The 126,113-nt window shown below is 40.3% G+C and overlaps 6 protein-coding genes across 11 annotated transcripts; 3 read left to right on the forward strand and 3 right to left on the reverse strand.

Annotated features, from left to right (window-relative positions):
- Positions 1-289: 289 nt before the first annotated feature.
- Positions 290-2,148, reverse strand: si:dkeyp-59c12.1. The gene is made up of 4 exons (XM_011476137.4): positions 1,968-2,148; positions 1,835-1,888; positions 1,680-1,756; positions 290-1,464 (listed from the first exon to the last, which is right to left on the reverse strand). The coding sequence occupies exons 1-4, from the start codon at positions 2,047-2,049 to the stop codon at positions 1,039-1,041; spliced, it is 639 nt and encodes a 212-aa protein (XP_011474439.1). The 5' UTR covers positions 2,050-2,148; the 3' UTR covers positions 290-1,038.
- A 19,686-nt stretch (positions 2,149-21,834) lies between these two features.
- slco3a1a (solute carrier organic anion transporter family member 3A1a) lies at positions 21,835-47,326 on the forward strand. The gene is made up of 10 exons (XM_004069658.5): positions 21,835-22,509; positions 26,723-27,179; positions 42,308-42,406; positions 42,484-42,756; positions 42,861-43,025; positions 43,108-43,306; positions 45,020-45,188; positions 45,447-45,619; positions 45,703-45,767; positions 45,933-47,326. The coding sequence occupies exons 1-10, from the start codon at positions 22,351-22,353 to the stop codon at positions 46,283-46,285; spliced, it is 2,112 nt and encodes a 703-aa protein (XP_004069706.1). The 5' UTR covers positions 21,835-22,350; the 3' UTR covers positions 46,286-47,326.
- A 3,125-nt stretch (positions 47,327-50,451) lies between these two features.
- On the forward strand, positions 50,452-63,351 carry st8sia2 (ST8 alpha-N-acetyl-neuraminide alpha-2,8-sialyltransferase 2). Of its 2 annotated transcripts, XM_023955832.2 has the most exons (6): positions 50,452-50,829; positions 51,974-52,027; positions 53,364-53,489; positions 53,572-53,829; positions 58,534-58,827; positions 60,710-63,351. In XM_023955832.2, the coding sequence occupies exons 1-6, from the start codon at positions 50,732-50,734 to the stop codon at positions 61,008-61,010; spliced, it is 1,131 nt and encodes a 376-aa protein (XP_023811600.1). In that variant the 5' UTR covers positions 50,452-50,731; the 3' UTR covers positions 61,011-63,351. The 2 variants fall into 2 exon arrangements, with proteins under 2 accessions (XP_023811600.1, XP_023811601.1); XM_023955833.2 differs by lacking the exon at positions 51,974-52,027 and having other exon boundaries at positions 50,613-50,829.
- fam174b (family with sequence similarity 174 member B) lies at positions 63,093-66,324 on the reverse strand. The gene is made up of 3 exons (XM_020704072.2): positions 65,721-66,324; positions 65,250-65,381; positions 63,093-64,599 (listed from the first exon to the last, which is right to left on the reverse strand). Exons 1-3 carry the CDS (start codon positions 66,005-66,007, stop codon positions 64,596-64,598), a joined length of 423 nt encoding a protein of 140 aa, XP_020559731.1. The 5' UTR covers positions 66,008-66,324; the 3' UTR covers positions 63,093-64,595.
- A 3,119-nt stretch (positions 66,325-69,443) lies between these two features.
- chd2 (chromodomain helicase DNA binding protein 2) lies at positions 69,444-95,819 on the forward strand. Of its 5 annotated transcripts, none has more exons than XM_011476140.4 (42): positions 69,444-69,606; positions 70,988-71,046; positions 71,188-71,248; positions 74,040-74,097; positions 78,320-80,170; positions 83,347-83,575; positions 84,051-84,137; positions 84,262-84,323; positions 84,712-84,834; positions 85,060-85,245; positions 85,871-86,010; positions 86,113-86,338; positions 86,416-86,516; positions 86,594-86,635; positions 86,731-86,906; positions 86,986-87,110; positions 87,185-87,401; positions 87,480-87,569; positions 87,648-87,838; positions 87,921-88,109; positions 88,191-88,353; positions 88,471-88,623; positions 89,039-89,110; positions 89,265-89,414; positions 89,510-89,658; positions 89,747-89,843; positions 89,920-90,012; positions 90,100-90,273; positions 90,395-90,564; positions 90,643-90,684; positions 90,776-90,915; positions 91,001-91,139; positions 91,211-91,361; positions 91,460-91,582; positions 91,657-91,779; positions 91,874-92,014; positions 92,089-92,205; positions 92,300-92,478; positions 92,555-92,654; positions 92,733-92,925; positions 93,009-93,255; positions 93,507-95,819. In XM_011476140.4, the coding sequence occupies exons 5-42, from the start codon at positions 80,109-80,111 to the stop codon at positions 93,790-93,792; spliced, it is 5,448 nt and encodes a 1,815-aa protein (XP_011474442.1). In that variant the 5' UTR covers positions 69,444-69,606; positions 70,988-71,046; positions 71,188-71,248; positions 74,040-74,097; positions 78,320-80,108; the 3' UTR covers positions 93,793-95,819. The 5 variants fall into 5 exon arrangements, with proteins under 5 accessions (XP_011474442.1, XP_078804882.1, XP_011474443.1 ...); XM_078948756.1 differs by having other exon boundaries at positions 80,055-80,170; XM_011476141.4 differs by lacking the exon at positions 84,712-84,834.
- Positions 95,820-96,129: 310 nt separating this feature from the next.
- rgma (repulsive guidance molecule BMP co-receptor a) lies at positions 96,130-108,017 on the reverse strand. The gene is made up of 4 exons (XM_011476143.4): positions 107,126-108,017; positions 103,816-103,931; positions 101,425-101,942; positions 96,130-98,838 (listed from the first exon to the last, which is right to left on the reverse strand). The coding sequence occupies exons 1-4, from the start codon at positions 107,137-107,139 to the stop codon at positions 98,152-98,154; spliced, it is 1,335 nt and encodes a 444-aa protein (XP_011474445.1). The 5' UTR covers positions 107,140-108,017; the 3' UTR covers positions 96,130-98,151.
- Between the last annotated feature and the right edge of the window lie 18,096 nt (positions 108,018-126,113).

Consider the following 126,113-nt stretch of genomic DNA (forward strand, 5'->3'; position numbering starts at 1 on the left):
TGTTCCCCATCTGGGCTCTCAAGGCATTTCCTATTGAACTTACAGTAACTAACATGACCTGCTCCACGGGTCAAACATGTCAGAGCAAAAGAAAATTATTCTAAAAAATAAAGAAAAACTTGAATTTCTGGACGTCCAAAACTAAAATGTAAAATCGATCAAATCAGCCTGTTACACATGAACTGATTGAAGCAACCCAGCACAGTTGATGCTGCTTTTTTCTGTCCTGCAAAAAGAAAACCACTTCCAAACAAAAACCATATACTTGACAGCTCAGTTCAAGGCAACGTGGGTTTGAATTTTCTTTATTTTAAAAAAAGATCATAAAAACCGAAGTCAACAAAAGATATTGAAGAATAACAATAAAATGTATATATAGTTTTGCTTTCATTGATACAGCAAACATAGATGCTTCATTCTTAAGGACGCTCAATATATTTTGGTTTCTAATCTTTTGTCACCCCAGCTGCCTGACGTTATCATAAATGAGACTCTCTTTATAAAAATAATCACATTTACAGAATTCACTTTTATTTGTTTGGGAACTACAACAAAGTTTTGATCTGAGTATAAAAAATGAAATATTTTTGAACCCAAAGGTCCTTCCAACATCTTATCAATTATCTTAAGGTGTTTTATTTGCTTTTCTTGATTAAATTATTGTATGGCATTCAATATATGGCAGCGATGAAACGCAATATTATAGCATTGAAAATTTGAGCCTATCTGAACTTATGAAGCAGATATCAGGTGTGTGATGCATCCTTTGACTTTGTTGCTTTTGAACTACGAAAAAGTCTTTTTTCCGACATTAGAAAACATCCCTTGCGTTTTTCAGCACAGTGTAAAATAGTGCACATCTGGAAATACTGCTTTTCTTTGTAAAGACTGAAACATCTGCAGCCTCTGAAAGCTTATTTTAGGTTCAGGATTTTGGTGCTTCATGGCTTATTTCTTCTTCTCACAGTTTATCCGACATGAAGTCCATCTCAAAAGTCTCATGTGACTGTTTTTTTTTCTCCTCCGTCATGCTCCGCCTCAGAGTGAGTCAGTGCGTCTCCTGGCAAATACCGCAGACATACTTTTCACTATGCCCTTGAACCTCAGAGGCCTCTTGGAGGTCAGCTTTGTGTCCTTGATCCTGTCCATCAGGCCGTGAAACGCTGAGAGCACGCCGTGGTAGTTCTCTGCTGCTGACACCTCGTAGAAAAGGCAGTCTGTGCTGAGAGCCAGCAGTTGGCCCTCCTCGGCCAGCACTGTCCGTCTGTGGTGCAGGTCCCTTTTGTTGCCTACGATCACTACGGGGGGCTTCTCTGCACCGTGGTGGTGTTTGGTGGACCTGATGTTCTGGATGAGCCGGCTGGCGGTGTTGAAGCTGGCCCTGTCGCAGATGCTGTAGACCAGAACGAAGCCGTCCGCCCACTGGACCTTCTTATGGAAGAGGGATGTTTCTCTGGACAAATCCTGTCAAATTGTGCAACAACACAAAAAAAACATTATTTTAATGTTTTCATGTATTTTAAGCCAGAAAATTTAAAAAACATAAAAATTTCTGGCTTATGTTTCTCCCACATGCCCTCCCTACAATTAAACTTTAGTGGAAACTATTATAGTTTATTAAAAATATACTAATAATTCAGCAAAATGTAGGTGGGACAGATTTAATAGAGTCTTTATACCTCAGAAAATGGTGAATCCCAAATATTTAGAGTGATTTCCTTCCCTTCTGACATAAAACTGTGGCTGTAGATCGACTCTGGAAAAAAGGAAAAAAGATTTGTTTAATACAAGTTTTACATGGTAAAGAAAAGGAACAAATAGAAGAATGTCTTACCTATGTCTCCATATTCTCCTATGAATCTACGGGTTAAGAGGCGCACTGTGAGTGCTGGAAAAAAAACATCTTTATGTTTCTAATCTAAAATAAAACATAAACTTGACATTTTTAAAACAATAAAAGTCCTCACCTGATTTTCCGACGCTCTCTGTGCCCAAAACAACAACGTTGGCTTCCATTTTTGGGTTGGAGGCTTCTGTAGCTCCTGTCATCTCTGTGAGGAAGAGGAGGCTGCTGCTGTGTGTCTGCTGCTGCTGCTGCTGAAGGCAGCCCTTAAAGACTGAAGGGGGCGGGGCCAACAAATGATCACATTTTAATCAGGTCTACTTCACAAATGTTGCTGCTGCAGCAAACGATGAAAGTCCAACTCCTCTTTTTTAACCATGTTCTTGTTTTTCTTACAGGAAGTGCTGCCACCTACAGCTAATCGGCTTCCTCTGCAGTTCTTCAGCTCTAAAAATAAATTCAGAGCTTTATGACTGCTTTGAAAAACATTAGTATTTTTGCTTTTAAATAAGAATACTATTTTTTAAAAAACATTACATCACGTCACCTACAAAGAACTATCATAACATCAATAAATTCACAACATTTGAGGAAAATTTTAAAAATGTGTTCATTAACATTTTTAAAGAGAAAAAAATCAACGATGACAAACAAGTAAACTCAGCAATTCTTTAAGGATAAAAAATAACAAAATGGTAAATCTAACAGTCTTCATCTCATTTAACCCATTACATTTTAGATAGGAATATATTTACATCATTGTTTTTATGCACCCTCAATTTTTTTTTCTTTGTTAAAGATACACAACACTTTAGTCTCTACTCTTTTAGAGGAAATGATGAATTGTTATAAATGTTTTATAACTGCTGAGTTACAAACAAACTGCAACGTTTGTGTCTGCCTCTAAGATTTTGACACAAAAAAAATCGACATACCTGAATCGTTCCATCTGCATTGATTCATTCTTTGGGGTCATACATTTTAGCAGAGATATTACGGTGATTTACACAAAGATATATTTGTGTGCAATGAAAATGTGACCATGATATTATGTATCCTTAAATGGCACAAATGTTACAAACAAAATAAAACTAATAATTATACTAATTCGTCCTGTTGCAGCTGCCTAAAAGTGCTTGATTTTCATCATAAACCTGTTAAAGTAAAAGTATAACATGTAGTGATGCAAAACTACTCCTAGTACAGATTTTAAAGAAGTGTACTTTGTTTTATTTGAGTAATAATTGGTTATTTAGTATTTCATCCAGATTAGATCGTTTTTTTATTGCTATCACGTTAAAGGGTAATATTGATTTAACCTACAATAAATACATAAATAAATAATAGTTTAAATTACATGAAAGTAGATACATTTTTAAGTTTCTCTTCTCTGATTTATTTGTTAATTATAGCGGTAAACTAATTGTATTACTCACAGTTACACACTTAGTTACAACTAACAGAAAAGAAAGAAAAATAAACACTATATTCACTAACAGAACAAAAGGGATACTTGAGTATTATTGAGACAAGAGCCTTCATTAGGTAGGTGAAATCTCTGTATTCATTAGACTTGGAAAAAACGTGAAACACAGTGACATTTGTTGCACTTTTTGCTGTTTTCTGGCCCTCTCCTCTCACTCAAACACCGAATCTACAGTAAACAGCCCTTCAAAGGCTGTTTTTACTGCCTCCGTAAAACCTGACACTATTTTGAGGTGTTTTTCTCAACGTTCTTGTCTAAATTTTTCTATATTTCATGGGCGCAAAAGCATCTTTTCGTAGTGTTTCGAAGTTCAAGTTCATTTGGGTTCAAACATGTTGAACCCAAATTAACCACAAGGGGGCAGTAGTGTGGAGCAGAAATCATCCACAGCAGACTTACTTGGTCTGCTTCCTGTCGTCAGAAAAGGCGCGGAGATGATTTAATCTGATTGGTTGACAGAATAGAAAGGTTGCTTGTAATTGGTGGTTTATTTAACACCCACCCAGATGGAGGTTCGGGTTGTATTTCTTTCTCATTTTGATATTAGAGTTTTAAACAGGATTTTAGATGATCCTCAAACGTATTTTACAGCTTTAAATTTTAGTTTACAGTTTAAATCTAGTTTACATGATGGTGTGGTGAAAGCCTTGTTTATTGCTAAAAATGTGTTGCTACAAAGTGGATCATAGAAATTATATTTTTATAGACCCAAGTGGGCTTAAATAGGTTCAGTATTTTATTTACACCTGTCTAAAGGTATATTATCCTGGTTTCTAATCATATTTCACCTCTGGAAAAAAATTTATGCAATGAAGCAAACTTCTTCATTATGGAGCCAAAATGAAGAAGCTTCCTTATCTCCAATTAATCACCATGAGAGGTGTGAGTACATGGACATGCCTTATCATGAATAATAACCCTCACCAAATGCTCTAAATGATGATCTAAGACAACATGTTTGGACCTCACAAACCTCAGAATATGAATCACACTTATTCATTTGGGCAAAACTAACCCCAAATGAATGTCTATTATCAAGTCCCACTTTATTTATCTCGAAGCAATAACTAGATCATGCATGTTCCTGCTTGCAGTATCAATGACCCCTATCATCACAACATGTCTGTCCATGGAAAGCTGAAGAGATATCAAAGCACAAACTGTTTTAAATAGTCATTAAAATGATGCAGACCTACTAATCTGTTTATATCTAAAAAAGAAAATTAAAGAAACTTTTCCAAAAAAAATCTGTGGCATTATGAGTAAATTAATTATTTACATAAATGAAATAAAGATTGCAGCTCCACCAAGTTGATGTGATTCATAAAGAGTAGTGAGCATTCAGATTGTTCTTCTCTTTGAAATTGAATAAAAAAATCAGGAAAACTTGATTGAGTTAAAGCTTATTAACCTCTTTGGATGTGTGACATTCGCTGTCAAAGATCATGTGTCAGATCATGTGTTATGTTTGACAAGAAAACAAAAATATACTTTGAAAATGATTGTGGATCTGAAAATCTAGCATTTAAGCATTATTTGTCTCCCAAATAGCCAAGCCACATAAGAAAATACAATATCAAGCTATAAAATGAACTATATTTTTTTAGGTTCTCTGAATAATTTCTTTGCTCCACTGTTACAATACATTTCCTTCAAAAAGGTCCTTCATCAAAGACTTTTTCACAGGAGAAAGCATTCCCTGAACGTGCTTATGCTAATAAATCCTCCTACCGACTTAACTTAGACTTGCATAATGCCTCTGATATTTCTTCATTTCCATGTTCCAGGGAAATAAGAAGTTTCCTTCTTTCTGTCAGCGTCGAGAGGGATTACTGATTCCTTGACACTGAGCTTCCCATTCAGACACAGACTTCCCATTATTTTACCCACGACGATGAAGATGGCTCTTTTAAATGTCAGATCACTTTTAAATAAGTCTTTCATCATTAATGATCTGATTTTAGACCATGATTTAACCTGTTAGTTTTTAATTTTTTGAAGAATTTTCTGAATTTTTATCATCTCTTCATATTAGGTACAATAGGATTTTAATAGCTGGTGATTTTAATTTACATGTTGACAAAAATGATGAAATCTGTGAGTTTTTAAATCTTCTAAACAACGTGGATTTTCAGCAGCATGTCACACAGCCAACTCACAACAGAGGACACACCCTGGACCTTGTCATTACCGGGTTTATCCACTGGGGTGTCCTCTGTTGTTGACTTGGCCATATCAGATCATTATTGTGTGTTTTTTAAGTTACCAGTGAAATCCAGCAGGACGCCCCATTGAGAACTGTGAGGAAGCGGTATTTAACTCCTGAAGTGGCTGCAAGTTTCATTGATATTTTTAAGCAAACTCCTGCTCAGATCTATCCTGCACCCTGTGATTTTATTGTTGATCATTTTAATAACAGACTTCAGTCTTCCATAGATGCAGTGGCTCCATTCAAGACAAAAACATTAAGAACCACTCCTAAAATCCCATGGAAGACTGATTTCATTAAGGGTCTGAAGCAGAACTGCAGGAGGGCAGAGAGGAGACACAGGAAGACGAAATTAATAATTCATAAAGACATTTGAAAGAACAACTCAAAATCTACAATAACTCAATTAAATGAGCCAGAACCTCCTATTTTTCAAAAATAATTTCGGGGAAAAAAACAACCCGAACTTTCTTATTAAAACAATTTTAATAAACAAAGACTTTAACAAGTCCTCCATGCCATCATCTAATATGCATGTGAGGACTTCACAGACACTTCATGGGTAAAATCAATGCTGTAAGATCAAACATTTCATCTATGCAATACACTGGTCTTAACAGATCACCAGCTTTGTTTTTGCCAGAAGACAGACTGGGGAGTTTTGTCCTGGTTGATGCAGAGATGCCTGGTCGAGTTGTATCCCAAGTAAACACTATAACCTGCCTTTTAGATCCCATTCCCACTTCACTTTTTAAAACATTTTATGGATTCTTTGAGTCAGAGCTTTTAAATATAGTAAATTGCTCTCTTCAGACGGGGGTCTTCCCCTCTGCCTGTAAGACGGCGGTGATGAGGCCCCTTCTGAAGAAGAGTCATTTAGACCCGACAACTCTGGATAACTACAGACCCGTATACAGCTTACCATTTTAAAGTAAAATTATAGAAAAAAGTGTCGCTACTCAACTGCATGAGTTTTTAAACACCCAAACATTTTTAGAGAAATATCAATCTGGTTTTAGGGCAAACCCTAGTACAGAGATGGCTCTTTTAAAGATCGTTAATTATCTTAGAATAAACTACAACTCACAGAAACTTTCTGTTCTGTTGCTATTGGATCTTAGTGCCGCTTTTAATACAGTAGATCAGCAGATTCTATTAGACAGACTTAGGAGTCTAGTGGGCCTCTCTGGAAATGTTCTTAAGTGGTTTTACTCTTACCTTCAGATCAACACTTTTATGTAAGTATAGATACGTGCTCTTCAAGAATCCATTAAATAAGTTGTGGGGTTCCCCAGGGGTCGATTTTAGGTTCAATACTTTTTAATTTATATATGTTGCCTCTTGGGGAGGTCATCAGGAGACACGGCGTTGACTTTCACAGCAATGCTGATGATACACAGCTTTACATCGCCGTGTCTCCTGATGACCTTGAACCTGTTGACACTCTTTTAAACTGTATTTTAGTTATAAAGTCATGGATGGCAGAAAACTTCCTACAGCTTAACCAGGACAAAACTGAAGTTTTAAACATCATCGGTTCTGAAGACAAGAGAGAGGATTTTACCACATCTTCATAATTTTAAACCTTCTCAATGTGTGAGAAACCTGGGCGCACTTTTTGACTCTGAGCTAAATTTTATCCCACACATTAAAAATTTCGTTAAGACAAGATTTTATCCTCTTAAAAACATTGCCAGAGTCCGCCCGTTCCTCTCTCTTGCCAGCACAGAGGTGGTGATGCATGCTTTTATTTTTAGTCGTTTAGATTATTGTAATGCCCTGCTCTCTGGTTTACCCGAAAAGTCTATTTCAAATCTACAACTATTGCAGAACTCAGCAGCACGAGTTCTGACGAGGACCAGAGGACGGGAACACATTGCACCGGTTTTAAAGTCACTGCATTGGCTCCCTGTGCGTTTCAGGATTGATTATTTAAATGGTTTATAAATGTTTTTATGGTCTTGGGCCTTCTTATTTAAGTGATATTATTTTAAAGTATGAGACCCTGAGGTCCTCCGGTGCTGGCCTCTTAGTTGTTCCTAAGGAAAGAACCAAAACTAACGGTGAGGCTTCGTTCTGCCATTATGGTCCTCATCTGTGGAACAGCCTGCTAGAGAGCCTCAGGGCCGCAGAGACCCACTTTTTTAATTTCGCTTTTAGTTGATTTTAACTGCTAATTTATTCTATTAGTTTTAGTATAGGCTATTTTATGTATTTAATTTCATGTTATGCATCTATTCTCAATTTTATTTTTTTATATACATCTTATGTCTTTAATTTTAGTATCTTATCATGATTTTAGCCCCAGTGTTTCTTGTGGGGTTCTTTTCTTCCAGGGCTTTCCGGCTTGGTCGGTGGTTGTTGCCGCGGTTGTCGCCCTTGCTGGGGCGGCTGGAGTCTAACTTTGCAGATTCACGGCTGTGAAGTGGACCCCGGTGCTGTCCCAGTCTGGGTGGGCACTGTGGTGATGCTCCCATGGCCAAGCAGGCTCCTGGTATGAAGAGATTCCCAAATGCTGTTTCCTCACAGCAGAGCTAAGCCTTACTTGTTTATTTATGTATGTATTCATTTATTTATTTTACAGTTACATAGTCATTATTCATTGTACGTGGGGGTCATGGGTCATATGTTTTAACGGAGGGGAGTGGGAAGGGTGAAGGGTGGGTTGGGTTTTTACTGTAATATTGTGTGTTTTCTGTTTTAATGTTACAGCGCTATTTTATAAATAAAGTTTGATTGATTGATTCAACACATGACCATCTCTCCTTTTATGAGCACCCTTCCTTTGAGCCATGATGTGTGAAGAATGTGACCAAAAGTTGAGAACGTTTTATTGTCCATTAAGTGCAAATAAGAAAAACACACTTGGGCTACGTTTACACCGTCATTAGCAACGCAGGTTATAGTGACTATTTTCGATGAAAATGAGCGTGTAAATGCATGTACATCTTTTGAGCTTCCACATTCAAAACTTTTATGTTAACGCGTCATTACGCAAGTTTCTAAAACTGTTTTTGGGACAAAACTAGTATCAAAACAAATCACAGGTCACAAAATAACCAATCTTTGATGACCTTGTCATACAGAGGAGTTGTGTAGTCAGATAGACGTGGAAATAAATGCTGCTGTTGCTGAAGAAACATCTCAAGCTACGTTCACATCGCCCTCGTCATCGCGCGTTCAAGTGGCTACTTCGAATGAGAAGTCAAGGTAAACGTGTGAAAATGTACATTTCAAGCTGCGACGTTCAAAACTCACACATTAACGCGTAGCTGGGCACACTTTTAAGACCATTTTTGGGCTCTACGTTCGAAGTGTATGGCCATTGAATGCATGTTGATAGTTGAATTAGATGGAACTTTGACCAATTTAGTCATGATTTTTGGGTGACATCCTCTTTAATTCATGTAAGTGCCAACAGTTTAGAGAGTCATCACAGGGAAATGAATAATTATAGTTTGCGCCCAGCTGAAATTATATGACACCAAGCCTTTTAGATATTGGAAAAGAGCTGTGAAAGTCTTGAGCGCAATGCACACAAATGGCAGCACTTTGCCATTTCCCACTCAGTGTCTTCCAACTGTAGGTGGCAGACATGAGTTCGTAAGCAGGAGGGAAAGAAGAAGCCCCTCCCTGCTTGCCTAATGTGAACACCTTGGACTAAAAGCGAGTTCCTGAATGCCTAGTGTGAACGAAGCATCAGACAATAATTTTTGTACAACATTAAGAGACATTAGGAGTATTATCTTCTGGTCAAAGAATTTATAGGTGTCAGGAATCTTTTTTTTTGTTTTATAAACACAAAACTCTTAACTTGTTGTTCCTTTAACGCTTGTCAAGTTAAATTTGGTTTTGCCTCAAATGCAAATCATGTATTTAAGGATTGGTAGGAGATGCGTCTTGACCAAAACCACTCAAAAGCATTTTGTACCGTCCTTTCCAAACCTAAATTTACCTCATAATTCTATATATAAATTCATTTCTTTCATTTTTTTCCATCAAGCCTCAATGAATCAAAGTTATGTTTTGCAGAAAAGGAGAATCAGAATGTAATGGACTGTTGTAAAAATAAAGCCCTTCTTAAAACGATTGCCATGACTACAGTGCTGCTAAAAAAGAAGGTGTGCTTTGTTCTTTTCTTTTTTGTTGTCATTTCAAATCGAGTTAGTCTGGCTCTCTGGTGGGGAGTACATTAAACAACATTCCTGTACTTGTCACATACTTGCATCTCTGGCACGATAAGCTCTCTTTTTGAAGTGTATCAGTATTCAATTACCCCTCTAGATGTCCAGACAAGGATAGATGTCTGGATCAAGTAATCTAAAATACCAAATACCCTTCAGTATCTTAATCCACTCCGGTGTTTATCACTCTCCCATTGCAGTTTTGAGATAAATCCCCCCTTGACTATTTGGTAAATTCACACAAACACAGGAAAGGTTTAATGAGAGAAACTCTGTTCTAGCTTTCGTAGCTCGACTGAGTAATGGCTGTTTTCCATTGCAGTTGTGAGTCGCTTCCACATAGGTCACCACAGCCCACTCAAAACTGCTGCTATATCCTTTTAACGCAAACCAGTTTCCCAAAGACCATTTGTGTCATCACGAAATGCACTATAACTTGTGCATGGAGTCTGAGGACAAAGAAAGACATATGAGGGCAGATCTAGCATGTCTAGTTGCTTGCGCATTGTGAAACTAAAAGGATCTGTCATTAGCACCCACTTCTACACTTATGCTGTCATTAGACAGCTGCAGAGCAGAATTGGAAAAGAGGGGTGTGGAGGCTTTTAGTGTGTCAATTCACAGACAGGAAGGAAGAGCTTTCCTCTCACACATTTGGAATTACTGGAAGAGGGTAAAAAGATCACAACAAGCCTTTTCAGCAAAGACTCAACTCATTTTCTGTCTTTGTAAAAAGACAATGAAGGAGCTTCTGTAAACAAGCATCCTCTTTCAACGCACTCAACTGATCAGGCTTGAATCCAAAAAAATCAAATAGACTAACAACACATTTTCCCCAAGACATTTACACATTTATCAGTGAACAGCTTTGAGTGAAAATATGTTTTTCAGGGCGTCTCACTGTGCCTGGATTTGTTAAATAACCATATGTTCTGGTCTTATGGATTTGGTGCCAAAATCCACTTTGCTGGGAAATTGCTAACTGAACATTTTATGGTGCAAATACTGTAAGTGGTTTGTGAAGGCCTCTCAAAAGTTAAATGATGCAGACTTCAAGCTGTTTGATGTAAATCCAAACCAGAGTATTATATACTGGCAGCTACCGGAAAGCTAAATCTATGAGCAAAATAAAAAAATAAAAAACGTAATTCATTCATTCATTTTCTTAGGACTTCTAAGCTGTCTAATGCACAGAAGGGGTATGACATATGTTTCAACTTCATAAAAACGGATAATCCTGTCCAAATTTCCTGAATGCATACATACTTAATTTATGTTTTTTTTAAGGGACTCTATAGGTTTAAAGCATCTCTGGTTATCACTTTGCATGCTTCATGATAGCTCTGAGAGTGAGTGCAGATCTATTAATGTTGCTCTTTATTTCACAAAAATGTATGTACACTTACAACTGAGCCATTGATGCATCTTGTGAGTTTAATGACTAAGAGTGTTTCTCCAAAGAAGGAAAGAATAAATGCTGTTTCATCTATTCATATGTGAGTCATGGGTATTATGGTCTTTAGAAATTCAGAACATCTTGTTTAACAGCTATCAAGTTTATCAGATTTGCTTTATTTGCTTTTTTTCATGGGGTGAGACCTAGATTAAGTGCTATCTGGCTTCAAACGTCTTTTTTTTTTAATCACTGTCTTCCAGAACAAACCTTCCGTTTTTCATCACATGGAATTCCCAGACAGTTACTCACCAAACCAGGATCAAGTACCACACGTTTTTAACCCTTGTGCTATCTTAGATGACCCACCCTTACATTGACGTGTTATTCCTACCATGACAAAGGGGGGATAGAGGTGGAAAGATTTCATGTAATCCATGGACACCAGTGAAGATCACAAATCATTGAAGAAAAAAGGTTCAGAACACTGTCTAGTGCAGGGTTGTCAAACTAATTTCCACCGAGGGCCACATCAGTATAGCAGCTGTCCTCAAAGGGCCGGATATAACTTATACATGTAACTAAATGTAATGAAACATACATGTAACTACTCCTTAATGTTAAACAACTAATTTATTTATTTATTATAACTTTTGAAAGTGAAAATTACAGTTGCATAGAAAACATATGTTTGCTTGTTACTCTATCATAAATCCTTTTAAATTTGATTCTGTCAGGTTAGATTATATGGACAGTGTTTAAGTCCTAATGTTTAGTTGCCCAATCTGATATTTCAAGGCATATTCCCCCTATATATATATATATAAATACACACTAATTTTTATTTCTATTTTAAGAAATCAAAAACTTTTATGCTCTCGGGGGCCACATAAAATGACATGGAGGGCCACATTTGGCCCCCGGGCCTTGAGTTTGACATATGTGGTCTAGTGGGTCTAGATGACCCAACTCCCAAAATTAAAGTGCCTAGGATACCACAAGGGTTAATCAAACTGTGTTTATGATAAGAACTTTAACATTTAAAGATTTCAGAGATCCATTTATTAAAAATGCAAGAAAAAGGCTTCACTTCACAGCTACTGCTGACATCAAATTTCAAAACAAAACAAAAAAAAGTGAGAAAAGAGAGAAATACCAGGAACAAATACTGTTGGACTAACAAAATTTTACATGCCTTTTTGGAGCTGGGCGCAGCAATTTAACAAGTTAATAATCTATTTATTTAATAAAATACTCTTAACTCAGAGCATCCTCCAGAATCTTTTGGATACAGCGCCCAATTAGTCAGCTTTTTAGTGTGAATTATCAGCTTCCCACATGCCAAGTGCTGACAAAATGTCAGCAACTGAAATATATCCTTTGAACAATGAAATCGCTTCAGCAGAGAGATGAAGCCTATACCAAACAAATTTTCTGTTCAATGGATGCTATTTTATGCCACTTTCAAAGCCAGTACTGTACTGTGCTGCATGGCTCCTGTTTCTTATAAGTCATTTTTGATTTCCCTTTGGGAATTAATACAGTCTTTTAGAACTAAAAAAAGAACAAAACTTCACTGAGGATTATTTCACTCATTTATGTGATGTTAGTTTGGTAGCTTTTCAGCACTGCTATCACATCTTACTGTAACAAAGAAGTGTAAGGTGTTGCTAATCATTTTTTAGTATGCGTTTTAAAATTCTCATGATACATCACGCCAAAATCTAATAATTCAAAGCAGTAAGAAGCAGCATTCAAACTGCCCTAAGCAATGCGCGTTCATTGAAAAGTCACTTCCAATAAAAAGTCTATGTAAACGCGCGTTATGGGCTTCCGCGCTCAAAACTAGTGTTCAAACTCGCGGTCACATGTAGCTATGCAAGTTTTCCTGTCCGTTTTTGGGCTCTACGTACAAAACGCGCGGCCGTTGAACGCGCGTTGCAAGTTAAACCAGTTGAACTTTGACCAATCAAGATCTTCAAGACATTGTCCACTGTCATCTCTAAAGTAACTCACATGCTCAAAAAGTGTGAGCACCCCTGCCCTAACTGCTTCAAGACAACTGGACGGTTTTGTTTCTGGAACTGCCCGGGCCACATTGCACTTTTCTTAAAAACACCTCTAAGCTGTCTCCATGGAGGCATCCAGAAGAACCAGGTGCTGCATAACTCTTTACACTCCACCACTCCCGTCACCTCAGACGTCCACTGCTGAGGACCAGAGCTGGGAGTCCAGTTTTACTGTCCCCTTTGAAGATAAAAGGCACCTTTAATGTTGAATATTTTAAAAGATGCTTATTTTATCTTTTTAAATTTCAAAATGTGGGCTAAAATTGTTGATATTGTAGCCCAGGGGTCTACAACCTTCAACACTTAAAGAGCCATTTGGGGTGATTTCTCACTGACAACTCAATAGGAGACACCCTTTTTCCTTCAGGAACATAAGAAAGATATGTCAATACTACTTTTATGATAAATATAAATGAACAAAGGTTTATGGGCAGAAAAATATGAAAGCATAAAGAGAAAATAGCCTTTTTTTAAATATGAAGTAGTAGTTGACAGGTTCCTATGACTTTCTTTCAAAATAAAAGACACCCAGTGTCAAATACGATTATCTCAATATAGCAAATGCAGTAGTAATGTCATGGTTTTAAAAGAACATACACAATTTATTTAACCATCTGTGGTGCCTCTCAGCCAGAAATTTGTAAATCTAAGTTGCCAAAATTAAATCAGAGCTAATTAAGTGACCCTCAAAGTAATTTTCAAACCATAAGGTGCCCTTAAAATCCTTGAAAAAAATAGAAAATCTGCCTTATAATCTGGTGCTGGAGGGGTAAAAGAGCCACATGTAACTTTGGAGCTGCAGGTTAAAAGTTAATGGCTTTATACAAGTAGGACAATATGAACAATCTACATGTAAAAACGCCAAAATTGAGATAAATATGTGAAGCTGAAAGGAATCATAACTAGAAAATTGTTATCCTACACTGTCATTTCCTTCCATGCATCAAGTAGGCGGACATTTTTCTGCAGGTTCTCTCTAACAGTTTTATTTGGTCATTAAGAATGCATTTGTTTATTTCTGTTGCACGTCACTGCAAACAGAAAAAAGTCCCACTCAGAAGGTCAAACTTCAAACAATGAGTCAAAGAAGTGCAGTTGATTCAGATGATGCTCGCTGGTCACACAACTGCAACTGGGACTGCTTCTGTCTGCCAGAGAGTTATGGTAACTGACACTGATAGTCATGTTAAAGGAAAAAGGAAGAAAAAAAACTGACTGAATTTTGTCAAAAATCTCCTCTTTGCTGTTAATTTAATATATTAAAGTTTGGTTAACCCTGCCAGTAACCCAACTTGTTTTATCTCTGCCACCAAACTAGATTGTCCAGTTTTTGCAGCCTATGCACTTTTTTTGTTTTTGTTTATTTGTTCATGAATTCATTCCTGTCACAAAATGGCGAGCCTTTTGAATCCTCTCAGACAGATGTTAAAGTACTTTTTAAATAGCAACATAGCACCTTTTTTTTCTAATACATTTCCCACATCACATGTTCCTGTATAAAAAGAGCTTGGAGTCAAGCGGAGAGCTGGCCATGAAGCCTGAAGATATACACGCTGGCTTTATTTATCTTTAACGAAAACTACCCTGCTTCAAACGTGTCACGTTTGAAACTCTCTACCCAGTGAAGCAGATAAAATTACTCTATTTTAAAAACCAGATGCTGGCCCTTCCATTCATACTGCTTTAAAAATAGAGAGCAGTGCAGCAGCATGAAATGGTTCAAAAATCTAGAACAGGCTGCAGCACTCTATATTTAGAAGCACCACAATCACATGAAGAGACTTGTGACATTTTCTGAAATCCCAACTGACACCTCGCATTGTATAGGTGCCCCAAAAGTCTTTACTGACTTTTAGGAAGGAAATTGGATCATCTGTTTACTTCACAGTAAAATTTACTAAAGCAAAATATTGATAAGTAAACCTCCGCAGTGTCTCTCTCGCTCTCATTGTTTGTTGTTGTAAGAAACTCCAGAGGCAATTATGGGTCGGAATTTGACTCCAAATGAACCAAACTAACAAAAGTTGCGATTGTCTTTACTAGTTTTATAGGATCTTTAAAGTAATTCTTGCTCTACAAACAGGCTTGCTTTGCAGAAACATTCAACGGTTTCCCAATAAAGTCTGACGCTGCATGAAGTGTGAGACATTTTGGACTAAAACTGTTTCTCAGGGACAGTCAATTCTAAGGGCTGCAGACAGCAGTCCTTCTGTTGGTGAAATTCCATTTCCAGCTCAGTTCTGCTGATTGGCTGGTTTATGCAGTGCCTGAAGCTACTCTGGCAGATCATGTGTCTGCAAAAGACAGGTTTGGGTCCACACTTTAGAAGCATGCAGTTACCTGCTGAACAGGCAATGCTGTGGTCAAATTTTGTAAGAAGAGAAAAATGTATATTTAAAGGAACTTATACCTTTTCTGCATAAAACAAAAGAAAACAGCCCTCTTACAGTTACACTAACAGTACAAGGTTTCCAAAAATAACCCAGATTTTATAATGATCTGAAAAAAGGAGAGGTGCACAAATTTTGCCAGAGATTTATGTAAACAAGGGCTGCACGGTGGTTCAGTGGTTCAGTGGTTAGTGTACTTGCCTCACAGTGAGAAGGCCCTGGTTTGAATCCTGACTGGGATCTTTCTTTGTCTGTTTGCATGTTCTCCCATTGCATGTGTAGTCTTTCTCCAGGCGGTCTGGCTTCCTCCCATAGTGCAAAAACATGCTTTTCAGGCTTATTGGTGATTCTGTAAAGTCGGTGTTTGTGTTAGTATGTGACCCTGCAACACAGGTGACCCGTTCAGGGTATTCCCTTCCTAAGCCCAACACTAGCTGAGTTTGCTTTGGCATCCCTGTCACGCCAACAGGGATTCAGCGGGTTCTGAAGATGGATGGAAGATTGTGTAAACAAACTTAGCACAAAAATATGAAAAAGCACATACTTAGCTGTGCTACTCAGCCCACAAATTCATTTGTTTTACCATTTAAAAGTTAAAAAACAAACTACATAAACACACCCATAACTTGTTTTTATGCTTTGATTATGATAGAGGTGAGTTGTTTTCTAATATTTGTTGGAATCCTTCTGCTAAAGTCAATCCCTGTACAACCCAACAAGCTGGTCAAAAACCAAAACCAAAGTAGCTGTTTTCCTCAAACACTAGATTCCATTCCATTCAATTCAATTTTATTTATATAACCCAATATTACAACAATAGTTGTCTCAATGAGCTTCATACCGGTCATTTTGTAAGAACATGAATTCATAATGAGCATGAAGTCATAAAATTCAATAGGTAATTGCTAAATTGAACTAAACAGACTACGCTAAACTGAGCATCACTGCCCTTAGACCCTCCTTCTCCTTGAATTGAATTGAATTGAATTGAATTGAATTGAATTGAATTGAATTGAATTGAATTGAATTAAATTGAATTGGTGGTCCGTGTGTCATTTGGGGCCTGCTCACAGCGACACAAGTCGGGTCTTGTCTGAGTGCATCTCACACCAAAGTACACATCTTATGGAAGCATTGATTGTTCAGGCGTTGTCTCTGGACATTCATCATTGGCCTGTCTTGCAGGAGTGTGTCATGGCAGCAGCCCCTGGACTCAAAAACTAGATAGTGGTGTTGTAAGCATAACTCATGACAGATCGCTCAGCCAGTAAAAAAAACAAATGCCTCCCCCTACTGTTTTGGAGTACCTGCTGTTCGTGCCTCAGCACTGACAATAAAGAGAGAGAAGAGCCAGGGACACCAAGAAGTCAAGCTGCTGTGGTACTGTTTGCATGACCGAATTATTGAGCTATGAGTAGACTCTGAGTACCGTTGGAGAGTGTCAGAGCAGGTGGCTCCTGCTCTTCATTAGCAATATGGTAACAATTACTGCATACAAACTCATGAGCACACTTTTAGCTTCTGCTATCATACAAACAAGACTTGTATGCTGACACTTGAGGCATGCCTTCCATTTAAAATACAAGCTACACGTAGGAGAACAGAAGCTCTCACATGTTCCATGGAGCACAGCGCTATAAATCACTATTTGGTAGTGCAGAACTTGTCACCAGCATCATTAGATTCTTAGTCCAAATATAGTATTGATGAAGATTCTCATTCATCCAGATGATGTTGCCTTAGACTCTAATACTTAGAGTTTAGTCATCAGACTTGTTACGCTGCTTGGAAGAGAAAGGAAACGTTGAATACCCACAAAAGTCCGAATCCTTATAACATTCTGTTCTTGTCTGTGAAAAGATTTTTAAGTGACAAGAAAAGTTTAGTAACCTCTGAACATGATAAGATTTGCTGGAGAACAACATCATCCAGGTCATAGTGGGGGCACTGGTGGGTATAAGCAGACCACATGGGCAGGACTCACCACCCGAATGATAAGTGTGTCGCAAAAGGGAGGTCTATCGTCTACTCTGAACAACTGCTTCATCGGACAGAAAAAGAGAGGCTATGAGTCATACACAAACATCAAATGAGTCATGTTGATCAGAGTCTGTAGTGGCACCCAGTTCATAACTTTGTATGCAGCTTTCTAATCCAAAAACTTAAAATAACATTTGAAGAAACATCTTTTTTCAGAAACAGTTTCTCAAACAAAGGGAAGTTTTTTTTTAAACAATGTGTTTCTTTGAAAGCCATTGTACAGTATTCAAGTAGTGCCAACATTCTACAAGAATTTGAACAGGAACCACAACAGTACAGTATTGTTTATAGTCCCCTAGACTTCTGCTGATTTCCCTGTCTTCCAGTAAATGATTTTGGCTTCAGTTCCACTATCCACCCTTTCCCAAATCCTATAAATAGCAGCTGTTTAAGGAGGCGCAACAATACAGTACAGGCTTCACTATGAAACATTCTTGGCAGGCGGCCACGGTCTCCTCCCTGTACCTGACTTCTGTCAGTGCACGTTCCCCTGGATGCAAACACACTCACAAATGAGCAAAAGGCAGAAACCTGTTTTTTTAAGTGGAGACGATGATGCTATTCATATAAAATACAATATTGCAAACTTTGGCAGTTACTGTGTGATATTTGCAATTTAAACTCTGACACAGTGATTTCTTACTCAGACTTCTGTATCCCCTTTTCTGAGAAACCCCTTTTTTTATTTAAATAAATAAATTGTGCAGATCTTTTTTCATGATGGAAGACACATATAAAAGAATTTGAGATTAAAACTGTATTTCTTTATTAAAATCATGATTACCAAGAACAGATAAATACTCGCTCTTTGAAAAAGCTCTAAGTTGTGAAGGAGCAACTGACGTGGGTGGGCGAAAGTCTTCCTTCTCTACTCTGTTCTGATGCATCCACTTGCAGACAAATAGATCCATGTATGTTATAATTTTCCTCTTCCAATCTGGCATTTGGCTCAAAACTATCCACCGTTAAAGCTCCATTGCTGCTTGTGCTCTTTGTATCCCTGCTAATGTTTGCTAAGGGTTGCGAGGAGCTGTAAACTAACGAGAGAGAGTATAAACAAAGGGACGATGGAATATCACCGGAGAGTTGCTTCCGTACCATCGGTCCTTCCCACAACTCAGATGTGAATTTTTGATGAACTCTTGCTGTGCTGCAGATAATACGTCTTCAAAAAGACAACACAGGTTTTTTTAATTGGCAAAAAAACAGCATAGTCATGATTGAAAGACCACTGGGGACGCTTTTACAATAGATCAAATAAAGTTGGAGTGAGACTTTAACTAAAAATCCATGTTTGCTAACAGCTAACATATATGGAGTAAAGGAAGGTTATGTTAAGATTTACAAACATTAGCAATATAGCTCTTATATTGCTCTTTTATTCTTGCAGTTGTCTGGTTTCATTAATTTTCTTGCTTGTCATAATGGAAATTAAAGTACAACTTAAGGTGAGTAATCCATTTAATAGTCATGGACAAGTAATTTTTGCAAAACAGTCACCAATCGGTCATGAATCAGAGGCTTTAAAGGTGAAGGTAAATGAAGCATATCCGTAATTAGAAGCCTAAAAGTCACATAGCAGGAGGCCACCAAGATATTATTACAGACAGAACACTGTTTTCTGTCACGGCGATTAAATTCACAATATAAAAATGACCTAAAAGTTGAAAGGACTGGTCATTTATTTAGTTTCATAATAGGCTTAGGTTGCTGGTTCAAAACTTTTTCTGGCACCTAGTATGAAAAAGATACAGGTGGCTGCTGCAGATGTGTGTCAGGGTTTCCCCCACATCTGCCCCAGAAACTATTAGGTTTGCATTTCTCACGCTGTTCAGTCAAGCATTTAACATTTACTTGTCTTGCGTTTTTACATGAGTACTCCGGAGGAAGCAAACACTTCCTCACACTTTGTTACACTTAGTCAAAGGCTGTCTGTCTATCTGACAGAAAAAATATTTTGCCAAAACTAAAATAAAAGAAGACTTATAAAAGAGAATAATGATGATTTGGGGTATAAATTCTTTACAACACTTACTTAATATTTGTTTACAGTTTTCCCAGCCCTTACTCCCATAATTATCATATTTTGCGGTTGTATGACATTATAGCCACTGTATTACTTCATCCCAAACATGCTGACACCATAATCCAATAATAGGTGTTGGAAAAATGTTTTGCAAATGTGTAACTAATGTCATGTTTCTAGCATAGTACACCTAAATACAGTATGTTGACTTTTTAAAAAGGTTTTTGTCAAACGGAAACATGGGTTAATTCAAATTATTTTAATGCTTGTGTAAGCAATAAGTACTTTAACATTACTCCTGAATCATTTTTTAAACTTAAATTCCCTCCTAAGAAAATGTAGAGCCTAATTTTACACAATAATAAATAAAAAAACCTGGTTACCATTACTGTTTCAAACTCACCAAACTTTTTAAGGAATGTGATAAATTTGTCTTTGCAAGTTTAAACGGGGTCAGATTTTTCTCTCTTTCAAATCCAGTCTTCAAAAATATGTGAAACTTGGCTGTTATTAAAAAAAAAAAACGAAATCGATATAGGACATTCAATGGTCAAGGACAAAAGTAAGAGGAACAAGTCAGAGAGAACACCAAAAAGCTGTTCTATTGGTTTGCTTTCCATGTCAGTTAACTTAGAGAAACAACTGATTCCACTAAATATCATCCAGTCCACACAGACATCATCTTGACCACAGTGGCCATAAGACAGCTGGTCATATACTGGAGCTGACAGAGCTCTGGGAGGAGTAGATGGAAGGGGCTCAAGAGAGGAAGAGGGAAGAAGTACCAGCAGTGTCTGTGACCATTGGAAGAAGGCAAATATGCCTACCAAACCAAGGAAGACCTAGGATACACTGAGATGCTTACTGAATAAAATCTATTGGTAACTTTGTGAAGGCAGCAGAGAAATAATCCACTTGAATCAGGTTGAAGAGAGGAAAGCAATGGTAAAATAGAATGCCACTTGATCTCAGGCTGGGGTTTGATCAGCCTCAATCAGTTTGTCTTAGGGAAGGTACATTAGCACATAAAAAAATACTACAGATGTTCCAAAGTGCTGCCAAATAAAACAAAGATACGAAAAGGGAGATGATGAAAGAGCAGTATGAGAAAAACGACCGTAAAGGAACATCAAGACCATTGACTGTATAAGAGAACTCGACTGAGCGAGTGTGACATCACCCATAGAAAATGCCTTACTTCCAGATCTAACCAAATGGCGCCAATTCAGTCCCCTTTTTTTTTCCTTTTTTTTTTTTTTTGCAATAAGGAGACTGTCATGTTGGCGCCAGACAACCTCAGTAAGCAGTGATTGGTCAGTCGGTCTGAGACATTGTTTTTATGGCAACCATTTGCCCCATTCAGGAGCAAGCTTGTTGGAAATCCCCACCTGAAAGCAGGCTTATACCTTGAACAACTTGCACTACAGAAAAATTTAATGAAAAAGGATTAGCAAGAATATGTTCAAAAAGGTAGCAGAGCAAGAAGGGTTATTCTGACTGTTTATTTCTCAATATAAGTCTATAGGATTTTAGCTTCTTGGAGCCAGCAGGTACGGCCTATTTGGAACGTGGAGGGGGAGGGGTTACTCACCCTAGTTCTTACTTTAGTTTTTAAACTGTCAATGATCAAGAATGAAACAGGAACCATAATTTTAAAACTGAAACAAAAAGTGTTTATAAAAAGTCGTTTTTTCTTGATGTCACTGTGGACTTTTAAACATGGCAGTCAATGTAACTTTGCCACCTCTTGAGACCTACCTCTAGCGGTCATTTGAGGAACTGCAACAGTGAATACTTCCAAGTTGGTTTTTAATGCCGCAGATGTATATTGTGTGTGTGTGTGTGTGTGTGTGTGTGTGGAGGGGGGTTATCATGGCAGTACACCACTTGCTAATTTAACTAAATGAAAGAATCCAGATGTTTTTGGTCAATAACACATAACATATAAACAACTGTCTGGATTTATTTATTTATGCATTTCACTAGCACGCTTTTATGTATAGCCATACTTATTTACAAACGTATTAATATATTTTATTGTGTATACATTATTCACTGTAAAGCCAACTACTACATTTAAAAAGACATCTTCAACCTCAAAAAAAATTTGAGTTTTAGTTTGGTAATTAAATCTGGATTTCCTGTTTGTGTGAAGGTTAAAAAAAACAACCTTTTAACAGGCGTGAACCTGTCGTTGTTTGTGTTGTTGTTGTTGTTTAAGTGTTGCTGCTCACTGCTGTAGAGCCGTGCACGTGCTACAGAGGAGCGCGAGGAGGCGGGCGCACGGAAACACAGCAGCCGTTGTGCTTAAAGACCGTGACAGTCCGGCGCTGGGGGAGTTACAAGAAGGCACGGAGCGGGACCTCCGTCTGCTCGCAAGCCTTCCAGGACCCTCGCCGTTTGGAAAGCATGCGCTTCGACGTCCGTTCCCGCGGCAGTTGTGTTCGTGTGCCTTCGCCTGAGACCTTGTTCAGGGAGTTCGCGTGTTTCTCGCCGTCGACGACGGAGTGAAATGTGTAGCCGGAGACGAGCCGCCAATCCCCGCAGAGTTCGGATGTGCGTTCGGTAGCTTCCAGATGGTAGACAAGCCGTTGGTTGGTTGTGGAGAATTGGCGCCGAGGAGCACAGCGAATGTAAACCAGCACGCGCTCCCGCGACCACTCTCCCGTGCGTTTCGATTTCTCGCAGTGCTGTGGGGACAGAGGCGAGGATGCAGGTGAAGAAGCAGCGAGACTCCAGCCGGGGCGGCGGGGACATCCTGGAAGGAGAGAGCCCCACCAAAAACCCCTCATGTTTCTCAAATATCAAGATATTCTTGATTGCCGAATGCGCCCTCATGCTGGCCCAGGGCACTGTGGGAGCTTACCTGGTGAGTCCAAAACACGCACGCGGGGGGAGACGATGCTGCAGCATGATCACACTCAAATGCACTTCCTCTATCAAATACAGACGAATTCACAGCAAATTTAAGCCACAACAACAACAAAATAAACATTCATACTTGTAGTATTAAATAAATAACTCGGACTCTAATCCAACTTTATTCTTAGAATTCAAAGTTCAACCTCCAAAATCTGACTGTTTTCCAAGAACTCACTCTGTTGTTATTGAATTTTAATTCTCAAAACCCTTTGGGTAAAGTCAACATTTGTTGACACACTTTTTTATTTTGTTTCCCAGTAAATCCTCTTGCCTCAATGGCAATAATCTTCATGTTCTCAAAGTGATCTCGATGTCCTTTAAGGTCAACAGTTAAATCTCATTTTTTCGTTCCTAAACTGTTGAGCTCTTTTCACTTTTTATGTATTTTTTTAAATTTTTTTAACCAAATCTAGAGGAAGTGATCCTGCGGGGAATGCCTACTCTGTAAGAGTGGCCCCTCAGCCCACTCACAATTAATAGACTATAGCCCAAAATGCTTCATCCATATATGGAGTGGAACATCTTATCTTTCCTCTAAGAGGACTGCTGAACATCCCACGGACGCAGACGATACTAGTCGCATTCATAAACTCATCTTTATTAGTTCAGATACAGGTCCAACGGCATGAGCCATTGGTTCGGACACCTGTTCAAACACTGAACAGGGCAATAGGGGAGATTTGCATTCATTATAATGTGGTAAATACACAGAGGGTTTGGGCATCATCTTGTTTGTTCAGCTTTTCCATGAAGCCTTCTCCACACAGACCGGACATGAGGGGTTTACCTGGATGAGAGTCTGCCCCGTAAACGGCAGCGGACCTTAACTGTGTTGTCTCTGATCGGACTGACTTTGAAATCTCTCGACTATCACAACACCTTCTGCTTTCGATGCTTGGCTGCCACAGAGCAGTGGAGCTCAGCAGAAGAAGGCAATCAAGTGATTTAAGACGAGAGCTAATCAGTGGATGTGCTGTCCGGTTTAGGACATTCAGATATTTAATCATCCTGCACAGGCTCACTTTAATGCAGACATGATAAACTGTCTTTCCAAGTGTTCTCCAACCACGATGCTGCGTACCTCTGCATCCTCAGCTGAATATTAGACTGTGTTACAGATTATCATCGAGTTAATAGTACTTGCCTAAAAAATACAAGCAATATTTGCCTTTCTGCACTACTAATTGTCTCCTTCACCCTAGCTAAAGTGTTGTATGTTTGATAAAACTGCCAGAAAAGGTATAAGCTGTGACTTCTAATGTGCTTTAAAAGCTTTCAAGTAAAGAGAGGTATAAAACATTGAAGAAACCAGACTGAAAGTAGGATTTTTCTTGGGTTTAGCATTTTTTGAAATGCTTTTAATGAGGAAGTGACATGGAAATGATTCATTCTTTCTTCTTTTTGTCTTAAAAGTTTTCCAAATTGTGATAAATATGACAATTATTTGCCACCAAGGCTTATTTGTAGCACTTACATGCACATTCTGTGTGGGACTTCCAAGCCAAATTTGATCCACGTGGCATTTTTTTCATACAAAGTGTTGCATCCAAGAGTGCTTCGAGATGAATCCCCCCAAGGAACCCAAAAGCAAGCCATGGCCCACACAGAAAGCTTAGCAAGATTTACGATTTATTATCTGAATGACTATTAGTTGTTGGTCATAGTTGCAACCGCTAACAACGCCTCAGTATGAGTCTACAGCCTCAGCTGTGCTGCTTCCGAACTGTTAATCCTTTCCTCCTCTGCAGGTTTGAAGTCAGCTTAAACTTTAACAACTTCAAAGTCCCTGAAAGGGTCATTTGTTTATTTCAGGTTAATGGAGACATGACTCAAACATGCTACCCTCTTTTTTTTTTTTTTTTGTTGACATTGATGTCATCCTCCTTTCTGAACAAAAGTGTAAACCATTGCTGATGAGGAGCCTGTATGAAGGTAGGAAATGGTCTAAAGAAAACTGTTGAATAGTCATTTTATTACTGCAGACTGAGTATGAGTATTTGCTGCTACAAATGGTTAGCCAACCTTTAGCCTACCTTTATTTATTTGCACAAAATTTGAATGATAATTATTCAAATAGCCCCAGCTTTTGCCTTGAAAAGGTGCTCAGCCACTGACAATAGCTCAATGTCGGCACCCTTTGTCTGTAGGGAATAGAATGAGCTACAGTGGATGGAAATACAGTGGCGTGAGAATACAGCCCTGTCGGTTTGTCCTGAAAAACGGCTCCGGAGACCGGGATTCCTCACGCTCACACATGACTCGCCTCTTTGTTTGGCGACAAGATGCCACGCAGCATAGCAAAGTTTGTCCCGTTGCCTTGCAACACATTAAACATTTCCACAGTCTTGAGTTGTAATCTGCGTAAAATGCAGCCCTGACCACAGACCAGCCTTGCATTCCTCCCACTGCAGCTCTTCTCATATCGTTTATGCCGCTCTGACTCCTCCTGGAAAACTCCCACTTAACGTTAAGATGGAAAAACCTTTTCGTGCAGACTTGGAGCACACTTTTATTTTCGGCAGCAGAAGCTGCACATTCTCTGAGTTCCACAGACAAATCACAGCGTTTGATTCGATTACCTAAAGGAAGGGAGGAGACACTGGCCTTTTCAATCACCAGCTGGGTGGAGACGAATACCTTAATATCTGGTTTGTCTGCATTCATGAGAAACTGCCACCAAAAGCTGGAAACATTCTGGCTCATTTCCAAAGTTTTGCTGCTCTGAAGTTTACTGAAGAATTCTGCTCCAAACAATCACCCCGCCTGCTTTTTCATCTGAAGTGTGGGAGTCAGTTCAGTTGAGCTTAAAGCGGCTGTGTGAATGATTCGCCGTCAGTTCTGTCTCCCAAATAAATTCCACTGAAAGTCAATTTTTGACAATATCAGAAAATCGACAGTTTGTTCTCAGAAAAAGCTGCTTTCTAAGTTCCATCTGTAATAACCCAGCTTAAATGACCCAACAATCTAAACAAAGTATCGTGTTTTCAGTGAATTCCAACTTCCAGCAACCCCTCCAACCAAAATGTCATTTCTGAGTTCAAATCAGTTCATCTGTTCTGAATTAAATGGGTTTACTTGAGAATTTAATAATTATCTGCTCCCACCAGAACAGTTGGATACATTTTTTTTAAGGGAAAAAAGCATGTTTGTTTTCAAGCTCCATCCAAACTTTTTCACTGAGGCGTGGGAAACTATGATGCCCTCTCAAGGTTAGATTGGGACAAATGTATAAATAGTGGTTTAGTTGTTTTTTTTTAATGTGAAACTGTGAGTCACATGGCTCAGAATCTCCAAGCAACTATGCAGTTGCTTCCTCTTACAACAAATTAATTCGTTTTTCATGAAGTCTTTGCTGTGGAGATCACTCTGGTGTCTGACTAGACCTCATAGGTTTGTAATGCTGAAGACATTTTGGCTCTGTCTCATGGAAACCAAAGATCTAAACAACCTCTCTGCTGTTTTCGCTACGGGTAATGGTTTCTGGTGGCTCTCAGCTCTAATGTGGTTTTGGGCTGGTGATGGAAGAAAAATCAAAAGGGCTGTTGTCAGGGAGGAACCTCCGTGTGGAACATCTGAGCAGCTCCTTATTCAGAAATTTTCAGAAGAAGGCTTGAAAGTGACATAGCTGAACATGAAAACACATATTTAACCAAACTCATTGACATGAAATACCTTTGTTAGGCCATAAAGTCCCACTCAGATAAAAAAAGTGTTTTTTACATGTTTATGTGGCATATTTCTGATGATGGAGGACTTATATTAAGAAGATTAAGATTAAAAGTGCATTTCTGAGTATTTCTTTATTCAAATTGTTGTGAGTCAGGAGCAGAGGGAAAGGCTGTTTGAAAATGTTTTTAATTGTGATGTTGCAAATACAATGGGCGGGGCCACAGGCTCTATTGAACTGCTAATAAGTAGTAGTTTTAATGAACTGCTGCTCTGCAGAAACTGTGTCCTAGAAACAACATATATTTTTGATTTTGGCTAAAAAAGGCATAATCATAGCTAAAACACTTTTTACAATAGATTTAAAGAATATCGGATTGGGTCTTTAAAGCACAAAAAATGTAAGATTCTGTGTATATTATTGCTCTTTGGTCGGATCATCCCATTTTTTTCCCCATGATCGCGTACTGACTACTTTGTCTTGTTGTTTCTAGGTGAGTGTGCTGACTACTCTGGAGCGGCGGTTCAACTTGCAAAGTGCTGATGTCGGCGTGATAGCCAGCAGCTTTGAAATAGGCAACCTGGCTCTGATCTTGTTCGTCAGCTACTTCGGGGCCAGGGCACATCGACCACGTCTGATTGGCTGTGGGGGCATCGTCATGGCCTTTGGCGCTTTTCTCTCCGCCTTGCCCGAGTTCCTGACTAATCAGTACGAAATAGTGGAAATTGGGAGGACTGATGTGGGTCGGGACATCTGCTCGAACAGCAGCGGCAGCTTGGAGGCACAGCAGGTGGACGTATTGTGCGCCAACAGGGCCAACACCAACATGATGTACCTGCTGTTGATCGGAGCTCAGGTGCTGCTAGGGATCGGAGCCACGCCGGTGCAGCCTCTGGGAGTTTCCTATATTGATGACCACGTCAAGAAGAAGGACTCCTCTCTTTATATAGGTAAGCTCAATTATTGGATGTTTCATCAACTACTCCAAGATGGAAGGCTTAAGAGGGGGGCTGCAGAAAACAGATGATTCTCACCCTGGATATTGCAAGTCAATGCCACATCACTGACCTCCTGAGGCAGCTGAAACTGCTCAAACATGAGTCTGTTTGCTCTTCAGCATCACTGTTTGCTCAGTTTGATTCAACATCACACGCTGCTGCCAGGACAGGCTTTTTGATAGAAGTGCTGGGTGAGCACATCTTGGAGCTTTAAAAACAAAAAAACAAAAACCAAGGAGGTCTAATGTATGTGCTGCTGATGTGGCTGTTGAAGACTCCATTTTAGGACTCAAACCCACAAACTCCTAACATCCTTTCAGGGAGTCTTTATTTACTGTAATGTTTATACTTTATTTGGTGTTTAGGATTTTTACTACCATCTTCTCTGATCCCATCCCTGCTCTATAAACCAGAGCCACAAGTTCTTAAAACATTATGTCTCCGTGTTTTGACTGCTGGTAATGTGTTAGTCTAGACTGTCACATCAGCCTTTGACGGAGTGGAGGAGATGTGTTTACAGAGGTGAGGAACAGAGATAGCCAGAGCAGGTCAGGCTTGAATGCTGTCTTCCTCTTCCAGCCTCGCTGCAGCTTGGTTGTTTGCTTGCCACGCACTTACAGAGGTGTACCAAAGGTGTGCTCTGTCCTTTTAGTAAAAACTCCAATTTCTCTGATTTTTCCACATCATTTATGCTGAGTGTTTCTGACAAATGACAACAGAAGCTTTGACCCATCCACGCTACGGTAGTAGGGCTTGTTTGCGCCTTCCGTTTGGGAAGTGGACCGTGCGTTCTACAAGTTTGGCAGGGGTAATTGGAGTGAGCTTTGGTTCTGTACTCCTCTGATAAGCTGCTGCTAGGAGAACTGGAGGAAAAACAAAGCGGGGAACAATGTGGTATTGAGACGTGCTCAGCTGATTGTCCTAATCCTTCTGCTGCAAGCATGTCATGTGCCCTCGCCTGCGTGAAAGGCACAGATTGTCTGCAATTCTCAGACATGTCCTTTTATACACTCTTGATGCATTTGAAATAATTTATAAATATCTGTTGCAGCACTTGAACAGATAGGTGCGTATTGAACTGCAAACCAGTCATTTTTATTACAGGTTTTGAATTGGATTTCTCTAGGAATCAGTCCCTATAATTTTATCAGCACCACCAGATAATAATCTTCATACAAAAAAGTTCCATAAGTTTATTTGTGCTTCCTAAGCCATCCATCCATCGTCCACCTCTGGGAACTTTCTTCAGCAGTGTGATGACCGCGTGGAACCACCGCCACCACGCCTGTAACAACAACATGGTGGTGTTGGTTCTGATAGAAAGCAAAGCAGAGAGGCCTGGGTATGGGCCATAATTACAGAATGAGACAGGAATGCCAACCAGCCAGCCATGAGGTGGGTCTGAGCGGGCCAGGATGCAGATGCATACCACACAGGCCTGTGAAAAACAACTCCTCCAGAGTCCCCGGCTGCCTGCTTTGACTGTGTATACTCTAGCAGACATGTTTCACTGCTGCTCTGATAAATGGAAACACACTCATTGGGTGAACTGTACCAGGTTGAGACATTTACAGTTTCATTGTTTTCGTGAGGGGGGGGGGGGGGATCAGTCTCTGTTGGGCCTGATCACTGAGCGAAGGAAATAAAAATGATTGGCTGGATTATATTAACAGGATCTCCATTCTGGCTACGTTATGACCTTTGACGATCCGCGGATAATTATGGCGTTTCCCACAGGAGCCCAGACTGCATAAATATACAAAGCAGGAAACGCATTCAAGAGTCGAGAGCTTATGTGTTTGTCATGAAGACCTCAGCCAGCTGTCTGCTTCCATTTTTTTTACAGTTTTAATCAGTCCAGGATTTTTTTTTTGGGTGTAATGTTTGTGTTTCTGTTTTTTGAAACCGACATTAACATGCAATTGCTTTAAAAATGTTAATGTAGCACACTCTAAACGATGAAATACACACAAATACACCAGCAGTCACAGAAAACAACTGTCACTCCAGTTTCTCCCAAGAGTTTTTCCACCATTAAGAACGAAATAAAGCAAAGAAAAAGTCAAACTATAGATTGTTTGTTTGTGTAAAATTGATTAATGCAGGACTCAAATGAATTGTTTCCCTTCTAACACGCACACACCTTTCACACCTTAGTGAAACCTTTAGTAAAGCCAACATTGGTTTAAATTGATCTTTTTTACATAGATTTTACAATGATTTCATTTGATTTGACGTATTTTATTATCTCTTAACCCAGCCTCTCTGTTTCTTATATATAAATTTACAATAGAGCTGCCCTGAAATGTTTTTTTTTTTTTAAATGCCTCCAACAAAAGCAATAAACAGAACCAGGGATGCATACAAAGATGGGTTTTCTCTCTTCTGATCCATACTAATGTCAAACGACAGCTGTAACTTCATTTGCCCTAAAACAGACCTTTCAAAAACATGCACTGCTCTGTTGGAGCATGTCAAAAAGAGCACAGGGACCACTTTTAGAGGAAGAAAGAGACACTGCAATTGATTTTGAAGTTAAACTTCAATTTTCATTTAAATTGTGCTCTGCAGTTCTGTTTTGTAGCTTGTAGCACATTATTATTTTTTTTTTTTCTTTGCTGAGAAAATACTTTAACCATTTGGGATTAACTGAACTTCTGGATTGCGTCCATTAAGGATTTCCCTGAAGTGCATCAGTTATCATCGTACTGTCTCATTTTTCTAATGTATTGCAAACAATGCATAGTCAGCAAAAGGGAACATTTTGTCAAAATTATCTTTGAAATTAGACTAAACTCCATGATTCATAACTATAAGTTCATTTCATAGCATGTGTGCAGTGCTTACGTCTCCATGAATGCCTTCTCTTTGAGTTTAGTTTTACCCACATTTGTTAAAGTCTACTCCAATCCTCTTTTGATCTATTGTAAAAGTGGTCTTTTAGGTAGAATTAGGCCGTTTTTAGCCAAAGTTGGAAAAAAAACCCAGTTGTTTTCATGTTCATAGTTTCTGCAGAGCTGCAGTAGTTTATTAGAAATTCACGTCTGAGTTGTTGGCGAGAGCACTGGCTCAGAGTAAGCCTGCACTCATTTCCCACCATCCCTTTGTTTACACGCTCTCCCACAAGCTTACAGCCACACACACACACACCTCTAACATTACCGGTGCAACAAAAATGGCAAGCAATATCAGAGGCATCCAGCCGTATTGAGTTTTGAGACAGATGTCAGAAATGCAGTTTGAATCTTAATTTTCTTTATATATTACCTCAATCTCAAGAAAAAAGCTACAAGAACATGCTAAAAACACACAAAAAACAATTTCCTTTGGAGTGGGTCTTTAATGTGTGTATAGGTAGTTTGTGTTCGTCGAAGTTGAAAACTCTACACAGATTTCTTTTCTTATTGTGTTCCCTTGGTTTTGCCTCCTTACCCATACCTCCATTCTTAATCAGCCCTCCTTGGTCAATGACTGCTTGGAAAACTGCTGCTGACCTCAATGACCTTGAATAGGATGAGGTGGACATAGTACATTGGTTAATGCTGTTTAGTTCACAGTTCTAGTCTCAGACAGCAGTTGGTGTCCAGCAGCTCTACAATATAATCTAATATGATAAACAGGAATGTCAGGTGTCTGATGATAGATTCATATTTGTTTAAATGATTTTATGGTAGGTGCTCTGTAATGGGAACATTTTTTTGGAAACGTATTAGCTACAGACAGGTATTTGTTTTTGTTAATTGTTTTATTCCTGCACGTTCAGTACTTCTTTAATTTTTTTTGCCGACTTTTTAGGACAAACTCTGCCTCAGGTCTGCTGTGAAAAGTAATTGAAGTAGATGCAGCGGGAAAAAGCTCAGAGGCTTCTTCCAGAGTCTTGTCAACATTCTTTAAGACAAAAAAAGGTGTTGGTGCTCCAAACACTTGCTGCAGCAGGGTGTTTATATAAGCTCCTTAAACTCAGACCCTGTTAATGTCATCTTGAAGGATTAGATTCTAAATGGGTTTTTCCGTTCTTCCACATAAGCTGTGTGCCCAGTTTTCCCTAGCAACGCCAGTTTGGTTAAAGTAAAAATGATAAATGACATGGCTGGCACTAAACATTCATCAAACATCAGCTGCTCCTCTGCACCACTGCAATAAACTCTGCAGGCTGCATATGGTTTTTATGACATTTTAAAAAAACCACGGAGTGGTGGTCTGCAGACTTGAGAGGCGCTTGCACGATAGCGGATGCAGCACTGGTTACTATCTCGGTTACCATCAGCCTGGTCCTATAGGACTCATAGGACAGTGAAAGGGGGATTATCTTGTATCCAACTGGGCAACAACATGCTGTCTAAGAGCTAATCAGTAATTATCCCAGAGCACTCTGTGTCACATCATGTTAAAGAGTCAAGAGAGGGAAATGGCCAAACTTGGTGCTGAGCAGCAGACAAAACCACACATTTCAGCCTTATCATTTGCTAAAAGGCAAGTCGTCATGATCGATATGCAGCTTCCCCAAATAAGAGGCCCCTTAAATTTAAGCAGGAGAGCTTTCTCAAAAGAGCCTAACCTCTTTCCTCTACTTTTCCCCCTCTTTTTTAGATAGATATTCATATTAAAGGTGCATTTCCCTCCCATGGGTTTTTGTCATGTCCTTTGTTTAGGTTTAGCTTGACAGATTGTGTCACAAAAAGCGGACTTTCTAAGTCTGTCTTAGTTACAGTGCTGCAACGGTTTTCTGTTCTGTTGTTTTGAAACACTTGAAGGGGCTTTCTACATTTATGTGACTTTAACAGAGCATGTCTTTTTTTTTTTAAGGGAAGGCAGAAAACGCAGAGCTTCACGTTAAGTTTGGCTGTTTAAAATATTCTGAATGTTATTTCTTATTACATAATTGAAACTTTTTTTTGGCTGCGGAATTCCTGCAAAGGAACAAGAGTCCCCTGTCGAAGCACTTCCTAGTATCCCTATTTAGAGACTCTAAGAAGACTTGTTACTCTAAACTTATGTTCAGTCTGTTTACCAAAACCATATAAGAAGTCCCTGAAGTGGTGTGGCGTTACTCATAGAAAAGACTTACTTCAGGCTCTAACAAAATAAAGTCAACATTTCTTGACAATATGAATGCTGTTGGAGCCCGATGTCAGAAAATAGTGATTGGTCCAAATCGGTCTGAGTCATCGTTTCTATGGCAACCACTCTTGCCAATCAGGAGTGAGCTTGTTTCGAAATTCCATACCCCTACCACCTGAAAGCGGGCTACACAAAATATGTCACCCAAACGTGTAACGTAAGATCACATACTTTACTGAGGCATTTGATTGGTCAATTCCTAATTGGAATAACTTTCAGTACGGAAAAAAAATATTGTAAAAAAAATAGATCGTCAAATACATGTTAAAAAGGCAGTAGAGCAAGAACGGTGATTCTGACAAATATAGCGACTCAATAGAAGTCTATGGGATTTTGGCTCCTTGGAGCCAGCGGGTACTTCCTGTTTTGAACATAAAGGGAGGAGGGGACACTTAATGTGGTTCTCATACAGAAAGTGGTTGTGACATACAGGCATCTGCCTAAGTCAATCGACACCGGCCTCTTATGCTCTGAGTGTCTTTGTTCTCAGCCCGGTTGGGTTTTGTAGGAACAGACCTAACTCTAACTCTAACTCTAACCAAGGGCTCTCTTGGAAGGCCCAACCTCAGACTAACTCCGGGGTGGGGCACTGGTGATGTCAGTCCTGGCGGACAGGGTTTTAAGGGGTGTTAGAACCATATCCAGTCTGGATCGTCACCTAGTTCCTGTCCTCCATGAGGGACCCTGCCAGAATCATTTGTCCCAGGCAGCATCACACAACAATAAGGTGGCAGTTTGGACCAAAGCATTGTTGAAGCTGGTTTTCTTGCCAAAAGATTAGTCACAACATTGGTGAAATAAGTATAAAATCTTCACCAAGGGATGTTCTTATGTAGGGCAGTTACAGTAGTGCAGTGAGTCAGCTGCTTGGTCGGATGATTCCAATAATTGTTGTGAAGAAGTTAGCACAAATGGCTCTTTGTTGTCAACTAATGATGAATGCAAGATGGTTTTTTTTTTGGTTTTTTTTATGGCCTGACAAGTCTTTGAACTCTCAGGTCGACCATAAGGTGGCTGAGAAAGTAACTAGGTCAGACCTCAGTGTGATATGATTCGTATTTGTCTGACACATGTGTGGCTCTCTAGCTCTGTCATCACAGCCTGTTAAGCTTCTGCTGTTGCCACGAGCACATTGACATCTGTAATAATAAGTGTGGCTCAATAGCCTGAAGCCGGTTCATTGTAACAAACTCCTAGCTGATCATTATTTTCTTTTTTTGTTCTAAAAAAAAACCTTTTCATGTTTAAGTGAATTTATGAACCATCTGCAAACCTTCCAGTGCTGCCTGGCTGTCTTCTTGAGGCAATCTGGGTCAGGCTCTGTCAGTCCTGATTAAAAAGGGGATTTTTTTTTATTTGTCATCCATCGAGGGAGGAGCATGTGCATAAGAGGTGGGAGGAAACATATCATAACTAAATAGCGCAAGCAAGCTGTTGCCACAGAAACAAACTGTTGTTAGGCTGTTCCTTCCTGTGGCATAACTGTCATGGATGCATCTGCTCTTCTGTCCACCCCCCCCCCCCCCCCCCCCCCGGCCACTCCCCCAATCTTTAAAGATATAGATACAGAGTTTAGAAATATTACAGTTTAAAAATAACACAAGTAGTGCTGCTCCAGAGTGTCTGTTCCTCTGAACTGCTCATTTGAAAAAGTGTGCGGCAAATCCCGACCTTGAACCGGGACTTAGGGAGAGCAGATTTAGACAGCACTATTTACAACAAATCCCAAGATTCATTGATTGAGTGGTGAGCAAGAGGTTGCTCTGTGGGGCCTGAGGCTTATTTAAGCTGATCCCCATATCAGTGATGGCAGAGTGTGGATGAGCGCAGGGACTAATTAAATAGATTTGGATCAATAGGTGGGGAATAAATGTGAAATAGCCAAGCCACCTTTGATAAAAGGCACAGTCTCTAAAGTAGGCCTGCACAATATATCACAATTTTATCGTTATCGCGACATCAAGCTGTGCAATATGCATATCGCAAAAGATGGCAAAAATTGCAATAAAAGGTTAGCTTAAATGTGCTAAAACAATCTCATGAAGTATTTAACAAATCAAATAAATCCTTTGATGCATTTGACCAATCAGATCGAACCCTTCACGTTGTTGACTAATCGGATGAAGCCCTTTTATGTTAGATGCTCACCTCTTATGTAGATGATGGTCATTTGGAGAACATTTGTTCATATACCGCAAGTTATATCGTCATCGCAATATTGATCACTAATATCGCATATCCCGATATCGTTAACTTCTACATCACAGAAAGCTTTTTTACACTGCATTTTTCCGTCTGCTCCCTATTCACAATATCTTGAACAAAGAAAGACTCGGAAATGCTATTTTAACTTCAGAAAAATGCCACATAAACATGTTAAAAACACAAAAAAAAAAAAAAAAAATCAGAGTGGGTCTTTAAAATGTTTGTACATCCTTAATAAAGTTCTCACTAAGTTGGATAAATTAGTGAGATTTACATAATTCGAACTTAGAAGTAAATGTTTAAATTTAAAAAGTACATTTATATTTTGTGTATAGAGCTTGATGTGTATTTTGATGTGTGGTTAAAAAGAAATTGGTTCAAAATGATGATGATGATGATAATCTGATTTAATTTGATTGCAGCCTCTGTTTTTATCCTTCCTCTTTCCGTATTCACTTTATCCGTCCTGAGCTAGTCTTTTAATCAGTGCCAGACATAATGCTGTGCAATTATTTGTCTAAAATGTTCCGGTTCTTTCCTTGTACTTGTAGAGAAGATGGAAAACAGGCCACTGGCATCCACATTCTGATAATTAGCCAAGACCACCTGCAGAAGGAGCCGTTAGCAGCCACTCTCAAACTGTTCCAAACCTCTCCTATGGCTCCTCGTCTTCAATGGGACAGCTGCAGCTCTTTAGCGGAAAGTGCCTCTGCACTTGTGTTTTGCCCCTCGCCTTTACCCTTTCCCAAACCCTGCCAAACACTGGTGGCTGTGTGCAGCTTTCCCTCAGCCTCAGCATCACAGGCTGGTTACAGACAGCGCTCTGTGCAGCCAGGCCCTGCTGCATGAACTCCCACACGCCGTTTTATCCGCCGTTGTCTCTGTCCTTTGTGTCTCTCGCGATCTGCCCTTCAAAGTTTGCTGTCTGGCCAAGACTCCCAGCATAACAGCAGCCCCTCGTTTGGAAACATGCCTGATATGTTTGTGTAATCTTCCAGAACGGAGCGACCGTCATTATTGTTACATCACTAGCAGAAGTTTGCCTTACAGTATCATTGTGGACGTCACCACCCATGCAGAGGGAAAAAGAGCTGGCAGAAGACGTGAAATGTAATCGGAAGCCATTACGATGACATGTACAGCTCGGTGTCTGCTAATCAGCAAAGATGCTTTCTGCATCCAGAGTGGATTCAAATCCAAGCCGTATGCAGTTCAGTCTGTGCCATCTTGTACTGGTTCCATTTAGGTTAATGAGAGCTCTTACTGCTTCTTCCTGGAAGACTTTAATGACATGAGGCTAATTGGACTCGGAGATTATGTAACTGCAGAACAGGTTAAAGCAGCCAAAAGTCACTGGCTGTTAAGGAAAGTGATTATAAGCGACTGTGTACATTTAATCTCCCAGAATTCTTCCGTTTGGATCATATCTCATGTAACGGAAAACCTTATTTTAAAGAAATTCTAAAAAAAAAAAGGCAGCCAAATAATGATGTAAAGATTTTACATCATCTAATGTTTTTCATCTGATTAAATAGAAGCTTTTAGTCCTTTTTTTTTTTGTCGCTATGGTTAATTTCACACCCATGACAGGTTTGATTCTTGTCACTTCCTGTGTAAAAATAACTGTTCAGTGTCATGGTGCGTGAGAAAACACTCAAGCTGGGCAGAACGTGGGCTGTTGAACCACACGGCAAATCTAAGAGATGGCCCTCTTTGTGGTTTGATAAGAATTCATTGGTGAACTTTTCTCCTCACGTTCCAAACACAAAGTTTATTTATTTAACCTTTATTTTAACAGGAAGTCCCTTGAGATAAAATCTGTTTTTCGAGACAGACCTGGCTAAGAGGCATTGACACCCACACCCACACCCACCCACACACACGCACACAAAAATAAACATAAAAACATGTAAAATTAAAAACAAGTACTGACTGGTTCCAAAAAGCCAAAATCCCACAGGCTTCTATTGATGTCATTAGAGTTGTCAGAATCAGCATTTCATCTTTACTACCTTTTTTTTCAACATGTTCTTGCTAATCCTTTTTTTATATGAAACCTTTTGCTGTAATGCAAGTTATTAAAGTAATAAACTGTCCAATCAGATGCTTTAATAAAAGTAAATGGTTGAAAAGGCATCTGAATTTCATTCAAAGGAAGTCATTTTCTGTGGGTGACGTCACACTCACTAGGGCCAGCCCTCATATGCAGTCAATGGGCTTGACCTTAAAAGGCATTTATCATTTAAAATGAAACCTCTTAATGCAGAAAAGCTCTCATGTTATAAGGATGCTCAGCATATCCAAAGTACAATATGGCAACTTATTTTTATGTAAGATTTTACGCAATGTGGAAATTTTAGATTGGGAATATTACTATGACTCTTTTCTTTTTTGTCCTATAGGTCACTTTTCTTAACCTCCCTGTTCTTCCTGCTCTACAGTTAATGTAGTTGCGTGTTTTTAGCCATAGCTTGGAGCAGATATCTACTGGACATGGAGGCCCTCGTTTTAACTCAAAATAGCCGGAATACACCTACAGTCTGTCTGTAGGAGGGCACTTTTTGTTGTTGTTCCTCTGACCCGTATTCAAAGTAACACAATGCTCTGATCTGTCGGACACTTGGCGTTAACACCCGTGATGCGTTTCACAATGAACCTCAGAAGATGATTGACCATGCAGGCTCATTTTAAACAGTCATCTCTTATCAGCTGTCTAGTAGACTCATACAGTCAGATAAAATAGGTAACAGATTAGAGGTAGTGGAACGGTCAACCCAAACTGACGTCAACTGGACCCGCCCCCCCCCTTTTATTTTTTTCTGGCCACATCCTCTGTGGGTTTAAATGGAGCCAGAGTTCAGCTGGACATGACTGGGTGTTGAAGGACAGCGAGGCGCTGTGTCAGCCAGAAGCTGGTTGGAAGCTGTTCTGTAGTAACCTCGCTTCTTATCCAGAGGGTCAAAAGGCTAATAGCATTAAACGCGTCCTCAGGCTGTAGTTTCTCCACTCAACCACATGGCTCCAGGGAAAACATTGAAACCTATGTCTGCCCCCGCTCAGATGACATCTGCGGGGAAACGTTGCTGTTGGAACGTCGACGGCCGCTTTGATTTATGTGATTTGACGTACACAGGAGTTAAAGCAGGATCATCCAGACGTAATGGCATTTGAACCAGAGTCAAGAGACTGCTTTAAGCTTTACCTTATTTAGGTCAGGACTGTCACAAGGGACAGTGGGATCGAACTAAGTTCAGCTTTACTTTTATTATTATTATTAGGTTTCTTTTAAGGATATTCATATTTAGCAAGTTAAAAGGGTTTTCCCATTTTTCTGGATATTTTGCAATAAATTTATAATAGTTTAGTCCTAAAGTTGGCTTAAAATGACTGTAGTGACAAATGATTAAACTTTGACTTTGTGTTTTAAAACCTCAAACACATTGAAGGTTTTACAGTTTAAATTTTTAGAATTTAATCTAAAATTTTCCAAAATGTGAATGAATCAATAAGAATTTTGCAGAAACTTCAGTTTTTATATGAAATGATCATTCATTCATTTATAGGCGTAAACACCACAAAGCAGATTTAGTAAATAACTGCTATTGAATATAAGTGGAGGTTTAATTGAATCCATACATTGATTTCTCAGTTTCTTTTATTCAGAAAGATTATCATAACACACAACATCTAGAAGTATTTTCAATGTCAGGTAAAGCAGGATGTGGATATGAACCCTCACATGTGCCAAAGATAAATGAAAGACAGGAGTCATGCATGGAACTGTTTTAGGCACTGCTAAGTTTGCATACATTTTAATAAAATGTGTAATATTTCATACGTAAAATGAGCTTTGAAGATGAAATGTTTTGTTTCCAAACTGACTAAAGAAGTGACGTCTCCAGATGTGATGTAGCCAGACGGATGTGCGTTTCCCCTTAAGCCCTCTAAATTTACACTTCACACTTATGTTGTTTTCCTATTTAAAGATCTTTGAGTCAGACAGTGTTGAATGTATTTCACTTGTTCCTTGTTGTCAGTAGCCACGAGGAAACCAGTTATTGAAAACACTCTTAATATCTTTTTGGAGCATTTGAAAAAGAACAATTGTTGGCATTTTTCTGTATAGAACCTGTCTGCAGACATGTAAAACATCACTTATCTGTTCCAACAAGTTGTGTTGTGTCTGCAAAGCAATCAGATTGTGCTTCTTTTTGAGTATTGGCTATTGCAGAAAAGAATGCAGCGATCACCAGAGGTTAACCTGTGGCTGTCTCCTGTTGTCTGGACACATCGTATGGAACATTGAAATGAAAGGAAATGCTAAAGAATTAAACTTGGCTTGAAGTTTTAAAAAAAAAATCATTTTGTGAACACCTCTGATTGCGGTAGCTTCTACCTAGAACCAGGCTGTATTTTGTGCTTTAGACAGAAAATGTCCTTTTTTCTGAGCAAAAAATACAAATTGAAAACTTTGGAAATGTATAAATTCGTGAATGAGAAGCATAATGGGACTGAGCATGGACAATCATGACTTTGTGATATTGTTTTAAAGGTTTTTTTTATTCTTTTACGGATATGTGAATGATGATTATGTTCAATTTATAAAATTGTATGCATAAGAGTAAAATTAGGGGTGGGAATTTTATAAGATTTCTGTTCTATCCACTTTTTTTGTGTGTGCACTTTATCACTTTCTGTTTATTATGTTTATGCAACCATTTTGTTTTGTGTTGTTTGAAAACAAGAGGAAATCAATGAATCAATCAAGTTCCTTAACTGCTAATTGGATTTATGCCGTTGTAAAAAATCAATACGTCGGTTTTGCGTAGTAGAAGAAGCTGAGGACTATTGTTGTCTTTGATAGCTGCTTTCCATCCTCTGAAATGGAGTAGGTGGTGGTGCCAAAGGCAATTTAAATCTCACCATTCTTGAACTTTTTAGTCTCTACAAATGTAACCAGTACATTCTGATTAATGATTTTTGGGCTTCATTGGTTCACTGAATGTTAAGTTATAGTCAGGGCCCCAAAGTTGACTTCTGAGGTGCTTGCTTTTACTTTGCCCCCCTGTGAAAGTGGCGAAGGGTTTGTTGTCCGGCCATTCCACACTCTGCTCTTATTGAGATGGCAGGATTACCAAGACAAGACTAAGGAGGAAAAGGAATTCACTGTTATCTGTGCAGTGAGAGCAGGAAACCAACGGAGTATTATGCAGCGTTCCTGTGCAGGCTTATCACTTTAGTCCTTTAGATTGGATACAGAAACCAAAGTGTGAGTTCAAATGGCTCTTTCAATGAATGGTCTGATTTCATATTGTACAGCTCACCCCTCCTGAAACATCCTCCCTCCAGTGTCTTTTTGCCTGTTAAAATGACAAAAACTGTAAGGTGCTTCAACACGACTGGAATTATGACAGGATGTCCACGTGTGAAGAACTTGGCTATAATGAATCACAGTGTTGTTTACATGGCCTAGTATTGATTTCATTTGGTTGGGCCCTGCTTTGTAGCTGGTGTTTTAATGCATATGTTGAGAAGTAGAAGCCTCGCCGAGCCTGTTGATGCATTTGTATTGGTTCCACACAAGATCCAATATTTATCACTCAATTATCTGACTTCCTCTGCAGGAGAGCATCATTGACAGTATGCTAAAAGCTTTGCAGGAAGTCATTTGCTTGTGTTGTACTTATCTGGCTACACCACCGCTTAAAAGGCAGGGGGATTTGGAGGTCGGCTGGAAAAGTGGTTACAAAGATTACACCCAACTCTTGTTGTGTACTCTTTCCTAAATAAGATTTAATGTGCTTACGCTTGATTCTTTTTCCTGACCTGCTTAGCCATGTCCTGAAAATGGGGAACTGTACCCTTTGGCAGCCGTTTAGCAGCATGGTTTTCATATGTTTGACCTCAGGGTCGCAGGAGGGCAGAGGACTGGCAGGTTGAAGCAGATGCCCAGCAGTGTTTTGCCCCACTCTTGTTATCCATACATCTGAGCAAGAATCTCAATGGCTCCAATAGAGCTGCTCAGTAGCCACATTAGTGTGAGATTATATAACGAAAAGACAAAAATGTAGGAATTTTAACTATGTACTGATATCAAATTAACTTTTTTGTGCCTAAACGACTTAAAAACTTCTATTTTTTGAAAAGGGAAGAAACTGGAAAAGGGGAGCTTTTCCTTTTTTAATCAAAATTGGCAGATTGATCCACTCCACACGTGACGCTCGTGTTGTTATCATCAAGGAGGCAGCGTGTCTAAAAGCAGCCAGGGGCAGAAACGGATCTGTGTGGAAACATTTATCCTCTCAGCGGTTCCAGACTCGCTGGCTGGCTGGGCCAACATCTCGTGGAAGGTGGTTTCACTAACTGAGTTTCCTCTGCAAGGTTTCCTGTGGTGAATGCAATTGCGTTTGTTGTTGCCATGAGCAGTGTCAAGAGGAAATGCCACGCACAGACCACATTTGCAACACCGCAGGAAAGAGTGACTGCAGTTCTTTTTTCTTTCTTTTTCTTAATCTTTTAATGAAAGGACAGTTGGCCTCTTTAGTTACCTCAACAACTCCATCCTGTGCTACGATTGTTTCTTGGACCGGAGGGTAAATGCATTTCTTTTTTTATTTAAATGAGGGTTAAAAGAGGGGAAAAGGTTTTAGGTTTCGTATCTCATCTCATCTCAGAAGTGCAACTCATTTCTGTTGTGGTTTAACTACTAATGTGGTTCACTTTTAAGTCAAATTCAGTAAAAAAATAAAATAAAATAATTCCCGTCCCCACATTCTAAGTTTGACCATCTCTGCGGCCTGCTTGTAACCCGTTTAAAGGTGCGGAGCCCCCTCCTCACACGTCTTTGACTCATTTCCTTCGTGTGAACAATAAGTGAGCCAGCTTAGATTTAGATTTATGTGACTGCGCCGCCTCCCTTCCGATGTAAGTGGTGGGAGCAGGAAGCAGGCGCTCAGATCTTGGTAACGGATTCCATGCTTCATTAGGTAGCAGCTCCTGGCATCTGAAAAATCTAAGAGGAGATGCCGGTGTTGGTTGTAAGTTAGGAGGCATTTCTAATGTAACAGAAGAGATTACAGCAAAACACTGCAATGTTGCTCCCTATCCAGTTTGATATTATTGCAGCTAATTATGGTTGGAGAACTTTGCATCCCAATCTAAATCGTGGTCCTCTTTATCTGCTGCAGTTTGACTCACGGCGCCCAATTCGAGCTCTAATTTGATCAAACTCCACATTTTATCTTTTTTGTTTGGCACAAGTTTGAGGGGAATATTCCATGCAGGGCCAAACCAGCCACGACACTGGCTGTGCAGCTGGTCTAATCTGCCCTGACAGCCATGATGCTTTCTGTTCACTGTCATGATCCGGGCTGCACCTTCTGGAAGCCTAGAATACATGTGGAACGAACATGACATTTCCTGCCTTTCAGTTTAAAGATCCACTTTAATGAAAAATGTGTTTTTGGGTGTGTTTTAACATGTTCTTGTGACATTTTTCTGATGATGGAGGACACACAGGACGAAAATTTTGCTTAAAATTTTCTTTATTCAAATTGTTGTAAATCAGGAGGGGACAAAAAATGGTGTTTGGAAAAGAGCTTGTCGTCTGTAAAAGCAGTTGGATATTAGAGGCCAGGTTTTCTAAGGAAATGATCCGTCGTCCTTCATTTTTTTTTAAATCTGCTCATCCTGACAACACTGAAGCCCCTAACATCTGAGTTTGTCTTTCTCACCACTTTATTCTGTGTCTGCAGGAATCCTCTTCTCCACGCTGGTGTTCGGACCCGCCTGCGGCTTCATCCTCGGCTCCGTTTGCACTAAGTTCTATGTGGATGCCATCTTCATTGACACCAGTGAGTTCTGCTGCCCCCCCCCTTGTGTCAACATTTGTCTTTATGTATATTTGCTGACTCGTCTCGCCTCCCTCCAGAAAAGCTGGGCATCACTCCTGAAGACCCGCGGTGGATCGGGGCCTGGTGGGCGGGCTTCCTCCTTTGTGGTGCCTTACTGTTTTTTTCGGCCGTCCTGATGTTCGGCTTCCCGCAGTCTCTGCCCAAGATGGAGAAAGAAGAAGGAGCAGAGAGTGAGCAGGTTATGCTGCCTAACTCTCTCAGCTCCGACTCTGAGACTCCAAAGCCCAGTAATGGACTGATGCTCAACAATGAGCCTGACAACAGCCCCACCTGCTGTCAGCAGCTGAGAGGTGACACGTGTGACATGAATTCTTTGTTCTGTTCTTTAGATTTCAAAACCATGTTGCTGTTTGTGGGATGGTGTTGTTCACCCTCTTTCCTTTTTCATTGTCAGTGATTCCAAAGGTGACCAAGCACCTGCTCTCCAACCCGGTGTTCACGTGCATCGTCCTGGCGGCCTGCATGGAGATCGCAGTCGTGGCTGGGTTTGCAGCTTTTCTGGGGAAGTACCTGGAGCAGCAGTTCAACCTCACCACCTCCTCTGCCAACCAGCTGTTAGGTAAAATGTCCTTCATGGATTCTTCCAGGCCACAGCATGCATCTGTGCAAAAACCTGGTTCTGATTTTCTTCTACGGTGAAGGTATGACAGCGATTCCCTGTGCGTGTTTGGGGATCTTCATGGGGGGCCTGCTGGTGAAAAAGCTGAACCTCTCCGCTCTTGGGGCCATCCGCATGGCCATGATAGTCAACCTGATCTCCACCGCCTGCTACGTCTCCTTCCTGTTCCTCGGCTGCGACACGGGTCCCGTGGCAGGAGTCACGGTTACCTACGGCAATGAGTAAGCCCTTCTTATTTTGTGTTGTTCTCGTAAAGTTCCTTTTTCCTGTTGAACGTTTTCCATCACTGCTGTCGATGCTGGATTTTCCAGTTAGAAAAAAAGGACAAACTTTGTCTGTAATCTCAAACTAATAGGGGTCAAGAAATACATCCCTGTTTATTTGTTTTAGGTGAACTGCTTCTAGTCTAAATGGAAGACACACACATTTTAACCACATTCATATTCATTTCGTCACACAACTGCAAATTCTTCTCTTTTTTTGTGTCACGTCTGCTAAGGTAATTAAACAGATTACAGAAATAAAATGTAGAAAAATATTATAAAACTGATGTAAAATACAGATTTTTTATGAAAGACTTCACAGAGCCACTTAGAAATTCCCAAATCAAAGCTAAAATGTAAAACAGAAGATCATTTTATTCCATAAGAACCCATTTTTCCTGAGAAATTAAAAAATGTAGAATACACCACAAACCAAGTGGAACACTCAACACATTTCTGATATTTTTCTGTTACACTGATCTCACCATGGGTTCTTCCTGGTTAAAAACAAAACCTTTTTCACCTTTTCCACATTAATGTTTGTTTTTGACTCTGATCACTAAAGATGTTGGCAAACAAGCAACAACAAGAACAAATAATAAGCTAAATGAAAAACCGCTTAATCAGTAAGCCCAAATCATTTAAATATGCTTCATTTGTTTCTGTATTATAATAGATTAGTTCTTTCTGATTTCACCACTTAAGATTATTAAACTTTTAAAGTTAGATTTTGTAGTTTGAAGCTCAATTTAAAAGAAAATTTATTGTAATCACAAAAAACTGTAACAACGTTCAGTTAAATAACTATTCATTCACTGGGTGATCAAAGACTTATACATTTTATCCCAACTTGCCATCAGTTACACATGAGGATAGAAATGTATTACCAAAACATCCTGAACGTGTGATTCTTTTCTTAGAATAAGTTACATTGGAAAACTCAATTAAGGACAAAATAGATCGTTTTCTAACCCAAAAACGAAATAGATCAGAAAATATTTCATGTTCACTTTTTAATATCTTAGCAAAAACCTAAATGTTTAAGATCTTTAAAGACCCCGGGAGGCAGGTTGTAAAAGGGAACATTTCTCCATTGACTCCTATGTTAAAGAGCTCGACTTTACACCAATAAAACAAAACATAGCAGCTGGTTTTAAGGGTCTTTGAAATCTCTATTGGTTTATTGCCAATTTGTCAGTAGTTTTATTTTTATTAGGGCACAAATCTGCACAGTTTTTGAGGGGGAATTTGATTGACAGGTGGGTGGACCTAAAAGAGCTTCAAACTTTTTGCGTTGTTGGCACGGACTGACCAAACTATGGTCAATCTGCACATCCCACTTCAGGCAGAATCCAACGGGTGGCGGCAGAGATCCAGTTATGTCAATAGAAGTGCCGCGTTTGTGGTTTAAGGTTCGCTTTCCTGAAGTTAAAGAGGAACTTAAAGGTACTGCTGTTGCTTTGGGTAAAACAAAAGAGTTTAGAAATCATCAAAAGTCAAATACATTATTGATTAATGAAGTGTTTAATCATTGGTAGATTGGTCTGCAAGCTTTTTTTTTCATATATCGAGATGCAACCTTCGGTCTCGTTGTCCTGAGCCTTGATAATCTGAAATCTTTCAGTGTGTGTTGCAGTTTTTATTGAGATTTCTTGTTGCGTTTCGGTTCAGGAGGCTGCAGGTGGGAGAGAAACCGGAGGCTGAGTGCATCAGTCACTGCAACTGCTTCACGTCCTACATCAGCCCCGTGTGCGGCTCCGACAGAGTCACCTACCTGTCCGCCTGCTTCGCCGGCTGCGCCCGCAAAGGCTTCTCTCAGAGTCAGTCCAACATTTCTCAGGTAATCAGCAGGTGCAGTCGCATGTGTGAAAATGGAAATGAGCTGACGGCCCACCTGCTGCAGCCAGATGTGGACAGTCACCATCCTGATGAGATGCTGCTTTCAACTTCTAAGGATTTCATGGTCATGCCCCCAGCAGCCATGTGTCAGAAGCTCCGATTTCTGCCGCTAAAGACATCTGCACCGCTGTTCTCCCTGTGATCTGACAACATGAAGAAAACAGTTTTATGGTAGCTTCACATGTCTTTGTGTTGGCAGAACCTGACGGGATGTGCTTGCGTATCTGCTGGAAGCGAGCCCGCCTCCGTGGTTCCGGGAAAATGTCCCGTGCCGGGCTGCCAGGAGGCTTTCCTCATCTTCCTGTGTGTGATCTGTGTTTGCAGCCTGGTGGGAGCCATGGCACAGACTCCCTCTGTCATCGTTCTCATCAGGTAACACTTTGTTTTTTTTTGTTTAGTTTGCTTACCCATAAACTTTATTGACTAAAAAGCAAATTCTTCTGCTTCTCATGAAGAACGGTGAGTCCTGAACTGAAATCGTACGCTCTGGGAGTGCTGTTCCTTTTGCTGCGACTACTCGGTAAGAATGAGCTGGATGAGATAAATGGATCTTTCTGTCTCCGGCTATGTTTTCATGGTTTTGGTCAAACTGTTGAATGCTTTTTTTTTTTTTTTTTGTTGCTCTGATAGTATTCAAAGTCATTTTCGTGGTTCTTTTGGTCACCCGACACCTCCGTTTTTGCAGGTTTTATCCCGCCTCCTCTGATCTTTGGTGCTGGGATCGACTCTACTTGCCTTTTCTGGAGCTCGGACTGCGGGGAGAGGGGGGCCTGCCTGCTATACGACAACGTGACCTACAGGCACCTCTACGTAAGCCTCGCCATCGTTCTCAAGAGCGTGGCCTTCCTCCTCTACTCTACCACTTGGTACTGCTTACGCAGGAACTACAAGAAATACATCAAAGGCCACGAGGGCCACTTATCAGCGACGGAGTTCTACCCGTCTCTGAGCGAGGGCCCCAATGTAGCAGACAGGACAAAGTTCATAAATAACCTGGAGAACCAAGAGCTTTGTGAAAACATGGAGTCTGTTTTATAAGGAATGTTTTTGTTCTTGTTCCTCAAAAGAATAAAGACTTCTTTAGGCCGCAGAAGACATTCTCCACGTCTTTTTCCAAAGTGGAGATGCCCTTCAGAGGTCGAAGTAGTAACAAACAGCTGCAGCCCCCGTCCCGCTCGGCTCTAGCGGACGCTGCTCCAACTGGAGCTGCCACGTGTGTCATGAGTGTTTCCGCCGCCACCGTGTGACGTAAAGACGCTTTATTGATCGACGTCCTCGGTCGTTTCTTCAGTTTGTTTAAAAGTTGCCAAGTGTTTTAAAAACTAGTCGTCCATCACTGCATTTTACATGGAGGCAGGAAGCAGCCAATCTGCATTCTTATAGTGGCCTGTTAGACGTTTCACTTTCCTGTTCTTTTGCTGGATCTTAGGTTTCGTTTTTGATACTTGCTTAGGCGCAAATGTGCAATCCTCCATCTGGATTATTATCTGTTTATTCCTTTTTTTGGAGCGTTTTTTGGAGCGTTTTTTTTCACTGTAGCAGTTTGCGATTTTCATGTTTACGTCTGCAGAATGTATTCAGCCTAACGTCTTAATAAGGGATTAATTCAACATAATAGATAATTATATTTTATTGTGGCTTCTGCTCCAAGTGGAGAAGCAAAGAAGAGAATCAAAACATCCTCCTCTTTATGTTCATAAAATTAGCAATGGTATGTTTGGTTCCTTCAAGGAGGTTCTATTAGATTGTTCTTGAAAAAAAGAGTTTAAATTATTAAGAATTTTATCTCTGCCGGGTTTGTGTTTGCGTGTCGATTGTGGAAGAATGTTGGTGTATTTGTTGTGTTGAGACTAATTTGATGCATTTATTTGCGCAGAATGAAAACCAGTCCTATATGCAGGTCTGTATTATTTAACTGAAGCTCCCAGTAACAACACAGAAGGAAAAGAAATTGCACCGACTGCACATTACCCCACTGATCTCTCTGCTACAGTTATGACTGTCTCTTTTCTTACTCTTTTTGTATGTCAGCATATCATTTATTTTATTCTGGAAATAAATTATTTTTCAGAAAATTGACTCTGCTTTGAAAGTTTGTTTTTTGAGTAAATTAGCATAGTAAAATATTTTTCTGACATTTTAAAATTGACCAAAATTAGATTCTGATGAGACCATCAAAAATAGGGGAAGAAAAATCATTTTTTAGAGACTGGTTGATTGCACTCTCTTTATTATGTTGAGGTTCAGAGCTGTTTATCTTTTGCAGTAAATCCTGCAAGGCTGGACAAAAATAAGAGCATTAAAAAAGTAAAAATTGTGACATTTCAAATTGGTAAAGTGAATAAACCAACCAAAGAAGTCTGCTTGTTCATCTTTTTAAATGTAATGATGGTAAAAGGAAAAAGAAAGTTCTCCAAGATTTCCTTGAGAACTGAGAACTACACAAAGTATTTTATTTTGAAAAATCAGAGCCCACAATTTTGAGAGACCTGGAAATTTCCTGGAGTTCTTTATAGCATTTTTTAAACTTTTTTTTTTTTAACATTGGCAAAAATGTCCTAATATTTACAGTAATAGTTGGTTTATTGATAATGTACAAAATATTGGATGTTGGCAGTTGGAAAAAAATTAAGTAAAAATTGAACACATTTTAAACTGCTACAAAGATTTTTTTCTGTTATCTTGAAGATTATCCAACACTTCTTTTTCCCCCCCCTTATATTTGTGCGCAAAAAACCATAAAATCACATCAGATATTTTGAATCTGGAAACAGTTGGACAACTATAAATGCTCCATTCCTTCTGAAACAAAGCCGACATGGATTTTGAGGAAAAACGTTCAGGTTGGAAGATCCTGCAACACTCTGTCCACACCTCACTCAAAGCAGCTGTTTTACATTTTCTGCTTGGATTTCCCAGAATTCTTAAATGTTTTTATTGTCAAAAAAGTGAACTGGTGGATGTTCGTGATGATGTTGAGCTGCGAGGATGCTGTTGGCGTGTTTCTCCATGTCACTCCCCAGGCGGATCCATGCCGAGAGAACGAGGTGAGGTTTGGTTGGCATCACGCTGCTTTACGTGCAGGGAATCCAAAGGCTTTTCAGAGAACCTCGTGCTTGAATTTTTCAGATGGCTACCACGCAGAGTTCATGTCTGACTGTGAGTTTAGCTGGCGGTTTATTTTCTGTTTCACTGCAGCACAAACACAGATGAAAGGGGACATTTCTGCCTCCCTTCAATCTTTTTTAAAAAAATCAGCAAAACTCAGAAGCTAGACATTTATAACTAAGTCATTGCAGCTTATTAATCTATGAAAACTGTGTTTGCACAAAAGTAGCCACAGGAGTTTTTCATAAACTCTCATTTCATTGCATTACAGATTGCACACATGCCTAAAAATGGAAATCGGCATTTGGGTGTGTTTGTGTCGTCCTCAGGTGGCAGCAAAGCCTAATAATAGCAGAATGATGCTAATCATGAAGACTGTGCATGACAGCAAGATCGCTGGAACAGTCGGATTCTCACTGTTGATGCACGACACAGATAAAGACACGCAGAAAGCAGCTGAACAGGAAGGTGTCCTTGTTGAAAGTCAAACATCCATCCATCAATCCACACAGAAGCAGCTGCACGCTGCTGTTTCCTTTTGGAGCTGTCAACTAAGAATGCTTTAGCGAGATGAACCCGAGCTGAGGTGCAAAAGGGATAAGTCTTCACTGCAGAGCTTTGACTTCTTTACCTTTTACCGTCTGACTGATCATCTTTTTGCAAGCATTTAAACTATCCCAAACGGACTAAATATGTATAACAAACTTCATGTTACCTGAACAATTTTCCCTTTTAGTCAAAGCACCAAGAGCTCCTTTACAGTTTATAGGGCTTAGACCCTTATCTGTGTCTTTAAAATGAAACAATCCATATTATACACAGAGGATTTTTTCAAAAAGCTGGTAGTCTGGGTGTAGGTTTGTTTTGCCCACAAAATATGCCACTTTTCCCCAAAAAACACATGAGATAGGCTGAATGGCACTTTAGATGAGGGATTAAATATCATCACATTACATTGGAATCTTTAGATTTAACTAAAGATAAGCTATGAAGGTGCAGATGCAGAGTAGAAGATTAGTTTTGTAAATGCAAAATGTTAAATTAAGTTAATTAATGGGATTTCTCTTCTCAGTGATTATTGAAATGATATTAATGTCAAATAATAATCATTTCAAGACAAAATAATTCAATATTTCAATCCTTTTTACTTGGTGTTATTTGTCTCCAATAACGTTATTATCTCTTGTTAAGATAATAACGTATACCAAATATATATATATATATATATATATATATATATATATATATATATATATATATATATATATATATATATATATATTTGGTATATATATATATTTGGTATATGGCTGGCCAATTGGAAGGGTGTCTTTCCTCAAATTGTTATCTGATTTACTTAAGGATTTACAAATAGGAACACTATATAATGAGGCTCGATCAATTAATGTTAGTGCCAGATGCATATTAAATAAAGTATTATTATGTTGTTAATGCCTGTAATGCACTGAGTAGCATTAAATGAAAGACCCTTGTTGTACAATGTGACCAAACAAGACAACCTAAATTCATTTACCCATGTGCATTTGAAAATGTTGATCCACACAGACACATTTCACTCTCAGAACCAGGTTTTATGTACATCTGCTATTAGGGGGTCATGTTTTTCAGGAATTTTCTACAATTTCTTCCATTTTAAGCTGCATCAGCAACTTGAATGTTCAGAACTTTGTAGAAGGACGTTTTTATTATTCTGAGACATGATGACATTCTTCTCCATAGACCTTCATAGATACATTAACAGGCTACAGGGACAAAGTTGGGGAGAAGTGGCGTGTTTGGGTTTTGCATGAATTGCTTGGTTTTATGACAGAATTCCATACAGATAATCATCCAAAAGTGAGGATTCTCGCTTGAATCCAGGTTCCTCATGAAACCCAAACGCCCTCAGGTAATATGCTAATGCCCCCCCCCCCCCCCCCCCCCACACACACACACACCTGAGCTGCTGGTCCCCAGTGCATCCTCCAAAAAGGAGGGGGGGGGGGTGTTATCCATCCCTCGGATGGGAGGATGTGTTGGAGGAGGTGTGTGTGTGTGTGGGGGGGGGGGGGGGTCACCTCCTGTCTGCGCCTTTAAGACTCGTCGTGTGCTCCACGTCTTGCAGCTCCACGTCCAGCTCCGTGGATGCGCGCCCTCAAAGTTTGACCGCAGCGCTGCCGCGAGACAGAAACACTTTCAAGAGGAGGAGGGGGGGGGGGAGTCGACTGGACTGGAGTGGAGTGGGAGGGGTAGGGGGTTGTCCGGCGATGAGAACAAAGACGATGACCGATCCGCTTCTCGGGGTGTGAATGGAAACGGGGGGCAGAATGTAGGAGAAAGAAGAGACTCCCACCCTCCCTCCCCCACCTCCACACCATGCCGCTGGTGCTCCGTTCTGTTCTGTTCGGGTCCGTAACGCTGCTGGTGCTGCTTCTGATCATTGACGATATTGCAGAAGTGGAAAAAGAAGCTGCGTAAGTACAGCCTTCATTATTTATCCCGTCTGCGCTTCCTTTTTGTTTGCAGCCCAGCAGGTTATCCTGCCTAATGATCTGATCTGATCCTATACTATCTGATCTGATCTGATCTGATCTGATCTGATCCGATCTGACCCGATCTGATGGAGGAAGAATGGATGAGTTTCTGAAGCATAGAAAGAGAAGCTTTCATCTGTTCATATCTCCCAGCACTTGCACACAGTAGCAGCTGTTCCCCCAGCAGCCTGGCTCTCCAAGGACCAGTCCTTTTTTTGTTTTTTGCAGCAGCTTGCATGCGGGACAGGATACATTTCCACCCTGTGAGTATGCCTGAAAGAGAAGGACAGGTGAAGGAAGAAGCAGCTCTCCCACACTTTGAGACTTTGCAATGCTGAGGAGGGCAGCAGGAATGAAAGTCACCCACATCCTGCCCCAAATCCTCCCTAAATTTAGCTCAATAAGGTGCAGAACAGAAAGACTGTTTGTTTTTTCCTTCTTCTATATGGTAACTGTGACTAGGTTTGTTGCCCTGAAAGAAAAGAAACTATTTTTATCCCCCTCCATGGCTGCTGGGTTCTCATATTTCACTATCAGCAAGAGCATTTTGTTTTAAATGCAATTACGCTGCTGTGGCTGACAGTTATAATGAGGTCACACTGGTGTGTGATTTACCATGGGAGAGCAACCCGATCCAATTCCGTGTCTGCATTAATGCCGCCAAATAAAAGTCTATTTTGAAGGCGACTTGAAGCCGCTAACACCTCCACACCATGCCGTTGTGGCTCCGGTTTTCCAATCATTTGTGTCATAATTCTCAGATGTTGCCAAGGTCAAGTTTGCAAAATCCTCTCCAAATATCAAATCTGTAGCATCTCTACAGTGAATGCATGCACGGCGGATGTGCTCGGCACGCTGAAACAGGGGTTGCACTCTTCCTCCCTCAAAGCAGAGCTGGAAGGTTTCATTAAGGACACATTTCTGGTCATTACATCACCAAATGGGCTCACGGTGTGGTTTTCCCGAAAATATGTGCTGATATGTGCTTCCTGTACTTTCACTCCATCATCTCCACTCTTTAAACGCATCAAATGCAACAAGCCTGGCCCGCTGAGTGATCTCTAATTCAATCTCTTTTCTGCAGAGATCTTGGACGGAAGAAGATAAACTTACAGCAACTCATCCCCAAACCCCACAGGTCTGACATTCTGTCCTCTCGCCCCCCTCCCCTCCCCCAACCATTTTATCAGTCAGAAACGATGTGGTGTCGCTGTGCGTTCCTTTTTCATTGAAAGCACAATGAGTCACTCAGTGAGGGTTCCATAACTTTTAGAAGAAAGTCTGCACACTGCAAACACGAAATCTGTAGAAAGATCTGAAGAAAAACGTCCTATTTTCTGTTCCTGCAAGAAAAATAATCTTATCAAGAAATAATCTTAGTTTAGGAAAACGTGTCTGGGTGAATAGAATTAGTTACATCATTTTTTTCTAAAGGGCCTCCGGCTTTTCTTAACCCGTCGGTTAGCACCCCCACCTTGCAGTGAGAAGGCCCTGGTTTGAATCCCGGCCGGGACCTTCCTGTGTGGAGTTTGCATGTTCTCCCCTTGGGTTTTCTCCAGGCACTCTGGTTTCCAAAAATATGCTTCATAGGTTAATTGGTGACTCGAAATTGTCCCTAGGTATGTGTGTGTGAGTGCTAGTGTGCCTTGGTGACTGGCAGCCTTTCCAGGGTGTACCCCTCCTTTGCCCAACAGTAGTCAGGATAGGCTCCAGCAACCCTGTGACCCCCAGAAGGAAAATAGTGGGTTAACAAAATGGATGAAGGGGTCCTTCGTCGAAAACAACATGGCACAATTTGGGAAAAATATTTGAAAGCCCCACTCTAATCATCTATTCATCTATTCTAAAATCATTCCCAGTGGTCTTTTAATTATGATGATGATGTTTGGCAAAATCAAAAAACCTGTGTCATTTTCTTGGACATAGTTTCTGCAGAGCGGCAGGAGTTCATTAGAAATTCACTTCTGACTGATGGCGTGGAGTAAGCCCACCCCTTTCCCATCACTCATCTCTTTACACCCTCTCCCGCTAGCTTACAGCTCCTCACAACCCCACACCTAGCATCACCGGTGCAACAAAAATGGCGAGCAACATCAGGGCGATCCACAGCTCCAAGCTTTTTCCAGTTGTATTTCTCCGTCTGCTCTTGATTGACAATTTTCTGTAAATATGTCCTTTGTCATCAGAAAAATGCCACAAAAACATGTTATAAACATCATTTTCATCTGAGTAAATTTTGAATAATTTAACATTATGGGGATTGAGTTTTTGTAAAAGTTGAAAGGATTTCTGCTAGGGGTAAAACTCACTTCTGATTCAAAATCTAAGAGGCAGTTTCATTTCTTTTCTGAGATCTTTTATGAGAAAGGAAAGCCCCACACTGTGAATGGAAAGAAAAACACGGCCTCCGTCTTGTATTGATCCAGACTTTAAAGGTCAGCGCTTTATTGTAAATACCAGCTATTGTCGTTCAGGAAAGCCGCAGCTCATCCGGATCCGACCTCTGTGATAAAAACACTGAAGGATCCTATTGGTCTGAGTTACAATAACCACTCATTAAAAACCTGGACCTTCAATAAGACCCTCTCCAACCTCATCAGGTATTCTCCTCACTCCAATGATCATCTGATCCGCTGAGAAGTTGTTGTTTTTTTTCTTACGTGCTTTGTCTCTTAATTGCAGGAAAAACATCCTGCAATTTCTTGACCCAGAAAGAGACATATCTATTTTAAAGGGCACGCTGAAGCCGGGAGACATCATCCACTATGTGTTTGATCGCCACAGCACCACTAACATCTCCGAAAATCTCTACCGCCTGCTGCCGACCGTGTCGCCGATGAAAAACCAGCACCACAGACGCTGCGCCATCGTGGGAAACTCTGGGATTCTGCTGAACAGCAGCTGTGGATCCGAGATCGACGCTCATGATTTTGTGATCAGGTGGGGTTTTTGTTTTTATATGTTCCTTTTAAAGGACGTTGCATTGATACAAGTCTCCCCGGTGAAAGAAATCCTGAAAGACGCCAGCCTCAAGGCTGCTGCTGAGACTCATTTGCACATCAGTCTGATTTTTTTGTTTTTTTGTTGAGAATTTGCATAAATCACATTAGAATAATAACATCTCTAACATTTTTGATGTGCTCTAACTGGAAATACAGGAGCTGTACATTAGAAAAAATGTTTACAGTCAGGTAAAATTTGAAATCCAGCAACTAGACTGAGGGCAATTAAATGCACGATTGTACACAAAATTGACATTTTGAAGCGTTTTAGGCATGCACAGGAGGAGAAACATCGGCGCTCTCCTGATTTCATTTACAAACATGAGGCGGCTCTGTTTGTGCGAGCGTGCAAACTGATGAGCCAGTCTGATTGTGGTTTATGCACCACACTTCAACCAGTCTTTTAAAGGCGAAAAAAATGAGTTTTTTTTACAGCTCTGTTGTTGAAACTGATGGATGTGAAGTGGTGAGGTTGGTTGAAATCTAACAAAGAGATGGACTGTCTGCAATCCGTGTAAGAAGCAGCACTTGCAATCAGTGATTTTAACACTGGTGAATGTGTAGGAAAGCGTGCAGCAGCACCCGATTGAGCTGGAAAAACTCTTGATGCCACTCTTTTGGTGTCACATCCTCTCTTTGTAGAGGCGCCCGTCCTGATGAGGGGAGGTTTCAGCTCCTCTTGAATTCCCATAGGCTAAAGGAAGAAGTTGTATTTAAGTAATAAGATATACTATTAGCTCAGTGGTTTTACTTTAAAGTTCCACTGTGATGATCTTTCGACCTTTTCGTAAAGTGTGTCCAGTGGTCTTTTAGTCGTGATTATGCTGTTTTTAGCCAAAATCTACAAACCTTTTCCAGAACAAAGTTTCTGCAGAGCAGTGGCGGTTTTTGATATGGGCAATGTGGGCGGTCGCCCAGGGCGGCACTTCATAGGGGGCGGCATTTGCCGTGCCCGATGTGGTACATACTATATTCAAAGAGGTAGCTTAAAGCTTTTAAGTTGAAATTGCTTCAGTAGCCGACACTTAATGCTTTAATTTTGAAACATCAGACTCTTAATAATGTCTTCCTCCTATTTCCTCTTCACACTCATGGTGCAAAAAAAAAAAAAAAAAAAAAAAAAGAATAATTCAGAGTGAAACATCGTAAAACAGGCACATGAAAAGGATTTAGGCAGAAAAAACATCCGTGCTCAACCCAATTTCGACAAAAGCAGGCAATGGGGGTTATTTCCCACAATTCTTTGCTCAGACACAGCAGACCCAATGCGCACGTGACCACCGCCCTCTGCTGCAAGACGCTTGCGGCCGCACCTCTTTGCGGTAGTCTTTGGAACATTAGTAAAAAAAACTCGAGAGGGGAGTGCAATTCTCCGGTGGCTAGGTGAATCACACTAACAGGGGATTGGGAGTCTTTTTCTATCTGACAATCAACTCTGAGCCGCAGCTGCGCCTCCCGTCATAGAGACGGAGCCGCGTGTGTGAGAGGGAGGGGGAGGGGTGGTGAGCGCAGAACATTTTTTATGTATTGAGGTTTTTTGGAGGATTTCTGCTGTTGGTGTTGCACAAATTTAAGGAAATGCCAAATATTTTTGGAGTAATCCCACTGATGAGTTCAAAGATTTAGTCTTTAATGTTTTATAAGACCTAAACATATTAATCACAATAAGTTTTATTTTTTAGATCTAATCCCTCTGATATGTTTCACAAAGACACACACAGGACGTCACACATTAAGAAATTATTGCTAAAAATGAAGCAGGAGTCCAGCTCTAAAAAAAAATGCTCTAAAGAATGATGAAAGAGCAAAAAAAATGGAATTATTTGATATGTAATTTCTTATTAATATTTCCAGGTTTTCTTTGTTTTGTCCTGCAGCATGTTCATATTTGTATAATTTTGACAGAATATATTTCTATGGAGAGCAAAATATTACAAGTTATTTAGGGTTTAACTTGAGTTATTCTGGATTAATGTTCCTGTTTTTATTCATATTTATGTTCAAAAAGTTCAGTTTAAAAGGTTTAAAAGTTTAGCTTTAGTGTGTTCAGTAAATGTTTATCTTCTTCGGCCCAAAACCTTAAGCGTTTTTTTAACTTAGGCCCCTGTGTGACTGAGTTTGACCCCCCTGTAATATGAGTCTAGAAAATTCATGCATTTTTTGAGTAAAATGGCTAAATAGAAGATAGGGAACACAGCAGGATGTTGTCAAATTTTGTATGTGTGCGGGGGGGGGGGGGGGGGGCGCTGGTGGGGTTACTCGCCCAGGGAGTAAGTTAGTGTAGAACCGCCACTGCTGCAGAGTGCCAGGAGTCCTTTAGAAATTCACTTCTGAGTTGTGGCAGCGTAAGCCCGCCCGCACTTGCCATCATCCATCTCATTTATCAGGATAGGTCTTCAACAGAGTCTTCTTGCCAGCAGAAATGCAAAGTAGATTGAAAGGATTCATCAGTATAGATCACAAGGATTATTAAAAAGATGGATATGTATTTAAGTAAAAACAACTTTACGTTTTAGCAATAACACTAAATTCTAAAAAACAAAACGTTCCTAAAATAACAGAACACAATTTATAAAAATGAAACAAAAGAAGTAACTGGAAAATGTAGGTAATATGGGACGTCACTGATTGGAAGATGATCTTCATTCACTTTTTCAATCAGAAGTTATTAGCCGTAAAGCAATATCCTCTGAGAAACAATTTTTCTCTAACCTTCTGACTGCAGCCGCTGCAAAAGTTTGGTGATTTCTCAATGAACTCTTCACCACAGTTTAAAGCGATACATCCCTCCGCTTTCCCTCTTCTTCATAACTCAAACATAATCATCCAGGGCGGCAGTGGCTCAGGCGGTTGAGCAGGTCGTCCAAAGATCGAAGGGTCAGCGGTTCGATCCCCGCTCCCCCCAGCCAACTGTCGTTGTGTCCTTGGGCAAGACACTTCACCCTCCGTGCCTCCAGTGTGGCTCCACTGGTGTGTGAATGCATATGAATGTCCTAGTGATGGTCAGAGGGACCGTAGGCACAAACTGGCAGTAGTTTCCATCACCAAGTATGAATGAGGAGTGAATGAATAATGGACACACTGTAAGTGCTTTGAAAGTCTGGAAAAGCACAGATAAATCTAATCCATTATTATTATTATCCAGTCAGCCATGTCCCATAATACCTACTTTTTTCAGTTTCTTGTTTTTATTTTAAATTTTGTTTAATTCTTTAACATTTCATTTAATTTCTGGAATTTACTCTTGTTTTTCAAAAAATGTTTTAACGTTTTGGTTTCTGGAATTTTGTTTTGATTTCTAAAATGTAACGTTGATTTTTATTATTTGTTCCTATTTAATTGTTGTGATAAATATATATTTTGCATTGAGGGATTTGTTGATTTGCACTTACGGACTACTGTAGATTTCCCAGTTATTGTGGTGTTAGCCGCTGGTCCCCTGTTTTTTTTAGAACTGCACCGTTACATTTTCTTCTTCTTTCACAGCTGGCACTTGAAGGGTTTTGCACCACAGCTTGTTGCTGCCGGTGGAAAAAATGCATCAGTTCGCTCCAGTGCATCCCGTCACAATACGACGTGTTGTTGTTAAGACAAACAGCTTTTGGTGTTGGCAGAATGTTCGGCCTTTGCTCTTATTCTCTATCATCTGGATTATCGAAGCGTTAACAGCCTCAGTTGTTACTTTTTCAATGCCAGCCTTGCAGCAACACATGTTTCTGGGTTTGCTCAGAGGTTTAGGAAAGCTTCAAACGCAAAATGATCAGGAGAGAAGTGAAAACTATGATCAAATATTAAAACACTGAGAAAAAAATGATCACCCAGATCATAAAAAAAATGTATTTATCTATCTACTATAAAGAAAAACAAGTATTTGGTCCCTCAAGTGGTCCCTGCAGTACTTAATGCAGATATACCTTGTTTTTCATATACTTGTACAAACTTTTGTTGGATTAAATATCTGCAGGGGTGACCAAAGCCAGAGTATAGGAAGAAGTATGTTTATGTTCACACTTTTTCTGAAAAACTCACTACGATCATCTCTTGATCCATTCCAGTGGAGCAGAGCAGGGAGCTTGAGGCCTTCCTATTGTAGTTTCTGTGTGATAAATATGATCTTTTTAAACTGCCTTTTTTCGTCTGCTCCTGATTCACAATTTGAACGAAGAAATCATAAATGCCGTTTTTATGCTTAATTGTATTTATGCACGTCCTCCATTATCAGAAAAAGGCCACAAAAATGTGTTAAAAAACAACTAGAACACAATTTTGATTGGAGTGGGTCTTTACAGTTTCGAATAGCAATCTAATAAATAGTGCTCGTTTACAATGTTAGATTTCTTCCTTGAATCGAATAGACAGTTGCAATAAGTTAAACAGCACATAACTGGATTCTGTGACTCATTCATGTCCTTTTTTAGAAGATCTACCTCCATTCTCTACAGAGCTCGCTTCCATCTGTTGAGCGTCACTTAGTTAGGTAATTACCAACAGGCCAGTGCACAAAGAGGCGCTGCAGGGTGTATTTTATTCAGCGACATGACTTTTCCGTGTCCTTGTCTCGCTCTTCAGGTGTGCTCGGTTATCGTAAAGGCTGTTCCCGATAGACATGTGATCCTTAAACCTGAATCAACTTTGTGTTAAGGTGTAACCTGGCACCGGTGGACGAATACTCCCAGGATGTGGGACGGCAGACGAACTTGGTGACCATGAACCCGTCTGTGGTTCAGCGGGCTTTCCAGGACCTGGTCAGTGAGGAGTGGAAGCAGCGCTTCCTGCAGCGCCTCCAGAGCCTCGGGGGCAGCGTGCTGTGGATCCCGGCCTTCATGGCCAAGGGGGGCGAGGAGCGCGTCGAGTGGGCCCTTCGCCTCATTCTGCGTCACACCGTGGACGTGCGCACCGCCTTCCCGTCGCTGCGACTTCTCCACGCTGTCAGGGGGTAAGCTGGTGAGAACACCTGTGAGCAGCATAATCAAAAGGCAAACTGCTCATCTGCTCCCCAGCCGGCTATTTTTAAACAGAGCGCCACAGGCAAGGAACGGGGAGAAAGTCACTCAGGCTTCCAACCACCGAATTTAGGTCTAAAACATGTTTTCATGAAGACATGAATCCTTTTTATCTCTGACTTGTTCAGGTTCTTTTCAAAAACCTACCTGACATTCAGGAGAAATGTGTTTACTTGATATCCTGCTGAGGAAATTCCCTCTGCATTTGTGGATCATAAAGTTAATGTGACAGCCTGTCGAAATGATCAAAGCTGTCCTTCTTAAACTCATCAAGATTTTTTATATATTTGTCATTCATTCTTTATAAGCATCTTTTTGATGCATTCTACTCAGATGCCTATTTTTTTTAAAGTACTGTACAGAGGCAAAGTCGTGACTTTTTGCCAAACGGAATATTTTAGTCCTTGGCTTTATTATTATTATTTTTTTTATCCTTGGCTTTATTTAATTCGAAATAAATAAACTGTTGGCATTTAAAAAAGAAACTATAAAAGCCCCCTCCTACAGCCAGTGCTTTGTTTCTGCACAAAATCAACAGACCATATGTCTCCACCATATTACCATGAATTAACATGGCACATAAATTATAATTGACTCAGGTGGGAATCTTTTTTCTTTTTTTTTGTAATCCCTTTTGTGTCACAGCACAAAATACCAGGCAAATTCAATCTTGCGTGAATTTCACAACGTCAGCTCAAATCAACTGGCAGATATCAAGCGCCGCTGCAGAAAAGTCAGACGGTAAATCAACTGTGGAGAGTGGGATCGCTCTGTTTATCCTGGTGAGAAACAGCGGGATGCAGTCACCGTGACATTGCCAGGCAACCAGAAGAGATGTTGGATAAAAGAGCTACACTGACAGACCTCAATGTGTCTGCAGTGTTTTCTGCAAGGACACATGAAACAGTCACTTTAATAGTCCAAAGTCTGACTATTACTTTCATTCTTGTTGTGATGTTTGATTCACTGCAAAAAAAAAACTTAAGAAAGTAAAAAAAAAAAACCTTGTTTCAAGATAAATTATCTTATTTTCTGTCTTCAAGAAAAATAATCTTAAGAAAGTTTTTTATTAGCAAAACAACCTTTGTTTGACATTTTTTAGTGGCTTGAATTTTTTCCTTGAAATAAACGTTTTTGATGAGACCATTTTTCTTAGGCTAGTCTAAGGATGCTGCATTTTCCTATTTGCACACAAAGGTTTCTTGAATCATCATCGCACAATTTAGCTGTGATGAGCCCTGCATCATTTTGCTAGTATTTTTTGTCATGTCTAAAAACCGAAAAATCCAAAAGCTTGGCTTGAGTCTCTTCTTTTTAAATGTATGATTACAAAATGATTATTATTCATTGTGCTTGTCTTGTTTACATGTCTGCATTTGTGAGTCAGCTTGAAACAAAAAACCTGAAAATGAATATTCTGTTTTTATTGTATTGTCGTTTGATGTTTTGAACAAAGGTCAAGGGAAAGCGAGGAATCAGAAGGTGGTTTGGTTTATAAAGCAGAAAAAGCAGAGAGGCTGGAACTGGAGAACACTTGTTGTTTTTTTTAATGACCATGAATAAAAAAAAAAAGGTTCTTCTGCACCTGAATCCTATGATTTTTGATGAAACTGAAGTTGTTCAGCTTGCTGGTATCAGCAGCAGCTGTCTGCATTTGCACATGTGTCTGGGTCAGCATCAAACTCCTGTGGGAGAGAGGCCACACAGAAGCAGATGTGTTGTTTAGTCATTTCAGCTGCAGGGGCCTTCCTTGGTGGCTCCTTTTGTCTCACATAAAAACAGCTAATTTACCACCGTTTTTATTCCTGTCAACAGATACTGGCTGACCAATAACGTCCACATCAAACGTCCGACCACAGGCCTCCTCATGTACACCATGGCGACCCGCTTCTGCGAGGAGATCCATCTGTACGGCTTCTGGCCATTTCCAGTGGACTCGCATGGCAAAGCAGTTAAATACCACTACTACGACTCCCTGAAGTACGAGTACACCTCCAGCTCCAGTCCTCACACCATGCCCTTGGAGTTCAGGACGTTGAGCACGCTGCACAGACAGGGGGCGCTCCGGCTCCACACAGGGAGCTGTGAGATGGAGAACAGCCGGAACCAGGTTTAAGGCAGTGCAACATTTCCCTGTCACTGCTTGTCTTGTTAGGACTTTGTATTACTACTTCCTGGATTGGTTCCGGAATATTTTAACTTTAAATAAATTCATGGCCCACTTTTTTGAGTGTGCCAAGATTAAAAGATAAATAAATGCCACAGATCACAATTCGATTTTTCAAGTATTTGTACTATGAGGCATTAAGTGCAGATACAAGTACAAGCGAATAAGTGCAAGTAGGCTGTGCAAAAACTAAAAATACACGCTGAATGTATGTAGTTTACAAGATCTGAAGCTTTCGTTAAATGCAGACGCTGGATTGGAACCCAGAGGGTTAACAAAACAAGAGCTCTTCAAGAGTTTGATGTGAATTCTGCCGCCTCGAGCTGTCCACTTTGAGTGAGTTGCTGGGCAAACCACCAGAGGGGGCCCTAAGAATCTGAGGAAATGATGTACAGTACAAAAAAAATCAGCTCTTACAACAGATTGGTGTCATTTTTTTCTAGCCTACAATTCTGATAATATTTCTTTTGTATGTTTTGTGCTTTTGTACCATCTTTATAAAAGTATCAGTAAGTGTTAAAAGGTATTTATTTCTAAAATAATAGCTAAGGATAAAGTTAGGATGCCTTAAAAAGAAAGGATCAGCTGTGATTTTATTTGAATGTTGATAACAGTTAATCTGAAGAGCTCCTTAAAGCGCACAATATCAGTTTATGCACTAGAAATGACAGCAATGAAGTTAGATAGTACTGCAATGTCATCAAAAATAGTAACACCTGAATGCATAGGAGATTTCCTTTCCATATTTTTGGCGGTAGTTTATTGCACCGATGAAGATTAGCTGAAAAACACCATTGCCTCCTCATTACCTTGGATAACGATACTTGTGTAGGGTCTCGGGATCAGTATTACTATACGAGATAAAGTTGGATTCCCCAGAGGCTGCTCTTTTGAGCCCGTAATCAAAACATTCCAGCGTTTTAAAAGTGCCCTCCTCACATGCTCAGAAAAAAAGGGATGATCACATTTATTATGAATGGAGCAGATCTAGGAAAAAAAAAAAAAAACAGATCCTCAACTGTCTTCACATTGGTTCTCATTACTTGATCAAATCTGTCCAGTCAAAACAGAAAATGAGGGCAAAAAGGTGCCAGGTTTGTTTTTCCATCTATTTTTAGGCCAAAGCATTGAATGTACCAAGATCATTTTTATTTCCTCATTTTGCCAGTCAGGTATCTTAATCCTAATGGCCTCTGTTTGTGAAAATCAGTCGCATTTGAAGTACTTCAGCACTGGTGCAGCAAAAAACAAGTTGCATCTCATGCGCTCCCATGTGATTTTTTTTGCTTCTTTTTAATCCATGGAAGTGTTGTTTTGCCAGGATGCATCTGTTGACTTGCATGTTGAGCTTATTACACTGTCAATTAGGAAAAGACATGAAAGTTGCGCAAATGACGTGAGCAGTCTGAAGCTATGAAAGGTTTTATTTGTGGCCGTCTGCCTGAGCTCGGCAAAAATAGAAACGCTCTGTGGTCGGCACTATTAGGTCGGTTAACCCCGAATCTTTAGTTTGCCACAGTGCAGAGGATTTTGTCAGCATGCAGAGTTCCTGCTGTGAAATGAGGATTGTATTTTTTAAAAGAAAAACCTACTTTATGCATGTTTGTTTTGTCATTATGGGTACAACTTGAACAACTTTATACCTTTGTAAAATATTTAGTATGTACTTTTAAAGTGTGCAGTTATGACGGTTTCACCAGAATGGGGATGTTTTTTGTTTGTTTTTTTCAAGCCTCTCCCTTTAAAAGAACTTCAAAAGCAGCTTTAGTTTAGCGATGCTGTAAAGACATGGAAACTGAGACACCACTAGTGGGTCCACATCTGTTGGTTTTTACGGTTCAACAGCCACAATTTGGAAATATTTTACTAGCTTTCTGTAGAAAATGACAATAAAAGACAATAAATAAGCTACATTTAGCATGTTGACATGAGGTGATTTTTTCCACAGCTTTAGCAGCCTTTAACATCACAAAAATAGCTGCTGTCAGGGACAAACTGAGAACAGACGAAACAAGGAAGAGATCTGCTAGATCCTTTAAAACAACATTTTAGTACAAATTTTATTAGTTTTTTTCTATTCATTTTTATGCTTAAAGATGTGGTTTCATCATCTACTGATTTCTGTCAATAGATATCATGCAAACTGTTAAATAGAAGCAAATCTGTTAAACTTGTACTACCAATGCATACAAAAATACTTTTGACTTACAAAAAAAAGTGGCTTTTTTCAGCCGTTCATACACATATTCTGTATGTTAAAAGACAATAAACACATTTAGTCATCTGAAAATGTTTACGTCTGTGATTTATAGTATAGGGAAAAATGTTGGTTGTTTTAATCCTGAGCAGAAATACGCGTTTTAACACAGCAGGTTCTGTTTTTCACGCTTGGCTGAGGATGAAGGTCATCCGCTGCACCCGTGGAGCATGTATCAAGTAACATGAAGGTGACCTAAAAATACATATGCAAAAATCTAACTTGCATCTATTTTGTTACTTTTTCTAGACAGAAATGGATAAAAGAGATAAAAAAAAAAGAATCTATTTAATAGTAGTTAAATCATTCATCCTCGGATAGCCTCTGCTGCTGATCCTTTTTAAGGCTCCAACTACATGATAGTACATGTAACACAGTTACCCATAAACAAGGGGGACTTTATATTGCCAGGATTACATTACACAAGATATACATAAAATTGTAGAACATTAACGGAGAAATGTGACTCTGTTTTGCTCCAAAAACCAAAACACGGGTTCGTGCGGTTCTAGTTAAACCGGTGCAGATGTTTGGGCTGCAGCTGCTGCTGCTGTTGATGATATAGTTCAGTAGTAGGATAGAATTGAAATTTAATTCTCTCAAATTCGCCACGCCTGATAACAGAAGACAGCATTCACATTCAGGGCGCACACTAAATCCGCGCCATAAATACATCCTGATTGGTTCTGAGATCTAAGTTCAACTCCAGAAGAAAGGTCAGCGAAGATAGCAGCAAAATAAGACTCAATCTGAACATATGATTACAAAAATATACATACTAACTGTATAAATGCATTAAATATGCACGGCAACATGATTAAAAAGAAAGGGGTTTTTTGTTTTGGTAAAAACAAATTAGTACATTTCTGCAGAATTTTTGTTGCTCAACAATTTCTTCAACTCTTCCTTGTGCGTTAATAAACTCTTTCTGATAATAAAAGCATACTGGCAGGCTTTGGCTGCTAATTCAATGCTCTTAGCTGTAAAAAAATATATTTTTTGGTATGAATCCTTTAGATCTAGACATACATAACAGTTTGTTGACTGTCGTCACCGAGTCTCCAGTTTAAACACACAAAAATATAACCATGCAGGTTTGATCACATGATAGGGGTTTCCTAGAATGGCAGACAATGGCATCTGAACGGCGCCGTCCATTTTTCTGAAGCCACGCACAAGCAGCATGGCTCATTGGTAGGACTTGGATGGCGACACAACGACACAGGAAACCTTTTGAGATGGCGAACCGAGCAGAAGTTGCCAAAATGTCGAGGAATTCACCTGCAAATCAAAGGGGGAGAAGTCAGTTAGTCTATAGGGGCTTAATCTGTTTGCAAGTGACCACATGGCGAGGAGGAAGTGCGTTCCTCTGCGGACACTCCTGTCAGACCTGAAGTCAGCTATGCCAGGTAAACAGGACGGCATATTTTCCTTTGAGGAAGTGCTCGTGAGTCAAAGAACAATTGAAAGCACGGAAGGGTGACACCCAATGTAAACTAAAGGTTTGGAGTACAACCGTTTCCTTAAAGCGAAAAGGTTTCCTGACCCACTAGTGTTAAAGGCTACTATATGGTTTGCCATGTTGGTTAACTCTGAAGATTTTCTGTTCTGGACAGGAAGTGGAGGTCATTATAAATGGAAAAAAAAATAAGAGCTGGGGCTGCTTTAGGACGTCTGGGAAGTTATCTGTGAAGTTTCAATGTCAAAACGGCTTTTCAAGCTGCTTTGCATTCAAGCAAATGTGGATCAAGATGAGAGGTGAGATAAAATGTTACACATTTACTCCAGTGAACTCCAGTGCTTTCTGTAACCCTCACAACTTCCTCATTCTCTCTCAAAAATCCAGAATATTCTCAAATGGATCTAGATCACTGCAAGGAATTGAACTCAAGGGAAAAAGTTGTTAATTGTCCTGCAATGAAAGGACAAACCTGTATTTAACATCAAACAGGGTTGAATCATCTTCCTCATCATTCTCCTCATTGAGGGGGGCCATCTCCACGCGCTCAGCGGGGGTTGTTATAATGTCGTATTTTCGTGTTTTCCTGATTCGCCTGCCAGATCTGTGGGAAGGAGAAGAAGGGAGAGGATTTTTTTCCTTCTTTTCTCTGAACAACAGGGTGACTATAGTAGCAACAGATGGTTAGACAATTGTGAGGGCTGGACGGCTCCATTAAGTTTGAAATAAAATCTTTATTTCAATCAAATCTTCATTTCTGATTCTTAAAAATGGGATTACAGTGTTTTAAGCTTTCAGAATCAATGAATTCAACATTTTAACACCTAAAATAAAAAACTTTTGATAGTTCATATTTAAGCACATATTTTTTAGATTTTCTTTTTTTTTTTAAGAGCTGTTTATTACTTAGCGGCGTCGTCATAGCTGCTTATTATGAACCTACCTGACGATTTTGATGACCAGGCATGTGATGAGAGCAGCTGTTAGCACGCAGATGAAAATGACAATATTTTTCAGAGTTGGAAGATGCTCCATCAGAGGCGAAAGCCGGGACCCCGTGGCAGCAGCATCCGTGGAGTTCTTCCTCGGGTCCTCCAGGCTGTCGGTGGATGACAGTGAGGATGAGGATGTTGAGTTTAGCTGCGTCGCAGATGAAGGGGTCAGCGGTTCGCCATTGACCCTCCAGAGAGCCGCGGCGAGAAGAGTCAATCCCAGGTTGAAAGACACCATCGTGGTGCTGAAATGATGCGAACGTGAGAGGAGAGAGACGGAAAGAAAGAAAACAGAAGGGGCTTCTAAGGGTTTTCTCCCAGTTTGATGAAACGCAACAACAGCTGTCACACAAAAAAGTGTCAGTCAGATTCTGCGTATTTACGAGGCAAAGACAGCACGCAAATATCCATTTCCCTGCTCGTTCGAGCTGCTCTCTAACTCGTTCCTTGCATAAATGTGTTTTCCTGAGGGTGAGCTGTACCAATCCCTTCCCGACTGCGCGCAGGCTCGGGGATTATCCGCCTCCGGAAGAGCTCTGCAGGCTGGCCCCCTGTTCCTGGTGCTGAAGGGAGACTTGAAGGACTCCTGCTGCATTCAAGTACGGCACGGACATCCCAAAACCACACAGGTACTACCACTAACAACAGAATGATGGCGGCACGTGTTCACTTGATGGCGCTTCTATATTATGTTGAACATAAAAATTACTTAAGAAAAATGACAAAACTCTTAAAAATGCTAGAGTTTATAAATCTCTAAAGTATTTGCAATTGAGAATAAAAAAGGAGGAAGATCACTACTTGTGCTAAGTTTATTTGGGGTGTTTTAAGAAGAACTATTTTAATTGTCTTTTTTTTTTTAATTATTTCTAGAGGAAACAGTACAATTACCAAACAAAAACATTGTAAGTTGAATCTTTATTTTATTTAGTTTTTAGCTTGTTTTAAAAACAACTGTAATAATGATTAAAAACATTAACTCCAGAAAAATGAATTAGGAATAGAATTGAATTAATTTAATGACCGTGGGATAACGTTGTAGTAGGTATAACTGCAAGGGGAGTTGAATGTGTCAGTCAGTTAAAATACACTATATGTTGTACGTTCGATATTTCAGACTTTATTTTTTTTTGACAAAAACTTTAGTCCCACCCTGCACATAATAAAATCTCCACCATAAGCTGTTCTTATGGAGATAAACTTATTTGTCTTGGTTTTAGCTATGGTAAACAAGTGTAATGCATTTGAGTTATGTTTGAATGTGCAAACAAATATTTCGTTTTGTTCTTTATTGTGTGTGAATGACATATTTACTATTGCAACTAAAGGAAAAAACAAATAATGTATAATTACTGTAGATTTTAAGTATTTGTATTTTACAAAACACGTGTATTTCAAAATGCACCATAAATAATGGAGTAGTGCAAAAATGAATATTTGTTCTTAAGATAAACTATTGCAACTTAAAAGCTCTTTTTTTTTTGCTTTGAGGAAACAATAAAACAGCCAAACTATAAAATAAACACAAAACTCCTTCCTTTACATCAGCTTTAAATATCAAGGCCATTTTGTTCACTCAACCATAATAATAAAAACAATCAAATATGTAAAAACATCTTATATTTTGTACCATTACCTGTCCATGACTTTTTTTGTAACTAAATTTGGAAATTAACAAAGGCTTAAATTATACAAGCCTACACAAAACTCCCTGTAGCCAGATAAAAGTAGTTGTTAAAAAAAAACAGTTAACTGGACTCGGTTTTATTATAGAGTAGCTTTTTCAAACGTGTCCAGTTAAATGCTTTTTTGCCTTCTACTTTGACTGAATCTACCTAAATGAATCAGAATCTAAACAGATTGCAGCAAGATAAGAAAAAGATTTTTTTTACATTCAGCATCTTTTTGTTCTTTCATTACAAATGTTTAGGAGTGTTTTCCTTAAGTATTTTGCATAATAGTGTCTACTTCTTGTAAATAAACACCAACGTCTTCATCCCTGACTAAATTTGCTCACAAAAAGTTTAATTTTAACCTGACTAGTGATGATAAAATTGTACATTTATTACCTGATTAAAAATGTTCATAACAAACAGGCACTGGTGTCGGTAGATACATTCGATTTTCTTTTTCTTACCTGCTGTAATTGCTTCAGAACACCTGTGTAATCTGACAGCAGCTTTAATCTCTCACTTAAAAAGAAAAAGTGTGGATTTAATTTGAACTACAGCCACCAGATGGCAGCACACCATAAAAGTGGATCAAATGTATTTTCTTTCTTTGTAACAAACTTTCTCAGCAGATTCTAAGAAATCTGGAGCTGCTTTGTATGAAAAGCTATATCTATATACACAGATAAAGCAGTATATTATTAGACTATCTTGTATTTCTTTTATATCATATATTAGATTATAAACTGAAAGGATATTCAGTTATAATAAAGAAAAAAGATCATACAAAACCATGCACCAAATATACTATACCTTTGTGTTCTGTAAGTATTTTTTAGTAGAGAACTTAAATATAAAAAAAATAAAAAAAACATAGGGCACTCATTTGTAAAAAGTAACTGCAAACAGTTCTAGTTTTCAAACGTCAGTCATCCTCTTTGAACATTAGTTGAAGACACAGAGAAGAAACCAACCTGTGGTAATGTAACGGAAGAAAATAGAAGATTTGGTATGATAATCTGCCGTTGAAAATATTCTGTTTTTTAAAAAGAAGACCCACAACAGCAAATGTTTTATGCATAAGCAACATCTCAAATCAAGGTTCCTACACCTGTGTTAATTTTTCTCTTTTTATTCAAATATTATAAGGAGTCAAAAATGGAAACAAATGCTTAAGGGTGCAGTTTTATCGCCGGGTTCCTTTTGTTGCATTGCTAGACTAGAAAACATCATCCAAACTGATGACACTTCAACCCATAAAATGTCTTCATGCTGTTCTTAGCCTCTACACGCACATTTCTATGTAGGTCTGCTGTTGCTGGGGTCTGGTTCTTTTTAAAGAAATCTTCCACTCCAATGCGCAAGCGCACTGATGTGTAAGAAACTGATTGGTTGGTGACGAGGAGGAGGGCGTGGACTCCACGAGCTCCATAGATGGTCTCAAAGAGGCCTTGTTTTTCAATCGCGTTAATCCCATTTTTAGTGAGAAAAATAGTCTAAAATTTTAGAATTATCATACTAAAATTATATATTTACAAAATATATATGTCTTTGAATTATTTTTAAAGATATTGATAAATGCAACCTACATTACGTAGTTTTTACGTGTAAAAATAAACTAGTAGTTTGATAAAACAACAAAAGAAAGATAAGAACATCATTTATGTGATGTTCCACTATGTAGCATTAGTGAGTGACATTGTGCTCGTTTATCATAGAATCAATGGCATTTTTATATGCTTACTGCTCAGTAATTGGGTTTGTTTTGTGCAAATTTACAACATACTAGACACAAATTTATCTGTCTTTGCTCCAACTTCAGTAACTGGCTGCATTTCATTGGCATTATTTGAAAAGAAATAGTGAGTTCCTGAATGTGCGCCGTGCAAACATAGACCAACATGTCGGGTTTTGCCATTTTGAAAACGGGGCCATAGAGGAAATGGAGCTTGTGTTACGTTGAGAGGGAGGCGGGCAGAGCCGCAAAGCATTACCCCAGACAGAGGCGGGGAGTGAACACAAGCACAAGAGGAGCAACCCAGGGAGAGCGAAGAGACAGGCGGCCGCCGCGATGAGGCTGAAAAACCCGCTAAAACGAACGAAATTGGCTGAAAACATGATGCGCTCCATTGCCGACGACGGGGGATAGATACGTCGAAAAGAATGGGTAAGATTTAGCAAGTAATCAGACATTTTGGCCGAAAAATACGGATCAGTGGCGCTTGGCAATATGGTGGAAAGGACGACAGTTAGGCGCAGCGTTGTAAAAATGGCCATGGTGTTGTCAGCGACGAATATAAGGAAAAAACTATCTCCTGCTTTAAAATGACTTAAAAATGGGGTTTATTTAAAGGAATTGGCATTGTTTGTGTTTCTGTTTTGAGTTAACCTAGTTAAATTGTGGTCATACCAATTTATTCTCGAAGTATTCGTTGTTATTTCAACCTACGCATTTAAAATTTCCTTTGTCCTTGAAAGGGCAAATGCTCAAGTCTAAATTTATTCGACAAAAAACGCTGAAACAATGTAATGGCTCATATTTTACCCACAATAACGATGCTGGTTGGTATAAACAGTACACTTAAGTACAATTTTGTTAATTTTCAGTTTATTAGATTTTTAAGGTTTTTAATCGGTTCCTGCAACGAAATAAAAGCATTAAATAGCAGATTTTGGGCACAACGTTTTTCTTGAGTGGGTAAACCCAGTTTGTAACAAGATTTATGAACGTAATATAAGTCTTAATACCCACTTTTTTATTATTATTAGAACAAATCGTGAGAAGTTGTAAAAACGATCTAAACATGATTTAAAGGTATAATTCTTAAACTGTGGACACCAGACTTCAACTACATTTTACTTTATTGGCAATTAGGTATTCTGTATGATATAAAAGCTCAGATATACTTCGAAATACAAAATAGGGTGTTGGCTTTTAACCCTTTAAGGTTCTGAATTCTGAAACATTATTAATAAAAATACATTTTCTCTTTTCAAGTTGCATTACTCCTTCAGGAAACTTAAAACCATATTCAGGGTTAAGATCTTTACCATACGTAATGTGGTCTTCAAAAGAAAACACACTAGTACTATTTAAAAAAAATAAGAAATAAAATGTAATTAAATTAGTTGGACTTCTGGATCAAAGTTGTGGCATAGCCACAAATTAAATTGAGTGTTTCAGGCAATTAAAATACACTTTGTTTTGTATGTTGTGTTATATATTTAGGTTTCAAACTATATTTTTTTAAGTCAAAAGGATTAGTACCACCCTGCACCTAACAAAATGTCCACCGTAAGCTATTCTTGCGTAGATGTCAATGTTTAAAACATATTTATCTTTGTTACAATTGAGTCAAACTAATATAAACGAAACATTTGTTTTTGTTTTTTTAAATGTGCAAATACGTATTTAGTCTTTTCATTGTTTGTACATTAGATATTTGCCATTGCATAGTATTTCTTTGTTGGGTTAGGGTGTTTGCCAGCATAGGTTTGGTAAATTTTTAAACTACATAAATGTTCATAATTATGCTTTAATTTTGCAGACATCCTTCCAGAATAAGTCGGGTCTACGAAGAACAGCGTATTTCACCAAATCGAAATGGTACGTTTTTACTGATGTTGGACCACCTTTTATTTTATTATTTGACACAGGAGCTGTGTCGTCTTCTGTTATACTATTGTAGCCACTAGGGTGTGCTGTTGTCTCGACAATTTTCTAATTGATCATTTTTTTATGTTAAAGGGCTGATGTTAAGCCACGAAAAACTGAAGAACTATGACGTTTGCGCTGACATAAATTGATTGTAAGTATGACTTTTAGGACTTGTAAGAATTGTATTGACGATTTCTTGCCTATATTTTCTTTGTGTTTAATCAGACTGCCTAGCTATAATGTCCATCTTGCAGGAGGATAGCCAGCACTGCCCTCTAGTGTAGCATAATACAATGAAGTTGAATGTGATCAACAAATATTGTAGTTATCCGATTGCTAGCAACGATTTACGGATCGCTTGGCTCAATTTGAACAAACCTTTCTTGGCTGAAACTAGTGTATACGCTACTGTATTTGAGTACGTAAACTTAAAATGCCTAAAGTAATAATTGAAACATTTAGTGTACTATGTAAGGTCAAAATGCAAAAAAAAAAACTTTTAGGAAAGCGCTTAAAATTTATCGATGATGCTTATTTTTATCGTAGGTTCAGATTTGCACAATTATTGTAAAATAAAAAGCATTGGTTGTAATTAATTTTGACCTAGCTAGGGAACCTCGGAACATTTATTGTGAGGTTTAACTGATAAAGTTTTACGTTTACAACACTACCCTGCTAAAAATTACATGGACAGTGTGGCCTGTTTAAATGCACACCAAATGTCCTAACATCTATCTGATTTCTCCAGTTATCCGATTTCTAGAGACCATGCAAACAGGATAATCCGATGGCCTTTTTTAAATAAGAACAATTATCTCAAAGCGAGTTATTAGATTAGTGGGTGTAGATTTCTCCCAAAAAGTCCCACAGATTCCAATACTCAACATTTTTCAATGCTTATCGGATTTGTCTTGGAGGTTTACATTTGGCCATAAGCTAATGAAACCCACAACAGGGAAATCACGCTATCAAGCTGTGGGACAATGGTTACGTTGGCGACATGTTTACCAAGAAGACATCCAAGAAACGTTTTGAAAAGTAATGGGAAGTTTGAAATTTAACTATTACAGACATTCTTAACAAAAACACATAGAATACAATTATTTGATTATTCAATGTCCAAGGTCAATTGCAAACATCTAATTCCTATAAGAACTTAAAATGAAATCCTCTTTAGCATTTGTTGCACAGAATGCAAATGCAACAAATAATTGCTAAAGTTTAGTCACGGTTTGTCTAGTTTATGTTATTTTATAACACTCACCAAAATCCGTTTTACGTTCCATGCTTGTGGTACTTTTTTTTTTTTTACAAGAGTGATGGAAATTTTTTTATGAAAGATTCCCAAGGCAGTAAATACTTTGCGTAGTTGTAGGTCAGAACATAAAATTGCGTCATGCCCAATTTGAATGTTCTCCCTTTGGGTTGTTGAGGCAAAATGGATGCACCAAACCCCCTCAGTCCATTCCGAAACTCAAAGCTAACCCAATAGTTCTAAGTGATGCAGTTTTTTAAGTGACCACTGAAGGCAGATTTTTTTTGTGGGAACAATTTCCTGTGTTCTCCTACGTTAAAAAGTCCAGCGTTACACAAAAACGAACTTATGTACTCTGGAAGGGCCTGATACCATTCCAAGTATCAAATTTCAAAGCCTTTTAAGTCACACGATGACACGGTTACTTGACAATAACTAGCTGGCATAATATGCCAATAAAAAGGAGACATTTCATTTATTCAAATTTGGAATTTATGGTACTTTAGGAATGGATTTAGTTATAGCCGTCAAGAGTTCTAATAGAAAAATAACAAATTGATAGATGACCTATGACGTAGATAATACCATTATTCAAGGATCGGATCGCGTGATACTTAACAATTTACCTAACAGTTTGTTTTAAGGAATGTTAACATGATTTCCGCTAGGGTTCATTGTTTCAAATAGTTCACTTTTTTACCACCACTGTCCAAGGTTTTTAAGCTTCATCATTACTTTATTATTGTCTCGTGGTAGTAAGAAAAATATCCTAAATGTCGAGGAAGAGAACAATCAGCTTCCCGTCTATATGTTGATTTGTGGACTCCACCTGCTAATCCTGTCATCAACACATCATGGGCTAAATTTTATTGGTTGATGCGACACAAATTCTTTGCCAATGTTCAAATATTTGAACTTCTGTGGTGAATATTTACCACTCCCCAAAACACAATTTTGCTAGAGCTCCTATGTGCCTGTACATTGACTTAACATTGAAACTGGCCGCCCCTGAACAAATCGAGCTCTGTGTGAACGTAACATTATGAAGCAAGGATGCCTATTTACTTTGGGGTAATGGCGGAAGTTAAGTATAAGTGAACAATGTAAAGTTGTGTGCAATACTAACCAAAATAAATCCCTTAGAGTGCAAAACTGAAGAATCCAGTCTCAAAAAAAGTAGGCAAACATCTGACATCTGACCTAAAGAAAACGTGGTGGTTAGAGAGGTAAAAATACTTAGTGACTATCAGAGTTATTTTGACTACAAAGTGTTACTCTTGTAGTTTTTCCCTTTCTCGATCGGGCAATAATTTCCAATGATTAAAGGAAAACTGAAAGAAAGTGTAAAAATTGTTACGATTCTCTGCTATTCAAATCAAGTCTTAAGAACCATTGTGTGAAAGTAGCACTAGGCATCATGCATCTCATTAAACCAAAATGAGTATCCAATTTAGAATATTATTTTGGGGTGCATAAACATTTTTTAGGGGGGATATTCGTGGGGATATTCCAACATATTTTCAGCTTTCTCTTTAGTTTAACTTACATGTTGTGTTGTTATATCCATGGTATGAGGTAGCAATATAAGGAACTGAAACTAATTATCTTTAAAGTTAGGATACTTGGAAACTGAATGTTCATGCTCACATACTGTGTTCTTATCATTTTTCTTGCATTTCTTCCACAGTGAAAACATGAGACCAAGGATTGGACTTTCAAATTGGAAAGAAAAAGAAGACACCTCTGTAAGTTTGGTCTTTTTGATCTAAATATTTTCATCGTCTTGTTTATTGATACAACTCCAACAATAAAGTTCAGACACATTGTTTAGTAAAAACGCATCTTTGCCCAACCTTTTCTTATAATACATTACATAGATACATTTCCCTGGTAAGTCAATTTCATAGATAAAAGATTTAATATACATTAGTGTTCGCAGGAACACTAATGTAATATATGGGAATATATTTTAATGGAGAAAAAAAGAGAGTTGGATGGTGTGTTACAATATTCAGGGCTGGGGGATATTTAACAGTCATGGTTTTTTGTGAGTTCTCCCACTTATAAAGAGGGAAGGTCTAATGTTTTTCATAGATGCACTTTAATTGTAATTTTTTTTAATGAATGTATATGTACAATGATGCAAAAAAATATATATTTGGTCAACAACAAAGGCTCGCCCTCATACTTTGTAATGGAACCATGATTACCAATAACAGAGGCCAAAGATTTTCTGTAGGTCTTCACTCTGGCCCATTCTTCCATGCAGATGTGTGAAGTTTTGAGACTGTTGCTGACAGACTTTTAAAAACCTCTTCGGCTTCTCTATTGTGTTGAGGTCCAAAAACTGCCCAAGTCACTCCAGAACATGGAAGTGCCTTTTACAAAACCACTTCTTTGTTGCCTTGATGAATCATTGTCATACTAGAGGATTGAGCCATGTTTCATCACTCAATGCTCTTAATTATGGAAGGTTTTTGCCCAAAATCTCACCATACATGGCCCTGTCATTTTTTTCCCCCTTAATATGGATCAGCCATCCTGTCGCTTTTGCAGAAAACCAGCCCTTAAGCGTGATGTTTTCATTCCCATCCTTCACAGTGGGTATGGTGTTCTTGGGGTGCAACTCTGCATTCTTCCTCCTCCAAACACTGCAAGTGGCAGTTATTCCAAAGAGTTCCATTTTGGTCTCATCTGACCACATGACATTCTCCCAGTTGTACTTCGTATCATCCAGATGGTCTCTGGCAATCTCTAGACGAGCCTGAACATGTTCTGGCTTAGGCATTAGGACCTTTGAACCACTACAAGATTTCAATCCAATACTATGTAGTGTGTTACCACACTGGTGCCATACAATACTGGTAACAAGTGGAGGATAGAAGAGCTTCTTAAAGGAGTAACAGGTCAGAAGGCTGGTTTTGTTGCTTGTATGTAGGAGCTACATAGGCCTATGAATTTTCTGCATCATTATACATCATACAATGTTGTGAACATTACAGACCCCTCTTATCTTTAAAAAAGGAACAACTCTAAATAATCTGTGACTGTCAGTTACTTTTTTATCCAGTAAAGCTGGTATAAGGTGGCCAACGTAAAAACTAGGGCCAAGATGCACATCAAGTCAATGTTGACAAGGACATCAGTAGTCTTTTAATAAATAAAATCTTACCTGCTCCATTTGCAATAAGTGGTGACAACCTGATTAGAAAAAAACAAAGTATTTAACACCATAAACATAAGAGATGATTCTTAAAAAGATGAATATATTTTAAAAAAAAGAGATGTTTTACAAATCGGATGAGGACCTGCATACATTTAAGCATCACTAACCTGTAATTTCTGATGATTATATTGTGCATGATGAGCGCCAGATTCTATCAATGTTAATGCATTTCTCATCTTAAAATTTCATTTTGTTAACCTTAGGTTAGTGAGTTACACAATTCAATTCAAGTTTATGTATGTAGCCCAATACTACAACAATAGTCGTCTCAAAGGGCTTCATGCCGGAAATTATACGTTAAATTGTAAGTTAAAATCAATCCCTCAATAACTATTGTGCAGTCTAGTCAGTTTTACAGTGAAATCACTTCTTTCCACAATACCTGGAGGTACATTTTGTTTGACCGACTATCTCCATTAAATTAAAATTTTACCATTACCGGACAAAAGACCGGTTAATAGGTTTTCTTGATGGATCTTTTATTTTTTTTTATAAACAAAAAACAGGGACTCAAATTATTTTTATCTTACTTAAGACTTAAAACATTTTAATGTAAATTGCAAGAAGCCTAAATTAATTCAAAGTAGCTTATAATGATAAGTAATTTGGTTTAGTGTTCCCTCCTGTTGTATCTTTGGGCAATAAGTCAACAATTTCCGCCAACTCTTTCTCACTGTTACCAAATTCTTGTATTTTTTTTTTTATCATATCAAATTAAAAAATAAACAACAATAATTAAACATTAATTAACTTTTAGTTTTGTTAGACAATGCCAAAAAGCTATTTGCATACCTAACTGTTGTGCTCTACGATGTCAGTGTAGTGTAATTAAGACTGCCCGAATGTCTCCTTAATTTAATTTCTATAATTATATACCCCTGGTGGTCACTTGGTGAATTTTTCGTAAACCTTTGGTTTACTTTTCCAGAAGAGTTCAGTAGGGATTCAGTAAATATTTTTATAAACGGAAGTATTGTTAACACATTGGCAGGTCTGACTGGTAAAGTGCAACTTAGTTCATCACTTCTCTTTTTGTAATGTCTTACTAACAATTGCGTAGAATGATAATGTTTTTATTTTATTTGTGATATTACCAGTGATGAAAGTCTTCCGGGAATTCCCGGAAATCCGGGTTTTTGAGCAAACCGAACGTACTTTCCGGGAAATAAAGACCTGATCTCTACGGACAAATCGCTTTCCGGATTAAAAAATGGTCTGAAATCAGCTACTTTTAGCTTTATTTTCTATATTTCTCCGCAGATCGCTTCCTCTATGGTCGTGGCCATCTCTCGTCTTCCCGGCCTAATTGACCAATGACGGGACGTTTTAGTTGCTTTCGGATGCGTCGACGGGTCTGATTGGCTCTGTCTGCACCACGTGGTCAGCGTGACTTGATTCCCTAGAGACCAAAACTGGCGGACCCACGCTAAACTTTCACAAACACATCTGAAGAGTTTGCGATCAAATTTGTGTTAAAATAATGGCAGGCATCGTCATTATTGAGCGTGGTCACGACCTCAGTTGTGAGAAGACGATAAAAAACAAATTGAAGTGGTCTTGGCTGGAAAAAAAAGATTTTTAAGGTAGTGTAGGTCAAATACTTTTTTGTGTAAAATAATCTCAAAACCACATTTTGAAATAATTTCAATTTTAGTTTTGAGTTTCAGTTTTTATTTTGAATACATTTCTTTATCTAATTTATTTGTATTTCCTAATTACCATGATTTAGTTCAGTATAGTTGACATTAATTATAAGTATTTGATGGTTTGGACCCGCACTCCCTTAAAAAATAATGTTTACAATGTTTAGTTTAGTTTGTATGTTTGTTTTGATATTTCCCAGATTACTTAGTATTGGTGTTAAAGAATTGATGTATTATGTTATAGAATTATAGTTTAAAGCAGATCCCATATTTTGATGTAATTATATTTTGAGAAAACAGTGCAAGTGGATGTTGTACATCAGTCATTTCTAAAGCAGAAATAATGTATAAATAACTGAGGTATTTTCATAGAATATCATAGTTACTGGTGTTCTTTTTGCCATTTGGGGCTTTGATGTTACTATATTTTAGCAATTGTATGTTTTGCAGCTTTAAGGAAAAGCGTAGATTGTAGGATTGTGTTACTTTGAGCAATTTTCCAAATTCTTTTTTAGGACCAGCAAGTCCTTAATGGAGAGTCAAACTAGGGGTTTGAATGACAAATCATGATGCTCCAATTAGTCTTAGTTTCTTGATAAAGAAGTGAATAACTAGTTGCCAGAATGCACCAGAATGCATCTAAGACCACGTATTTTTCCAAAATTTCGCTCTGTGCCCGCCATATCGCTCAAAGAAAAGTTCAGGGATTTTTTCCTTGCCTGACTTTCATCACTGTATTACGCTTATATCTTGGTAAGATTTCATTGTCTTAAGTTTCTGACTAAAATGTTTGTCTACATTTTATTCCTGATCTTAATCAGAATTCACATTGGTTCGATGTTAGCGCAATTATTTGGCATAGGACTTTTTTGTGAGAAAAAAAGTTTTTTGTTTTATACTTAGTTTTCAGAAATGTAAATCGAAAATGCTTGGTCTTCTGTGTTTGCTAATGAAACTTGAGGTTTTCTCAAATTGAATTTTTTGTTTTAGTACATTAGATTTGCTTTTCTTAATTGATTGTAAGTCATGTGTTTTTCCCAATTTCGGATACACTGTGGGCTTACTACTTTTCCTTCTTTTTTTTTTTATCCTATCAAGAACCCATTCAACTGGATATTACGGAAGTGGACACAGCATTGTTTAAATGGAAGATGGTCACCAATTTGGCGATTGGCCAAATTTTAACAAGATGGAACTTTACTTTTCGGGCTTGGACATAAATGTTTAAAATTGTTTTTATTTTATTTATTTTTTGGATCCTTTTTCTTGACCACCACATGGACTTTGGGATCATGCTTACTGTTGGATGTGCTGACATTTTAATTTCTGTTTTTGGGAAACTCAAAATCAGTGTTTGTACATTTGAAATCCAGATGTTATCTTAAATAAAGTGTATGTTCTTCATTGTTTTTTCCCCCGCTGGCTTTGTTTCAAAGAGATCGGTTTGCAAATCAAGCCAATTGTTTTCGCATGAATGTTGGTTCTGTATCGAATGATGATCAAAATGTATCAGAGGTCGATTATTCAGTTGATTGCGTTTTTATTGTTTTCAGAAGAAAACAAAGAATAAATTATGAAATGGTAAATAATTTGAATTTTTCTATTGAAATTTTTAACTTCAGATTTCACTAGCTTTAAATAAATCTGTGATGGTGTCAAAGAAACAAGGAACACAATAATCCATGAGGTTATGGTTTCCATCTGAAATGGTTACCAGTACCTAGCTTGGAAGGCTTTCTAAGATGGCCACTATTTTGTCCGTCTTCCTGTCTGAAAAGGAAGTGATGCAATTGGTTGCAAAATTTATTCTTTTACTCTATCTTTTTTTATTAAGTGAGAGAAAGCTCTTGTTTTGGTCATTTACCTTAAGGCATAAAATAAATGTAAGTTTCTATAAAAGTATTTTTTTAAACCTTATAAAAGGGGAGGGACTTGGACATCACCTGAGAGTGGGGTAAATGAAAATAACGTCAATCAAAAGCAAAGCTTTCAGAGCAGGGAAGGAGCTCTAGATGGCGGTTGAGCCTTGGGAAAGGTGCCAGTTTTTCGGACCGTTTTTTGCTCGATAGCGTTTGATACTCGATTGATTTAGTAAGCGGATGTTATTCGATGACATTTTCTACGGATTTCTATGCGTTTTAGGTGGTTTTTGTGCTGTTTTCCGTGAGCTGAAAGAGCCGTCTGCTGGCGGAGTGCTTGTCGTTGTTTTCCATTCTGGGCTCTGGCAGCCATGGCGCGCCTCCATTTTTAGTGATCTCTGCTCGCCTCTGTCGGTGCAGACAGTGTTAGCCGATGCAGACTGTAAAGGCCTACATGCTTTTTTTGGGAAACAAAATAATTATTTTTTTTTTTTTTACAAATGACTAACCTCTTACTTACACGGCGTATTTGTATTTTTGTCACGTATGTTTAGATTTCCACGAAGAAAACGGGAATCTAATCGTTTGTTTTTCACGCGAGCGATTTTCTTTGTATACAATTGTAATATTTACATTACGGCATTTATCATTATGTTTTTTCTGTCCGTAAATATAGTTTTTCGAAAGCTTCTTGTGATGACGCAGTTAAAATTTACGACAAGCGGCTTGATCCATGGACTATTTTGAAAGTGACCGAACATTGAACAGACCACCAGAGCCACAGCACCTGTTTTTGTTCTAGGCTTTATTCAAGTGAGCGATTAGTAGTTTTAGGTAAATAAGTCGATTTGAGGCCATTTTCTTAAGTCCGGTCGCAAACGCCTGTTTTTTTTTTAACCTGCTAAAGCACCCGAGCTAAAGCAGTCCAATGGGACTTGTATGATAGTTGAAGCTTCCTCTTAACTTTTTGACAGCAAATACCAGGACACAAAACGCCACCACTGTATCAGCTTTTTGAGACGGCAACGATGATGAAGAGTAAAAATAAAAAGCAAGCGGATGAAGGATCGACTCAAAGCAATGCATCAAGGTATGATCTGTTTTTTTTCTTTTCAGCCTTTTTGCCTTTTTTTTTTGCTCTCTGTTTTGATTGTTTACTTTGTCAAGCTTGGTTGATCACCTGTGTTACACTTGTAAAATCCTTTCGAAGAAGTTAACCGATGTCACCGATGACCTTGCTTTTGTTTTAATAGCCACACCCCGGTTTTTGTACCGTTTGTAACACTTGGTTTTAGGATTTCAGTAAGGCCCGTGCTAAGATCGCCTTAAAGATGTGTATGTGGAGGACACAGGGAAACTTTCTGCATTTTATGTGTTGTAAAAGAGTCAACATGTTAAATTCCTTGTTGTTGTGTGACCTTCCCTAACAAATTAGGACTGCATTGCACCATTTTAAGAAGGTTGTTGTACCGTTTTATGTTTTAAATGTCAGAGAAATGACTGATAATTGTGGACACCAATCGCTTTGCTGCGGCAATTTGTCTTATTTATTGCATGATTTTTATTGACAAATGACCCTTTAGTTTTTTAATTGGCTTCTTTTTTACGTTTATTTTGAAGTGTTGCATAATATTATACTAACAGGGATGTTGTTTTGTGTGTGTGTGTTTTTTTAGCAGTTAATCTTAACCACTATTCAATCTTATATTATTTATTTTATTTATATTTTTGGGGCTGTCTTGAAGCTTGCAGTTCTCTACTACAATAAATAAAGGGAAATTTGTTCATGTGTTTAAACATTTTCAGCCTTTTTTTTAAACCTTAAATTGCCATTTATAAGCAGATTTAGGTTTATCTTTGGAGTGGAGAGTTTTACCCTTGAATTATTATTTTTTTAATTTAACCTTTGTCTTCTTTTCCTTTAGTTGGACTTGATGATTTCTCTCACTTGTAAAAAAAAATCATTGAATTCTTCAAATAAAATGTACTTTTATCTTACAAGTTTGTGATATTTTGTTTCAGTTTGTATTGAATCTTTAAAGATAAATGTATTCTCAGAACAGTAGTGTATATTTTTGTAGACATTTATCCATTTTTTTTCCCCCTCCAATTTTGAAAATTATTATTGGTCCTACTTTACAAATTTACTCTTCATGCTGACATTGTTTTAGGTTTCCTATTTTTGTGAATTTCTTATTCACTGGCTAAACTCTCATCAAATTAAATAAAACCAATAAAAGCATCATCCCATCAAACCTTTTGCATGTTGTCCTGATCTGGAGGAAGTAGTGAAGTTAGAAAGCATTGTAAATTTAGTTCACAAGACTGACAGTTACTTTGTAAAATACCCTTTTTGTTTCAGACACATTTACAGCTTTGAAATGTACAAATTCTGCCTCTGCATTTACTAAAAGTGCAGTGCAGGAGGTTACATCACACGTGAAGTCTAGTGATATTTGTGGCAGCCATTTTAGTATTTTAAGCTGAAATGAAGATGTTTATTTAACACAGTTGGCAACACAACTCTTTTTGAGTCATTCAGAGAACACTGGAGGTAAAACCACAGCAGAAGATGTGATAATTGAGACCCAAGGTATACAAGTCAGTCATCTTTTTCGTACTCTCTTGAGTCACAAAATGGCCCTTGCTTTGTTTGCCCAGCTCGCTGACTTATCTGTATTAGAACTCGGCTGAGGACTACAGAGTGGAAGAACCGGAAGTACTTAGACCTTTAAAAAAAAAACGACCTTGCGCCCTGATTGGCTGATCGACGTCAGAGCATCAAGGCAGCCAATCGTGTGAGGAGTTTACTGCCAGGTTCCCGCCCACTTATGACCTGAGAGCGGAAGGAAGTTTCCATCTACTTCCGTGACTTTTCAAGACGGACCTTTTGAAGGTTTTTGACTTATTTAAATAGAAAGAAGGATTGTTAAAAGATGCAGGAATTTCAGTTTTGTTTTCCGTCTTAAAAATAGCAAAGCAATAACACAAACAGACATATCTTATATAATTAAAACTAGTCAAGAGCTTCATTTACATTGAGGTATAGTTGTATAAATTACGGGAAGCTAAGCATTAGCATATATACCCTTTTGTCTAAGGGCACATCAACGCTGGTGTTTAAACTGTTAGTGTTAAGGCAGTGATTTTGCTGGTACATATTTAGTTTGTTGTAGCTTACAGCGACACCACGTGTTCAAATAGTTTTACACAGACAAAAAAAAAGTTTAGGAAGATTTATAACATTCTGCCATCGTCTGTATTAGTAAATACCATTTAAATTTGAAATGAATCTTTATAAGGATTTGAGGATTTTAGGCCACTTCCTCGTATTTCCCAGATTTTTTTTGTAACCATAAGAAACTGTTTATCTGGCTTTTGCCTTTTAATTTTTCGGCCATTTTACTATTTTACTTTCAGGTCAGAGCATGCTTAAACAAAACGTTATTAAGTCTAAACAGATCCAACAAATGCAGGAGTTTTAATGACTAATGAAATACAAAAAATTAAAGCGGTCCAAGACGGGGTTAGATGGAGGAGGCTGATTAGCGGAGTTCCCCTGAAGGGAAAAGAAGTCTCCAAGCTAAGACTAAAAGAGGAGGAATCTCAACTAATAAAGAAGTATTAAGCTAATAAAAGTAAGTTGTGACCAGTTTCTCTCTTTATTATTTTGAAATATTTAGTTAAAAAATACTTTTCTAGTCCAACGCTTCAACTACAGATGTAGCTCAGTATTCATTGTTTTATATTTTCTAGATCAAATTGTTCCTGCTTTTCTGTAGATCTGTGATTTCTTTAAATTTTATGTACATTACAGTCTTTTTACCATGACCAATTTTCAAAGGAGCATATTGCTTTGGCTTGTCCAACCTTCAAAAACAGTTCCAGGAATTATTCAAGTCCCAAAAGTGCACACAACGCAGGACGTGACCCTGCTCTGTGACTGTTTAATGAAATATGTTGTTTCTTTGGTGGTCAAACAAGGGAAGTCCATGACTTTAGCTCTGCTTTTGTTTTGTTTTTAAATAAGTATAAGAGGATTTGTGTTCCTTACAGAGAATAAGGCTGTTATGAGATTATTTGCTGAGTGAGGAGTGAAGCCCGTTATGCAATTCTTTTTGGCTGACCGTCTGTGAATTCCACTGAGAGCATCAACACTTGTTCTTATCCTGATTTCAACCCTCACTCCTCCTCCTGCTATGTTGTTGGATCTGAGTTTTTTGGAGAAAGGGAATCAGAAGGTCTAATTTATTCCTTTTCCTGTAGTAACTCTGCCTCGGAGGAATCCAACCGCTCTGCGTCGGAGTCAGGAAGTCAGTCAGAAAGCGAACATGGCAGTGAGAGGAGGTCACACAACTCTGAGTCAAACAGCACCTCTGAGTCGGAAAGTCACTCCGAGTCGGAGAGCGAGTCTGCAGAGTCCAAGTCGCAGCAAACCGCAGAAGTCAAAGACAAGCCAGTCAGGAAGAAAGAGCGTCTGGCTGATGTGAAGAAGGTAAAGGTCTTTGGAAACTAAATCACAGGTCATGAACTCAGAGCAGGTTGTCTTTTCCACCACAGATTCTCAAATATAACTCTCACTGCCTTTGAGCAGAGCAGCTTCCTGTTTTCAGGCAGCTTTTGAGGTTTAGATGTTACCTTTAATTTGCAAAGGAATCATTTGATCCAAAGTGAGTTCTTAAAAACATTTACATCTTCAAAACAAAATTTAGACCAAGATCAGAGATTACATCCATGTCAGGTGTGATGAAAGTTTTTGTTAACTTTCATTTTTTAATGCTAATATAAATTTGTTAGACATTTAAATCTGGCTTATATATCCTAGTTAAACCTCACTAGATGGTAACGTCGTTTATGTGCACTCTAATAATTCATATCTAACAGAATGAGGAAAATGAGGACATTCCCCACTAGTGTTATTCACTGGGGTCTCCAGCAGCCCTTCTCCAGCATTTGCTTTCCGTCAACAGATGTGGGAGGAGCATCCAGACGTGTACGGTGTCAGGAGGTCAAACCGCAGCAGACAGGAGCCAGAGCGCCTCAACATTGGAGCTGAGGTAAGCCACAGACTGGAACTTCAGTTACCAACTCATCCACAAGACTAAAGCGCTTCCGCCATCTAGTGGATGAAGTGCAGAAGTGATTGGCACGTTTGGATTGAAGGGTCCTCTCTGCTTACAGGGCAGCAGTGACTCTGAGAGCGAGAGCCCTAAAAGGAAATCCTCACGCTCTAAGAAGAAGGAGTGAGTACAGAAATTCTGGTCATATTTTAGAGTTTGCTATTTATTTATCCATGTATCTGTGAACTGTTCCTGCACCATATCATTTTGATATTTTGCTTTGAGGTATGATGAGTGTTTTGTTTTGTTAAACCTTGACCCATGCAGTCTTTCATGTGTGCCGTTCAGTCTGTGCTGTGAATTGTGTCACATGATGTTTAGCTTTAAATGGCTGAACAGCTGGTTTGCAGCAGTTGCGGGCAGCCAGATGACAAGGAGCACCAAAACTCGAGAGGCTGTTGTTTCTCATCAGCCTTTATTTAAACAAACAAAGGGGAAAAAAGCTTTACTGTTGGAGAGAAATCTTTGATGCGGCTTGAGGGTGACACTTGTGGCATTTCTTTGTTGTAAGAAATATCTGGAAAGATGATGACTCAAATGATGATGAAGAGGAGGAGGATGTGGAGGCTTCCGACAGTACAGAAAGTGAGCAGGAAGAGAAAAAAGTTAGATCCAGACGACTTCCTGCTAGAAGGTAAGAGAGTAGCTGAGCCTGGCTCTCAGACAGCTGGTCTGCTCCAAACCATGCCATGCTGTGTGAGCACTTGTTTGATCACATCTTCCACTTTCTGTTCCGGTGTTTCACCACCATCTGTTCATATTTTGTGTGTTTCTAAGATCTATTTTATTGGGGTGGGGGGGGGGGTATTTGAGCAGGACCTCTGAGCACTTTCTGTGTTTCTGTGTCTCACCTTTTCAGACCTCAGACCAAGTCTTTGTCCGGCAAAAAACAGCAGTTGCAAAAAGGAAGAAAGTCCCGGAAGCAGGAGTCATCAGGCGATGAAGACGAGGATGAAGACGACGACGACGACGACGAGGAGGACGACGATGAAGAAGACACCCCAAAAAGACAAACGAGAAGAAGGGGGGCTACAAAAGTGAAAAGGTGACTTATGAGCACAGAATGTTTGTGGTGGTTTCTGCCTAAAAAAAGACTTGCGTCTATTTTCTATTTTTTTATTTTCACCTTTTGATTCTTAACCTTTTATAAGGTGGATTACAATGTTCCCTCATTTATTGCAGGAGTAGCATTCTACAAAAAAAAGGACTCCACACAGTGGACAGCTTCAGTTTTACAACAATATCCATGTTTTCAGGCTGTACAGCTCCTCACTACAAACTTTTCTCAGACAGACACCAACATCTTCACACTTTCCTCTCTTGTTTAAACTCTCCAAGTTGAGACATACGTAGAAAAATGAGTCCACTATAACACAGATCTGCTTGCAATCAGAGATCCATTTAAATTTGGCGACTGAAAGGATTCTGTACAGGAGATGCAAGGCGGAGGAGGTTTTGATTGACGAGGTCTACAGCCAATCAGGACGCAGAACACAATCCACTGTAAAAAATAATCATCTGCAAAACGGCGAGATTGCAAAAGTGAAGTGCATTGTACTGAAAGACCAAAGTATCTACAGTTGTCATTTTATGTTATAGGACTCTGTGTGTACAGATTTCAACCAAAGCTTGACTAAAGTCGTCTTTTCTTCTCCTCTGCGGCGTTTCAGCTATAAAGAGGACCAGCACGACTTTGAAACGGACTCTGATGACCTGATCGAAATGACAGGGGAGGCTGGTGAGGAGCAGCAGGACGACGACAGCGAGACCATCGAGAAGATTCTCGACACCCGAATCGGCAAGAAAGGAGGTTGGTCCATTTTCCCCTTTTTTGTAATGTTTTTCTTTTTTCTGGACGCCTTCGATCTTAGCTTAAAAGTTGTCGGTGACGCTTCTGTTCCGGCTCCTTCAGCCATCGGAGCTGCTACTACCGTGTATGCAGTGGAGGAGAACGGAGACCCAGCAGAAGGGTTCGATCCCGAAAAAGAAGAAGGCGAGACGCAGTATCTGATCAAGTGGAAGGGCTGGTCCTACATCCACAGCACGTGGGAGAGCATGGACTCCCTAACGCAGCAGAAGGTGAAGGGTCTGAAGAAAATGGACAATTTCAAGAAGAAAAGCGAAGAGATGAATGCATGGTGAGGAGTTTTGCATCGACATGTTCTCCTTCTAAAGGATTCCTGAGAATCTGAGTTACCGTGGAGTCCGTTTGCAGGTTGAGGAGGGCGTGCCCCGAGGATATAGAGTTTCATAACTGCCAGCAGGAGCTCATGGCTGATTTGAACAAGCAGTTTCAGATTGTGGAGCGAGTCATTGGTAAGATGGTCCAGAACATGCTGTAGACATTTTTATTTATTAGAAAACCAACCAAAAGAAATGTCTTTCACAAACAGCAACAAAAACCGGAAAGACGGCAGGAACCTCCGACTTCCCCTGTGAGTTTTTGATTTGACAATCTGTTCAAACATTTGACATCTTTTCATCCTTTTTTTTCTTCTTTTTTTGAACCATGAATGTTGTTTTTAACCAGCTCACAGTCATAAGACGTCATCCGACGAACCCGAGTACTTGTGTAAGTGGATGGGTTTGCCGTACTCGGAGTGCAGCTGGGAAGACGGCGCCCTGGTCATGAAGAAGTTCCAGCGCTGCATCGACAGCTTCACTAGCCGAAACTCCAGCAAGACCGTCCCGTCCAAAGACTGCAAGGCAAGGCCGGCCGCGGCAGGAACCGCCAAAGCTCTACGAGAAGGAAAGTGCAGATCTGACTCCTGTCTGTCACTTTCAGGTTTTAAAGCAAAGGCCCAGGTTTGTTGCTCTGAAGAAACAGCCGACGTACATCGGGGATGAGAATCTGGAACTGAGAGATTACCAGCTGGATGGCTTGAACTGGCTGGCTCACTCCTGGTGCAGGTATTCATAAGAATCTGTCCTTATTCTTCACAGACAGGGAGCGGTTTGTCATTCTTCCTCCTCCTCTTCCTCAGGTGTAACAGCGTCATCCTCGCTGATGAGATGGGACTGGGGAAAACCATCCAGACAATCTCTTTTCTGTCCTACCTGTTCCACCAGCATCAGCTCTACGGGCCCTTTTTGCTGGTGGTCCCTCTGTCCACGCTCACCTCGTGGCAGAGGGAGTTCGAGACCTGGGCCCCGGACATGAACGTGGTGGTTTACATCGGCGACGTTATGAGCAGGAAAACCGTGGGTGGAGTTTTGTCACCTCTTTATTCATGGTTTTAACCTTATCAAATCTGTGACTCTAAGGGGATTTCTCTGCAGATCCGTGACTACGAGTGGGTGAACCATCAAACCAAAAGGATCCGCTTCAATGCACTTATAACCACGTATGAGATCTTACTCAAAGATAAGGTAGAAGAATTGTTGTTCTGGTTTTCATGTGTGGCTGCATGGCGTGATCATTTCCCAGCATCCCCTCTGAACCCACAGGGCGTCCTTGGGAACATCAACTGGGCGTTTCTGGGCGTGGATGAGGCTCACAGGCTGAAGAACGATGACTCCCTCCTCTACAAAACATTAATGGAGTTCAGATCCAATCACAGACTCCTCATCACCGGCACTCCTCTGCAGAACTCCCTCAAGGAGCTCTGGTCTCTGCTGCACTTCCTCATGCCTGACAAGTATGTCCTCCTGCTGGCTTGATCAACCATGCACAAAAGTTTGTATTCCACAAGCGACGCTGTGGTTCAATCCGCTGTGCAGGTTTGATTCCTGGGAAGATTTTGAGGACGAGCATGGAAAAGGGCGGGACAACGGGTACCAGAGTCTCCACAAAGTCCTGGAGCCGTTCCTGCTGCGGCGGGTCAAGAAGGACGTGGAGAAGTCTCTCCCCGCCAAAGTAGAGCAGATCCTTCGAGTGGACATGACCGCACAGCAGAAACAATTTTACAAGTATGACCTCCCCTGCTTTTAAGAGTCCTTTGTGTTTCTCTCCATCCATCACTTCATTTCCTTTCTTTTTTGTCCTTCTAGGTGGATTTTAACAAGAAATTATAAAGCACTTTCCAAAGGGACGCGTGGCAGCTCCTCAGGCTTCCTGAATATCGTCATGGAGCTTAAAAAGTGCTGCAATCACTGCTTTCTTATTAAACAGCCTGAGGACGGAGACGGTGAGGTGCAGCAGGATGTTCTCCAAGTACGTCTTCCCGCATCTTTTCCAAATCACTGTCCTGAAACGTTCTTGATTCTGGAATTTTGCCATTCCAATATTTGCAGATTAACATCCCTTTATTTGCATGTGTTTGTTTTTTAGGGGGTAGTGAGAGGCAGCGGGAAGCTTGTCCTGTTAGACAAGCTGCTCACGAGGCTCAGAGAGAGAGGAAACAGAGTCCTGATCTTCTCCCAGATGGTCAGGATGTTGGACATTCTGGCAAAGTATCTCACCAAGAAGCGATTCCCATTTCAGGTGAGATTTAAGAGAAGACGAGGAGCTGATATAGCAATAAAAAAATGGCTTAAAAAATCCTGAATCTCAATCAGGTCATTTGCATGTCCAAACAAAAGTCAACAGTGTTTGACCTTTGAATCTATTGGTGTTTGCTGTGAAAGGCCCTTCACGCGCCGCACAGATCAGATTATTCCTGGATGATGATAGGAGGACCATGTGCTGCCGCAGGCTCGTCTTTCCACACGTTTATTTATATCAACAAGTTATTTTCTGCCGCAGAGCAGCTGAATCTTTGCTTGTTTTCTGCTGACCCGGCCGTCGAAGTCTTTGTCCGCCTGAGCGCATAGTGGGCATACGGTGGCATGCAGAGAATGGCGATGCTGGGGAAAAGTGTGAAAAGTCTCATCTTTTGTGTCACTCTTCCTCTCCTCAGCGGCTGGACGGTTCCATAAAGGGGGAAATCCGAAAGCAAGCGTTGGATCACTTCAACGCCGAAGGCTCTGAGGTTAGCGGGCTTGTTGTTTTCCTAAAACACTTTGTTCTTGCCATTGTGGTAAATTAGTGTTCATCTGGATTTCTCCATCTCAGAGACACAAAGTTAAGAATGTGTTAGATGTTTGCAGGAAGGTCTGATCCTGCTTTTTCTGCTTGTTTTGCAGGACTTCTGCTTCCTGTTGTCCACCAGAGCTGGAGGCTTGGGCATCAATCTGGCCTCTGCAGACACCGTGGTCATCTTCGACTCCGACTGGAACCCTCAAAACGACCTTCAGGCACAAGCAAGAGCCCACAGGATCGGGCAGAAGAAGCAGGCAGGATTCCTAGATTTTTTTTATCTCTCTGTATCACCGCTGTAGTTTTTCTTTCAAACTTAGAATGTTTTTTTATTTCTTTTTTCTTTTAACAGGTGAACATATATCGACTCGTCACTAAAGGAACGGTGGAGGAGGACATCATCGAAAGGGCCAAGAAGAAGATGGTGCTGGACCATCTGGTCATTCAAAGAATGGACACCACGGGTCGAACTGTTCTGGACAGCAACTCAGGAAACACTAAGTAATTCTTTCAAATAGACCTTTCTTTTCCAAGAATAGTTCATTTGTGTTGTCCATCTTCCTTTTGACGTGATTTCCCTTCATCCCAGTTCCAACCCTTTCAATAAAGAAGAGCTGACGGCGATTCTGAAGTTTGGTGCGGAGGATCTTTTCAAAGAGGCAGAAGGAGAAGAGTCTGAACCTCAGGTCCGCCTAAGAGGAAACCATGGTGGTTGAGATTGTACTTTTGCTGACAGAAAGCATCTTTCCTTGTTTCCTGCAGGAGATGGACATCGATGAGATCCTGAGGCTGGCAGAGACGAGAGAAAGCGATCAAGGCTCCAGTGCCACTGATGAACTGTTATCCCAGTTTAAAGTATGTTTTGCTTTTTTTGGTCACATGATCATTGCTTTCTGTGGATTCCTGCTTTAAAAAAGTATTCCACCCTTTTCTTTTTTTTAGGTTGCCAACTTCTCCAGTATGGAAGAAACCACTCATGAGTTTGAGGAGAGGCCTGTACGGGAGTGGGATGACATCATTCCAGAGGAGCAGAGGCGCAAAGCTGAGGAGGAGGAGAAGCAGCGGGAGATGGAGGACATCTTCATGCTGCCCAGGAGCAGGAGCTCTAACAAACGGGTGAGGAGGACAAACTCCATTGCTTTTTTCTTTGTCTCTCAGACCTCCAAAACGACGGGCACAGGTTTTGATTGATGTACAACCTTTTTAAAAAGCGCTCCCTTCCCTTTTTGTTTGTCAGGCGCAGGCCAACGACAGCGACAGCGACGTGGGCTCCAAACTGAAGAACCGCTCCTCTGGCTCCGACAGCGAGACCGACGACAGCGACGACGACAAGAAGCCCAAGAAGAGAGGACGGCCGAGGGCTCGCAAGAACAACGTGGAGGGTTTCACTGACGCAGAGATCCGCAGGTAACACCGGATTTGCTGACTCCTCCCTGTTTTTGCTCATATTTTCTCACATTTTGAATGTATTTACAACCTCAACAGGTTCATCAAGGCCTATAAGAAGTTCGGATCTCCTCTTGAGCGGTAGGCTTTTTCTTATTGCAGTGTCGTTTTGCACCTGAGATCCTTTGGTCTCTTTTTAAGCGTTTCTCTCCTCCCGCCTTGATGTTGCCAGGTTGGAGGCCATCGCCAGAGACTCTGAGCTGGTGGACAAATCCATCGCAGATCTGAAGAGGCTCGGAGAGCTGATTCACTCCAGCTGTGTGTCTGCGGTGCAGGAGCACGAAGAACACCTTAAAGAGAACCCAGTTGAAGGTTTGTGACTCCTTTCCTGCACAAGAAACCTCCAAATGATACGTTTGTAAAGATGACACAAAATGAGAGAACGTTGATATTCCAGCCAAAGGCCCGGGGAAACGGCGGGGAATCAACATCAAGATTTCAGGAGTGCAGGTCAACGCCAAGTCCATCATCCAGCACGAGGAAGAGTTTGAGCCTCTGCACAAAGCAGTCCCCTCCAACCCCAACGACAGGGACAAGTAAGTCACTGCAAACGGAGAGAATGAAGAACTGCTTTGTTGATTCAGTCTGGCAACTCGTCTTCTTGAAGGTTTAAGCTGACGTGCAGGGCCAAAGTAGCCCACTTTGATGTGGACTGGGACCTGCAGGACGACACGCAGCTCCTGCTGGGCATCTACGAGCACGGCTTTGGGAACTGGGAATTAATCAAAACCGATCCTGACCTGAAACTTACAGAAAAGGTATTTCCTTCTGCCTCTGGAACAGAACCAAAAAAAAACGCAGTCTAAGATGTGTGAGGCTAAGAAAGCAGCCTGATAACGGTCAACTCCTCACACAGATCCTCCCAGACGACCCAAGCAAGAAGCCTCAGGCCAAGCAGCTGCAGGCCAGAGCGGAGTATCTCCTCAAGCTGCTGAAAAGAGAACAGGACAGCGCCGACGTGGCGAAAGCCGGAGACGAGGTTCGCCGCTGCTCCCTCCGTTTGCACGCTGACCATCTGTGACACAACTCTGACCGTGTTTTTCTTCCCCCAAGGTCAAAGTGAAGAAGAGGAGGCCTCGGGCGAAGAAGGAGAACAAGGTTCTGAAAGACGAGCAGGGCAACGACATCTCCTCTCCCCGACTGTCCGATAACCCGTCAGAGGAGGGCGAGCTGAAGGTCAGTCCGCCGCTCAGACGGAAACGATTGAACTTTCAGTTTTTTTAAACCACCTTCACCCCTCACTGCTGTTTCTGGGGGTTTCTGGGGGAAGGATGAGGTCACGGAAAAGTCCAACGTGAAGAAGAGACAAAAGAAAAAGGACAACAAGGAGAACAAAGAAAAGCAGGGAACCCCGAAAAAGGAGAAGAACGGGGACAAAGAGAAGAAGGCCTCAAAGCCCAGAAAAGAGAAGGTGCTTCCAACATTAGCGCTCAACGTCACAATAGGAAGCTCTGTGATCATAACTCTGCCATTTTGGCTTTTCAGGCTAAAGGAGCCAAAGGGAAAAAGACCCAAGGTCCTGTTCACATCACAGCCGGGTCCGAGCCCGTTCCCATCGAAGGGAAGGAGGACGACGAGCTCGACCAGGAGACCTTCAGTGTTGTGAGCGCCTGCTTTTCCCAAAAAAGTTCAATAGTTTGGGTTTTTTGCGCTCCCTAAAGGTAATAAAGAGGCGTGTCTTGGACTTTGTGTCCAGTGTAAGGAACGCATGAGGCCGGTGAAAAAGGCTCTGAAGCAGCTGGACAAACCAGATGAGGGTCTGTCGGATCAAGAGCAGCTCCAGCACACCCGTACATGTCTGCTGAAGATCGGCGACCGCATCACGGAATGCCTTAAATCCTACAACGACCCAGAACATGTCAAGTTGTGGCGCCGGTATGAAACCGCTCATGCTTTCATTCATTTGGTTGTTTATTTTCCATCGCCTCCCTAACGATGTTGTCGTCTTCAGGAACCTCTGGATTTTTGTGTCCAAGTTTACCGAGTTTGGTGCGAGGAAGCTCCACAAGCTTTACAAGATGGCTCAGAAGAAAAGATCGCACGAGGAAGAGGTGAGCTAACTGAACGTGTCATGTTTGAACCGAAGTGCGCGTGGTTCTCAGCTCTGAAGCTGGTGTGTGACGTTCCAGAAGGAGCACAAAAAGAAGGAGGACCTCCCCGGAAGAATGAAATCCTTCAGACCAGAAGCCTCCGGCTCCAGTCGCGACTCCACAGGTACTCAGCCCTCATCCAAGTCTGGCTCTCACCCGGGCCAGCCGGGACCCCACGGACACCACAGGGAGCCGTACAGCACCGGCAGCAAGCGCCACTTTGGAGGTGATGGTACGTTCAGGTTTCACTTCCGCTAGAAACTAAAAAACCCCAAATCAGCAAAAGGATTCAAGTGTTTGGTTTTCATTGAACAGATCGGGGGGACTGGCAGAGGGACCGTAAATACGGATATGCAGGAAACAGCAGCCAGCAGTGGCAGGGAGACCGCCACCATCCCTACGACCCCCACAGGTACAAGGATCACTATGGCGAGCGGCGTCCGCACGGGGACCCCTACCGCAGCTCGGGCAGCTTCCGGAACAACGTCTCACCCCGGAAGAGACCCTACGAGCAGTACAGCAACGACCGGGACCACAGGGGTCACCGGCCGTACTACGACAGGTGAGCTGCTGCCGCAGTACCTCCACCAGGACGCCAACGAGGATCCAAGCACGCAGATATGTGTGACCGTACATATATTTAAGATGTAAATGTTGCTCTAAAATGTTTAAGTTTGTAAACCAAACACGCTGTCACTGATAGAATATGAATTCAATTTGAGAAACAAACCACAGGAACTTGTTAAAACCACCGTTTTCTTAGCAGGGGGTCTTTAAGATCTTCCACCTTTAACTTTCAATTATCTTCGTTAGGCATCCGGACCCCAAAAGACGGCGCCCCGACGAATTCCGTTCCAACTACCACCAAGGAGCTGAAGGCTCCCTTCAGGACTTCAGGAGGATGCCGGACCACAGACCCGCGGGTCCGTCAGGACCCGAACATTACAGCAGGCCCTTCCATCCCGACAAACCCCCTCCCCTTTTGGACCCTCGCTCCCCTCTCAACCAGAAGTCCCCGCAGGACTCCCGCTCGCCTTTGGAGCGGCCCGGCGAGCCCAACGCCGTAACAGACCCAAACCGGATCAACCGGAAAACATAGTCTGCTGGGACTCGCCGCTGAGAAGGGAACGCGGTCTCTTTACAAGCATCACCAAACTCGTGACCTCTTTTCTCTCGCCACTTTGCCACTCTGTCTGTCTGTCAGGATGGAAACGCACAAAAAGGTGCATCATAATGTAAACAAACTGGCTGCTCAGTCGGTGGCGGTGCATCTGGAGCGCTAGTCCCATGGACTACTGTAAGGAGAATTTAGGATATTTGAATGAAGGACTTTCAATCCTAAAAGTGCCTAAAGGTGTTGGCCTCTGGAGCCGTGAAGGTGAAGGGATTCTTCCTTAAAGAACCAAGACATCTTTTTTTTTTTTTTTAAGTAGCTTCATCGCAAATGAGGACAGATTTGTTATCATTTGCACCTTAAGACCTTTCGATCATGGAGCTGAACTGACTGATAAAGGTTTCTCCGTGCTGGATGGGGGCGGGATTCTTCCTCCTCTGGCTTTTTGGTTTTAAAACAAACTCCCGGCTCTCCTGCTCACGGTGGAGTCCCTCTGTAATGGTGTTGATCACTGCGATCCTTTAGCTGCTGTCACTTTAACCACGAGAAGGCTGTCAGAGCAGCATTTATTACAGCCCCGCTACAACACTACAGATTAAAGCTACTCTCTTCAGTATTAGGATTCCAAATTCATCTATTTGAGGCTTTTCAATTATTCAATCCGCCTTAAATCTGTCAATTCAGTTTATTTAGGTTTGACTTTTTCCATCATCCACCCTTAAAGTAGCAGATTTTAAAGGTCATTAGAAAGGCTTTTGTCTAATAGGTATTTTTTTTCCCCGTGCCAAATCTCCTGTCGCCATGTTTTTGTTTGTTTGTTTGTTTGTTTTTGTGCCTTAATGTTTTGTCACTGTGCTGAGGGCTGGAAGTGTTGGAGGAAAACTGGACACATCAGTTCAAACCTGAAGAAGGGACCATAAACGCTGGTAATCCTTGAGGTTTCTGTGATTTCTAGAAGAGCTGCTGAAATTATGGAAATATGAAGAAAGACGATGTTTTCGAGAAGCTAAAAAAAAAAAAACTCCCAGTCTTTTGTCCTGGGCACTCCGCTGAGCTTTTACAGTGAAAAAACAACCTGCTCTTCTTTTTCTCCCACTTCAAGCAAACGCCGTCTGTACCGTTTGTTCTGCGAATGGAAGAATGAAAATAATTTATATTTGTGACCAAAACAGAACCACTCCGTGAGATTATGTGGTGTACATATGTTGAGGCATATGGAATAAATTTTGTTACACAAGAAAAGGAGCATCGCCTGACTGAAAGGCGAGCAGCAGCAGCAGGTGACACTAAATCCACTATGGAAGATTAAAAGCTTGCTATGAGCTTTTTTGTATTGATTGGGATCTCTGGTTTTAAATGGATTTTTGTCTATGCTCACATTTATCTTTGATTCATTTCATTGTTTCAGTTTTTTCCCTAAATTACAAACCAGTACCCCCCCCCCCCCCCCCCTTTTTTTTTTATCCAAACCTTCATCTTCTTTTGCAAAAAAATGCAAAACTGTTGTTTTCAGTTATGGAGTGACTGATCAGCTGCATTTATTCACTGTAATGGAGCCACATCACCTTTGTTTATCAGATCTGATTTTAGACCATCTGCACAAAATCTCTATAATTCACCGCGTATCCTCACCCAGACTTTCCCGTCATTCTGATTGTCGAACAGAAATGTAGTTTGTTGCTCCAAGGTCTTTTTCTGTCCAGTACTTGATATTGAAGACGTGAGGCTCTCAAATCCTGAAAAAAATCCTTTTTTTTTTTTGCTGTGTATTCTGTGTGACCTTTAAGGCCCGGTGACCTTTACACACCTGAGGAGTGAATATTTTTTTTCTTAAGCTGACCTGCTATTTTTCAAACCATATGGAGTATTCATAAGACACTTGATCGCACTGAACAGTCATGTTATCAGGAGGATTTGTATTCAGTGTTTCATACTGTGTACATTTGGAGGTGCTTGTATGTACTTGTGGAAACAGTTCAGAAATACTAAAAAAAGTATCAGGTTGCTTAGAACCATCTGAATTCTGTTTATGTGAGGCCAAAAGCCACCATGACAGTTTCCACAAACTATCAGACCCAGCAAAAAACTTCCTAAACAACTGAGAGAAATCTGAAGCTTCCAGATGTTTAGCATATTTCTTAAAATGGCTCCAAAAATACCCACAGACATGAAATGCTTACATGAGCTACTACAGCATAGGAAACGTACCTGTAATTTAAACCTCTGCTACTCTGAGTCCTGCTGATACCACAGTTCTCCAGCAGGGGTCAGTAAAGCACCACAGAGTAAAATCAGATCAACAGTTTGAGACACAGAGGCAGCTTCATAACAAGAATTTGTCTTTTATTCAATAAATAACTTACATTGTAAACAGCTGGTGTGGGACCACATTAGATTTACATACAACATGGTTTGAGTAGTTTTTTTTCTCCCATCCAGCTATTTTTTTTTAAATCCTATTCATAACCATCACAAGGTAAATCAAAAGAAGAGCTAAATGTAACAAAATAAAAGAACGTAAAGTGCTTCAAAGTGAAAACAAACACCGCAGAACATTTTCCTACATTCTGGTCTCTGGAAGGTGAGTTGTGGTAACCTGTGTAACTCTGAATCACTTCCATGACGACAAAAAGATGCGCTGAAGTGACGACTTCTGTGAAGTTCATGTTTGTTAAAAAAATACATATATATATCCTGAAAGAACAAAGGCTCACATTCTTCAAAACATCTCGAGTGATACGTTTCAAAACACATCTGGTGATACACACTACCTATTTACAATCGTATGATACAAACACACAACACAATTTACATCTATAAACAAGAGTCAACGCCACAATTGTTTTTGAAGGGTTTTTTTTGTCTATCGTCATCAAACTGCACGTATACATATTTCAAAGCAGTAGTAAGGCCTGCCACACACTTCAGTGTAAAGAAGAAATGACTGCAGGGACGGCACACACACAGAAGCCCCAGAACACAAGCGCTGCACCTCACTGTATGCAGGGGTCACACACTCCAGGCCTCGAGGGCCAACCTGCTGGTTTTCAGAAATTCTGCCTCATCTGCTGCAGATGACCTGCCTCAGGTGTGATTAGCCAATGAGGAGCTTCAATTGCAGGTTAGTTGGAAAACATGTAGGCCCTGGAGGGCTGGAGTCTGTCCACGGTCCGCAAAAAACCTAGTTTGTCTGACAGAGATCCAAAAAATGGATGCGTTCTTAGTTTACGAGTTAAGTCTGTCGTCAGGCAAATGTTGGCACAGGAAGGTGTTCTTTGGCAACGACTTAAGCCATGAAATCACATCTGAACACATATGCTAATCATTTTCTCCCTAAGATGCTGGAACGTTAGCACAATCTCTAAATGCTTAACTGGCTAAATAAGACACCCAAATGGCGTTAACAGTATCTACATGACTGTTGAGCGGAGATTTGAAACCGCTTTGTTGATCTATAGTATGTTGTGAAAACACGCCACAAGCCTTTAGTTTGTTCTTCTGAGAGAAACCCTGATCGGCCCAGGAGCTTCTGTGATCACTGAAGCTGAGATCTAGGCGCATCCGCACAAGTCCCTGATGGAGCTCCCTTGAATCCAGTGAAGATCCTCATCTTTTCCATTTCTGAAAGTTTGGGTGCAACATAAAAAAATCACGGGAAATATTTTTCCCACCGGAGTGTTTTTCCTCTCCTCCTTTTCTTTTTTTCCCCTTCTCATCTCATTTCTGGAAACTCCTGCACCCACAAACACTCAAAATTAACCACAGATGCTGGATTCTGCACATATTGTACTAATGCGCGCACACACACACACACACAAACCTTCCAATATAACCCATTAATCTTCATTGCAGACAACTGGAGACGCTGTTCTGACATACTTTTGGCTGGATGCTTCCTCCAAAGGGCTCCAGCTTCTCCAAAGCTGGAAACTAATCAAACACAGAGCTGCTTCTGGCCGAAGGTTAACAAAGGCCCCCGTCAGGTCCTCCTGCTTTGCCACATGAACCACAGAAAGCGTCGCTGGCTTGGCACCAATGTGCGGATCAGGAGAGGGAGGATCAGCGAACATCTCTTCCTGCAGAAGATCATCTCGTCCGGCCTTTTCGTGAATATGGAATTGAATTCCCGGTTGATATCCTGAGCTCTGTGGATGCTCTTTCGCTGCCGTTCTCCTCAAAAACCAGCTGAATGGAGGTAATGACAGCAGTGGACCCGTGAAGCTGACGTCAGAACAAACAGTCTCTTTAAGACAGGACTCGTGGCTGGGGTGACCGTAAGGAGCTGCAGGTCAACACAACGATTCTAACACTCACTGACACAACACAAAGCTGCTGATAAACACACTATAGATGAATTGTGAAACATCCAGTCCACAACAGCACAATAAAGTTGAGGAGAAAAACGGAAAGCAAACCGTTGCTCCTTCCGGATGCTCTGCTCAAAGCACGACCAGCTTTTCCTTTAAATAAGTGATGTCTGTTACTGTTGGAGTGGAGCATCTTTACATCCTCAAATGCGTAGAAAGCTGCCATGGTGAAGTTTATGTCTCCGGAGGACAGGAGGTCAAACACGCAAGACTGGAAGTACACGTCCTCAACCGGTAGCCGCTCTTTGCACTTGGCTTTTGCAGACTGGTAGGTGAAGCCCCGAGGCCCGGCGCTGGTCCTGGAGCCCGCCCGGGCCCGGAAACTTTCCAAGTCAATCCGCTGGTTGGTCGGACAGCCGTGCAAACACAGGTACAAGTCCTGGTTGTCTCCTTCCTCCACCGAGTTCACCACCTCCTCTGGCATCCGCACGGCAAACGTGAGGTAGCGGCCCACCTGCCGGACCACGATGGTTGTCCCGATGTACCGGGCGTGAATCTCCACGTGCTGACCCAGAACCTTCTCCACGACCTGGAGAGCGTTTGCTCCGTGCCGGTCACCCCCATTCTTGGAGCCGTCTGCGAACGCAGATGGCAGCTGGTCTGTCTCTGCGTGGTACATCTTCTGGTCCACACATTGCTGGAAGTTCTTAAAGATGATGGTCAGCTGCAGGATGGAGAGAAGAACATGTTTTATTAACACCGGCTTTAAAATAGGGACAAGGCCAACTCTTATGATTCTTTGCAAAAGCATTTCCAGTGGTCTTTTAATTACGATTATGTCGTTTTTAGTCAAAATCAAGTAGTTGTGGGCTGGACCGTTGGCGCAGAGTAAGCCTGACCTCAATTCCTGCCATCCATCGGTTTACACGCTCTCCTGCTAGCTTACAGCCCCTCACACCCCCAACCTAACGTTATAAGTTTAAACAAAAATGGCGAATTAAACTGGAGCTATCCAGTTTAACCAGAGCCAGATTCCAGCTTGGATGAAGAAAACAAAGACGTACATGAATCTGTGGGTCTGCATCAGAAAGGAGCAGAGCAGGGTAATAGATACCATTTTTTTTCCAGACAGCATTTTTCGGTCTGTTCCTGAGTCACAATTATTTAAATAAAGAAATATGTAGAAATAGGGCTGAACGATATGAGTAAAACTCGTGATATGCGATATTGGTGAACAAAGAGCAAAACAACCAAAAACTTCATTCCCATTTCATCGCAACAGTTAAAAAATTATACTCCAAATGACCGTCGTCGACATAGGAGGCAAACATCTAACATAACAGGGCTTCATCTGATTGGTCAAATACATAAAGGGATTTATATGACTCGTTAAATACTTCAAGTTGCCAAAAGATCGTTTTAGCACATTAAGGTAACCATTTATTGCAATTTTCGCTGTCTTTTGCGATATGTGTATTGCACAGCTTGATGTCGTGATAACCATAAATTTGCGGTATATTGTGCAGGCCTATGTAGAAATGTAATTTTAATCTTGATTTTCTTAGTATATATTCGCCATCCTGAGACAAATGCTACAATAAGTTAAAAACACCAAAAACACAGTTTTCTTCAGATTTCCAGGGTCCTTAAAGCTTTTGCATTGAGAAAAGCATTGAAAAGCGGCAATATGCCTCAACCTCCCCCACTTCTACTCCTTCAAGTGTCACATTTCGGGGTCGGCACAACACCGGGGAGGGGTGGAGGGTGGGGGGCAAGGTAAACGCCCTCAAAAAAACACGAGTCCCGGCTGTGTAAAACCAGGCCTCAGTTTGCAGACACAAAGACGATCCATTCATGGTGCTGAAAAACCTGCCGCTGAACCCCCAGAACTATGCTCCAGGGAGTGGCGTCGGGCCAGCACACAGCAATGTAGTCAGCAGCTAATTAAGAGAGGCTGGTCAGGACTGTCGGAGCTCGGTTTCATGGGACACCAATGAGCCATTGTCAGAGCAGTGACACAAAAACAGCCAGGGTCTCTGATTCCTGCAGGCTGGAGACAGGAGAGTGGCTTCAATATCCTTCTCTATTAGCTCGACAATTCATGTGTTACACCAGATTTGTCTCAATTCCTTTTGCCTCCCCCACCTCTCCGACTATTCTTGGCCCAACTCAGACAAAAGCAAACGAGAAGAAGGCCACCTCTGTTATCTCTCCATCAGATGGAAGACAGTTCGGCTTGCTTCAGTGAGCCCAGCGGTACCGTAACGGTGCTTACACCGATCTCCTACCAGAAAGGCTTTGTTTGCACAGGTGGCACCGGCTGCTCGCTTGTTTTTCCTTTGTCCAGAATCAGGCTCTTTTCTAAAGCCGTCTCATTCGCTTCCAAGAAAAGTAAAGCAAAAATGTAATTACTTTTTTTTAAACACCAAAACTTAATAATAGTGTCATTAGGAAGGCCTGATTGCAGGAAAATTATACGATTAAGGACAAAGTTCTGGTGTAGCTCCATCTAAGTCCTGCTGCTATGAACCCCAGCTTCCATCGCTGCTGGAGCCTCGCCAAATCCACAAAACTCCCATGACCTCCAGTTTTCGCGAAATCTATTTCTGCAGCAGGCGTCCAGACGAACCGCTGCAGCGTTTAACCAAACGACAACAATCATGTGCGCTCTGCTGATAACGCCACGAGAGAAAATAAATACCTCCTAATGGGGGAAAACAACCCAGCTTTATGCAGACCCTCAATTCTGAGATCGGTAATGGCCCCCTCCCTCAAGCACCGCAAACATCAGGAGGAGTCAAAGTGAGAACTGGAGCCTCCATGTTGGCGTTTGATGCAGCTCTGCTGCAGCGTGTCATTTACACGGCTTATCAAGATCTCTGCCATCATGTCGGACTTCTTCCTTTGTTATTATGGAACTCATTTAAAGCCGACTGAAATCCAAAGAATCTGATAGAAGAAAAGAGCCATTAAAAACAACAGATTTCAGGGTTTTTTTGCTCCTCAGATGCAAACCAAACACATTTGTACAGTTGAGCTTCTCACTTATTGGGTTGAATAATGGGATGTTGATTGCGGGGCTGCTTGTGTAAACCAACTGTCAGCAGCCAATAAATAACAATCAATACAATATTTATCTAAATATTTTTCGAGTGAACCCGGCCAAAAATGTTTTTTCCAACATGATGAGCGATTACTACTTCTGCTCTGGATAAATGACGTGAAATTCACTCATTTTGGTTTTTCAGGCAGCAAACATTCAAATGCAAATGAGTGGGCAGTTATAAGCAGAGTTGATGTAGATCCTCACCTTGGTGGTGGCGGTGGCTAAAGAGCCTGGAACCACAGGTGAATTGGTCACCTGGACAGACAGGTATTTGTTGTGGATGAGCGGCCAAGCTCCTTCCACTTTGCACGTTTGAAAGTCGTCACCGAACGTTCGGAGGTGCGGGACTCCAAAGAAGCCACAGTGCGTGTAGTTGGAGGGTGGCGCGTTGCGTGGAAGACTGTGCTCATAGTGGCAGCCTTCGGGGCCACTGGAGGGCTCCTGGCTGGTCAGGACCGGGGGAGGTGGGGGAGGAGGGAGCGGGGTCCGGGCCCGTGGCTGGGAAGTGGGTTCTTCCTTGGAGCAGTTGTGTTGGCTCATTAGATCCCCTATGCCATGTTGGGCGGAGTGATACGTCAAGTCGCCCCTACAGGTGCGTGCCGTCCGGCGCACACAGTTGTCGTACGCCCGAAGCGCGATGCAGAAATCTTCCTCTGGACCAGTTTTTGAGGTAGAGGCCCATAATTCAGAATTACACTTGAGGATCTTGCACTGCAGACTCACTGTCATGAGAAAAAACAAGAGGTCTTTAAAAAAAAAAGAGCTAAACTCAGAAACATGAGTCGTTTCTGTTTTTTGAAAGGCATACTTTGCTTATCCTACAATCTAAGTTCTATTTATTCTATCCAAAACAGGAACAGAAAACGCACAAATACATCCAAAATGCTATAATCATTAATAAAATACACGTTTCTTTCCTTTTTCACCCATTGTTACAGTTGAAAGTGAACCCAAGCAAAAGGCGTACTATAAAATAAGAAACCGTTTATATTTATGACTTATTAATACTTCAGATGAGATTTTTTTATTCCACTACATTCGATTCTCTCTAGTCACAATTCTTCAGGAAAAGCTCAAAACATTTCACTTTTACCTTTAAAACCTTGATGTGATATGCACTTCTTTACTGCTCAAAGTGTAAGGAAAGCTAAAGCAACACTTTGAAGCCCCCGTTTAAAACAAACAAAAAAAGGTTTCCAATGCTCTCCTCAACCACAACAGCTCAGCGCTTCCCAAGCATTTGATGGATGACAATCAACTCATCTCAAACTCAAGATCCCTTTGTTCTGTGATGGAAAGTGATTTCAAAGAGAAGATGATGGTTCACCAGTGCAGTGATAGCAAGAGACCATGTAACCTGAATGTCAACAGCGTGCTGCACTACACACACACGCTTAAATAACTACAAGATTACTTTTCTATCACACTTTTTAAAAGTATCAGTGAAAATTTTCTTTTAGTTGGTAATTCCGCCTTGAAATATGTCTTCACGTTTATGGTTATTTGTCAAAGCTACACTTATTCCTTTTTTTTTCCTCCTCAGTTTCTAGGTTTAATTTGAACACTCTTTTTGCAGAAAAATAACAGTGAACACTAATTGAAACACAGCCAGGATAAACAAAATTAGGAATGAGAAAAACCATCAGTTTCTTCTTTCAAAGCCTCAATATGCGACATCTTTGTGTCATCAAGGGATGACATTGTCTTTTTGAAGCATTTTTCAAGCGTTTAAGGGAAGTCCAACCTTTAAAAAACAGTTGTTTGTGTTAGGATTGTGTTGTTGGTTAGCTTTAAACTAAAAAGAGCTGCTTTATATATCAATTGTATTGATAGAATTGTACTTAGTTATAGATAAGAAAACAAAAATCTCTGCTTAAGTCAAGCAAAAGTTGGTCGTTTGGAAAAACCAAAATAAAACTTACTTGGTGCATGTCTCTTATCTTCCCAACTCCACTTTGAGCTGTTTTTTCTTTAAAAAGATATTCTAAAAAAAAATTAAACCTCTTATTTGAGTAATCATGGGATGTGTTTAAGACAAATTCTAGTTATCTGTGTTAAGATGGTGAATAGATTTGTGTTAGCTAGCTTTAAGCTAAAATAGCTGGTTTATTAATCAATTTTACAGTTAGAAAGAGAAGAATTTCTCCATTAAACACATAAAAGTTACCATTTTTGTGGTTTTAAAAAAAATACGACTAAAGTATGTGGAGCAATTTTTATCTTGCCAGCTGGACTTTGAGCTGCTTTTCCTTTGAAAAATATATATCATAAAATGAAATGAGACTCTAGGTCGAAACACCTGCGAGTAAGCTAACTTAGTCAACTTAGTAGTTTTCTTCATATTTTGTTTATGTTTCTTTAGTAAGGTCAGCTTTTAAGTTGTATCGTAACAGTACTTTTTAATAGTTAAATGTTGATTTAAAAAGTGAAAAAACGTTGTGGACTGACTGCAGTTCAAGCAACGGTACTAGTAGTAGTACTACTAGTTGACTTCAAGCTAGCTAACGGCTGAGGTGACCCTCTGCCCCCTACGAGGCACTAACTTTTAAAAAATACTATTTTTGTTTGTTCACAAAGTTCAAAAGTGAGACTTACCGGTTGGAAAAAGTGAGACAAGAACAGCCAGGACTCTGCACACTTCAAGCACCGAGGGTCTCCCTCTTTTCCCCATAACCATCCATCCAGCTCGGGGTCGCACTTTACTCCTCTCCCTGGTCACATGGGGGTTGGAGGGAGGGAAACAAAAGTTAGCTCAAGCCTCGATGGGGGATAAAAACTCTCAAAACTCCACGGCAGAGGGGGGCTCCGTGCTCTCATCCCTGCCTCTTCGACACTGACTCGTTGCCCTCTTTTGTGTAAAAGCGGCGTGTCGGGGCGCGGCGGGCGGCGGAGCTCCGCTCTTCTCTGGGAGAGTGTTTGTTCGGGGGGGAGGTGACGCCTCCTCGGAACAGCGGATCCGTTCAGCCAATCACAGCCCTGCTTTGATTTCGACCCCCCCCCCCCAACTTTCTGCAACGTCTCACGTTACACCTTGATGTGCAGACTTGCTTGACTTTTGATGAACCACCAGACTTTTTCTGCCCCCAAACCGAGCAATAAAAGCGTGTTCAGACTCCAGAAACAACCCAGATGAGTTGTGTTTCCCACCATATCAATTCACAAAAAACTTTGTGTTCAATGATACTATACTATCAGAAATAGTTTCATGTGATCTGGAAAAACGATTACAATGTCACAAATGTGTTCACTAATGTGATAAAGGCCATCCTCATTAAATATGTAAACAATAAGATGATAAGGCATAACATGAATAGATTATTTATCATTTTTTTGCGTAGTCCTTTAGCTTTTTAACAGGTATTCTGGGATTTTGACTTTCATGTCCTGCAGCAGATGTTACAGGGATGCTCTTCTCCTTCTATTTTCCAAAAAACTTGAGTTTTTCCTGCCTTATAACAGATGTCTGCCTATCTTCTCACACTACATCCAGTCCCAGCAAATGGATGATCACTTTTATCTAATCTGGTTCTGTTGGAGTTTTCCTCCCTTTTACTTTCTCAGTGCAGGGATTACATAGAAAAACCCCTTAGTGTAACCTGTTGGCCACTTATATCAGCTATTATACAATTAAGACAATTTGACCCCAATCAAAAGATCCGGAATTAATTGAAGTCTAGCAATAGTTTAATACTCTAGCATTGATTTTGTTTAAATTACTTTGTCTCTTTTATAGTGTCTTGGGACCACCTCACTTGTGAGCTGGCACTCTTTGTTTTTTAAATTCAAAGTCCTCCAACAGCTCACCACTATGGATTGTGTGTGCTGTCCAAAACGTTTAGGCCAAACATGTTTAACTTAGGAGAAAAAAAATAAATGAATTTGACTTTTTTGTGATTTTTACATAACCCTTGTGCTGTCTTAGATGACCCCACCCTTGCATTGACGTGTTCTCCCTACCATGACAAAGGTGGATAAAGGGGGAAAGATTTCATGCAATCCATGGACACCAGTGAAGATCACAAATCATTGAAGGAAAAAGGTTCAGCGCACTGTCTAGTGGGTCTAGATGACCCAACTCCCAATAGTAAAGTGCCTAGGATAGCACAAGGGGTTAAACGAAATCAACTTAGTATTTATTATAAAAGCCAAAGACATATCACCTTTTAGATTTTGAATGAGTTTTGGATTTTCCAGAGTTTAGATAAAAACACACATTCAGATAACACAAATTATTCTGTGTATAACCTTAAAATGTCTGACCCATATTAAGTTTTATCCTTACATTGGAACACTTCCTGCCTTAAAGCAGCCAGGCTTTCCCAAAGAGCTATAACATTGAAAGATAAAACACATTTGTTGTTGTTTGTATTACTTTTCCCTTACATTTGACCACATTTACAAAAATGCAAACTAAAATTCAGCTGCTGGGCTCCTCTGGAGCACATAGCAGCCATATGTGCTACATTACTGCAGCCTTTCATTGCCATTTAACCTGAAAGTCAGGTTGTGGCTGGCAGTACAGTATTTTTCCAGAAAGGTGAATGTCTTTGTGGTTGCTGTGCCTCTCGCGGGTGATGGATACGTTCATGTACAATAAGGTCTAAGCCTACACATGTCTTCAACAAGGGTGGCCCTGTGCATGCTAACTTCCAGCAGCAATATGCCAGGCTTTCACATCTGAAATGAATGAGTGCAGCTGAAAGGTATAAGCTGCTCGCTGAAATGTTTTGATGAATTGTGGAATATTTTTGGACTGTGGCTTCAGCAAACCCTAACCCTGGAATGAAATTGTCTTTTAGCACCTTAGAGGCTTTGATGTATACATTTGTTTTAAATATGGATCGACTGATGGGTGGAAACGCACAAAAAGAAAACACCCTGAAATCACTGCAAATGTGTCAGATCAAAGCAGACCAAATGCATTATGTGTGTGCATTATTGAATCACTGCTGCACTCATACTGCAGTTTGCAGCTTCTTGCATAATTTGTTTGATTGATTTTTTAAACAGATAAAATATTTCAAAATGATAAAGTTAGATTTCTTGAAATGTTTTCTTTCTATAAAGAATAGGCTATTCCTGTGGGTGTTCACGCAAAAACACATGTAGGGTGCATGTTCTATGAAAATTGAATGAACTAATGATTGTTTTCATCAGATTTACCAATTCAATCAGCACAAAATGAAATTATTTATCAGACATATTTTACAGATTAGCAGGTAAAGCTCAGTCTAAAAACATCTGAAAATAAAGTCTAATCAAGATTAATGAATGATTTGAATCTCTGGAATCATCTTTTATTGTGCATTATCTCCAGCAGGGCACGTTTGGAAATTCATTTGGCAAAAATATCAGAAGTCTAATAAAACAATGCGCTTTTGCCCTCGATTTGAGCTGAATTATGCACACGCCTTCATTGATCTTATTGCAAGCATTCTCCAAATGCCTCCAGCAGGGGGCGCTCTTAGGGAGCCCCAAATTGAAAGCTGAAATTCTGACGTGAGCGCACATGGCTTAACGAGGACAAACAAAAGTGTCATTAAAATGTGAGTTCATGGGCAGCTCTCTAATTGCGTAAATTTGAGCTGTCATGCAGGTGGAGGGTAATTTGTCTTTCTGCGGGATCAGCCAGTCAGATTATAGTGGGCTTGCGCGTTTGTTTGTGGCTCTGATAAATCCTAAAATGAAATAAATAATTTTTTTGTTTGCACCCGAAACAAATTGATGCAATCTCTATTGGGCATTTTTCTTAGAAGCACAGCAAAAACGTGTGTGTGTGTGTGTGTTTTAAATAAAAACAATACATGACACACCTTTAGGTGATTAAGGCTCGAAATGTACTAAAGTGACACAGATTTCTTTTAAAAAACTTATAAACTGTTGATATTATTTCTATTAGACCAACCTTGGTGACTGCATGGGCTCTCGGCGGCTTTGAAAGTCCTGCAGGAACCCGGAGGAGGAGAGCAATCAGGAGCGAGAGGAGTCAGAAAAATTAAATATTCCCCCTCGAAAATCTGCTCAGTGGTTTTCTGGTCTGAACATCCGCCTGTCTGTGCATGATCAGCTCCTCCAACTCTCCAAGTGCGCGCAAATCAAAGTGATCCCCCTTCTCCTCAAAGATCCACTTCTTCTCTCAGCCGGTGGAGTCGGATCTCATCTGCCATTTCTCTAACTCCTTCCGCCGATCAGAAAGGAGTCACTTTCATAGATGAGGTCCAGTGATTGGTCTCGATCCGCGTGCAGAATCTTAACTGTTTAGTTGTGGTCGTCGACGAGTGGAGAGAGGAGCCCTGAGGGCTGCTGCAGTCGCTGCTGGGAAGCCAGATCCGCTGCCTGGATGTTGTGAAATGGCTTGTTAGAAAGTGTGAGAGAGACAATGATCGACTCTGCGTGACGCCGCATGCAAGCCCCGCATCTCACAGCCCCCACTCATCCAGCAGCCCCGCTCACTCTGGACGCTTTTCAGAGCTGCTGCATGCACCCTGATGTCATTGAAAGCCACTTCACTTCACTTCATAAGATTTGCTTTCCTCTGCACCTTCGCCCATTATATCTGCATTTTATTTCAGAAAATCGGAAGTTCCTGCACCTTCAGGACATTTCCAAATAATCTGATGTCCAGAAGTGTCTGCCTGATGATCGGCAGCATGGCTGGATCCATCAGCCTCCCTCAGCCCCCCTCATCGTTGAAAATCAGCGGTTTCAAAGCAGGCAAATCCCCAATCATCAGGTGTAATGGAGGATCAGATGGACAAACACTTGGCAGCATGGGAGGAGGAGGTGGGCATGTGCTCAAAGGGCTGTGAGGTGGTTGCACCTGTGTTTTAGGATCAGACTGCATGCAGGGAAAATACCACCATGACCCCCCCCCCCCCCCTCTAAACCCTCCCCTCAAAGCCTTTCAAGCTTCAGAGCTGCCTCTCTCTGTGCTCCAGTTTTGTTCCTGCAGGAGACAGATCAGGATTTTACAGCCATGCTGATGGCCAGGCCCGGATTCAGCCATCTATGGGGTGCATGTGCATCTTTCTGTCTGTCCATCACTACGGTTTTGGGTCATTTTTTTTTGTTGGTTTATTTTTTGCTATTTTTTGAGGGGTTGTTTGGTAATTAAATTTTATTTCTTTAGTTAATTTAGGATTGGGGGGGGGGGGGGGGGGGGGCAGTCACAGCATTTGGGTGGGCGGGACATTGCCCCCCTTTTCCCATGTCTATATTAGGCCTTGCTGATGTCTTACTAATGCAGAATCCTGTCACATGACATCATCTTTTTTGTGCACCCAGCCAGAAAATGACCCCTGTAATCCACACGTTTACTATCCGCCCCGTCCGCCCCAGATGGCCGCTGAGAGGCAGCACACATTGATTTACCAGAAAAACATAAAAGAGTGACACCCCAGTGTGAAAACAATGCCTTTAGAGGTGGCGGCCCCATCTCAAACACAGCTGGTGCTCACGGTGAGGCTCTGGAGTCAGCTCACATGGCAGCTTCACGTGTCCTTCTGCTAATGAAGCCAACAGGAGTATTTGATCTCCTTCAATTTTTAGAATCAATCATTTGCAATCAAGCTCATGCTGCGACTTACACACAGACACAATGAGCGTCTCCACACACCCCCAAGGACCCTCTAATTTCCTTTAGTCATCACAGATTTGCCTCAGCGCAGTCTGAGGTGGAGAAGAGAAATTTCCAAAAGTTGTTATTTTGCAAAACTAAAATATACAGAAAAAAATATCGATTTTTCAATCAAATTTTCATTAACTTCAGTTTTCTTTTTTATAATGTCAACAGAGGTCTTTATTTCAAAATATTTCCCTTTTACCAGCAGCAGTCCAACCTTTGGACAAAATGCCAGCAGTGATTTTAGCTGAACACTTGTCAGTTCTCCTCCCTCATTGTAAGAGAAATCCATTTTTTTTTAAACTGCTGAGGGTTTTTCCCACTTTTTTGCAAAATATTTTGAAGAGCTTGGGTGTGAGTTAAGGATGGGAAACTTGTCAAAGGCTGAATTTCAGTGTTAAACACCACATGCTCTAAGGGGACCTTTGAGTTTGCTCTTTTCTGCTTCAGCTGCAAAGCCGTGACCCACCACAGCTTGTTGTGCATCTTCTGTCAGAGGGGAGAACATAGAGAGAATATCCAGATGCTTCAAAGAGATGTAAAAATCAAGGAGTTACCCAAAATGAATGTCAATATTTGTTTGAAGTTGAATAAAATGTGTGAAATACTCTAATTGGTTTGTGATTGCTTATCACACCCCTTGATGGTGAATGAGTCAGGATTATTGTTGACAGACATTTTCAAAGTGTGTCCTTATGGATAAATATTCACACTTTACAAAAAGGTTCTTAATCATTTCATAATTATTAATTATGGTTATGCAATCCCTGTGAGGCTACATTTTTTTAAGTAAAAAGATTACTTTAGACGTTATTAAGGCTTAACAGATCTATTAACTAACGTCTTGTAGATGCATACATAACAGTAACCAATTGCACTGGGTCAGTTTTATTTAAGCTTTATTATGCATTAAGTAAGGTTGAATAATAAACATTAGTTAACTGATAACTAATGCATAAAATATAAAATAGTAATGCAAAGTAATGCATAAAAGTGTCGGTTAACACTTTATTTAATGGTTAAGTATTGTTTATTTATGCATTAACTAACGTTAATGAAGGGACCCTATTATAAAGCGTTTCCTGATTGCCTCCTATGTTCCTTTTTTGAGCTCCCAATGACATTGGTCACGGGTGTTTTGAACTTTTGGCAAAGAGGGCTGGATTTGGTGAAGTGGAAATGTCTAAGGGCCAACCATTCGGCCTGAAAGTCTTTTAACTATTTTAAGAGGTTAACATTTAATTTAAATGAACTTTTTAAAGAGCATACTTCTCATTTATTCACAAAGAACAAAAGCATCTAACTGGGTTTTATTGTAAATTTGTCAAATTTTTGCACCGTTCGTTCCCAGTTAGCTCGTTGTATTTGTGACAGGAGCCTGAAGGCCGGACTTTGGACATGCCTGACAGACTGATTAAACTTCTAAAGCATAATTTCAACAAACTCATTTGCTCCTAAAATCATAATCAAACAGCTAAAAAAAATGGACAATAATCATTTAAATTTAAGTACTAAAGAAAATAAGCGTATGTGCGGCTCCAATCTATAAGCATCTGAAATAAATAAATCCACACACTAGACGTGGTCTGTAACGTACTGAAGATGAAAATACTCAATGACGGATTTCATTACAGCCAAACCCACTACTTCTTTTGCTAGCTGATATAATATGAAGGCTGGAATGTGACAGTCCTATTTTTTGTATGCTAATTCTATTTTGGAATCATGTCATTCTGCAAACAGAACCATGTCGCGCTTTACCAGTAAAAGCAAACAGAGTTATTAGGTATTTATTTATGTTGGAATATGACTGGAATAAGTCATGCATGCTGTGCTGCTTTGTGTTTGTCATGAACTAAAAGAGATTTCACAGACCCCTGCTGGTATCCCTGTATCCCAGGAGCCATTTTCCTTCTTTTCTTTACTATTTCATCAAAGAGAAATTGGGTTGGACACTGAGGGTGAGAACACAAGTAGGGTGGAATTTGTGCTTTCCAGAGGCGTGGTGGTTTGCATGGTAAAGAAGGGAAGTCAAATGCAAAGAAGTGCTATTAAAGGATGTTGTATGAGCCCAGATACGGGGTAAAGTGTGCTGCGATCTGCAGCAATAAGCAGGAAGCATTGCAAATTGGCTTGTTCGTGCAAGAGACTAAAATGTGTAAAACCTCATTACAGACTGTCCTTTCTCATCTTGTTGCAGAGAAGGTCAGCCCACCCTCCTTCTCTTTTCCATAGCCAATGTACGAAAAAAGAACAAAACTGGTGAGAGTGTGCACTGACTGCAGCCCAAATAATTAGCTTTCAAAGGAACAAATCTCAATGAAAGATGGATTACGTGAAAAAAAAATAGTGGGGAGAAACATTAGTCAACCATAATTTATGACTTTGACTGTGAATGATCATTACAATTTAAAACCTGACATGTTTTTTCTTTTCATTCTTTATTTTCTTTAAGTGCATGTCGGTAAGCAGCTTTGTCTCCATTTGTATGCAACATGTTATAAATGTATGCGAGAATGAGGCTTATCTCTGTCAAACAGCTGCTTTTTTTTAATTTCCTGCTTCTAAGGTTCTGCACACAAAAAATAAAATAAAAACAAGAGTCAATGAATGCAAAATGAAATGAGTTTTAATTTCTTGCTGTGAGAATGAGGAAAATAGTGGCGTTGTGCCTCCATTTGTATCTATCTTTACAACAATTATCACAATTGTGTTTTAACCAGGTGGTGTAGATTTTACCCCTTGTAAGTCAATATTCTGTCAGCACCCAAATGCTCATAATTAGGTCCCACTCTGATGAAAATGGTGTTTCTAACATTTTCTTGTGGCCTTTTTCTCATGATGGAGGACATATATGAAGAAGAAGAATCTTAAAATTGCGTTTCTGGGTATTTTTTTCAAATCAAATCCTTGGGAATCAGATGAAAAAATGTCATTTAAAAAAGCTTGTAAGTGTGATGCACAAGTTTACTACGGCAAGCCGCAAGCTCTTTTCTCTGCTCTATTCAGTTGCATCCATTTGCAGACAAATAAATCCACGTACGTCTTTGTTTTCCTCGTCTGATCTTTAACCTGGTTCAAAGCTGTACGCCTGGATAGCTCCGATATTGCTCGCCTTTTTTGTTGCACCTGTAATGTTAGGTTGGGTGTTAGGGTCTTTAAGCTAGTGGGAGAGCGTGTAAACAGATGGGTGATGGGAAAGGAGCGGGCCTACTCCACGCCGTCAGTTCGGCCCACAACTGTGAGGAAAATGTCTAATGAAGTACTGCCGCTCTGCAGAAACTATGTCCTAGAAAGTTTTTTTTTTTTAAATTTTGGCTAAAAACAATATAATCATAATTAAAAGTACACTGGAAACGGTTTTACAATAGATCAAAAAATGACTTGATTTAAACATACCGTCACGGCTCTCTTAGCGTCTCTTGATTTGGACAGAGGTTTGCATTTGTGCAGCAGAAAATGCTAGAAAGAATACTTTAACATCACATCTAAACCAAGTTTAGCGATTGCCAGTGCATGTTAAAGCATGCCTGTAATAACAGAAAATTTCACGCACATAAAGTCATGACACAGAGTCACGTGACTAACACTGTTGGAGGATTCAGTTTTTGGAAAATAAGCAGCCGCGCTCAAAGTCATCCCATCTGGTTTATGTCTGGACTTCTTCAGCTTGGTTGTTTAAGTGCTGTCCTGCAGTGCTGTTGTGTGTGCACAGCTGCAGGAGCTTCACCTCACTTTCGCCTTGCCTTGCTGCAATAGCTGCACCAGAAAAGCTGCAAGCGGTAGCACATTTTTTTGGGGCAGCCTGGTGTCACTTGTTGGCATGAGAAACTTTAACTTGCAAATGGAAAAAAAAAAAAAACAGGGACAAATTTACCATCCTCTGCTAAAATTTTGAACTTTCAAGCAATTTCCTAAAACCTTCTGCCCACCCAAGTTTTCAAGAAAAATGCTACATACTGTAATATTATTTGTTTAAAGCCTGGCAGTTTCCCATCATTACAGCACCATTTGACAGTTTTTCAAACATCACTTTTAGTCCCAGCTGCTCTCCAGCCCTTCTCATTATTGCTTTGACCACACACACTAACTTCACAGGTCCCCTGCCAAGAAAGCAGCGCCCACTAATCCACCATCGTACTCCATTGCACTCTCTAATACTCAAGTTCCTTTTTTAAGAAAAGAAAATATAACAAACTGTAAAACTTTGGCGCTTTTCACACTAATATACAGCATGTTAAGTATGACAAATACTTTTAGACATGTATCTATAAAGTGAGGTGGATTTGATTAAAAGTTGGCCCTCTGAACCATTATCACTGCTCAGTAAATGTTAAGTGCAAACCAACCAAGGGCACAATTGCATCGGAAGCCACTGGAAGGACATGAATTTGCAATTTAGAGAAGTGGTGACTGAAAGAAAGGATGGATTTCAAACTCATTAGGATGTATTCCACTCGTTTAGCTGGAGCTAATTCCCATAACTGATCCCAAAAAGCCTCAACATTTGATGCCATGTTGCCCATCTTCATATCCTTGCACAGTCATGACATCTCCGTCTCTATGAAGGGGGCAGTGGCTCCATAATGGGATGAGGAAATGTCAGCACTTTGGCTTGTGGGTAATTGAAGAGCTTGTGCACGTCTAATTACAGGAATAAAAAGACTCGGCGATAAATATCATCCCTCTGCGGCAGCAGACCTCATCTCTGGCTTAAATGATGATGTTATTGATTATGCATGGATTATGTAAAATGAGACTCATTGACTAACCGCAGCTCTTGCAGCGGGCACAGGTTAATTAAATCAGACTAAAAAAAGGAATAAAAATTATTTGTTGCATTACTGCTTATATTGCTCCTCTGTAAATTTATGAAACAGGAGGTGCTTCCTTCATTAGATACTGATGGCAGTGCCAAAATAACATCCGTGAGTCATACATGCTTTAGGCTGTGTTGACTTTATCTTCTGTCTCAACTTGCACACAGATTCTATTACTGGGAACTTTACCTAAAGCTAGAGCTGATGTCGACACATATAAATCCTCATCTTACCATACACGTGCGATAGAAATTGATCAGGTTCCTGAAAATCAGGATAGGAGTTTATTTTTCTTCGTCCTCAAACGTTTTCTCAAGTTGCATCCTGTTTTCGGCTTTAAATGTCTGTTGGTTTTACACAATTTTCTTTGGTGTAACTTTGTAATTTGAAACAGTTTGTATGGCTCTTTACCTCACGTTGCAAGAAGTGAATGTGGTCTGGATAAGGAGTGAATCGTGGTCTGACCGTGTCTTAAATTTCCTCTAATTTATAAGCCAATGAAAACCAATTTCCAATGACAAATGTGTGCAATGATGCTTGCTGCAGATGTAGGCTCCCTATTTTAACGTGATACACGATGAGTTTTCACAAAAAATAAAACAATAAAAACAACCTTAAGTTAAAGTCCCACTCTGATCATCTTTTGGATCTATTGTAAAAGGGTGTTTAGTGATGTTTTAAGTATGATTATGATGTTTTTAGCCAAAAAAAACAAACAAAATCTGAGTTATTTACCAGGACATAATTTCTGCGCGAGGTGTTCATTAGAAATTCGCCTCTGAGTTGTGGGCAGGACCGTTGGTGTAAAGCAGTCCGACTTCCCTTCCCCTCCCTTTGCTGAAAGCTTTCCTTAAAAACCTTGCGGTGTCCCTAATGCCAACAGCAACTTTATTTGAGTTTGGATAGAATTTTGCAAATAATATGCTGCATAATCATAAATAACATTGTTTAGTTTCTAAGTGGCTTAACTGCAGATTTTGAAATCTTCCACTTAAAACAAATTTTTATGGAAGCAGCACTTTTCTGAAAGCATGCAAACCCCAAACTGCAGCAGCCTCCTTCATTCAGCTGCGAGCACTCAGTCATCAGATCAGCACATAGCTATTACATTTAGCACCCTGAAATGACCCTGAGCTGCCACTTTGTGTGACAAGACAGAACCAATCTAAAAATTGCTCCCTGTTCTTTCAGACAAGCAATCACTGCTGCCCTGAAATTGCTGTGGATAAAAAAAGAAAAAGAAAATAACCCATACAAATAAATGGTTTAGGGATTGTCAGAATACATAAATCAAGAGATGATCCTAATCTGGGATAAAAGAGGCAGAATATTTTTAGTTTATTCTTTTTAAAAGTAGCATAAAGTTCTCTGGCAAACAAAATTAAATGGGTAGAATTTAAAAATTTCCACAATTGTCATTATTGTCAAGATGTAAGAAAAAGAAAAACTGGATGGAAAAATAGATTTTAGATGTCGGATGAAAGTAAAGAACTGAAGTGTTCTTTACTTTATGATAGACTGAAGTAAGATGACAGATTTAAACAAAGTGCACACTCCTAGGTTGGTGATGAAAAAGCAGATTTAACACAAACCTTTGTGTAAAAATGCACATCTTAAGAAAAATACGTGCATGGAGGAGGTTGATTGATGGTGAGGGATTATTGAGTTGCATCTGCAAGGCATGGAATGCTAAATAACTCATTTTGTACAGGTTTGGCATACGTGAGAAAAAAAGTAGAGAATAACTGGATTAAACAGGCCATTTTAAACTAACCAACATGTTTTAAACTGCTACTAAATCCCTCCTTTTGTAGCAAAGATGTCTGTGCAATTCACTAACTGTAGCCAAGAAACCAAAGTAAATGTTGTCGTCTTGGTCTTCTGGTTTTAACAAGGATCTGAATTATAATGGAAAAGTAGAAACACCAGCTGTCAGCTGCATGACAGCATGTTTGCATTTGCATCTCAATTCACACTAATGCTTAGTCAGGAGATTGCTTGATTTTCAGCACACTAGATTGAGTCACTTGTCAGATGTGTGGGGTCTAGTGAGCTGGTAACAGCTGTGAGAAGCATTGTGCTGACAATGGGGAACGTACTGGCAACATTTTCAAAGTTTCCACATGAATTTTATTACAGCAGTGAGATCAAGTGTTTTTATTAAATGATGGAGGACAATAATAGCGAGAATGAGGTCAAAATAAAGACTGAGTGAAGGAGAAGCAGCATTCTCTATAGTCTTGAAGCATTATTACCATACTTGGGAGTGATTTTACCAACCCTTTCTTTTCTATGACCTTCTTTAGGAGTGTTAAATTAAACGTCTAAAAAAAAGTAGAAGGACTTTTTCTTTTTCTTTTTCCTGCTGCCAATACATCAGCTCTGCAGAAGTAGTTTAATAGTTACATTTGCTTACACTGTTTTTGCGTTTTATTCATTTAGGTTCAGCAAGACTTCCAGAAATCCTTCCACAGAATGATTTGAAAATATTGCAATTTTCCAAACACTGTCTTTGACAAATCAGCAAATAAAAATAACTTTTTTTCTTTTATTTGATTGAGATGGCGGTCATGGGAGGAAGAGGCTTTTTCTATACTGTTCAGGTCAATGTTAAAAGAACGACTTCCATGCTGTGTTGTGGCGTTTCATCTTTTTTAATCAATATAGATTTTTCCTTCCACACTTATAGTCTGCAGAAAAACAGCATCAATTCAATGTGTTAAGTCGTGGAGCCAAAAGACACGTTCAATAAAAGAAACAAGTTATCAACCATCTCCACACAGAAACTAATGGCTTTCCATCTGTGAAGGACTGAAGGCATCCACGCCACCCTCATTCCAAAATCATGAATATTCGGAATGAGGTTGGTTTAATTAAAGTCTTGCACATGCAAGGAATGAAGATTAATTAAGCACATTATTAAGAGAAACATTTAAACATCTTAGATGAAGCAAAAACATTTCTGAGAAAAGCGTAATTCTGAGTCTTTTAGAGAAATTGTACTTTCTCTGATTATTATTATTATCCAGCATCTTATTTCAAACAAGACCTTACAGATTTAAGATCATTCTTCTTTAAGGAATAAGAAAAAAACCTGTGTGATGGGAACTTACAAAGACAATCAGAGGTTTGCGATTAAAGAAAAATGGGGATTATATGCACTATTGATTTTTTTGGACAGATGAATCTCTCTGACTTTTCCATTTTCCTTTTGTTTGTTTTGCTTGATTTCTAGCACCGATACATCAGTCAGTTCATTTAAAACCTCACAAAAAAATCAATTCCAATCCAGCCGTAAGCATGAAAAGAAATTGCTGAAATGTGGAATATATTTAACTTAAATGCATCTCATTTAGGACAATTTTAATATGACTCAATCTAAAAGACAATTTCAACTGTTAAATGTGATGAAATCATGTCGGCTAAAAGGAACACAATGAAAGCAGAAGAAAGTGGAGAAGAGCCAGGATCAAAATGGGAAAATTGTTTTTTTTTGGCAATTATCGGCATCCATGTCTGTGTGTGAATGGGGTTGTCTTTAAAATATAGTTAGAATAAAAGTAAAAAAAGAAAAACATATTGACAAAATGTGTCTGACAGTGCTGAATTTTGGTTGTCATTAAATCCGCTTAATAATTAGACTTAAAATAGCAATTAATTCCATAAATGTGGTGATGAGGATAAACCTTTTTTTAACTAATTAAGCAAAGTCCAAATTGTGGAAATGCTGTTTTTTCGATAATTCTGGGATTATTTAAAAAGTCCTAGCCAAATTGACTTAATTTTTGTAAATCGCAGGTTTGTACCTGCAAAAGTATATCACAAACATTTTCTTCATGCAGATGAAACAGACGTAGCAGAAGAAAATCACATATGATGCAACTTTAATGTCACGGTGCCTGTCAGACTCCTCCCCCTCCAGCTCTGCCTGCTCTGCTCCTCCTGATTGCCACCAGCCGACTTCACTCACCTCATCTGCACTGCTGCTTAAAAGGAGACCCAACGCCTCAGTTCAACGCCAGTTCGTTGCCCCTTATGGTGACTAAGCCTGGTCCTCAGTTTATGCTCTTTTTGTGCTTGCCTTGCGCTCAGCCTCGAACTAATTCTTACTCTTTGTGTCAGGATAACCAACACTTCATGAGTGACGTCACCGTGACCATCCCTTCTGCTGCTCTGAGAATCCTGAAGACTTCACGGCTCACACTTACCGCACTAAGCCCTCCAGCCACGCCACCAGCTGCCATCAAGTCCGGATCTACCTCAGCTACTACTACCACCATCCTTGGAGAAACAATAAACCTTTTCTCGTCAAAACACTCACCTTTCTTCCTTCTGGGTTTCAGCATCTGGGTCCTCACGCCTTGAGCGTCATGACATTGAAGTTTCAAACATTTTTTTCTTTGTCAGGGTAAAAGTTTGGAATTAACAGAAATGACTGAGATCTTGTTCAAATAAGTTTTATTTAAGGAAACATTTGTAAAGGAGAAACTTGAGGAATATGTTGTGCGGTTAGCATAGTGTTTGGTGACAGATGGTAAACATTCTATAGGTTTGTTGCTTTTTAACCTTATTTTTGCTTTAAACTTTGACATAAAAAAATACTAAAATAAGAACTAAATTTTTATTCCTGGTCCTTTCTTGTCATAAAGATATGTGGAGTTGTGTTGTGTATTGAATATGATCATGTATTGTGGTACTCTTCATGAAAGAGGCAAGCAGAACACAAAACTCATGTGCTGCATTTGAGGGAATTGGAAACCATGAAATTGAACAAGTTTAACCCTATAGATTCCCATTTTTAAAATGGCAGCAACTGACTATGGAGTCAGCAGATGACGTGACCAGTGCCCCTTTCAACTTTTATACAAATGGTCTCCTAATTCTTTCCATCTGTCCTATTTGCTCCACCCTAATCATTCTGGAAGCTTAAAACCTTGAAAACTTTGACTCGGTGAAACAATTGGGACATTTACACGCCTGGTATTTGGTGCCACTTAAGTAAATATATATTTCTTACCTTTTTAAATGCAGGTTAGTGTTAAAAAAACCTACTCACTGTACTAAACTTCCACCTGTTTAAGTTTTTTATAGCAGGTTTATAGCCTTTTGTTAACAGTCACAGTTAAATTAAGAAAAAACGTTTAACAAGAAAAAAGTCTATAGATGTAAAAGGAAACAAGGGATCTACAGTTATACATTTAGGAGTCCAATGGACCATGAAATATACAAAAAGAGTAGAGTAGTTATTTGGTGGGCAGCTGTGTGGGGTATAAACTAGCGTCATAATGTTGCTTCCAGCTGTTGATACTAACTGGGTCCTTTAAACTGGAGCAGTTGACATTGCTGAACAGGTTTTTCTTCAGGGCAAATTTTATACATGAAATCTTCTTGTTTTGAGTAGCTCATAATAAAGTGGTGCTTCAGTGATTACGGTCCGGTCGTTTTTTTTGCTTTTTTTGCCGTAAAAATAAAAGACAACCGTGTGCTTCTATGGGATAGAACAATTTATTTTTAAACGTGCTTGACATTCTAGCAGACTTTTCCAGATGGCTGACACATGTTTGCTCCCCTTCTAGCAGCGCTCTCGCTTTTTTTTTTTTTCTCACAGTAAGGCGATCTGCATTTGTCATCCCAGCTGTGTCTTTGCAGCAAATTCCAGCAATAAAAACACAGCATCGGTGAAACACCAAGACGTACCGCTGAGAGGGGAATAAGACCGAGTGTGTGGTATAAAGATTCAAACCTTTCCAAAATAAACAAGTGAACGAAACGTCTGTGCAGTCAGTTTTTAAGATGAGTAGAAATTGTACAACCACAAATTAAATCAGTCACAGACAACCACTCTGCCACTTTAAAATATTAAATCTAATAAAAAAATAATATTAAATATTAAAATAGTTCTTAAAAGCAAAATGTGAAGTTTCATGTTCTAGTTTTAGGTTTATGATGAAAATCTGTTTAACTAAGCAATTCAAAGTAAAATAAAACTACAGTTTAGCATTTTTGAATTTATTCCATTTAAAATCCAAATTTATGTAGATTTGATGTGATCAAATACTGATTGGTTTATACATTTCCATTTCAAAAACATTTTTGTGTGGTAATGAAAAGTGTTGTCACATAATTCATTCATTTATGGAACTTTTTAAGTTTTAGTGTAAAAACTAAAAAAAAAAAAAACTTTTCTTTTTGCAAGAAATTGCTCCAAGAGCTTAAATTGCTTTAAATTGCTTAAAAAGCTTAAATTGGCATTGAAACTTGTAAACACAAATTGATTTAAAATAGCTTTTAATGTCCGGCCCCAAAGGTAATGTGTTACATAAAAAATATATATATATATATATATATATATTTTTTTTTTTAACTTGTCCTGTCCAACAGCTAGGCAAACAGATGAGAGCTGAGGGCCTCTTGTGTTGGACATATTTTATTTTAACAAGAGGGGTTATTCATCTTCAGACAAACCAAAGGTATGCCTGAATAAACCCCTTTTGTAATTGAGGCCAAAATTTATTAATTTCAATCATGTTTGAAAATCTTTGGTGTTGGACCGGACGGAAAAGGAAAGAGGGGAAGAAGAGAGAGGGACGTTAGAGAGAGGGGGGGGTAGGAGGGTGATAATAGGAGGGGAAGGGGGGTAAGACCATGAAGCAGCATAGAGCAGACAGGTTTACTGGTTGTTTATCGTTACGGTACGGTTCAAATGTAGTACAAAAAGGGCGGGGCCTGTTCACACACACTCAAATATTATCAACACACCTGCTAGCCGCAAAAATGTCCACATGTCAACATGCACACAAAACAGATAGTGTTCACGAACGCATACCTATGCCTTTAAACCAACTAGTGTGAAATCTTTCATTCATTCAATCATGCAAACTATTAGTGCAAAGGTGAGCTAACACCTGTGCTCAGGTGAGTGTTTATGTTCTTCTAAAATGGATGGTGGAATGTGAAAAGAAGGAGGAGGAGCGCCCAGCCACCCCCACACCCATACCCCCGCCGCAGCAGCAGCGGCAGCCGGAATTCCCCCAACGCCACACGGGAACAGGCAGGGAACAACCGCCCCCCGGGCGACCAAGACCGCCACCCAGGCCAGGGCCAGCCGGACCGCCGCGAGGCCCCCAGAGCCAGAGAGCAGGGAGGCGCAGAGGGAAAGAGAGCGCCGCCCCAGCCCAGCCAGGAAAGCAGCCCCCCGCCGCGCCAGAAGAGCCCAACGCAGGGCCCCACCGGAGAGGGACGCCCACACCCCCAGACGAGCACCCCACCACCACCCAGGAGTTCCGGGCATCCCCCCGCCCCGACCCCAGGGACCCCACCCGGCCCACGGTTGTTCCAGGTAGGAGCAAGGCAGGGGCCCGCCGCCCCCGCCCAGGAGGGGGGAACCCCGGGGAAAAAAGGGCGGCCCACAAGGGATGTTATAAATATGGCCCGACCAGGCTCGGCCATGTTGGAAGTTTGGCGGGGCCCAGCGCCCAGGGGCAAGGACCAGGACCCACCCCCCAGGGACACGAACACCCCCGGCTCAGGTGTAATATGAACCCCCCCACCGTGCGGAGAGAGCACCGCCGGGCCCAGGGAGCCGGCACCCAAGGGACACGGCCGCCATCGCCAAGGGGCCCGCACCCCCCACCAGGGAAGGGGTAGGGGACAGATGGACCCAGGTCCCACCTTCCTTGTAAAATGTGTGTGCGTGTATGGGTGTTTGAGAGGGTGTTTGTGTGCATGTGTGTGTGTTTATGTTTGAATGTATATATTGAAGGGGGAGGGGTGTGTGTACTAAGGGGGGTGCAGTTAAAATTGGCGAGTAGGGCACTAAGGGGACATCTCCTGATTACTCACAGTGATGTCCCCTCACCCTCCACACCAAGGGCCCCTAAATGTCTAAGGTGCGGTTAAAATTGGCGGGTAGGGTGCCAGGAGGACATCTGCTGCTTGCTTGCAGTGATGTCCAAGCACCCCCCCTACCAAGGACCCTACATGTCTAAGGTGCAAATAAAACCGAAAGAGGGGGGGCCCACTCCATACGGCAACCATAGGAGGGGGGCCACTCCCAAGTAGCCCCCCCCCAAGGCGCATCGCAGGCTAGACCCCCCACCCCCTCACCCTAATATGAGGTTATATAAGGAAGGGGGTAAGTTGGGGACAGCTGGTAGACTGTCCCCCGGTGGTCAAACAGCCGTCCCCCAGCCCACCCCCAGCAAAGGGGCCAGGGCCACCCAGCCCAGGGGCCCACCCCCGGAGGCGCCGACACCCCAGGCCCGGCACCACCCACCCCACACAGAGAGAGAGGAGCCAGAAAGCGTCGCCCCCCCCCCGGAGCAAGCCCAGGCCCCCACCCCCAGACGCCGGCCCTAGAAGAGCTCTGGTCAGGCCTCGACGGGACCGAGGAGGCCAACCGGCCGAGGCAACCACTGATTGCCTCAGCGGAGACCACGACCCGCTATTCCCCCCGACCCGTACTAATAATGGGCCCCCCCTCCCCCCCAGAACGCCCCCCCACAGGACAGGGCCGACAAGCCCCCCACCCCACCCCACCCCAGACCCCGCAGCCGAAGCGGGTGACACCCAGAGCGACCGGGGGCCCCGAGAGGGTTGTCCCGTCCCGTCCCAGAGCCAGGGAAGGGCCGATCCCAGCCCCAGGTGCAGATGGGCAGCCCATCCGGCGCCGCTGGGCCCCCCCCACCCGAGCAGGGCCCCCCGCCAACCCCCCCCAGCACAGGCAAAGGGACCACCCCCCCAAGCCAAGCCAGACCACCACCCCACCCCCCCACCACGCACCCCCACACCCAAGCCCAGAGGACCACGCAGCGCCCCAGCCCGCCCCACCCAGGCACCGGACCCGACCCCCCGACCAACGGAGCCCCCCACCGCCCCCGCCAGGCACCGGAAGCCCCGACCCCCACCCCAAACCACGGCAGAAGGGCAAGGAGCAGCGACGACCAAGCCCCCCACCCCCTAAGTCATGGAGTCAACCACAGGAGACCAGAGAGACTGAATTCTTTCAAAGTTACTTGAGCTTTGGGCTGACATTTTTTCCAAGCTGATATGATCAAACAGCAGATTTCTGTGTTGACTTATGTTTATATTTTTCTTGTTTTTCCAATTTATTAAAATAGTTTTTTTGGCAATACAAAGAGTTATGAAAATGATAGATGCTAATCCTTCTTCTATATCGATGGCACTCATGTCACCAAGCACACAAAGTGACGGTGAGGCAGTGATTGAAACCTTAAGCCAGACTGATAAATCGGCACATACCTGCTGCCAGAGAGCCTGGACAGGAGTGCAGAACCACAGTGCGTGCATGTAGCTGTCGGGTAGATTATTATCACAGTGCTCGCAAATGTCTGAGTTACTGAGACCCATCTTGAACATCCTCTGTCCAGTGTAGTAAACTCTGTGAAGAGTTTTGAGATGGATTAGCTGCAGATTTGGACTTTTTGTCAGTTTAAAGGTGTTTAGACAAAGTTCTGACCAGAAGCTTTCATCTGTGCTGATGCTCAAATCTGCATCCCATTTTTTTGTTGGAAGGGCAATATTGTTATCTAAATTGCATAAAAGTTTGTATATTTTGGAGAGAGTTCTATTCATTGAAAAATTGATCAGAGTGGTAACTACATCTGGTAGCTTTAAATCGTCGTCTTTAATTTTATACTTTTTAGTAATACTTGATTTAAGTTGCTGATATTCCAAGAAGTTATTTATTCCATGTTTGTCTTGAAGTTCCTGGGGGGTTATGAATCTTCTATCAATAATTACGTGCTCTAGTTGTTTTATGCCCCCTGCTTGCCAAGCTGGGAAGTGAATCATTTTTTTGTTAATAAGGATGTCCGGGTTGTTCCAGATGGGTGTCATTTTGCACGGTTGAATTGATGATTTTGATATTTTGAGAAATTCCCACCAGGCTGTTAAGGTGGCATTTATATTAATGCTTTTGAAACAATCCTGTTTTTTAACTGTTTGGCTAATAAATGGTAGCTGTGACAGGTTGATCTTTCCACATAACGCCTGTTCCAAGTCTAACCATGAGTTGGTTTCTGGATTATTTTTTAACCATTTTAAGATGTATTGTAATCTATTTGCAAGAAAGTATTTGTGGAAGTTAGGTAATTCTAATCCTCCACAGTTTTTTGCAGATTTTAAAGTTTTTAGACTAATTCTTGCAGGTTTGTTGTTCCATAGAAAGCTTGATATGGATGAGTCTAATGTTTTGAACCATTTTAATGGCGGTTGTGTGGGAATCATTGAGAAGAGATAATTAACCTTGGGTAAGATTTTCATTTTAACCGTGGCTACCTTGCCCATAAGGGACAAAGGCAGGTTGGTCCAGCGTGTTAGATCGTCCTGTATGCTTTTCAGTAATGGGGTGTGGTTTAGCTGCACCAGTTCTGATAGTTTGGGGGAAAAGTAGATACCCAGATATTTGATATTTCCTGTTTTAACTGGAATTGTGAGTCTTTGTTCCATATTCCTGTTGAGTGGTAATAAAACAGACTTATTCCAATTAATGGAATAGTCTGATATGGAGGAGAATTCATTTATGATCATTGCTGTTTCATTTACAGAATGTAAATTCCTTAAAAACAGTAATATGTCATCCGCATAAAGACTAATTTTATGATGGCTGTGTTTGGTTTTTATTCCTATAATGCTCTCATTCTGTCTTATTGCTGCAGCTAAAGGCTCAATGAATATAGCAAAAAGAGAAGGAGAGAGTGGGCAGCCCTGTCTGGTTCCTCTTCCAAGAAAAAACCTGTTTGAGGTCTGTTTATTAGTTCTAACTGATGCATTGGGGTTGTGATATAATATTTTGATCCAATTGATGAATGCTTCTCCAAAACCAAACTTCTGGAGGGCAGCAATAAGGAACTTCCAATTAACTCTGTCAAAGGCTTTTTCAGCATCCAGCGATAGTACCGTCATTTCCTGGTTTTTAATGGTGGCAAAGTCTATTATATTAACTAGTCTACGGACATTATCATCCGAGTGTCTGCCTTTGATGAATCCAGTCTGGTCGAAGTGAATTATGTGAGGAGTGATTTTTTCTATTCTCTATTATTTTTAAAAAATATATATTTTTAGAAGAGCTACACACATGGAAACATCTGAGAGTTCTACTTGAGTATAAAAATTAAACTTCCCCTCCTGCATTTCTTCGTAAAAATCAAATTTTTTGCAAGTATATTCTTAATTTTTTCCACCTGTCAAAGTGCAATTGTCTCAAAAAAACCCAAAGCCTTTGATCGTCACAAGCAACTGTCAGCTTTTTTAAGGCACCATTACAAAAGGTTTTTTTTTACCGGATCCAATTGGTACTGCACAGGTCCAACACAATCAGACAGAAAGCACTGTGACAGATGTGGAAAACATGGGGAGTGCGTGAAAAGAGAGCCGGAGCATCATCATTGCTGACATCCGTGAACCAGATTTTTTTTCTTCTCCTTTCATAAGCACAACAAGAAGCAAAGCAAACAAATCGTAGAGAAAGTTTTGTTTCGCGCAGACACTTAAAATCATTTATTACACTGACAGTCCTGCAAGTAGGAACAAGGCACTGTGCTGTTGCTTGATCAGCAAAGCCCTTTTTAAAGCTCCTTTTCTGTGAGCTTGTCTTTCAAAGGATCTATCAGGCCCATCAAAGATTTATAAATGAACGAGCAGAAAATAAAGCATCTTGTGAAAAACTGCTTATTTGGAAAGCAAACACAAGTCGTTGGGAAAGCAAAGAGGTGCTCTGCGAATGAATGGGTTTGGAATATAAATGATTTAGTTACCCCTTTCTAACAGAATTTCTCTAATTACCTTTCTGTACAGAGCCCTGATCCTTCCCCACAGTTCCCCAACTGCAGCTCTTTGAGCGTCTGGGTTGTGGTAAAAGTGTGCGGCACTAATTGGACTTGATGGCTCGTGCTGTTCTTTGGTCAAAAACCTGTTAGCAACAAGAGCCCTTACTTTATGCATGCTGTGATAAAACTCCCAACTTGTCAGGGTGGTTAAAGTAGTTCCTACAACCTTGGATTATCTCCTAAACCTTCTTCTTTTTCTTACAATTTTCATGTCACGGATGCTGGATTTTTAACTTTCCAGGCTCCAAAACCACTGGATGCTACATGTCAGACATGCCTGCGTGATACCGTGAGGTTCCTTTAACTTTAGGTAGAGACGTTGGAACAAAGAAGCAGTCGTCCTCAGCATTCCTCTCTGTGGCTGCAGTGCATCAGCTCCTCTGGATTTCTTGACACAAAGCGTGGATGTGCAGATCCTTCATGTGTGCCGGAATGGGAGACATGAGGAACAGGTCCCGGCATGCAGTTCCACTCACACAGCTGCATCACTGTGGAAACTTGGCTGACACAGAGAACATCCAGCGAAACAGATGAATAATCTTAGTAGTGACGAGAACACTCCCACAAGATAAACACAGGTAGGTGTGTCTCTGCTTGCACATT

This window comes from Oryzias latipes, chromosome 6 (genome assembly GCF_053564925.1).
Source record: "Oryzias latipes strain Hd-rR chromosome 6, Olatipes_Hd-rR_3.1".
NCBI lineage: Eukaryota > Metazoa > Chordata > Actinopteri > Beloniformes > Adrianichthyidae > Oryzias > Oryzias latipes.

Coding starts and splice junctions, on each gene's coding strand:
- si:dkeyp-59c12.1 (XM_011476137.4), bottom strand. CDS start 2,049: ATGACAGGAGCTACAGAAGCCTCCAACCCAAAAATGGAAGCCAACGTT. Junction 1,757..1,834: donor AGGAGAATATGGAGACATAG/GTAAGACATTCT, acceptor CCTTTTTTCCAG/AGTCGATCTACAGCCACAGT. Junction 1,465..1,679: donor GGGATTCACCATTTTCTGAG/GTATAAAGACTC, acceptor ACAATTTGACAG/GATTTGTCCAGAGAAACATC.
- slco3a1a (XM_004069658.5), top strand. CDS start 22,351: ATGCAGGTGAAGAAGCAGCGAGACTCCAGCCGGGGCGGCGGGGACATC. Junction 42,407..42,483: donor TGCCATCTTCATTGACACCA/GTGAGTTCTGCT, acceptor GCCTCCCTCCAG/AAAAGCTGGGCATCACTCCT. Junction 43,026..43,107: donor CTCTGCCAACCAGCTGTTAG/GTAAAATGTCCT, acceptor TCTACGGTGAAG/GTATGACAGCGATTCCCTGT.
- st8sia2 (XM_023955832.2), top strand. CDS start 50,732: ATGCCGCTGGTGCTCCGTTCTGTTCTGTTCGGGTCCGTAACGCTGCTG. Junction 50,830..51,973: donor GAAGTGGAAAAAGAAGCTGC/GTAAGTACAGCC, acceptor TCTTTTCTGCAG/AGATCTTGGACGGAAGAAGA. Junction 52,028..53,363: donor CTCATCCCCAAACCCCACAG/GTCTGACATTCT, acceptor ATTGTCGTTCAG/GAAAGCCGCAGCTCATCCGG.
- fam174b (XM_020704072.2), bottom strand. CDS start 66,007: ATGGTGTCTTTCAACCTGGGATTGACTCTTCTCGCCGCGGCTCTCTGG. Junction 65,382..65,720: donor CTGGTCATCAAAATCGTCAG/GTAGGTTCATAA, acceptor TCCTTCCCACAG/ATCTGGCAGGCGAATCAGGA.
- chd2 (XM_078948756.1), top strand. CDS start 74,047: ATGAGACCAAGGATTGGACTTTCAAATTGGAAAGAAAAAGAAGACACC. Junction 87,839..87,920: donor CACTTCCTCATGCCTGACAA/GTATGTCCTCCT, acceptor TCCGCTGTGCAG/GTTTGATTCCTGGGAAGATT. Junction 91,780..91,873: donor CAGAGGAGGGCGAGCTGAAG/GTCAGTCCGCCG, acceptor TTCTGGGGGAAG/GATGAGGTCACGGAAAAGTC.
- rgma (XM_011476143.4), bottom strand. Junction 101,943..103,815: donor TGTCTCACTTTTTCCAACCG/GTAAGTCTCACT, acceptor TTCTCATGACAG/TGAGTCTGCAGTGCAAGATC. Junction 98,839..101,424: donor TAGCCACCGCCACCACCAAG/GTGAGGATCTAC, acceptor TCCATCCTGCAG/CTGACCATCATCTTTAAGAA.